The sequence below is a fragment of the Nuphar pumila genome, chromosome 17 (genome assembly GCF_984573655.1).
Source record: "Nuphar pumila chromosome 17, dmNupPumi1.hap1.1, whole genome shotgun sequence".
NCBI classification, from domain to species: Eukaryota; Viridiplantae; Streptophyta; class Magnoliopsida; order Nymphaeales; family Nymphaeaceae; genus Nuphar; species Nuphar pumila.
Window position 1 is genome coordinate 35,065,910 of NC_143265.1, and position 144,179 is coordinate 35,210,088.

Genomic DNA, 144,179 nt, shown 5'->3' on the forward strand with positions numbered 1-144,179 from the left:
AAGTGAAGGCGAACAAAAATCAGGACAGAGACATGTTGAACAATAAAGGAAAAAAAAATGTTCACAGAAAATGGGAAAATAGAGGAAGATGATTACTTACCTGTAATCGCAGGGGCGATCGATCGGCTTCCTTCACACGATGAAGAGGAGGACCAGAGAGGAAAAAGGAGAATATGAAGAAGGAGGGATCCGAGGGAAAATGGGGTGAAGACAGATCGGAAGAGAGAAGCAATGCGTATGGAGGGGTGAAACGCGGTCCCTCAACCCCTTCCATTGTGCCTCTTTTTATAGAGGGGGGGAAGAAGAGTCGAGAAAAGTTGGTTGTTTGAGATGAACGGGAGAGGAAGCAGAGGGCGATGAAGGTTGGCGATTGGCGGATGGAGATAGAGAGAGAGAGAGAGAGCTCCCAAAGAGAATTTTTATTAAAAGGGCTTTTTTCGAAAGTTTTTTTCAAAGGGGGGTTTTAAAACCATTTTTTCATATTTTTCTTTTTCAATTTGATTTTTTGTTTCTTTTTCTTTACATTTCTATTTTTTGTTATTTTCTGCATTTTTGTATTTTTTTTGTTATATTTTTTAAATAAAATTCTAAAACTATGAGAAAATGAAGGATTCTAAACTATTTTTGCAAGATTTTGAAAATATTTACAAAAGGAGGGTTATATGAGAATTCGGGCTATGATCTTGGGAATTTCTTCAGAAAACGATTTTGGATTCAGGTTTTAAGGAAATATTCAAGTTTTTAACCTCGAATCGAGAAATACAAAGTTGTGGATTCAAACGGATACCGGATGGGCTGTCTGAGCCTTTCAGAAATTATTTTTGGTACTTTCTGGAAATTTAATTTGAAAATTGGATAACGAGGAACAAATTGGGATTTTGGCACTGAATCCAGATCCGAAATTGAGTCTGATATGTAAAATGGATTTGATTCCAGTAAATTCGAGAAATAAACTAGAATTTTGAGAAAAAAAATGACCCAATTTACTCAAAAAAGGGGGCCAGGGGCAAAAAGGGAATATTTATAAAATTTTGAAAAATTTGGAGTGTTCACACATCCTGAGCAAGTTTTCTAAGAAAATGATAATGTCAAGACTATGTCACTTTCATCATTTTGTCATTCTGAATGGACAATGCAGTCCCAGTTCTTTTATCAATCTGTTATTTCCTTCTTCAACACATTAATAAAATTTTCAATTTTCCTCATGGCTTGGCGCCATCTTTCATATTCCTCCTTTGCAAAATATCTAATGTCTTCTTATAAGGGGTAACCTCTTTCAGAATACCTCTTGAATTAATTGTCAGTTTTCACCCTGTTACCTTCAGAGAGCTTTCATCAAATATCAATTACTTATTCCTTCATCCAACATCTTACTTCTAAGTCACACGGGGCATTTTTCTTGAAAATTTGTTTTTATTTCAAAATATCCTATATGCAGGCAGGATCACACAAAATCTTTTACCATCTATTTGCATGCATTCACATTCATTTGCATTCATCTGCATCTTGCATTCATCTGCATTTTGCATTTATTTGCATCAATCTATATCAATTTGCATCTTTTCATTACCCATTCAGGACAATTGCATCCATCTACATCAATTTGCATCTTTTCATTACCTATTCAGGATAAAGAATAATCCTGAGACCCCGACAAATCATTCTCGTCATAATTCAGTGATCGTACTGGTAACCTTTCAAAATCTGGTACTCGTACTGGTAGTCTTTTAAAATTCGGTACTCGTATTGGTAGTCTTTTAAAATCCAGTGCTCGTAGTAGTAATCTTTCAAAATCCAGTACTCATGATGGTATTTTTTCAAATCCTGTTTTACTGGTTGACACTCTTAAAATTCGATTCTAATTTTCATCCTAGTCAATGTTTCCAAACCCAATTTATATTGGTCTAATTTTCCTTCATTCAAATGTCTAGAATTGGTCTAGAAAATTGGAGTTTCGACTCAATTTTTTTTTCCAAATCCAATTCAAATGTCTAGAATTGGTCTAGAAAATTAGAGTTCCGACTCAAATTTTCTTCTAGATCCAATTCGAATGTCTATAATTGGTCTAGAAAATTAGAGTTCTGACTCAAATTTTCTTTCAAATCCAATTCAAATGTCTAGAATCAGTCTAAAAAATTAGAGTTTTGACTCAAATTTTCTTCCAAATCCAATTCGCTTAGCTTTCCTTTAGAGGTTTGAGTTTCTACTCAAACTTTTCTGCAATTTAGTAATTGATCTAGAAGATCCAAGTTCCAACTCAAATTTTCTTTCAAAACCCAATTCATTTAGTTTTCCCTTGAAGATTTGAATTCTAATTTGAATCTTCCTTCAAAACCTAGTTTAGCACCTGGTCCATTCAAATCCCACAAGTTGAACCCTTTCTTAAATTGTGATCCCTAGGTTAAATCCCTATGGAATTGATAGTTTGTAGGTCAAATCTCTGCTAAACCAATGTGATTTGTAGGTTGAACGCCTGTCAAACCAATATGGTCCTTAGGTTGAACCCCTTTGTGAACCAAAAGTCCTTGTCAACCCCGGTTCTTAGGTTGAACCTCTTTAGAACTAATCTCACTCTCAAAAATTTGATTTGTAGGTTTATGTCCTCCTGATCTAATATTCTTTACAGTCCTTAGGTCAAACCCCTTTTGGATTGGTATTTTTCAGAAATGTGATCTATAGGTTGAAGTCATCCTGATCCAAGTTCTTAGGCTGAATCCCTATTAAACCCATGTTGTTCCCAGTGAACCAATGTCGTTCTTAATCGAACCAATGTCGTTCTCAATCGAACCAATGTCGTTCTCAATTAAACCAATGTCGTTTTTAGGCTGAATCCCTACCGAACCCATGTTGTTCTCAGTGAACCAATGTCGTTCTCAATTGAACCAATGTCGTTCTTAGGTTGAATCCCTACTGAACCCATGTTGTTCCCAGTGAACCGATGTCGTTCTCAATTAAACCAATGTCATTCTTAGGCCGAATCTCTACCAAACCCATGTCGTTCCCAGTGAACCAATGCCATTCTCAATTGAACCAATGTCATTCTTAGGCTAAACCTCTATTGAACCCATGTTGTTCCCAATGAACCAATGTCGTTCTCAATTGAACCAATGTCATTCTTAAACTGAATCCCTACCAAACCCATGTTGTTCCCAGTGAACCAATGTCATTCTCAATTGAACCAATATCGTTCTTAGATTGAATCCCTACCGAACCCATGTTGTTCTCAGTGAACCAATGTCGTTCTTAATTGAACCAATGTTGTTCTTAGGCCGAATCCCTTCCGAACCCATGTTGTTCCTAGTGAACCAATGATGTTCTCAATTAAACCAATGTCGTTCTTAGGCTGAATCCCTATTGAACCCATGTCGTTCCCAGTGAACCAATGTCGTTCTCAATTGAACCAATGTCGTTCTTAGGCTGAATCCCTACCGAACCCATGTTGTTCCCAGTGAACCAATGACATTCTCAATTAAACCAATGTCATTCTTAGGCTGAATCCCTATTGAACCCATGTCATTCCCAGTGAACCAATGTCGTTCTCAATTGAACCAATGTTGTTCTTAGATTGAATCCCTATCGAACCCATGTTGTTCTTAGTGAACCAATGATATTCTTGGTTGAACCGATTCGAGTTTCGACTCGAATCTTATTTCTTTTAAATTTTAATTGGTGGAGTCTCTCCTTTGGGGAAAGGAGAAGAAAATTTTTGTCATGGATGCGTTGAGTCGCGCTTCAAATGCTCGCTTTCATGAAGGATTTCAAGAATATTTTGCCAATTTGTCATTAAATATTTGTTGATTTCAAAATCTTTATTGCAAAAAAATTATTACCTCAGAATACCTTCAGTATTACTTCTGAAAGGACAAAGATTTCACGAAGAAGGATTCAAAATTCAAAATCTTTCTATTGGCCAACCAAAAGGATGAAGAATAAATCCTCGATATGGCCAGCAAAGAAAATTCAATGTTGTTGCAAAGTCATAAGTGATCGATATTGATCGCAGTCAATGGCATATTTTTTAAAGATCATTCTTGGAAAATAAGGCAGTCAAAATATTCTGGGTGATACAGAAAAATCCATTTAATTTTCATATCTCCTCATTCATTTAAGCTGCAATTAAATATCTGCAAAAGGGATCTCTTAATTGTCGTCAAGATGAAGACGAATTATGCGAGTTAGACCCCCAGGGCCAAAGAAGATTTGGATCATCTCCAAGATGAAAGAGTTTGTGACGGATCCTTCTAGGGAAAGTTCAAAGCACCGTCAAGATGAAGGCGACTGTGATGAGCCTCCCGACAAACCCTAAAAGATATTTAATTTCTGCTATCATCAAGAGATTTCAAACCAATGAGCCAATACTGTCAAGATAATCCCTGAGGCAAAGAAGGATCGGAACATCTCTAAGATGAAGGAGTTTGTGACGTACTCTTTCAAAAAAGAAAGAGAGAAAAGTCAGGACATCTCCAAAATAAAGGATGATGTAATCCCCGAAAACCCAAGAGAGCTCTAATTCTGCCAAAAAAAATAGGTGCAAAAAGATCATCATGAGAAAAGAATCCCAGGATATCAGACTGCCAAATCTGTCAAGAATCCTCTTTAAATTTTGTGAAATTCTATTATCAATATTCTTTCACTAATGGTTTTTACAATATCAAGAATACTTTTTTTCCGTTATAGCTTCCTTTGAAAGAAAGTCAATTGCAAGCAATTTGAATTTGAATCTTGATTCTACGGAGTTGAGCCCGATTGAAGATAATACTTCAGGTAGAAAAGAGGGAACATTTTCAAAACAATGTGCATCATTTTTAATTATTTTGAATCAACAACAATTTTCAAACATTTTGACAGTATTTTCTAGCTATCCTAGCATGAAGCAAGAGCTTGAGGTTCATCTTTGGCGCATTCTGACACCATTTGTTATCCCTTGTTAGGACTTGATAATAGAAGTTTTCAAGATTTCTTCCCTTCTTTGGTATAATCTGAGCGTGTGATCATCGCAAAAATTTTTCTCTCTTGTAATATTCTCTCTTTTCCTTCTCTTTTCCTTTCCAGCTCCTATTTTCTCCTTTTTAAAGGGAGAAAATAAAAGACAGAAAGAAAAGAGAGAAGAGAAAAGAAGAGAAAAGAAGGGAGAGAGGAACTCTTTTGCGGGGTCTCACTTGACCTTAATTTTTGAAAATGAAAAATAACTCGCCTCCATTTTGAAATATTTGCGGGAAAACTGGGAGATGGGATTCGCTTGTCGGTACGAGGTTCGACCGTTCCTGACGCCTTTACCAGGGGTAATCGAACCAAGGGTCGAATTTATGCCTTTTGTTTTGCTAAGAAATTATCTAAGAATTTATTCTAAGTCCAGATGCACAAAGAATCATGCTTGTGCAAATGCAAGGATGTATGCTCCTTTTGAAAATGATTTGAAAAATTCCCAAGTGTTTCTGAGATGAATCAGATAATGGAGTGAAGAAATGATTTCTAACTTTAGAACTCAAGATTTAAACTTCTAAGTTTTTAGAATAATCAGAGCTTAGGAAAATAAATTTGGATTTTGAGAGAAACGATTTTGAAACTGAGATAAAAAGAGAAGAGAAGAAATTTCAAAGTCATAAATGGACTTTGAATTTTGAAGTTTGAACTTGGATGAATATTTGGGATGGAATTGAATTTTAATTTTGAAGCTTTTGAAATCAAAGTAAAATGTGGGAGAAAAAAAATAGAATTGAATCTGAAATTCTGAATGAGATTGGATTTAAGAATTAGAGATCTGAGATGGAATTGGATCTGAAATTTTTGAATGGAATCAGATTCAAGATTTAGAATCCAAGATGAAATTGGGATCTGAAGTCGGAGATCCAAAGTAAAGTTGGATTCTGGATCCTAAATGGAATTCAGATCTGCAATTTGAGATCCAAGATGAAGTTGGATTCTGGATCCCAAAATGGAATTGGATTTGAAGTCTGAGATCCAAAGTAGAATTGGTTTTGGATCCTAGAATGGATTTGGATCTTTGAGACCCAAAGTAGAATTAGGTTCTGGATCCTAGAATGGATTTGGATCTGAAGCCTGAGATCCAAAGTAGAATTGGGTTCTGGATCCTAGAATGGATTTGATCCAAGATTTGGAATCCAAGATGAAATGTGGATCTGAGGTCTAAGATTCAAAGGAGAAGTTGGATTCATACTTGGAAATCTGGATCCAAGTTGAGATTTAACTTTGGATTTGGGCTTTGAAAGGTCCAAATGGGACTTTTGAATATGGATCTGGGTTTTGAAAACCCAGATTGAATTTAAAATTTAGGAAAGGTCAAGCTTTTGAGATTCAGAATCAATCTCAAACTGTGGTTTTCGAATTTGAGGATAAGAAGATGAACTTGATTTTGAGAGTGAATCAAAGATTTTCAAAGTTTAAATGGAACTTTGAAATTGAATTTTTGAATTGAATTGGAATTTTGGATTTTAAAAAAAATGGTTTTGAAATTCCAAAGTCAAATTGGACTTTGAAATTGAGATAGAATTGGAATAGAAATAGAAGCTTAAAGAAAGATGTTAAAAAAATCACTTGGGTTTTTGAAAGGAAATTTTGAAAATATTGATGCAATTCTATCCTAAATGATGAATGAATTTAAAGAATTTTGAAATTGAAATTTGAAAAGCTATTCCATTTTTTAAGTGAATTAAAATAAGATTGAAGATATAATACATTCTTGACTATGGTCATTGAATGTATTATATAATAATCTATTTTTAAATTCAAGGGAAGAATGAAATACATTTTGGTGCTTTATAGAATTTAAAATGAAATGAACCCTCAATATACCCTGACTATGGCCATTGGTATATATTTTGAGTTAATTTTAAGTTAAATTCTGATAAAAGGAGAAAATATTTAAGGAAAATATGATGAATTTTGGAAACGGATTCAGTGTGGATCCAGTGTTATTTTGTAAAAGATAAAAATACTAAGTTTTGTCCACACCCTGACTATGGCCATTGATGTGGATCATCAACTTAGTATCAATTGCCTCTTACAAAATGGTGCATGATTCGTGTTGCCATTTGTGAGAATTTGAGAAATCAATGCAAAAAAATGCATGAAAAACAAGCAATTCATGATGTTTTACAATGCTCATTCATTCTACCTAAAGCAGGAAATGTAAATTTTCATTCAAATCTAGCTATTACAATAAAATTTGAATTTACAATTCCAAGTAATTATATCTTCCACGCATCCCCTGCAAAACACTTGATTAATATGAAAAATAGAAAAGAATTGCCCATATCACATGGAGATCAAGGATGAAAGGCTCATATGTCAAGATATATATATATATATATATATACATATATAAATAAAAAAAATGGATAATGACTTACATACCTATATATATATATATATATATATATATATATATATATATATATATACGTATGTATATGAGCACATACGTGTACATATATCTGTATATACTCATATATGTATGTACATATATATACATATATATCATATATAACATACACTTAGTGTAGATTTGGATGAGAAGGAAAACTAATGAAGGAATTATGCAAATGAAGGGATTAGAGCAACTCATTGAGTTGCTGTAAAAAAAGAATTTGCAGTTGGCCTATGAACTTTTGTGCAACCATCATGATCACAGGTGAGGTATGCCGATCATGTATATGATATAATTAAGGACAGGAGAAAAAATGCAGGGGATTGCAGCAAGGTGCTGCTGGTGGGTATGGCAAATGACAGGGTCACTTGCGGGACTCCTGGTGGTGATAGATGCTGGGCAGTAGACACTAATGGAAAGGTGGGCATATCAGCACTCTTTGAAGTGTAGAGGAAACAGCACACACCGAGTTGTGACCTCTGTAATGAGACTGATCTATTTTGACAGAGTTTCGGACCAATCTAATCCCCTATGACATTCACTTTGAGATCTCTAATAGTGCTGATAATGAATAATCTGTGTTTAGACTCCCTACCAGGCTCAAGCAAACCCAGCAATACACCTTCTAATTTCCAGTTTAATCTATCATGAAATCTGCATAATGATGGAAGATTCCACACCAACTGTGTGCCTGATTTGGCTGGAAACTGGTGACAGGCTATAGTGATGGTAAGAGTTGTGATTGGAGGCAAGAGGTACCAGCAAGTTGGTGGTTAGACTGCTAAGACAGAGATGGTAATGTTTTACCGTGAAGAAGAGGTGTAGGTGTGTGCTACACAGCAGATGTGTAATAATGATGTAATATAGAAATAAGTGGAATAGGATGGTGGAGGTGATATTAGTGGGACAATGAAAACATGAGTGTGCAGGGGAGATGAAGATCCATCTCAACGTCCTCACAAAGAGAGATTATAATTTCACCTTTCAAAACATCTAGAATTTTCGTTTCACACTACAGAAGGGCTTGGTTACCAGCAATGCCAGATTGCAGAGAATACAAACAATTGAAGTACGCCTCAACAGGATGCTCCAGCCATGTTTATTTTGCTAACTGTGAATAAACCACCAAGTTAATTTCTTAATTGGCCTAAGGGTGAACAATGTGTATTGCAGAAAATACATCAACGTGTAGGTATGCTGTGGTGCATGTATATTGTAAGTGATATGCATCGACTATGTACAAGACATGGCTATGAATGCTATGCTACTAACAGATGTCACAGTGTTTGAGCATATGAAGAAATGTTTAAATGGAGCAGCTGTAAACAAATGAGTTAGAATGAATCAATCAATCGATTGAAAGTATACAAAAGCTGTCAAAAACTGTCACCTTCTCTGCAAACTGAGAATAAATCTTCCAGAACATTGATCCAGTGTTACTTTTACTGCCAGCCCAGATCTGGATTTCCAGATCTGTCTTTAATTTAGATGAAAAGAAGACCTTCATTTTAAACATTCGTGGGCTGGGACATGAAAGGTTAGCTGGTACCAACGTTGGAATTCAAAGTGCAGAATCATATCTTTTTGAAGAAGCTCTGGTAAGATCATCTATTGAAATGTATGGACTCTTCAAAACCTTGGAACTCAGAGGATTATTATAAAGGAACATAGCACAGAGGATATGCAGGGAAAAATTTATCAGATAAAACATCTGCAACAAACTCTACTGCAGCAAAAATGGCTCCTGCTAATTGGAAATTATGCTTCCACTTCTGGAGCAAAAAAAAAATTAGTTAAAACAAAAGTGGCAACCACCTTTGTTTTAATCAACAATATCAATGTTCTGTGTTCATTTTATAGTGCATCGGCCCCTTTACATATTTTGCATCTGCATACCAATGAATCGACATATCTTTGGAGATTCCATCTGTCACTTGTCTTCAACCTGGACGAGAAATCATGTTTACCCTTCCTCACTCAAAGGCAACCCCTCCAGATCATTAGTTATGTAATTCAGTATAGAGTTCATCCATTCTCTAGAGTCTAAACAAAATATGCTGGAGAAGTACAAAAACTTAAAATGACATTGTTGTTTATCTTAGATGCAAGGGATCTTGAACTAATAACATCGAACCTATTGGAGAATTGATTCCGAAATCAATGAAATATCAAAAGAGGGCTGCTAGAGGCAGTCCAACTGGCTGAAACGATCATGGTAAGATCTCCGAACTTCTGATAATGAGACAATCATGTAGGTCAAAGGGCCATGAGCAGAAACCCAAAAGTTCTTAGGCATTTTTCCTTCAGAAATTATCAATCCCGAAATCAATGAGCACTGGGATCTTTGTTGCTCCAAAGAATTCTCACTAAGAGAGATCTTTATCAGGCTATGTGTTATCTTTTCATTTTTTTTTTGCCAAAATAGTTATCTTCTTCAAGCCGACTTTGAATTGCATAATGATGAGGGGTGGAGGATGCTATGAAATAATACACACATATCATAAAAAAAATCATCGTGAATGCAGGAGCAAAATAAGGGGAGGATAATAATACAGGGTATAAATTGAAACCATGATCGTTATATAAAAAAAAACCACTAAAATAACACAAACCGAGGGAAGAAAATGGAAAATAGATAAAAAGAAAAAAAATGTTGGAATTCGACTGTTCCTGATAATGTGGCACATGGATGGATCGATCTTGGCATGAGCAAGTCGATACCATCGGAAGTGCCTTGTTGGGTCGATGAAAAATAAAAGAAAAAACTATAGAAACTCGGAGATAGCAGAGAGAGAGGGCTTACTGTATTCTGCAAAAGTCTTGAAGGATGGGGAGATCGACCTTCTAGTTTCACTGGCCGATGTTGCTTGATGAGGGGTTTTATGGATGTTGATCACAGCTCAGAAAAGGAAACTTGATGGAGGTAGAGTGTAATGGATGCCTCCAAGAAGAAAAACGGGTGGATGCTTGCTGAGAAGAGATATCGATTGAAAAACCGGATGCATGAACGTAGATGATCGACACCAGAGGGAAAAGAATGGATCCTCCTGATCATTGGTGAAGGCCTCTTCTTAAAGAAGAGGTGGAAGGTTCGAGTGAAGAATTCGTTGAAAATGGAAGGTGAAGATCAAAGGATTCGTTTGAGATCTGCGATGGAGAAAGGAGAAGAGGGAAGCGCGGAAGGAGTCTGTTGGAGCTTTTCCCTATTTCAAAAAGGTGGTTCCCCTTTTAAGAAATTTTTGAAAAATGGTTAAGAAATAAGGTTTTTGGCAAAAGGGCTTCAAAAAAAGCTTAGAAATCCTTCATTTTTCTTGTAGCTTTTTCCGATTTTTTTGTTTTTTTATGTTATTTTTCAATTTTTTTGCAGTTTTTAGAATAAAACCCTAAAGTTTTTATGAGAAATCAAAGGTTAAAACTAATTTTTTTGTGTTTTTATAAAATATTTATAACAGGGAGTTTTTCTGAGGATTTAAAAGCTATTTTGAGAAAATTTCTTCAGAAACGCATTAGGATTCGGGTTTTGAGAGAATACGGATTTAAAACACTGGATTCGGATCCAGAATTGAATTTTGAATATAGCTTTATGGAATTTAATTCAGGAAATCTGGAGAAATGACTTGATTTTCTCAGAAAACGGAGTTAGGGGCAAAAAGGGTCATTTTACAAAATTTTGAAAAATTTGGGGGTGCTCACAGATGCCCCTCTTTGCTACTAAGCCGGTTGAAAGCCGAGCTTAGTGGCAAAGACAACACTCTAAATTTTGAAAATGCCCCAGTCAGCAGATCTGGACTGGGTGTGGAAGAATTATTTTGAAAATATGGCTTCTCAGGCTTAAAAAAAAACTTATCCTGAATGGTTTTGGGGGGACGAAATCCTCAAAAATGATATGATTGAATAATAGAGGAAATCATGATGGGACTTTTGGGTGAAAATCCCGAAATGGTGAAAATAAAAATTTTGACCAAGTCTCATGGGTGAGACAAGATACTCTTTTTGGGAATGATTCAGGTTTAGCCCTTAACCTGGATGGGATGAGGATATATCAAAAAATGAACTAAATGAGGAAAGGATTATGTGAAGACCTTGATGGGACATTTTTGGAGAATGTCTCGTGGAATGAAGCTCAAATAGGATCCTATCCTGGATGGATATACAAAACATGGGTTCATTGATGGGAAGAACCATGATGGGATTGGAAGAAAACATCTCGTTGGAATGAGTCTCAAGTTTAACCTAAACCTGAAAGGAAGATACCTTGCAAAGCGAGGTTCCGGATTAACTCTTAACCTGAATAGGAAATCTACCATACGGATTTCTCAAATGGAGAAACCATAATGGGACCTTTGGAACTTGAACGAACAAATCCGAAAGGGGTTTTACGAGAGGAGGAAAATATAGGGTTCCCTAAAGCTTCGAAAAGGGGAAGAAATTGGGCGTCTCATTGTTGAGACTGAAATAGCTTTTGAAATCTATGACCTCTCATCGTAGGGGGTTCAGGTTTGACCCTTATCCTGAGTGGGGAACACCACACGGAATCTTTGACTGAAGAAACCGCGATGGGACAGGAAGAGATACCTCAACTGAATGAGGCAACTCTTCTGGAAGATATAAACAACGTTAGGCTGCATCAAAATGGATATTGAATATTTATTTCATTCTCAAAATATCTAGAAAATTTTGCCAATAAGATAAACTTATAGTTGACTTCAATGCTTGAAAATGTGCATATATGTGCAAAGATATTCCCTCTTTTTCCTAGAGTATTTCCCCCAAATGAGGTTAACTCCTCAGTTCTAAGAGTCAGATTCAAATTTTTAGCGCTGATGATTTTCTTCAAGGAAGGTATCCATTTCCCTGATATGAGAATAGAAGAAATATTCTTAATTTCATAAAAGCAGAAAATGAAGAGATATTGATAAAAGAATTTTGCATGAGAAAAAATGACTTCTAGCAACTTTGGTAGTTTGATATCTGAATGTTTTCCCATGATGATCCTTTTGCACTCTTTTTGAGTCACTGAACTTTCTCAGGTTTTTTACGTCATCCTTCATTTGGATGTATTCTGACTTGGGCATGATTTAGGTGCCGCCCAGTTGGTCTAATTAATTCAAAAGGATGTTGTGTCATTGAGCCAACTTGAGGTGCAATGAGAGGTGAGGCTTGATTGAAAATAGCTTCCTCATTGGCCTCAAGGGCGGCTGCCTCTCACGTGGCCAATGAGGACCCTTGCTCTTTTTTTAGCCCCTTAAATCCTAGAAGAAAAATTAGTGAGGGTCATTTATCTTTTTCAGAAAAAAAATCTGGAAATTATTTTAAGAAAAAAAATGCTAGAAAAGAGAAGGAGGTGAAGGTGCTAGGCATGGTGGAGGTTGCAGGTTCAACAACGGAAGTTATTGTGTCGATTTGGAGTGTGGTTGTGTGTGAACAAAGAGCGTGAAGCCTTGGTTGTTGTGGTGAGATTTTTCTGGACTTTGTAACGTCGTGTGCTATTGATCAAGTTGTTCGTGAACCATCCATGTGGTGGCTGAAAACTGTGTTTTTCACTGTCTACAAAATAGATACTATTTTCTATAACTTGTTCATTTTTTGTTTGCAAGCTTTATGCCTTTATCTTGTGTTCTTTGCGTATTTATTATCATCGACTGTTAGATTCCTTGTTCAAGATTATGAGTTTATTTCCAAAGTGTTAATGGGATTGTCCTTGTAATTTTGGTTATTCAGAAACTTATTTTGTTGATGTATGTTTGGATTTTGCTGAAACTCATTTTTTTCTGCTAAGAAAATTGTTTCTGCATTCGAGTCTATCTAATATAGTTCCAGTGTTTTGACTGTATCTCCCTAGATACTGGACCAAATTGAGTCATCTTTGGCTTGTTGGAAATCTGAGATCCTCCCCTTTTACTTTATTGTTTATTATTTTTCCTGAATCATTTGTGTTAAGTTATGAAAATTCTTGGCAAGTTTTGGACGTCTGGACAAGATCAGAGTTCTGTCTTGTGCCTCGCATCACTACTATTGTTCCATGATTTCATCATATCTTCTTGTTTACTAAACAGAAATTTGTAAACATAGCTTATTAGAAAACTAACACATAGAGCTTCAACTTTTATGTTTATAAATTTTCTTGAATCGATTTTGATGTTAGTCTAAAATAGCCACCAATCTCTGTTAATCGAAAGATATTTTGGATTTGGACTGTCTGTTATATTCCTGATAGCATCTCGTATTTATAGTGTATCTTTGTAATTTTTGCTTTGTATATTAAACTAAAGCGTGATCTAAAAAGATAATATTCTGATTAAGAAACCTCATGTTTTGAGTTTTTGTTGATTTTATCGTTTATTGTGTCAAAAAGTTGATTACTTTTCTGCATACTTAAGACCATGTTCATCTTCTTGTTTAGCATGAAAAAGAAAATACTGCATCATAATTTTGTCATAAGTTTCAACATCTTACTCCAAAAATTATAAACTTAGATTCATTGAAAAGATAATAAGATTTGGCATAACTTACCTATTGGAGTTTTCCCATACTTTATCGGCAGAGGGATCAAAATCTCTCTCCAAGTAGTTGGACTGGTCACCTGCATGTTCTGGGTGTCCTATCCATCGCCCCATAGAATCTGTCATAACTCTGCTTACGCAGATCTGAGTCCAGCATTGTCAAATTCGTTGGAAAGGTGTACGCGTTGCACAACTTTCTCGTGTTGGCCACCTCTGTCAAAACAGAGTGCTCAGGCTTTAAATCATAGATTGTTTGAGTCCTATTCAGACTCACCTGCTTAACTTAGCTTTCGCGCGTGGAGATCCATTTGGATCTCGGATCGTGAATCGACTCATACATTGATTTTATATCACACCCACTTTATTTTTTAGAGTATAATTAATTAATACATTTATTTAATTAAATTATATTAGAGGGTTCTATAGAGGGTGGGGTGTCCCTCTCTAGTGAACCCCACATTAGTTAGATTAGATAAAGTTTTATTCAAGTGGGACTTTAGAGAGTCCATGGCCTTTTGGAACGCTTCTAGAAGAAGAGTTTGACTTTTTTTAGAAGACCTTTTAAAGGAGGCTTCTAGGTGGGTCGACCCACCTAGTAGTTACTAGAGATAAGTTTTATCTCTAGTAGGTGAGAGACATACCCATAGGAGGGATGACCCCTATGGAGATATTTTTAAGTCCTTCTTTCTAGTCTCTTATTCTTTATTCTATTTTGGAGATTTTTCAGCAGTCATTGAAGCTCTTCCAAGGTTTGTAGATAGGAGATAAAGATTATTTTATGTTTGAGAACCCGATTAAGGTAGGTACATCAATCGCATAGACATATATCTATTCAAACACGTGAGATATGCACAAAGATGATTTTCAGATCTAAACCAATGAGGATCAGACCTTGAAACACCTCTCTAATATTGATTTTCAATTTAGAGAACACATTTTTTGTGGATCCATGTTGAAATTCCTCTAGAGGGGGGGTGAATAGTGAAATATGAAATAGATCGATAATTTAAAAATTAAATGCAATAAGGCACAACACATAAAACACAGGATTTATACTGATTCGGTCAAGTCATTGACCTACATCCAGTCCCCAAGCAAAACACTTGAGCCTTTCACTATAACATCCGAGTTACCAGATAAATAGTACAACACCCTCTTCCTCAGAGGTCTTATTCTCTCAATAGAGAATCAACACACCCTCTTTCACAGAGGTCTTCTTCTCTCAACAGAGAAGGAACACACCCTCTTTTACAGAGGTCTTCTTTTTTCAACAAAGAAGGAACACACCCTCTTTCACAGAGGTTTTCTTCTTTCAACAAAGAAAGAGTACAGTGAAAAACAAAAAGTTACAATACTTCCTATAGAACCTTCAGAATGATATGAATGCACGAATGAAGGATTCTCAGAATGCTCTGTTCTTTTCGCTCAAATAATACTCTTTGTCAAAGAGCTATTCTTGACTTTTTTTTCTTTCTTTTTTTAGGCTCTCTTTTTCAAATATCGAATAGGAATTTTTCTTGTTGTAAGCTCACGTGTCTCCTGTTTGAAATATTATTTTGTTAGTGTATATATAGCCTTAGAAAAATAGTCGTTGCCTTTTGAAATGATTGTCCTTGTGAGATGTCAAGTCATTTCAAAAACACCTTTGTGTACTATATTGCTTTTCGAAAAGGTCTTCTTTCCATAAGTGTAATACTTTGGAGTAGACTATTCGTTGTAGTATTTTAGGTGTGATATATTTTGTAAAAAGTCTATTCTTATAATAAATGATTTGTAGTACATTGAACGTTGGATTGTAAATCATCATGCAGTTTTGTCTTTATTCAATTTAATGATTTGTAGTACATTAGTATTTTTATTAGAAATCGTCACTTCTTTACTTAAATGTATGTAAGTACAATAAATGCTTTGTTGAGTACATTATTTGTAAATGGTCATTTCTCAAAATGCTTTATGAGGTGTTATTTAATGTCTACAGAAAGAATGATGACTTTAAGTAAGTCGACATTCTTGAGTGGGGATTAAATAATTAATTATTTCTTAAATGCTTTTGAGGTGGTATTTAATGTTTACAGAGAGAATGATGACTTTAAGTAAGTCGACATTCTTGAGTTGTATAAAGTAACTAAAGTCTTTTCCAAACATAATATAATAATATTAGTTTTCTTATATTGTCAATTCAAGGTAGACGATTTTGTATTATGACTTAAATTCATTTTGTCTTTTTCTTTCATACTTGAAATCATTAGTTTTTATTTATTTTCAAGTTGTCTTATTCATAAACGTATGTTAGAAGGTACAATTAATGCTTTTGAAATCATGAGCTATTATATCTTGTCAAAATACCTTTTTCATAAAAGTTTGTAAGAGAGTACAATGATTATTTTCAAAAAGGTGCTTTTTGAAATATCGTATGCTTTTATGAAAGATAGCTTTTGTAAATAGATGGCTTTGTATGATAAAGCATGCAATATGAAATATGCACTATGCATCCTTCTGAAGGTTCTGATACATATGACTCTAAAGAAGAAAAACATCTTCATCTTGAAGTAGCTGATCTCCTTGGATGATCTTTAAGAATGAATGGCCCATCAAGCTTTTTCTTCAAAGAGTATGATTGTACCAAAGGTTGTACTTGAGCAGGAGGTCTTCATCCTTTTTGGGTGAAATAGCCTTGCATCAAATACTCGTTAAATACATGACAAATCATATACAGTCATAATATAACATTATTCATGAAGGCATATTATCATATCATATTAAAGCCTATATGACAGTATATCACATTATGTGTCATCAAAACCTAGTTTCTCAACACATGTCACCATGTAATCAAAATAAAAATTTGTTTCGAAATAAAACTATTTTTGAGCTTCCAATGTGAAAATTGATTTGAAAAAACTTGTTTTCTTGTTATTTGTTAAATCTTATTTATTTTGGCATATTTAAGATGTTAATATTAGATTATATTGATGAAATATAACTTCTATAAGTTTTAAAATTTTGATATATTTTTTAATCCATGTTCTTGTATACGAAAACTCAATTTCAAAGAAGGTTTTGGCAAAAATATTTTAGGGTTTTAATGTTTTATGATAAAGAAAGTTGATCTGAGCATATATGATAATTTAGTTCATATATAGTATGATTAAACAATATGTTATTAGATAAATATACCATGATTTCAAGTTGTTTAAGTTTTCTTGTGATTCTTGTTTAGATGAATTTGTATTTGAGATATTACATGAAGGTTTTGTTATTCTTGGATGATAGATGTTGTAGCAAGATTGACATGAATATAATCAAAGATGTGTTGTATGATATTATAAATATGTTTAGAGCATAAAAAATTATGATTGTATGGATTATACCAGGAATTTTGTTCTTATTTAATGGATCTTGCATGAGTTTGAATCTTGATTATTCTGTGCTCATTTTTTTTCTGACCAGTTTTAGAAAAAAATCAATATATTTATGAAAATCAAGCCAATAAATATAAATAAAATACTGAAGTATTCTAAATATCCATGGCTTGAATTTAAAATCTTGTTTTGTTTTGTTAAATTAGTTTTAAGGCCGAAATATCCATTGCAATAGAGCACTGGTTTTCTGCTCTGTCAACAAGATTATTTCGACCAAAGATTTTGATAGTTCTAAAAACCCAACCAAAACTGATAAAAAAAATTACAAAAAATTTGGGTGAACGTTAATATGTAAAAAAAGATCATGTAAAAATGTTTTTGTCAAAAGATTTTTTTGTAAGTCTTAAAAAAATTTTGAAGCCGAAATGAATTATTTCAGTTGACAGGATCTATCTTATATTTTTCTTGAACAAGTTTTAATCCTAGAATTTTTCTGATTTTATTACGACTGATTTTGCTGTTTTGTTTCTTGATGGTGTTCTTATAATATAGGAGCAACCCAAGTAAAACTATGAGAGTGGAATTCAGTTCCTATGATTTTTGGCGAGTTTTCCAAAATCAATTTAACAAGGATCTGAACTACACTATATACCAGGTGTTTATGCCTAGTTGTATTTTACTTTATGCAACATGGTTATGGATGCTTATATTTTAATTTGAACTCATATGCATGCAAATTGAATTTATTCCATATTATTCTTGATTTATAGCCATTTATATGATAAGCATGTTTAGAAATATTGTGCATCATAAGGCATGACCAATGTAAAGTAAATTATTACACATGTTGTTTGCTTGTTGAAGCATGATCATGATTGCATGTGGGCATATGATATAGTTATTATGATGTGTGATATGTGCATATGTATGGTTCGGGTGTGAGCTTGGGTTCAGTGAAACCTATGGGTGCCTGCAATGCACTAAGAAAAGAAAATATATCCATGCACATAATCAAATAATTGCCTCATGGAGGTCATGCTCATAGTATGAATTGTGAATTATTTGAATCGGTCAAAACAAACTTGTGTTATGAAATCTCCTATGAGGAGATTGGGCTTGTGAGCCCAGGTGTGTGTGCTATGAGCATATGAAATTTAATTAATTAACCTAATAATTAAATAACACCCATGATTCATTCAGACCAAGTCCATTGGATCGAGGACTACTTTAAATAGAGTGGTGCTACACACGATCGATTAACCGTTGTTGGTTTTTTTAGGGCAATGACTTCTCCTTTTAGTCCCTAGTCTTAGGTCGTAAGGAGCTCAGACTACCATGTCTTAGGTGGTATGTTTAGAATATTTGCATAGTAAGAATCGATTTTGTGCTAGACCACTGAGAGTTTTTGTCACTCATAGACCGCTCCAGGGGAACCTTCATGGGAGGTCGCAGATTTTTCAATTAAATGAGGTTAGTAAAATACATAGCATACTAAACCTCTCATTGGATTGGTTGAATGCGAGTTATGAACCCAAGAGTATAGTTTCAGGAGGGAGGAAAAGATGAATAAAAGAATTAAGAATTGAATCATTGCAATATTTCAGTTTCTGCATATATTGTAATTTCATTGGCATGATACATTGTAGTATGTTTATTTTGAAAATATGAATGCAAACACTTAATTTTGATATGTTATGTTGCATGATTTAGATGTTATCTGAAAATGTACAATGCTTATTTATGTGATTGAAATATATTTATGTTCATGTGTTTTGGTGTTACCTACTAGGGTTGTGGTCTAATGCATATACTTATAATATGTCAAGTAATAAGTAGGCTCACGGTGACACCAAGAGTGTTACAATTCTTTAAGGTTGTTGAGAGGACTTGATATTTTTTGTCATTTGATTATTTTATTAAGTCATGTAAACTCTGATAATTCATAGGACTAGTATTTGATTTGTTTAATACTATGATAATTTGATTCAGTTATTCTAGCCTTACATGTTGGTTATATTTGTAACCTCCCTAAGGCTTGAACCATATTTAAAAAAAGTTTATGTATTGTTCATGAAAATCATGTAAAGAGATTTAAAATATATTTTTTAAAAATTTTGATTTAAAAAATTGAAGCGTTACAAAGAGTGAGTGAGTGTAACATCGGTGATTTTTTGAGACTTTTTCAAGAATTTAAAATTTTCATATTTTGTTATAGATCTTAAATTCTAAATTTATAGCTAGAAATGCACTAAATATGGTTGTGAAGTTAGTTGAAAATTTTTAAGAATGGGAAACAATTTATTCAAAATGTGTTTAACCTCACACGCATAGAATTCACTAAAATTTAAGGCATATTTTGGTAAAATTTGGATTCTAACCATAGAGGAATTAATTAAAATAAAGAATTAATATGATCAACATATAGAAAATATATTTAAAAAGTTTAATATGACATAAATTTAATTAAATTATATGTCTTAATATTTAACGTGAATTCCAATTGAATTTAGAAAACATTTTAAATTAATTTAGAATGAATTTGCCTTGAATTTCATGGAATGGATTTCAAAAATTAACTAGAATCCATAAATTAGTCAGAGTCCATAGGTGGGCCATCCCATCCTATGTGGCATCCTTGTTTAAAATTAAAAAAAAATATAAACAAAAATCAACTTGAAATTCAAGTTAAAATCAAAGTTTCTAAAAAACAAGACAAGCGGTGGAAAAGTCAACACTTACCAAAAAATTTAAAAATGAGCCCCATAGGGGGCATCACTTTTTGAAAAACCTAGAAGGGGTCCAACAAGGGCTGGAACCATATGAAAAAGAAGGAAACAAAGAGAGGAAGAAAAAATAAAGGAAAGAAAAATACTAAAAGAAAAAAAAAATAAAACAAACCAAGTCAACTTGCTTTCTTGGCAAGCAAGTTGAATATTATAGAAAGGGGGTCAACTCATGGGGGTCGAACACCCTTTATTGTTCTTTAAGATATTAATATAATATATACTATGTAATATATGTAAGCTATATTATATAGTACTTAGACTATGTTTCAAAAAAATAAATATATCAAGAGAAAAAAAGAGAAATACATTTGAAAAGGGGAGGGGCAAGTAACATCATATAGATTTGAAAATTTATTTTTGATCTAGATGAAGGGCTAGAAATTAATCCAACCATTGACCAAACCCTAGAAAAGAATTCTATAAAGATAAAGGAGGGGCTCATGCCCCCCATTTTTGGACCCGCTTTGATTTTTTTAAGAGCCTTCCCTTATCTCCCAAATCCCCTTCTTTTTACCCTTTTTCCTTCTTTTCTCAACACCAATTCCTTGATGTTTGCCCTTGGTTCAGCAAAGGAAAGTCATCCACGTGATAGAGGATATCTTAAAGAGGGTTCTCACGTGGTCCTAGTGGATTGGCCGAAAAGTGCAAAAAGACCCATCGATGTGCGTAGGAATGGATTTTCGATAAAAAAAGTAGGTGATCTATACTCTATTTGTAAAACATAATTCATGGTACGGATTCCATAGGTTTTTCACATCCATAAACCCTAAACAAACCTTCGCACACGTGGGTTTGGCTTATGGCTATCAAACTATGGAAAAAAAGGGTTTTTCAAAGGAAAACCCTCTTTAAAAATACGATTTACTCAAAAATGGGTTTCTCACGAAAGAAATTTGTAAGTTTTAAAATTTCATAAAATATGCTATGATTTTCATGCAAGTATCAATTTGGATTGGTATTAGATTATGTTTTAGATGTTCTGTAAAAATTTTATGAATTTTCATGATCAAAATCTTGAGATATTGTAATTTTAGTCAAATCGGGTTTTTCAAAAAAGATTTTGGTAAATTAGAGAATATAATGAATTTCGTGTATGAACTCATGTGATTTTGTTTTTGTAGTTTGTAGAATAAATGCATAGGAGTATTATGTGATTTTCACAGATTTTTTTGAATTTTATTTGCATGTAAATTCTATGATTTACTTCATTAATTGAGTATTTTCCAAATTTATTTTTGAATAATTAATGCATATGAGGGACTGATCGATTTTTCTGGCCAAATAGCTAAGGAAAAATCTTATTTGTCTTAATAAGAATAAATCAGACTTTGATGTGTAGTTCTACTACTGTTTTGATCTAAAAATTTGTTAAATATCTTTGGGTGTACGATTTCGGGTGACCCGACTTGGCCCCACCCGAATGCATAAACCCGAAATTCCTGCTTTTCGAACAAACTACCGACCAGTAAAACACTCTTAACTCCCTCATCCAAAAAAGTTTTGATGAGCAGTTTATTGCGTTGGAAAGCTAACAAAATTTTCTAACTCTTGTAAATTTTTTATCTCTTTTCATGGTCTAAATTCGGTTCGGCAATAGTTGGAAAACAATCTGACATATCTTTAGTAAAATGATCGTATTTCTCTCATACAAAGAATTTTTTATGGACGATTTCTTCCTACGGAAAAGTGACAAAAATTTCTATGTTTTGTAACAATTTTAGATTTGTTCATCAATTATAAAAAATTTTATGAACTCTATAACAGTCAAGCAAAGTTGATGATTTCGAGAATTGAGGCTTGTCTTTAGACTAACAAAAAATCTTTACATAGTTTGCGTGTATGTCACCAAAATTCCTTAATTTTTGAAGAGTATACAGTGTATAAATGTGTATGCAGGTCTGTTTTTATGCATACGTGCATGTGTTTAGCATAAGACATGTGTTGCTAAATAAGATGGTTAGGCATGTTGTCTAAGAAAGCCTGCATCAAAAAATAAAGGACCAAAGTGGTCCAATGAATGCATGTTTTGATTTTACTTTGAATATGGTATTGACTGCAGATATGTTCATGATAATGATAAAGATGGTATGTGATGTTATAGATGCTCAAATTTATGTTTTTTATTGCATTGACCATATACATGCCTATGTGCTAACCTAAGCATGAAACGAATGAGATTTTTCATATTTGCATATAATCAAATCAATGTTAAAAGCATGATTTAATAAAAAATTCAAAGCTTTAAAAGAATGCATCTATTGCCCGTAAAGTGGTCAAGAATTTAAATGTTGCATAAAAAATACAAATTAAATAAAGTAAATATGTGACATTTAAATTTCAAGATACTTGATAGGAGAGTGATAGGTGATACAAAACTTAGTGGGACAAGCAAGTTCTGAGCACGGAAGGTTGTTCCTCTTCTCCTACCATTTTATGGAAAAACCTCTAGATTAGACTGCAACATAGATGGTAAGATACTTATGAGGAAAAACTGATGCATCGGGTTGAAAGGTGTTGGGAATTACTCTTGTACTATCGTCCCTCACCCCGTTTTAGTGAAAGGTCTCGGGCAGGCTAAAGTCACTCCTGTATGTAAAACACTGCCCAAGACATGGTCCTAATCTGAGAGTCAAGCTTGTGTTATATCAATAGAGCTAAAAAGTGATAACTTAAATATGTATGTGCATTAGTTAGGCATTGCATGCATCATTTAAGAAAAAAAATATAATTTAAGATAAGAATTTACGCATGCATCAAGTTACTTTTGCATATAGTTAATCATGCATATTAATTGCTCATGCATTTTAATTTCTCTAAATGAATGAATAGATGCATAATTATTTAATTTAGTAAATTGAATATGCATGTCAATTGTGTAAGTTCATTTAATTTTAAATGTTAAATTATAAAAAGCCTAATGAAATTTTGTTTTATATTTTTTATTACAAGTTTAGTATATTTTACTCAACTGAGACATGTTGTGTCTGATCCTATATGGTTTAATATTTTCCAGGGGATGAGTAAATACTTACGTACGAAGATGGAAGGTTGCGACAGTGACCGAGCCTACCTTTCATTTGCCTTCACAAGAATTTTGAACTTTGATTTAATTTTAATTCAATTCAAGGACAAATATGATTAATTTTGGATATTGTGGAACTTTAATTTTATTTTTTGCAAGGTTAGTTAGTTGTTAAATTTCAAATTTCGCAATTGTATGTTTGCAAGTGTTTATGTAAAGTAGCACGCTAAATTTTAGGCCTGTTATATTTTTTCGTTATTATTTGTTAACATATTTAAAAGCATTTAAAAAAATATCACAATTTTTTTGGTTATAAAAACTGGGGTGTTACAGTGAGACCTCCATGATCCACAACCATTTCCTATTCCAATTTTCTAGAGAAAGAGATAGATGGGAGAGAAGGGGACGCGGGGATCTCTTGAGAGAGATGGGAGAGAAGGGGTAGCGAGGTCGAGAAGAACGGTGGGCTCAAGACATAGAGATGGGAGAGAAGGAACGGGAAGGTCGAGAAGGGAGGGCTCAAGGCAATTGTGTGGGAGGAGGATGATATTTAATATATATTATATAATTAATATATATATATATATTATAAAATTTAAATACGAGCCAAGCCTTATTGAGCCTACTTGGCTTTATCTCAGTCTAACCTCAACTTAGTTCAAGCTCCGCTTACAGTTCAGAGACTCGACCATCCTATAATCTACCGGATCGTACGTTCAAGTTGGTGTGCTTGACCCACAATCGTTTATTAATAGTGATCACATCATAGACCGCTCCGGTGAAACCTCCATGAGAGGTCGCAAATTCTTCAATTAAATGAGGTTAATAAAATACATAGTATAATAAACCCTCATTGGATTAGTTGAATCCTAGTTATGAACCCGAGAGTATACCCTCAGAAGGAAGAAAAAGAAGAATAAAAGAATTTATTAAGTCATGTAAACTATGATAATTCATGAGACTAGTATTTAATTTGTTCAATAATATGATAATGTGCCCCTTAAGGCTTGAATTGTATTTAAAAAGTGTTTTCGATTTCAAAAATTGAAGCGTTACAAAGAGTAAGTAAGTCCTCCATGATCCATGGCCATTTCTTCCTCCCATTTTTCAGATTGAGATGGGAGAGAAGGGGACACGGGTATCTCTTGAGAGAGATGGGAGAAAAGGGGTGGGGAGGTCAAGAACGGTGGGCGCAAGACATAGAGACGGGAGAGGTGCGGGGAGGTCGAGAAGGGAGGGTTCAAGGCAGTTGTGTGGGAAGGAGCATGATATTTAATATATATTGTATAATTAATATATTTTTATATATTTTAGATTATATAAAATTTAAATACGAGCCGAGCCTTATTGAGCCTACCTAGCTTTATCTCAGTCTAACCTCAGCTTAGTTGAAGCTCCGCCTAGAGTTTGGAAACTCGACCATCGTATGATCTACCGGGTCGTACGTTCAAGTCGACGTGCTCGACCCGCAATCTCGTTTAGTAATAGTGATCGCGCCCTTCTGTGACGGTGTGAACGTCGAGCTCGGCTTCTTCCTTGTTGCTGCCGCGTGAAACCCCGTGGGGGCTGGGGTTTATTGTGAGAGGGACGACGCCGACCGCAGGTACAAGCTGAAGACCACCTCCACCACCACCAATGTTTTCTAGGATTCGGTTTGTCGCAACCAACTCCATCAGAAACAGAATCCTCTGCTCTTCAAGTTTCACCAGCCAGGGGCTGCCTTTCTCTTCCTCTCAACCGGTGAGTTACTGAGCGAGTGAGCGAGGTGTGGTTCCATATTCTCTTGCACAACCCACCTTCTTCTTCTTGTGACTGGTGCTGACTCCTCCTATCGTAATAAAACTGTTGAACAACTCGTTTTCCGAATTTGGATTTCCCACACTTCTTTTCCGTTGTTTCCCCGCGTGTAATTGATGGGTCACTGTTCGTTTTGCTTCCAGTGTTTTTCCCACGTCGATATGATTGTCTTCACACGCCGTTGTCCGTTTCTATTCGGGCTTATTTTTTTGGCTCCTAAATTAACACAAAGTCTTCATTCTTTTTCCGAGAAGGAATGTATCTTTTGCTTTTAGACCATTTTAGTCTTCGTCTTCTTCTTGTGCCAGAGCGTGCTCTTGAGCAGGTTCTACAATCCGGGGCGTGCTTGGTCCAGGAAGGACGATGGTGGGAACGGTGCATTCAGATCGTTGGCTGTCGTGGCGGCTGTTGGTGGTGGCGCTGTTTTTCTCGATCGCAAAAATGATACAAGTAAGCTATCTGCTTTAACTCTGTTTTTTCCGATCTTGGACAAAACCGGCAATGCTTCTCAACCTTTTCTGGGAGTTTTTTTTATGCGTTTCTTCTTCACGCTGCTAGAATTGGCAAAACTAAAACATGGGTGGTACCTCCCTGTTTACTGAGATATGGGTGCTCTTTTTTGGCCTCAATAACATGTCAGAGACGATCGTTGGGTTGTCACCACAATTGTCCAAGTTGTTACTGCCGCTATCTGAACCGTTTCATGCAGAAGAAATCCGAATATCCCCATGGTCTCGCATCATGGGTTCAGGTATGGTACACATTCCCCTGCTTGGATGATCTCCCTGTTTCTGCTTCCTTGGAAGTTTTTCCTTGCTTCCATTTGATTTCTCAAACGCTTTGCGTTCTTCTTAATGATTGATGGCATTATCTTACTTTTCTTCCATGTTCAGTTTATCTTCCTTTATTTTCTTTGAGAACCTCTGCTTCTGAGCCCATCAACTTGTCAAAGGACGCGGAGGGTGATACTAGGGATAGTGGCTGCAAATGTGGTTCCAGATGTTTAGGTAGAAATTCCATCGCTACAGCTGCCGCTGCAGTCAGCCCTTCTGTTGTCAATATATCAGTTACCCAAGGTGAGCTGGGATGCATTACTGAAATTTAAGATGACAAAATATTTTTCTCTTGCTTTTTCCTTTTTAATGATAAATGTACATATATCTCTTTTCCCTCTTTCTTTTCCTTATAATTAGGTAGGTTAGCATGAGCCACTTCATGAAACTCCTGAAGCAGGCTTCTAACTATCTATAACTTTATCAGTTGTTCTTCTCTGTACAATTGAGTTAATCGGAAAGAATAAGGAGGTTTTTGTCTGTATACAATGTTCATCTGGTCGATTGTTATCATTCTGAACTACTTAAAAAATGAAAAAAAAACTACCATGCTTGGAAACTTGAACAACTCGTGCTAGAGTGTCTCATGCGTGCCCCTTCTTTTGCTTAACATAAACTGAAGCTACATGTCCCTAGTGCCTGGGAACCTTTGGTTAGTTCACTTCAAATTCATCCATCACCTTAATTAAATAATTGCAGGTTTCCATGGCATGCTTCTTGGAAAAAGCATCGGTTCTGGAACTATCATAGATTCAGATGGTATGATCTTAACATGTGCCCATGTTGTGGCGGACTTCCAAAGTACGAGAACAGTTCCCAGAGGAAAGGTTTTGCTCCCTTTTGGATATCGTTTTGCATTTAATGTGGATGTACCTTGATTTGATGAGTTCATTTCAGATCCTACTTCTATTGTTATTCAGCTCTCATTCTCTCTCTCTCTCTCTATATATATATATATTGATGGATAAGGAATTTAAGTCACATTGTCCAATATATTAAAACAGTGTGTTTCTAAAGTTACTTTGAAAGCATATCCAGTTTTCTTCACAGTTCAAGAGACAGAATTTGTAAATGGCATGACAATGCAGCCTTCACAGGAGGCATTTTCTATTCGATGTTGTGAAATGGTTTCTTTTTGGCTGGTATTTTGCATGTCTTTAAAGGGTGATAATATTTAAAGCTTAACACAATTTTTTGAAGTAAATTCAGTGGGAAAAGCTTTTAATTGTTTTTGCTTAGGTAACAATTGATGGACTTGCATTTCTTTCTGCTGGATGGCAAGTGCATGCAACAAATGGTGGATTGTCCTTTGGGAATTTTCATTTGGTTGAGTGGTGTTTCCTTTGCCAATACTTTAATTCTCAGTTTTTGTCCCTATTTTGCTCATACAGAGTGGAGTGCATTGACATGTGCCATGCTTTATAAAAGGAGCTGCAGAATAATCTGTCTTGTTACTTATCTTTTTTCTTTTCTTTTTTTGTGTGTGTTGGGATTTGCAGAAGGATCCTATATCTTATTGTCATTTTTGGATATACCTAGTTAAATATATAAGCCTTACTCCCATAAAAGCCGTACTTTATGGTGTCATCTGTTTATGAGAAAACATAGTGACAGTTGGTGGTGCTATATATAAATGTTTTGCACATTGCATATTTCTATGCCTCTCATTTGTTCTTGAATTGAAAATGGCAGGTTGATGTCACATTGCAAGATGGTCGAACATTTGAAGGTCATGTGGTTAATGCGGACTTCCACTCTGATATTGCCATTGTTAAAATAAAATCTAAAACTCCCCTTCCAGCTGCAAAACTTGGCTCATCTCTCAAGCTTCATCCTGGGGACTGGGTTATAGCTTTGGGATGCCCTCTTTCCTTACAGAATACAATAACTGCTGGTATTGTCAGGTAAAATTGCTGCAAAATGGATTCTAAGAAAGCTGCTTTTATTTTTTATTTTTAAAATTTTATTTTAGACTCAGAAGTTCATGTCATGTATGAAGCTACCAAACTGTCTTTTCCCTTCTGTAAATACAACATGCTATATCAAATCAATCAGTTTAAGCTGAGACTGGGAGTAGAATTTACAGGGAATATACTTGAAGCCAGTTTTGTTGCTTATCTTCTATGTCATGGTGTTGCTTGTGCATCGAAGCAATTTATGCATGAAAAAGAAAATATTTTCTTTCTTGTTATATTCCGCAAAAGCACTTAGCTGTTACTGAGCTGACAGTTTTTTATACTTTGTCTTAGTGACAGTTTCTGCCTTTTTTGTATGTGTTGAAAACTGGTTCTGGAAAGCATGATGAAACTTGCAATCAACTAGTGATGTTTTCTAGCTGTTCATTGTTCAAAGTTTCAAACTCAGTCTTATGATTGTAGTTCAGCTTCACTGATTTGACGGATAAAATGTATGAACTGGTGATCATTAACTACCTATATTGACCTGGTCTAAAAGATAGCATATTCACGATCTTTTACAATCACCTGAAGAGGAATTTTTCACATTTCAGTGAGTGCATTATCTGTGAAATGATGATCGGTTAGAAATTGGGAACTAGCATTCATTTACTGAAAAGCATGTCTAACCGCAATGAAATCTTATAAGGTCACTTCAACATCTACAACCATTAGTTTTTATGCTTGATTTCAATGACATGGTCAATGGAATGCCCGTGAGAGAACTCTAACCACTAGAACAAGGAAAGTTTTCATGTTTCAAGCACTAAAATTTATTGTTTACATATAATTGCCATGATTTGGTTAATTGAATGCTTGTAGAAACAAGAAAATTTACACTTCTTTTTTCATGCTCTGGTTCTTTAAAATTCAATTTGAGCATTTTTGGGTCTGTCTACCTATGTCAACTTCTATATGTTTGAAAAATCCATTCCCTACAATGCTGTTATTCACCATCAACACTATTAACATTTCAACATAGAGGTTCTTAACATTCATAATCTTGAAACAACACTCTTGGGATTAATTGATGAGATTTTTGAAGTAAATACTTAATTAAACATGGGCAAACCATGCTTTTGGATTAATTACTTGGTCAAATGACTTGTACAAATGTACCTCTTTTCTCAAGACAGTAAGAAGGCCAAGGCTTCTTACAGAAGTGATGTGAGTTGTAGGAGATTGGAGTGCCTGATAGAGAAAGCCGATAGTGATAAGATGCTTGTGCATCTTGAGGTGTGTCATAGAGCCCCATTTATGTTCCAGATGTTGAACTTTGAGTGATGTGTTTTCTCGAGGCATGAATATGGAGGAGATGGATGCTCCTTTCAAAATCTACATATAACCAGATCATTTTTGAAAAAATGCTCCCATAATGCTACCATTTGTTAACATGGGTGCATGTGCATAGTTAATATGATAAGGGATGTCATATATAGGTGCCTAGATGGATATCTTTAGGAATATGCGCCTTTCTTGAAACCATAAATTGGAGACCCTAGTGGAGAAGTGAAACAAGCTAAATGATGCAATAAATCAATTTAAGTTAAATTTTTTCACAATGACACTAGGAATGTGAAAAATAGCATGTGTAACCACATACTATCAAGTGAGAATAAGATAGGAGCTTGCTTGTCAAGATTTCTAGAGGAGTTTTTTTTAATTTAACTGGGACTATTGCTTCTTCACCATGTCTGGTCTCCTTGTAAATAAAACAAAGGAGTGAATCAATCATGTTCAATACACTAGATGACCTAAAATTCAAAACCGCAGCTGTTTTTGGACGTAGATCAGCCAATACTGTCTCAATTCATCCTATTTCCTCAGATCTGGGATGTGATTGTTAAATTATGTAATTAGTCATGTAATGTAATATATATATTTTATATATATAAGGTAATACATATACATATATTAATATATATGTATATGTATCTACTTATTATATATATATAAAATATATATTTCTATTTGTTTAGCTGTAGGGGTAGTTTAGTCTTTCCACTGTTTTACGCACATTCACTTTTATGAATGTGATTGTAAATTAATTTTATTTTTTTCTTTCTTTTTTTTATGTACCAAAAGGTACCTTGGGGGCCCCACTCAAATAGACGTTGGGCCCCTCCAATGGTCACATTTGTGACCGTTGGAGGGGCTCCAACGTTTATGAGTGGAGCCCCTCCAAGGCCCCTTTTGGTTGTTATAAATAGGGGCTCTCCCCTTTGTATTTTCTCATGGCTTTGAGTCAAAGCCCAAGTGCTCAATAAAGTGATTCCAATATTTTTTATGCCTTTGTGCATTTGTGAGTTTTTGTGAGTTGTGCTTTTGTCCACAAGTGTTCTTATTGTGCATGTGTGTCGGGTTTATTATCAAGAATATTAAGGTCTTGATCTTAGTATCTTGTTTGGAGATACTTTTACATGGTATCAGAGCCTCGTTGAAGAAGGAGGATCATGCATCTCTTCACTTGTGAAGTGCCTCGAAAAACATGCCTCAAGTTATTGAAGTTTTGAAGTGAATCATCTTCTTCGGGCAATATTTTAGAAGCATCTTTTATCAAGAAATGTTTGAAAATCATTTGAGGTACACATTATTTTCTATCCTATTCCCTCTCTAATGGGTGAAAAAGACTCCCACTTCTCCCTTGGTTTTAAACTTAGTGGTTCGAACTACCATGTTTGGGTCGGCAATATGGAAGCCCATATCAAAGAGAAAGGTCTTTGGGGGTACGTTCAAGGTTCAATATCGGAACCCGAACCCAAACTTACAATCATAGAAAAGGGGATATTAAGATTCTTGAAGGTGAAGATAGACAAAAGGCCCTAGAAGATTATTCCAAAAGGCATGATGAGTGGGAGATGAAGAACTTCAAAATCTTGTCTTGGATTTTTTCATCCGTAGAAACCAAGATCAACGCCAACATCATTAAGTTTAAAAAGGCTTCTGAAGCTTGGTTGTACCTTGAAAAAATGTATACTTCAAGGGACTTATCTCATAAATATTACCTCCAAAAGAAGGCTTTGACCCTTTAACAAAACGATTTGTCTATTCAGGAATATTTTGCCGAACTATCATCTATTTGGGACGAGCTTGCTATGCTCGAACCAAAATGGAGCGGAGAAGCAATCGAGTTAAGACACAAGCAACTAGAGGAAGATCGATTCTTCAATTTTCTAAATGGTCTTAGACCCGAATTTGAGCAAATTCGGTCCTCTCTTCTATCCGCCTTCACATCCCCCTCTATTGAAGATGTTATCACTAAGCTAAGTGGTGAGGAAACCCGTATGGGGATTAGTAAAAATAATCCTAGCATCCTTGTTGCACCTTCTCAAAATGATTATGAAGCGGTTAATGCTCTGTCAAGACCCGGGAATAATATGAAGGCCTACAAACCTCCTCATTTCAAAAATCAAGGACAAGGAAGAAATGATCAATATGGCAAAAGAGACTATAACAAATTAACTTGCCATTTTTGTAAAGAACCTGGGCATATCAAACCCATTTGCCCCAAATGGAAGAAAATTCTTGCCGCGGCTATGGCATCCCAACCAGAGGAACGACCTTCTTCATCAAATGAGCCTCTTTCCCTTCAACAAATTGTGGATGCTCTTCAACCTCTTCTCAAATGAGGCATTTCCGGAGCCGCTATGTCATCCTCCTCTTCTCTCGTTAAGACATCTTGGCTCCTAGATTCCGGTGCTTCATTTCACATGACTCCAAGTACTTGTTTTCTTTCTGATTTTTCTAAAAATTCTCTTCCATCTTTTGTCTCAACGGCGGATGAAACACCTCTTGAAATTAAAGGAATGAGCAATTTTGAAAAACAAGTCTTCTTTATTCCAAAAATTCGTCTTATACCAAAACTAAACTTAAATTTACTCTCCGTTTCTCAACTCTCGGACTATGGTTGCGATATAAAATTCTCTTCTGATAAATGTTGGATACAGGATCGCCAGTCCGGGAAGTTGATTGGGGAAGGCTCTAGGAGAGGAGACCTCTACTATGTTGATTTTCTCAAAATTCCCAAGAATCAATTTTGTAATGTTGCTCAAAACAAAGATATTCATGTATGGCATAAGAGATTGGGTCATCTCAACATTGTTAAAATCTCTTATTTGCCTTTTATTAAGCATCTTTGTAATGAAAATTTTGTATGTAATGAATGTATTCTTGGGAAAATGAAAAGTCTTCCTTTTTCTCAAAGATCCATGTTTACAACAAAATCTTTTGAAATCGTTCACTCCGATGTATGGGGTCCGGCTTCGGTGATATCTAAAGGAGGTTTCTCTTAGTATGTTATCTTTGTGGACGATTACACTAGATTTAGTTGGATATATTTTCTTAAACATAAACATGAAGTTTTTTCGATTTTTAGGACATTTCATATGATGATTTTAAATTAATTCAATGGAAGTTTAAAAATTCTTAGAACCGATTCGGGTGGCGAATATCTTTTCAATGAATTCAAAAGTTATCTTGAAAATCATGGTATTCTCTATCAAAGGTCTTGTCCTAAAACCCCACAAAAAAATGGGTTGGCTGAACGAAAACATAGGCATATTATTGAAACAACACAAACTTTGCTCATTTCACAAAATATTCCGCAAAGACTCTAGGCTAAGGCAACCCTTACATCAGTCTATCTCATAAATAGACTCCCATCAAAAAACTTGAACAAGGTTTCCCCATTTGAAAAATTATACGAAAAAGAACCTGATTATAGCAGGTTAAGGGTTTTTGGTTGTAAATGTTTTGTCCTTACTGATAAAAATGACAAACTCTCCCCCAAGGCCATTCCTTGTGCCTTTCTTGGTTATTCCGAAACTCAAAAAGGTTTTCGTTGTTATGATATTAAAAATGATAAACTATATGTTTCCAGAAATGTAAGCTTCTTGGAAAATATCAGTGGTTTCGAAAAATTTGAATCTAATGACGAGAATATAGACTATTCTTTTCTGTTTGATCTGTTGACTGAAGATGATGATACTAGTGATGATGAGTCAAATCAAAATGACTCAAGTAATAATGAAACCAATTCTGTGCCCCCAACGCTTCATCAACATGTCAATGAAGAACCACATAGATATCCCATAACCTACACTCATAGAGATAGGAATACTTTCAGAAGTGCCTTCGAAAGATATGATGATGCTAGTGGGACTACTCCTCAAAGTGAGGAAAACCTTCGTAGGACCGAAAGACAGAGAAAACCCCCCTCTAGGTTCATCTCATATGAGTCTTTTTCACCTAAATATAGAGCCTTTCTAAGCGCCATTCACTCTTACATAGAACTTAGAAACTTCGAGGAAACACGAAAATGTCCAGAATGGATAGTCGCTATGGATAATGAACTTGAAGCTCTAAGGAGAGCAAAGACATGGGAATTTCAAGACCTCCCTAAAGATAATAAAGCAATAGGGTGTAGATGGGTGTTTAAGGTTAAGACTAAGAGTGATGGGTCCCGAGAGATATAAGGCCCGTTTAGTTGCAAAAGGATATAGTCAAGAATATGTGATTGATTATAAAGAGACCTTTGCCCCAGTAGCTCGAATGGTCATCGTTCGATGTCTTATAACCGTTGCCTCAATCAACAAATGGAACATCTATCAAATGGATGTTAAGAATGCCTTTTTAAACGGAGATCTAAACGAAGAAGTGTATATGGATGCTCCTCCTGGAACGGAGTCTTCTAAAGGAAAAGTGCTTCGCCTTCGAAAGGCAATTTATGGTTTGAAACAAGCCCCCAATGCTTGGTATGATAGGTTTAACTCCGTAATGTTAGAAAATGATTTTTTATCCTGTTTTACTGATACTGCTTTGTTTGTTAGAAAATCTAATACAGGGATTGTTATTCTACTTCTATATGTGGATGACATGCTTATAACCGGAAGCGACTCTAAAGGGATTAAAAGCATAAAATCGATTTTAAAGGATAAGTTTGAAATGTCTGACTTGGGTTTTTTAACTTATTTCTTGGGTATTGAGGTAATATACTCTCATAGAGGGAATTTTTTGTCCCAAACTAAGCTTGCATCTGAGATTATTGACAAGTCAGGTATTACATATGATAAAGTTTGTAAAACTCCTGCTATAGTAGGAGCTAAAATGAAGATTGATGATGGTGTTCTTCTCTCCGATCCTACTGCTTACAGACAACTTGTAGGATCGTTGATGTACTTGAGTATTACCAGACCAGATATCTCACATGCAGTGCATACGGCAAGTCAGTTTCAGCTTGCACCAACCTCTATTCACATGAGTGCCGTCTTACGTGTCATAAGATACCTAAAGCGTACTCTTAATAAGGGAGTTTATCTGTCATCCTTTTCTGAGTTAAAATTAATTGCTTATACTGACTCTGATTGGGGAGGTGACCCAAATAACCGTCACTCCACCACTGCTTTTTGTGTATTCTTAGGAGACTCATTAATCTCATGGAGATGCAAGAAACAACAAAATGTGTCCCTATCATCAACTGAAGCCGAATATCGTGCCATGAACACTACTACAATGGAAATTGTATGGATTCATCAGTTGCTGGAAGACATGGGGTTCACAATTGAAGGACCCACTAAGCTATGCTGTGACAACAAAAATGCGATTTATATTGCTAAGAATCACACTTTTCATGAGCGGACCAAATACATAGAGATGGATTGTCACTATGTTCGGGAGACGTACCTCAAAGGAGTCATTGACCTTCCATATGTCACGTCAGAATATCAGTTGGCGGATTTTTTCACTAAAGCCTTGTGTGCTCCGCGCTTCAACTTCCTTCTTAGCAAACTCTCGGTCATCCTGCCCTAAGTTTGAGGGGGGGTGTTAAATTATGTAATTAGCCATGTAATGTAATATATATATTTTATATATATAAGGTAATACATATACATATATTAATATATATCTATCTACTTATTATATATATAAAATATATATTTCTATTTGTTTAGCCGTAGGAGTAGTTTAGTCTTTTCCACTGTTTTACGCATATTCACTTTTATGAATGTGATTGTAAATTAATTTTTTTATGTACCAAAAGGTACCTTGGGGGGCCCACTCAAATAGACGTTGGGCCCCTCCAATGTGACCGTTGGAGGGGCCCAACGTCTATTTGAGTGGGCCCCCAAGGTACCTTTTGGTTGTTATAAATAGGGGCTCTCCCCTTTGTATTTTCTCATGGCTTTGAGTCAAAGCCCAAGTGCTCAATAAAGTGATTCCAATATTTTTTATGCCTTTGTGCATTTGTGAGTTTTTGTGAGTTGTGCTTTTGTGCACAAGTGTTCTAAAGTGTTCTTATTGTGCATGTGTGCCGGGTTTATTATCAAGAATATTAAGGTCTTGATCTTAGTATCTTGTTTGGAGATACTTTTACAGTGATATGATTATGAAGGATGAACCAGATATGAACGGTTCGATTAAGATCTCATTCTTCAACAAAAAAAACATTTTGTGATTTATTCCATCTATTCCATGACCGGAACTGCCATGACTGCTTAGGGATGCACATGCTCGAGGATATATCCATACACAACCATTGAGAAGGAATCCTAGATAAGGTGAAGGGAAAATTACAATCATGGAAGGGTTGTTACTTAGCTTTTGTAGGAAGAATCACCATGGTCAAGCATGTCCAAAGCTGCATACCATCCTACCTTCTAACACTGTTGAACAACCTATAAAGACATTTTTTTTTTGAGGAAAAAAAGATAGAGAAGACTCATAAAATTGTATGCAGATTTTCTTTGTAGTGGGCTGGGAGAAGAGAAGTTTCATTTCAGAGTGTGTTATGAAGCCACCGGTGGGCCCGAGCCTGTTCTCGGGATCAAGTGCTAGCCATATTGGAGATCCAAAAGAACCGATTGAAGCTTAAAGATTAGTTATGTAGACTAGATCGAGATTATAGTCACAAAGATCACCAGCATTTTGAAAATATTGTGATATTATCGGTATTTGAAGGTCAACTGATATTTTCCTAAGATTTTCTGATATTTTTGAAATATCACCATAACATAAAAAATCCAGATATTATCGTGACATTTTTCTCGAGATATCCCGAGATTTAAAAAAAACATCTTTTTTTTCTATATCTTAAGTATCTTCTCTTGTTTCTTTTATATTTTAAAAACTTTTCTAATTGTTTATTTTATATTTTTGTAAGAAAAGTAGAATAAAACCTATTATTTTTTACCTTTTATGTTCTTTATACTTTTTCAAATTTTAAAACTTTCTATATTTTCTCGAGATTTTTCTGAGAACAAGTTTTTGAAAATATCTTCCAAGAAAAACCTTGTCGAGAACAATATTGGTGACTATGATTGAGATTTGGATCAAGGGGGTCCACTTTTGTAAGATGCATTTTGGGGAGAACAGATTTGGGATATGTACTTTTATAACTGGATGAATAACAAAAGTAGTGTAATTAGTTCAAAATTAAGGTAGTTAATATTAGTCGTAGTAGGACCCAGGTCGAGATTGAATTGCCTCCCATTTATAAGATGTGTGGATCATGTTCAGAATGTCACATGGATTTTTCAACTTGTCTTGTGTTGTATCTCTTTGTATAATATTTTTAATATAAAATTAGACAAAAATGGCTTGTCTCATGTCCTTTTACCCGTGTCCTTGTGACAGGTTCTGTGATATCGCATATTTTCCATGATTTTAAAACTCAAAAAATATAAAATTTAAATTATATATTTAATTAAATTGATAAAATTGTGGAAAAATATATTATTTTATAGGTAACGTCAGCTAGGTCTGGGCATGGCTTAGAGCCCACTAACAAGACCTAGTTGAGCTAATGATGATTTGAGAATTTTTTCGTTTTTAACCTTTAAATTCGAGTAAAAATCAAGCAAAATTCAGGTATGAAGTATGAACAATGTTAGATGCGCCTCGAAATACTGATCGCGTTGGCGACCTGTTTGTTCGAAATCGGATTACGGTTGGTTCGAAAATCTCATTTTTCAAAAAATGACCCGCCTCTATTTTTTATTTTTTTCTGGGTTGGATCAGACTGGATCTGCTTCGCTTGATCCAAGTTAATATGGATCTGAACTCAATCCAGGATCCATATTGACTAGGATTTGATCCAAGTAGGATCCATATAGATTTGGATCTTGAATCCAGATCTGGATTCGAAATCCATCTATGGCCAATTTAAAACTTTAAAATCAATTTGGATCAAGCAGAGTTCTACTTGGGGGCAAAACTCTATGCCATAGAGGTCTTTCAGAGGGGGGCGACACCCTCTGGAATATTCTCTAGAATATTGAATAAAATAAGTAAAAAGATAATTAAATAAAAATATTAATTAATTAAAAGGGATATTATCTAGAAGAGGTAGAGTTTTACATTAAGTAGAACTCTACTCTCTAAGATCACCTAGAGGGGACATCACCTCCTTTCTATATTAAATAAAAAAAGAGGATAAAATAAAATATTAGAAAAACATATATAAAGAGGGTTGGTCTCTCCCTCTCTCTAGAACTCGTGTTATAGAGTGAGATAGAGAAAAAATGGGAAAGCCAGAGAAAAGAGAAGGAAGAAAGAACAGAAGGAGAAGAAGAACCGTTTTTTTTTCATACATCCATCGATTTTTCGGTCTTTTTTTTGAACTTCAATTAAGGTATGGGTTTATCTCTAAGTTCTTACGGGAAGAAATATGTAAAAATATAATTTTGTATACATATTAGAGGAAAAAGGAAATCTGATTTTTATGTATATATATATATACATAAATACATAATGTCGAATATACATATATATGCAGATTTATTCTTTTACGAAGGACGATTTCCATTATGCATCAAAAAATCGAATTATACTTGTTGATTTCTTGAATTCATCATGTATTTGAACATGTATATACTATTTCTTGTTCAGATTTATGAATTTTCATCCAACAATAGGCATGTCTGATCATGCATAACATTCGCATTTTATTAATCATTATTTATGCATGATCTATGTTAAAATTGCTGTAAAAACCTATTTTTATCGTTAGTTTTGAGAAACCACATTGAATTAAATTTTATCAAAAAATTGGGTTTTTCAAAGCTTTCCCTGCATTTTTAGTGTTTTTATTAGATTTAGAATTTTTTAATTGTAGTTTAGTTAGCTTAGGTTTGTATTAGCTAATTCTTAATTAGTTTAGTAAGTTTCGATTTTTAGAAAAACATGTTTTCGTAAGAGACCTTGTTTTGGAAATTATCAAAAATATTCAGACTCTTTTGAAAACTTTGTTTTAACATAATTAGGTTTATAAATAGTAGTTTAGAGGGCTGGGAAAAACGTTTTTTCCAGCATCCCTCTTGCTTTCCTTTCTTCTTGCCTCCCTCTTCTCTCTCTTGCTTCTCCTCTCTCTTTTGCCGATTTCTTTCTCTCCTTGTTCTCCTCTTCTTCTTTTTCTTTAAGTTTCGAACTCTTTCGTCATCGACAACTTCTTCTTCTTCTTCGTCAGGGAGGCGTGTATGCAGCTGGGATCAACCACTTTCTCCTCTCAACCAGTCCGTTGGAGGTGATCCGCAATGGAAGCATTGGAACGTGCGGTAGAGGCCTTTTCGTGCCCTCAAAGTACCCTCTGAGGCTCCCTCAAGCCTCAGAAGTGCTCTCAAGGAGCCCTTTAGCAAACCATAGAAAAGTGTTCAACCTAAGTACCTAAAGGGTACAGAGAGGGAAGCAAATCAATCAAGAAGGGACAAGACTCGAAGCACTTAAGCCTTTTTTTTTTTTTTTTAGATGAGGATTTTATTTCTGTTATTTATTCAATTATTTGGGTTGTAATAGGGCCGTTAATTATTGTTTAAAGTCCTCCGCAGAGGGCTGTACTCTATTCCTTATTAACTCGATTAATTGAATATTTCTTTTTGGCAATAAAGAGTAGTTAGATTGTGTGTCGAATACAAAGTATTTCCCGTTCCTTGAGATCGACCTGGACTCCACCACTCGTGCGAGCCGGTTTTTATTTTTGATGTCTGGCTTTCACGTTGTTTTCAATTAAAAATCTTTTCAAAAATCGCTTTATAAAACTGACATCAATTTTTTGGTGCCGTTGTCGGGGAACGACAAAATACGAGTATTCACTTTATTGCCTTTTCTTTGTTCTCGTATTTTAGGTTGCTAGTTTACTTCGGTTAATTAATTAGGATTGTATAGTTTGTTTTTCTTACTTAGAATTAGAACCACGTGTTTGCACAACGTAGAAACTAGTTTACTTTCCTGCACAACCCACCTATTAGGATACCCTTAGAGGTGACTGCACACGATTGGTACCGTGTTCTTAGTTTGCTTTTCACAAATTTCCTACTAAGTGAAAGTGTGTGGTGCTTGTTTATTTCTCGCTTTCTAGTATTGTTTTCTATTTACTCGCTTTGTGGTTTGCGTGATTTGGTCGCTTAATGTAGTAGTTAGGTAGAAAACCAAAGTTTAGGACGACTGCCGCACCAGTGTACTCCTCGGTGCATACAAGGGCGACGATCGCTCAACCCCGAGCTTGTTGAGCCTATTGAGGACCTAGAGTCTCTCGTTAGGAGAGCCCCTCGTCCCATCACCATGGCCGACGATCAATCTTTGATTCGTCTTTTTAGGGAGTATTTCATGCCAAATCAGTACACTCCTGCCTTCTGCATCACGAGACCTGGTGTAGGAGCAAACCAGTTTGAGATAAAGGCCAACGTTGTTTAATTGTTACCATCGTTTTATAGCCTTAGCAACGAAGTCCCCTACCGTCATCTCGATGAGTTTATCGAGATCTGTTTCACAGTGCAGATCAATAATTTTGGAGGTGACGCGTTGAGGTTGACGTTGTTTTCGTCCTCCCTCGATGATAAAGCCAAGCACTGGCTAAAGGCTCTCGATACGGTTCAGATTATCACTTGGGAAGGAATGCAATGCGAGTTCCTCAAAAAGTACTTTCCGATTGGTAAGACGAGTCAGTTTCGTAAAGCCGTCACCAGTTTCTCTCAGATTGAGGGAGAACAATTTCACGAGACTTGGGAGAGGATGAAAGATCGTCTCCGCAAGTGCCCCTACCACCAGGTGCCCCGTTGACAATTGGTGCAGTATTTTTATGATGGCCTGACCGAGAAGGACAAGCAAATAGTTGATTCATTGTATGGAGACACATTTATGCCCAAGAGTGAGGACGAGACATGAACTTTATTTGAGACTTTGAGTGAAAATGTCATGTACCATGCCTTGTCTTCACGGCTCGATAGGACCACATCTGTGTTTAGTGGTCCTAGGAAAGTTGGGATTTTCGAAGTAGGGTCCGAGTGCGATTTGCATACCAAAGTTGACCAGTTGACTAGGAAGTTAGATCAATTTCTAGCTAATTCCTCTTCGAGAAGTCCAGTAGGAGAAGTGTGCGAGCTATGCGCTAGCCCTGCACACTTTGTTTTTGAGTGTCTGACAGCTCTGCTATATCCTGAATTCATTCAGGAGCAGGTGAAGGCTGCTCAAGGTTTCGCTAGACCCGTGCACGATCCGTTTGCACCCACATATAACCCGATATAGCGAAACCACCCCAATTTTCACCCACCCCGTCAGCCCTCCCAGCCACAGCACAGCCCCCCCCCCCCCCCCCCCCCCTTTTGCCCCTTTTTATAGATTTTCAAAAATGCTATTTTAGAAAGAAAAAAAGTTTCCTAATTGAGTTTGGATAAGCACATGGGGGGGAGGTGATTTTTTTTGCAAAATTATAACCTAAGTGGGACTCTATCTAACCCTAATTGACTTAATTAATAAAAAAAAATTCCAAATGTTGCGCCACCTAGGCGGGCCCACATTTGGTTTTTAAAAACTTGAATTTAAAAGCTTTAAAAACTATTAAAAAGCAAAGATGAAGTTTTAAATTCACTTTTGACTCTTCTAACCTAGCTAGGACATTGACTAATCCTTAACTAACCAAAACTTTCAAATGTGGCGCCACTCAGTGTGGGCCTCACTTGATTTTTCAGAAAACGATTTTGAAAATTTTGAAAATAAAGGGTTAAAATTATTTTTTTTTCCTTAGAAACTTCAAAAGAACATCTAAGCTAATTTAATTTTTTGGATTTTTGAGATATGAATGATATGAAATGATATGAGATTGAAAATTAGGATTTTGCATCCGTGTAGGGTGGGTCTCGCTTGAAGAAGGTTGAAAATTGATTTGGAAATCAGGTTTTTGAAATGAAGGATTTTAAAAAGGGAAGTTTTTGAAGGAAAGTTTGAAAATAAAATCGAGGTTCTAAACCAAATAGAATCCTAAATGGATTGGGGACTCTTCCAGAGGTGGCGCCATCTCTGTGGGTCCCACATCAGGGTTTTGAAAACAGTGGAAATAAAGACAGAAAGGAGTTTTGAAGCAGAGTTGATCACCATATGAGAATCAAAGGTTTTAAAATAGAGTCCTGACCCGATTAGAACTCTGGAACAGAGTCCTAAAAATTTGAAACTCTTTATTTTTGGGGGTTTTGAAAGAAAACAAAGAGGTTTTGAAAGATCTTTTCAGAAATTGGTGAAAATGAACAAAATACGAGACCAGAGTCAGAGTCAGAGTTAGAGTCCTAATCCTACCGAGACTCTAGCATAGAGTCCTAAATCAACTGGGACTCTGCGAAATGGACTAATTTTTGAAAAACAAGTGAAGAAAATGAAAATGGAAGTAGAAACAGAAATCAGAATGGAGTCTTAACTGGATTGAGACTCTGGGACAGTCCTGATCGGACTAAAACTCTAGTTTTTTGACAATTTTGGAAAATAAATAAATGAATTTTAAAAAGGTTTTATCAGAATTTGATAAAATGAGCTGAAAAACGAAGTTAGAGTCAGAGTCCTAGTTCAATTGAAACTCTTGAAATAGAGTCTTAAGTTGACTAAAACTCTACAAAATTGGTTTTTTTTTTTTCGAAAAACAAGCGAAAAGGTTTTAAAAACAGGTAAGAATGGAAGTTAAAACAAAGATCAGAACAAAGACCTGATCCCAAAAGGACTCTAAGACAGAGTCCTAATTCGACTGAAACTCTAAAATTTTGATTTTTCTGAAAACAGACAAGAAGGTTTTGAGAACTTTTTGCAAAAACATGTGAAAACAATATGAAAACTGAAATCAGAATTAGAGTCCTGATCTAACTGAGACAATGGGACAGAGTTTTAATTCGACTAAAACTCTCAGAATTTTGAACAAACAAGGAGGTTTTAGAAGTTTTCTCGCAAAAACAGATAAAAACTGAAATCAGAATTAAAGTCCTGATCCAACTGGGACTCTGAGACAGAGTCCTAATTCGACTAAAACTCTTAAAATTAAGGGTTTTCTAGAAAACAAATGAGATGGTTTTAGAAAACAGTTGAAAATAAGGTAAAAATTGAAGTCAGGTTCAGAGTCCTGATTCGACTAGGACTCTGGGCAAGAGTCCTAATTCGACTAGAACTTTAAGAATTTTTGTCTTTTGAAAGTCAGGTGAAAAAGTTTTTGAAAACAAGTGAAAACATGAATAAAGGATGAAATCGGGATAGAGTCCTGATTTGATTAGGACTATGGGAAAGAGTCCTAGTCTAACTGAAACGTTAAAGTTTTGGCCAAAACGAAAGATTTTCAAAGGTTTTTCTCGATAAGAGATAAAAATGAAAGTGAAAAGTAGAGTTCTGATCCGACCGAAACTCTTAAAAAGAGTCCTAATCCGACTGAGACTTTGAGATTTTGGCCAAAATGACAGAAGTGGACAAGGGATATGACTACATCTGATTTAAAATCAAAATAGAGTTTTGAAAAGGTTTAAAAAGATGAAAAGACAGAGTCCTGATCCAACTAGGACTCTGAAATTTTGAGAAATTTGATAAATGAAGGAATCCAGAAGTGACACCACCTAGTTGGGGCTCATCTGAGGATCGAAATCAGTTAAAAATTGATTTTAAAACAAATCTAGATTGTTTTTCTAAAGAAAATAAGAACCTGGGGGTTAACAAATGAAAAATATCGATTCAAAACCCAGGTTTGTGAAATCAATCTTGAAAAGAAGGTTTTAAAACTCGAATATGGATTGAAAATTTTGGCAAATCAGAGTGCTGGATCTCGAAAATGACATGCAATGCCTTGTAATGCAATGAAATACCATAAAATGATGAGAAATAATAAGAAATGATGAGAAATGACATGCGATGATATGCAAAATGCAAATCCTGAATGAGGGATTTGAAGTTCCGAACCCCTGACAGAGATAAAGATTTGGACTTTTCTGTTCGGAGGTAAGAATTGATGATTGAAATCAAGCCAAAACAGATATTAAATCTTGATTGCAAGATGAAGTATTGAAATTTGATGAAAAATTTGGGCTTTGAATAGCCCTGGCTCAGATGTCGACCAACTGATTCCCCAAAGGTTGCAAAGACTGGGTCCCAGTGGTGAGAGGTAGGTGTTTGTGAATGAGGGTGAAAAATTTGGGGTGTTTACAATTATACAACTCGACTTGTACAGTCCATGTGATGATTTTAGCATGTTCTGAAATTATCGTATGGTTCAGATTTGTTTTGCTCATACATATTGCATATATATACACATATGTCCAGATCTGATAATCTTTTGACATATATATATAGCTAAATAGGGTTTACTGTTTTTAGATCTGCCATGCTTTTGAACACGCAGATCTGCCGAGTTTCATATGTATGCATATCTGATCAGACCTGCCGAGTTTCATATGTATGCATATCTTATCAGATATGTCAAGTTTTATAAGTGCCTAAATATGATCAGGCTTGCCGAGTTTCATAAGTGCACAAATCTGATCAAACCTGTTGAGTTTACCTACATGCAGAGCTGGTCAGATTCACCAAGTTCAGGTGCACTGATTCGGATCAGATCTGTTGAGTGTATGCATTAGGCAGATGTGGTTCAGATCTGCCAAATATATGATTATTTATTTTTGATTTAGATCTGCCCAGTAGAATGCTCATGCATCTGAATGTATTATTTTCTTTTATGTTAATTGAAATACATATTCATGTATTTGTAAATAACTATATGTTTCAACTTTATCTGTTGTTCAACCAACATGTGGTATATGTTATACACATAGTTTTTGGTGGTCTGGCCGACCCATGTACATGAACCGGCCGACCCATGTACATGAATTTGATCATGTACATGGATTAACCAACATGCTAGAAATGTGTATTTACTATTTACAACATTGGTTGACCCATGTACATGAATTTGATCATGGACATGGATCAGCCCTAGTTGTTGGTTCGATAAAAATTTCTACATAGTTGATTTAGTAATGAATCTTGTCATGTACATGTTTAGGATTGATATATATATATATATATATATATATATATATATTCTTTCTGAAATGATACATAAACATGATTTAGACTTGTAGTTGTGCATATCATACGCATGAATCTAAAATTTAATTGATGTTTGCATAACTGTGATCGTATGCATGTTTGGTTGTTTATGCATAAAATTGATCATGATATGTGTTCTGTAAGCATCTATTCGCATGCATATGCGTTTGGCTTCATGTGCATTCATTTTGTGTGTTTGAATGTGCATTGTGAACATGTTTTGAAACAATGTCTGTGTTGCATGTTCACTGAATTTTTGCAAAGATGCATAAATCACTTTTGAGATGAGTTGGTGGTCAGATGTGAACCATTACGGGTTGTGTAGGCCAGGAGCATGTGTTGCTCCACTTACTGTTGATTTTATTTGTGCATTGCAAAATTTATTTCTGAAAATTTAATGATTTTTCAAAATTAATTGCACTATTAAACTGTGCGGACCGGAGCTCAAAATTGGTTTTGTATGTTGATTTGCAAAACGGTTATTGCGTAAAGAACTTGAAATTATTTGAATAAGTAAAAGAGACCAAACAATGTAATTAATCTCTTCCTTTATATCTCTTCCACAGTCTGAGAATCTTGGATGCCGGTTTTGAGGGATCGTGAGGATGCTAAAATTTCGTGTGCGATTGTGTTCCTGACCCGATATGATAGTTCACCTCTTGACCACGATTTTAGGGAGATTCAACCACTTTGTCTGGGGGTGGTGTTGTTGACTCGACTATAGTTATTGGTATACCAAGAAGGTGGCGTTACTGAATGTTGATTTTTTTAATGTCCCAATATTAGATTATGATTTCTAATGTTCCGATGGATGATGTTGATTCTTGATATTGGTCGAAGAACAAGTGTGAAACCTAGTAATAAAATATAAATTGTATGTTAAGCTACAATTGAGAACCTAACTTGAATTTCGAGAATTTGTGCCTATTTTAAATATTCGCAGGTTTAAGGAAAAGTGAAAATTAAACTTGTGTGCATTTAATAGGGACATGCATGCAAAAACAACTCTAATAAATAACTTATTAACTTATTCATGCATGTGCATTGAATCATGCATATTTACTTAGTTCATGTATTTATGTATATTTGACTTTGCATAATATTCGTTACTGCATCATGTTTGGTTAAATGATTCTATGGTAAGTTGATTGTGGTAAATTGTTGTTTTTGATATTCCTCTAAAATTTATGCATGAATATGTTTATATAATTTTTCTTACTGTTTGGATTTTTAGAGAAATTTGTATAAAAGACTTTGGTAAGCTGTGTAACTGGTTTCTAGTTTATGACAGGGTGACTCTATTGATATAGACGATTTCCTTTATGCCTTACGTATTTGCCTTTTTAATAAATAAATAAAGTTTGGTTTATTCTTTAGATGATTCAATGCACGGTATGGTTTGTGGTTTGGTATATTAAATCTGTGATGCCCTGGATTCTTGGGTAAAATTTTGCAATTGTTTATAAAACAATTTTTTTTTACTATTTTTACAAGGGTCAGTTGGAGTCCTTACAAGTTCAGATCGAATGAAACCCACTTCCAACCCACCCATATGGGTCTGTATTGGATCTTATGCTGGCTCTTGTGGATCCAACTTAGTTTGAGAAGACCAAGAGACACTCAAGTAAGGCGTCTCCCTTTCCAGTATCAGATGGGAATAATAATGATCTATTTCCTATGAATAACCATAACATGCATGGCTAGGCATGTCATGCACTTTAATAGCATGCATGCTAAAAGAGGCAGAAATGGGGAGACCTCTACAAGGGTGATTGCATTGGACCAAGTTGCAGTAGTAACTGCTGGAGATAAGTTAGAAAATGGTGATTGTGATCTCCTAATTTTATGTAAAGAGCCACAATATTATATATAGTGGAAACTCACACCGTGAAGAATACGAGTGATGTGAGATCTCGTGGATGTAGGTTATTTTCCACTGAACCACGTTAAAATTGGTGTTTCTTCTTCGTGTTTTTGTGTTTGTTGATGGTACAGAGCTCCAGATCTGATCAATCTTTTCCTTTATATTCTTTGCTGCTGAGTTTTACCATCAACTGTGGGTGAGAAAGGTTTCAGCCGATCCTTTTCTCCTGTGCTTCAGATGATGTGTTATGCACCAGTTTTGCCTGTGTGCACAGCTTGATCGTGATCAGCATCTTACGGGCTGTGTCTGGATCTTTTGGATCTGCTACCGTTGGTGCGAGTCTGCTTCTTGCTGGTGTTGGGTTCATGACAGAGCCTCTGTTGACATGCTGTGCATCTGATCTGTCATCTGAGACATCCTGCTGTTGCTGTGAGTTTACACCTTTGTGCTGGTTCTGAGTTCATGACAGAGTTGCTGCCTCTGTTGATCCTTTGAATCTGCTGCTATGGCGAGAGTCTGCACCTTCTTTCTGCTGGTGCTGAGTTTGTGACAGTATGTTTGTTGACTTGCTGACTTGCTGTGCATCTGATCTGTTATTATCTAAGACATCCATGGCTTCATCGAGTGCAACACAGTCCTCTTCATCTCTGGCCTAGATAAGTAATCCTCTATCACTCCCTTTCCCGCCCGCTCCAATGAATTTACAACAATTTTCTCACCACCACACTGACATCAGATAATTGTCTGCTGTAGGAGTCCCAATTCATTCCCCTTCTCTCTATGACCTTGATAGCATCCTGCCCCAGTTAGCTTAGGTATTTTGGATCTGCTGTTAGTTGAATGGGTCAGATGATCCATATGGGTGTAAGTGGGAATTCGGTTAGGATAAGGGATATCCAGTCATATGCATATAAAAGAACGAAGACAGGCTATTCAAGGTCTATGGAGGGGCAGAAGAGGTAGTCGTCCAGGCAATATTAGATTTCCAAAGGGCATATCTGTCCAATTTCTGTATTGGCAGCATATGAAGGGCAAAATGGAAAGAAGTGAGGAAGAAATCCCCCCTTGCTAAAGACGTCTAGCTTGGTTTCCTCCTTTATTGGTTCATTTGTTTATTTTTTGCTTTATTTCTTATTTTCAAGTTCCTTTTTCTATTTCAACATTCTAGTTGGTTGTTACTTTTTATCTAATCATTAAATTGTTTTGAGACTTGGATGGAGATGATAGGAAAGGATATGAATGCTTTGAACCTCACCGAGGACATGGCATTGGATAGAAATGACTAGAGGAAAAGGATTCATGTGGAAGACCCGAAATGAATTTCTTTTTTGGTTCATATCGCTGACCCCAATTGTTTTGGGATGAAGGCGTAGTTGTTGTTGTTGTTTGTTGTATTAAATTGTTTTGAGAGGTCTCTATACCTTTCTTGGCTTACCATTCCCAGTGGGATTAGGTTTCTTTCATCTGGAAGAAGAGTTGTCTCCATAGGATTCATGCCAAAGGGGATTCCTTCTCCCTCCCACGCTTCCCTCTCTCTCCCCCTCAGACGCTTCTCTTTCTCCTCTCTCACAGATCTCCTTCATTCTCCATGCCTGTGCCGCCCTGCCATCCACAATCCTGGTTCAAGTGTGCAGGCCCCCCAACGGGACTGTATCATATGGGTTTTTATATGGGTCCAAACCACACCCAAACTGATACATAGCTTCAGATGATGGAAAAACTCAAAATAATCAATCATGAGGATGGTTTGGCTTTATGTGTGGATCGTCATGTTCCTCTTCTAGGCCTTGAATGTTTCTAGCCTAATCTAATTTGTTTTCAGCCTACTCATGACTCTGATAGTGTAAAACCCGGTAAAAAAAATATTTCGGTTCCAGGTTGGATTCAAACAGGATCCAACCCGGATTCGGATCCGAACCCGACCCCCTCGTGTTCTATTTAAATACGCAGGGGGGGAGGGTTCTCATTTACGCAAAAGAGAACCCAACTCCCCCCCGCTCTTTCTCTCTCCCCGATACCCCCGCTCTCTCCCTCTCCTCCCGCCTTCCCCTGGGTTCCCCTGCGTTCGTCGGGATCTCCAACCCCCCCCGCCGAAGCCGCACGACCTCAGTGTCAGAAATATTCACCTGCAGGGGTTAGAGATGAGGTAAAGAGAGAAAAGAGAGAAGAGAGGGGTCGGCGGCAATAGGGTTTTCCCTCTTTCACTTAATATTTATAAGTGTTGTACATAGTATGACTTTACACAAGAAGTAAAAACAAATTACAAACATGCCACCGCCCACGCATCCCAAGATGGATCTTGGAATGTGGTGCGGGTCGGATCCAAGATCCAAAACTAACAACCTCCCTCAAGTTGAGTATGGTCTTTGAACATGCTCAACTTGCCTTTGAGTGCCCAAAACTGATGAGTGGATAATCCCTTGGTAAAGATGTCAGCAACTTGCATATCTGACTGAACATATGCAGGTTCAATCTCTTTTTCTTTCACCTTTTTCCTAATAAAATGTTGATTGATCTCGATATGCTTCGTACGACAATGAAGGATGGGATTAAAAGCAATATTAATAGCACTCTGATTATCGCAAAGAAGCATAGAGGACGAGATTGGTTCTTGTAATTCCTGCAGTAGATGTCTCACCCATGTAACATCGGCTGTTCCTGCTGCCATTGCACGATATTCTGCTTCAGTACTTGATCGCGCCACTGCCTTTTGCTTCTTGCTACTCCATGTTACAATATTATTGCCGATAAGAATGCAATACCCCGAAACTGATCTTCGCTCGTCAGGATCACCCGCCCAGTCCGCGTCTGTGTAGGTGAATAGTCGATGCCCTGACATATAAGCTGTGTCCTTGGTGTACATCAAGCTATCTTCAATCATACCCTTTAAATACCGAAGGATCCTTTTTACTCCTTCCATATGTACATCTGTAGGAGCATGCATAAACTGTGAAGCCTGATTGACAGAGTATGCTATGTCAGGCCTATTGAATGTTAAGTATTGTAACATCCCTACAACTCGACGATACAAAGTAGGATCATGATAAGTAGTGCCCTCTTTAGCACTTAGCTTATGATTTAGAAGGCAAGGTGTGCTAATTGGTTTACAATTCTCCATCCCTGTAGCAAGTAAAATATTAATGGTGTACTTATGTTGGCTCAATGTAATAGTCTCATGTCGACTACCAACTTCCACACCCAAAAAAATATCGCAAGGGACCCAAGTCTTTCATCTTGAATTTAGCCATCACCATAGACTTAACCCAAGATATGTGAACCTCATCACTCCCGGTAATAATGATGTCATCAACGTATATAAGCACCCAAACAATAGCTGAATCACTTTTGAATATAAACAATGAATGATCTAGAACACTTTTAGTGAACCCATGATGATGGATCTCCGTGGAAAAACTCTCAAACCAAGATCGAGAAGCTTGTTTCAAGCCATAAAGAGAGCGTCGAAGTTTACATACCCAATTGGATGAATCATGCATACTATAACCAGGTGGCTGCTCCATGTAAACTTCTTCCTTTAGTTCACCATGCAAAAAGGCATTTTTAACATCAAGTTGATTGAGTGACCATCCATGTTGTAATGCCAATGCAATGATAATCCTGACGGTGCCCAATTTTACTACTGGGCTGAACGTTTCATCGTAGTCCTGCCCATACTGCTGTGTGAAGCCTCGTGCGACCAGACGAGCTTTATAGCGCTCAACACTGCCATCCGGTTTGTGCTTGATCTTATACACCCATTTGGATCCTACAACATTCTTGTTATCTGGCCTTGGTACAATTTTCCATGTATTGCATTCATGCAATGCTTCCATTTCCTCATTCATCGCCTCTACCCAGGCACGGGAATGTACAACATCATGAAAGGAGGAAGGTTCTGTTTCTTTGGACACTCTGGTTAGAAATGTTTGAAAATCCAAAGAGAAATTGTCATAACTTACCCAGCGATCTATAGGATGTCTAATCCGAGTGGAACGTCGTAGAGGAGTCTCATCATTGACTGGATGAGCTCTACGAGAATAAACAAGGCCAGAAAAACGTGAGGATGTTGTTGTAGGAGGAATGTCTTCCATATGCGGTTCCATATCGAAAGTATAAGGTTCATTATCTATCAATGAAGATGAATCCTCATAGGGCAACGAGTCATATAAAAGTGAGTCATTGAGCCAAGGATCATAACTGTCCTGTGTATCTGTGGAAGATGAATCCAGAGTGTCAAAATTTTCATCATAAAAAACAACATTTCTAGATACCCGAATTTTGCCTGTATGAGGATCATAACACCTGTATCCCTTATAGTCATCTGCATACCCAAGAAACTTACACTGTACAACTCTGTCTTGAAACTTATTTCTCAATGAATGATCAATGTGAACATAACATACACAACCAAAAGGATGTAGTTCTTCATATGATGGATGACAATTATAAAGAACAAAATATGGAGAATTATCTTCAAGGATGGTCATGGGCAACCTGTTGATAACATAAACAGCTGTATGAAAAGCCTCGGTTCAAAGAGAGAAGGGAATACCCACAGTGTGCATCATGCTCAAGGCTGTCTCAATAATATGCCTGTGTTTTCTCTCAGCTACTCCATTTTGTTGAGGGGTGTGAGGGCAATAAATGTTACGTGTAATGCCATGCTCCTTCAAATATTCACTAAAATCATGAGATATGTATTCTCCCCCCATCACACTGGAAATATACAACATTGGTATTGAATTGGTTTTGAACTAGTGCATGAAACTGTTTGAACAACTTGAAAACTTCATGTTTGTTTTTCATGAAGTAAATCCAACTAAAACGAGTGTAAGAATCAAGAAAGAGTACATAGTATCGAGATCCAGAAAGAGAGGCAGTGGGCGCAGGACCCCAAACATCTGAGCATATAATCTCAAAAGGCTTTGTTGCTCTTTTATTGATACTATGAAAAGGAAGTACATGACTTTTGCATAAATGACAACTTGGACATTTTGACTCTAAACTGACTGCGGGTATTAGACCTTTAGCAGACAACTTGTCAAGAAAAACTTGACTACAATGACCCAAACGAAGATGCCATAAGTTTGGCTTATTAAGTTTCAAGACTCTAGATGAAGAACTATGATCTGTGGATCGACTCAAAAATGTTGGAAAGGAAGGAGCTGAAGAAGCCACGGCTACGAAAGACGACGTCTTCAAAGGCACATGAGATTCTTCAAAGACGTACATGTTCCCGCGCCGTTCACCTTTAGCGAGCGTCTTCTTGGTGTGAAGATCCTTAAGATAAACAGGAGGAGTAAATTCAACAGAAGAATTTGTTTCATCAACTAATTTAGACACAAATAGAATATTCTTTTGAATAGCAGGTGTGAGTAAGACATTTGACAAGGGTAATTAAGATTCAGGCAAAGAAAGGGAGACATTTCCAGTGTGAGAGATGGGGTGGTGAGATCCATCTCCTATGACTATAGTGCCATAGTCATTTGTTTCCTTTTCGCATGGATTAGAATTTCCACTTGAGTTGCAAAGCCCGAGATTCAGAGACCTAAGAAAAAGAATGAGCTAGTCCATTCCACAACTCGGCAACAGATTGATCATCAAAAATGGTTTGTAAAACACGATCAGAAAGTGTGGAAGTTATGTAAGCAACTAATGTCTGATCCCGTTGTACCCATATGTCATAAGCAGGATTGGTGGTTCGAAGTTGACTCACCTTCCCATCTTCACCTGTTATTTCTTGCATGATATGTGTGGGTGGGGCGGGTGATCGCCCATATAGATGACCATAAAGACCATGACTGCGAATAAAAGGCACAATCTGACGTTTCCAAAGTAAGTAGTTATCATGAGATAACTTGTGGGTCATGAGGTGAGTAAGAAAACTGGGGTTAACTTGGAATCCATGGATTATACGAAGAATAAGAAGCCAAAACTGTTCTAACAGTGTATTGAAGAGGAGACAGCAATGCTGTGTGCTGAAAATAATATCAGCACACGTTATTTAGAGAAAGAGGAAAGCAACAATGCTGCTGTGTGCTGAAAATGATACCAGCACACACGTTGCACACAGAAAAAGGAAGCAGCAATGCTGCTGTGTGCTGAAACTGATATCAACACACACGCTACACAGAGAAAATAAAACAGCGATGCTGTTGTGTGCTGAAAAGGATATCAACACACACGTTACGCTGTGTGCTGAAAAGAATATCAGCACACACGTTACACAGAGAATAGTAACGTGCGAACCAGAAAAAAAGGAGAGAATCAGAAATATTTTGGGGAGAAAACAAAACTCGGCAGACTAAAAAACAGAATGTTAAGACGTGCGTACAGAAAAATTTAAAATGAGAAGAACGAAAAAAAAACAAAAACTGGAATGACGTGAAAGAGACGTGAAAGAGGATTAAGGGAGAAGGGACATAAATGAACCCACATTCTTTAGCAACACGTGTTGGTCTTTAGAGGCCTTCTAGATGATTGATTTCCGCACCTGTACTTTGATACCATGTCAGAAATATTCACCTGCAGGGGTTAGAGATGAGGTAAAGAGAGAAGAGAGAGAAGAGAGGGGTCGGTGGCAATAGGGTTTTCCCTCTTTCACTTAATATTTATAAGTGTTGTACATAGTATGACTTTACACAAGAAGTAAAAACAAATTACAAACATGCCACCGCCCACGCATCCCAAGATGAATCTTGGAATGTGGTGCGGGTCGAATCCAAGATCCAAAACTAACACTCAGGTGCACGCCTCTCTCTCTCTCTCTCTCTCTCTCTTTGTCTCTCTCCCTCTCTCTCTCGCAGGTTCAGTCGGCAGGAGGGCGTTGCCCCTCTTGCCGTCACCTGTTGTTTCCGGCCAACAGGCAGGGGGCGATACACCCTGCCTTTTTCTTGTTCGGCTAGAGGGTAGGGGAGCTGCCCCTGCCTTCCCGTATTTTTTGGCCAAGAGAGGAGGGGGGCGATGCCCCCTGCCTTTTTCTTGTTCAGCTAGAGGGCAGGGGCGCCGCCCCTGCCTTCCTGTATTTTACGACCAATAGAGCAGGGGGGCAGTTGGCCCAGATGGTATACCTATCGAGGCTTGGAAATGCTTGGGTGAGAAATGTTTAGTATGATTGTCAAATCTTTTTAACAAGATTTGGCGGACAAATAAGATGCCTAATGAGTGGAGGAAGAGTACTTTGGTGCCTCTCTATAAGAATAAGGGTGATATACAAGATTACACAAACTATCGTGGTATAAAACTTATGAGTCATACTATGAAACTTTGGGAGAGGGTGATTGAGTATAGGTTGAGGAAGGTTGTCATGATATTGGAGAATCAATTTGGTTTTATGCCTGGAAGATCAATTATGGAAGCTATACATCTTCTTAGACAACTTATTGAGTAATATAGAGAGGGGAACAAAGATTTACATATGTTTTTTATTGATTTGAAGAAGGCATACGATAAAGTACCTAGGGTTGTTCTCTGGTGGACAATGATGAAGAAAGATATTTCTCTTAAGTACATTAGTATAATTAAAGATATGTACGAAGGAGTAGTAACCAATGTCCGCACTTGTGGAGGGGTGACAAACAATTTTCCTATAACGGTTGGGTTACATCAAGGATCTGCATTAAGTCCTTTCCTTTTTGCTATAGTGATAGATGAACTTACGAGATCAATTCAAGAAAATGTGCCGTGGTGTATGTTGTTTGTTGATGATATTGTTTTGATTGATGAGTCTAGAGCTGGGGTTAATGCTAAGTTAGAATTATGGAGACAAACTTTGGAAGCTAGAGGTTTTATGTTGAGTATGAGTAAGACAATATATGGAATGTCGGTTTAGTAAGCAACGAAGTAGTGATGAGAGTGTAGTGAAGCTTGGTGAGCAGGAAATAGCGGTGGATGACTGTTTCAAATATTTGGGATCTATCATTCAAAAGAATGGAGAAATTGATGGAGATGTAAATCATAGGATTAAGGTTGGGTGGATGAAATGAAAAAGTGCAACTGGAGTATTGTGCGATCGTAGAATGCCATTGCGGTTGAAGGGGAAGTTTTATAGGATGACAATTAGACCTGCTTTACTATATGGTACAGAATGTTGGGTTGCCAAGAGACATCATTTTCAAAAAATGAGTGTAACTGAGATGCGTATGCTTCGATGGATGTGTGGAAATACACTAAAAGATAAGATTCAGAATGAGGAAATACGTAAGAAGGTAGGCGTTGCATCCATTGAAAATAAGATGAGTGAGAATCGTTTACGATGGTTTGGGCATATTCGGCGAGGGCCTAATGATGCTCCAGTTAGAAGGATGGAAAAATGGGAAAATATATTACCTAAAAGAGGTCAGGGTAGGCCTAAGAAGACTTGGATGGAGATGATAAGAAAGGATATGAATGCTTTGAACCTCATCGAGGACATGACAATGGATAGAAATGATTGGAGGAGAAGGATTCATGTGGAGGACCCAGAATGATTTTCTTTTTGGTTCATATCGCCGACCCCAATTGTTTGGGATGAAGGCGTTGTTGTTGTTATAGAGGAGGGGGGCGATGCTCTGTGCCCTTTTTCTTTTCGGCCAGCAGACAGGGGCGACGCCCCTACCTCCCCCTTTTTCTTTTTTCGGCTGACAGCTGCCTCCTTTTCCCTTTTTTGGCCCGCAGGCAGGGGCGCCGCCCCCTGCCTCCTTCTCTTCCTTTTTTTGGTCAACTGGTAGGGGCGACGCTGTTAAAATGTATCATTCGACAATTGTAATATTATATATATTTTATATATATAAAGGATAATACATATTCATATATGGTATATATGCATATGTATTATCCTAATTATATATATAAAATATATATTTATCTATTTATAGGCATAGGGGTAGTTTAGACATTTCACATTTTTTACGCATATTTCATTTGGAATATGTTTGTAATTTTATTTTTAATTCTCTTTTTTTATTTTTCCTTTTTTTGTGGTTTGCGCCACCTTGGGAGGCTCCCCAAAGAGTCGTTGGGGAGCCCCCAACGGTCACAAATGTGACCGTTGGGGGCTCCCAACGACTCCTTTGGGAGCCCCCTCTCTTGTGTTATAAATAGGGGTCTCCCCCTTTGTATTCTTTACTCCTTGGAGGAGCGTATGCTCCATTGTATGGGGTTTATACCCCTTCTTCCTTCTTCTTCAATAATATTAAACTTATGACTTTATGTCATATTTTTGCCCCTTGTGTGGGTTTATGTGTTAGCACATTATGTGCTTGTGTTGTTCCCTTTAATGGGTTTATTCGCACTTCATGTGCATGTATATGGGTTCTTTATTGAACCTAATGTATTCAAAGCCACTTTCTAACATGGTATCAGAGCAAGGTTGAGATCGAGTTGCTCTTTGGTGCATCGAGAAGCGTGGTATTCAAGAATTTTTTAAAGAAAAATGGTGAAGTATTTATTTCTCTCTCTTTTTCTTTCTTAAAGTTATTAGGTATGCATTCTATTTCTTTAAGTATTGTATGAAGAATTTAATATGTTTTTTTTATGTGTACTCTTTGTCCTTATGTCTTTTTATAAAAATTTGAGTTACTTGATACTCTATTGAATCTTTTTCGTATACATACTTTTTCGTATGTTTTTATTTGAAAAATTTGAAAATGATAACTTGTTTGGCGAAAAATTAGATATATGATTGCTCAAAACTTAATGGGTCGGTAAAGATTTATGACCATTGGAGCCTTGAATTTATATTTTAAATCTAACTTTGTTTATAAGAATACCTTTTATATATGGTAAGTCTTTAAAGAAAGGTATGTTAAGGTTAAAATGTTTGTGAGATGTAGTTTTTTGAAAAATGCTAAATTCCTTAATAAGTTTTGATTCACTTACCCAATGTGTCCTTTTTATATAAGCAACATTTAATTAAGAAAGTTTTTTTTCCGGTTGAATTAAGTTTTAAAATAGTCTTATGGAATATGGTGATTTTCTTTGCATCTCTATACTCTTAAAAGATTTTTCAATTTGATTTAAAGAGCTTGTCTCATTATGAAATTTATGGTCTTCACTAATTTTTGTTGCGTACTTATTACATTAGGAGTTCGTAATAATCTATTAAGTCATGTTTTTTGATAAAACTTAAAAGCTTTTGAATTTTTCCTCAATAAATGTTTAATTTTATAGATTTATGCCATAGTACAATCTTACTTTATCATAAGGTTTTTTTAACAAATCTATTATTCTTCTTTGTTGGAATTTCTCTCACTTTAGTGGAGTTTCCCCCTTCTTTGGGAATTTTGTGTGTTTTGTGCTCTCTTTAAGGAGCCTTTCAGTCCTTATAATCTTCTTGTGAGTATATACTCTTTTATGAAGATTTCATGGTTGTTGTGAGAAGATTGTTTGTGAGTATCTTTTTCCTTGCATAATATCCTTCAACGATTCATTAATACTTGTAACCCTTTGTGGATCTTTTTGAGATTGGTTGTGAGCATCATTTTTTAAGTTACAATAGTGGATTTCATAAGATTTTTTCAAACTTCACCATCTTTATGAATGCCTATATTGGCCTAAGTTTGTTATTTGCTCATTCAAGATTATTGTCATTTAAAAAATCTTGCATTGCATAAAAGTGCATCTATTATCATTTGGTGTGCATTTAATTGCACTTTATATCTATCATAGTTGAGGCTTGTTTTTGACTTTTTGATTATTCCAAATCGGTTCTTACGCATGATGTTGCTTAATATTTCATAATTGTGTTAGTTGCATAATAAGTCTTTTTTGTATAAATGACTTCTTTTGAAGATTAAGCATAATTCATGTTTATGCAAAATTGTTGTTATAAAACATATTATTGTGATTGATTATATTGGACCTTTGATTCAATTTTTAATCGGTCCTCTTTTCTTTGAAAAATGATTCTGAAAGTGTTTATTGCCTTTTTGTGGCATTTATATTTGTCCATCACATGTTTCTTTAATGCATCATTGTTTTGGCCTTATTATTGTTTTATTAGAGATGTTTGTTGAGGTGAGTTATGGGCACCTCGTGTTATATCATTTTAGATTGTCCAAATTGCCATATTATAGATGGTGGTTGAGGTGAGTTATGGGCACCTTGGGACTCTAGAACGATTTGGTATATGATCTCTAATTATGAGTGTGACACTCGTTGTTATGTCTTTTTAGATTGTCCACTTACCATATTATAAATGGGGGTTGAGGTGAGTTATGGGCACCTTGGGACTCTAGAATGATTTGGTATATGAGTGTGTCACTAGTTTTATGTTGGCCATTGATCTTATGAATGCTCTTATTTATAAATGTGATGGATATATGATGTTTGAAACCTTAAAATGTTTTAAGGTATATTGAAATCAAGGTTTTAGGGATTATTGCCCAACCTTCCATTGTTTATGAAAATTATGAGTGCATTTGCAAATTTGTGATTTTGTGCTTTTGTGCACAAGTGTTCCATATGTTCTTGGTGTGCGTATGTTCACACATTTATTTTCAAGAATATTGTTCTATCAGTTGTTGTATCTTGTTGAAGATACTTTTACATAGTTTATTCCAAAATGTTATTTTTATGGGTATTCTTTTTGAAGAATATTGTTCTATTGATTCAAGGTTTGATTTATATATATGTTTGTCATTACAAAGTTTGATTACCTCAAAAGTCTTCTCCTTTTATGCCCCTTATCTAAGTGTCATCATATGTAGACAAGAATTTTATTACACCTTCGTGTGTTGGTAGCCCTTTGTTGGCTTTTGCTCTCTTGGTCTAGTAGCTGAACACACTTGTCTTGAGTGTTATTTTATGTAGACAAGGCACGTTGATTCACACCATGGTATGTGGTTTTAGTCCATGTTGGCGTTTGTGTCCTTGCTTTAGTCGCTGAGATGTATGCCCGTGGTTGGCTTATTTCACTCATTTCAAGTGCCATTTTATGTAGACCAGAGATGTATTGTGTTTTAGCCTATGGTTGGCTTGTTACTCTTGCTCTAGTAGCTGAACACACTTGGTTTTGAGTGTATTTTTACGTAGACAAGAGATGCTTTTGGTCCATGTTGGCGTGTATTCTCTTGTTCTTGTCGTAGATGCACTCATTTCAAGTATTATTATATGTAGACAAGATGTTTTTTTGCACACCTTTGTGTGTGTCTTTGGCCTTTAATGACATTATATTTATATTCTTGATCTAGTAAGCTTATACACTTGACTTATGGGTTTTGGAGGACTAATGAGGTAGTTGTTTGTAATGGATGAACTATTGTTGAAATTTGCAAAATTTCATTCATGACTTGTGTTTTAAGATATGTGAATCATATTTTTGATATGCATATTTTAAAATCAAGTTGATTTTTTGGCATTTAATCTATATATTAAAGTGCTTATAGTATTTTGGCCACTTTTGTATGCAAAATGTGTCCTTTTTGTCAATTGAGTGAGATTTTCCTAAATGGGTAAGATTCTCTACTCAAATAACACTATTCGTTTTGCCTCGTAAATGGATTTAAAACCTTGTGAACTCTTGTGTTTATTTTTGTCTAAAGTATGCTTGGAGACTTCGTTTCTCTTGTTTGGCACTTCATTACATGTTTGAAGCATGTTCATTAATGATTCCTTTACGTATTAATTCATTTCATGATAATATATGCATATGCTCTTTATGGCCTTCTAGGATCTCATTCAATAAAGTATATGTTGCTTATGCCTCTTCGTAGGATTATTGTGGTGTCCCTTAGTGGACTATTTTGTTATTCCCCCATTATGGGGTTGTGTTTGTCCAATATTGGACCTTATGAATGCATTATGCATTCTTGCAATATGTTTCCGCTCACTCTTTAAACATGATATATGATTTTGAAAACTTTGGTTTTCTAAATTTTCTTTTCATGCTAAAGTAATTATCCTATTATGCATAAATTTTGCACATTGATAGGAATGTTCCTTTTTGAGTAAAGTGCAAAGATATTTTTTACTTGTTCTTTGTTGTTGTTTCTCAGGATCTTGAAGATAAGAGGAAAAGAAGTACCTTGGATAGATCATGGAAGGTGCTCATCGTTAAAGACATTGGAGGGAGACATTTATAATGGCATTCGTACTGAAGGCTCTTGAAGCCTTGAGATTCTTCCTCTTGCTTTCTTCAATCTTTTCGTTCTCCCACGCAAAGTTTGAGGGAGGGTGTTAAAATGTATCATTCGACAATTGTAATATTATATATATTTTATATATATAAAGGATAATACATATTCATATATGGTATATATGCATATGTATTATCCTAATTATATATATAAAATATATATTTATCTATTTATAGGCATAGGGTAGTTTAGACATTTCACATTTTTTACGCATATTCCATTTGAAATATGTTTATAATTTTATTTTTAATTCTCTTTTTTTATTTTTCCTTTTTTGTGGTTTGCGCCACCTTGGGAGGCTCCCCAAAGAGTCGTTGGGGAGCCCCCAACGGTCACAAATGTGACCGTTGGGGGCTCCCAACGACTCCTTTGGGAGCCCCCTTGGTGGCCCCTCTCTTGTGTTATAAATAGGGGTCTCCCCCTTTGTATTCTTTACTCCTTGGAGGAGCGTATGCTCCATTGTATGGGGTTTATACCCCTTCTTCCTTCTTCTTCAATAATATTAAACTTATGACTTTATGTCATATTTTTGCCCCTTGTGTGGGTTTATGTGTTAGCACATTATGTGCTTGTGTTGTTCCCTTTAATGGGTTTATTCGCACTTCATGTGCATGTGTATGGGTTCTTTATTGAACCTAATGTATTCAAAGCCACTTTCTAACAGACGCCCCTGCCCTCTTGCAGCTGGGCTCGGTTTGAACTGAGCCCAACCCGTGCCAATTGGAGCAGGACTGAGCCTAGGCTTGATCCCATTCATTGACTGGGTCGAGCCCGGTAGCCAGACCGAACCCAGCCCGGTCCATGGTCTTTAGGGGACCGAGCCCAAGCTCGACCCCGTCCAAGGATGGGGCCAAGCTCGGCCTCGCAGCCCACCCCACCTCCCTTGTTTATTTTGTTTGATTATTGGAACGGAGACCGACTCGGTTGGGGCCTAACCGGCTCGCTCAACCGAGTGAGCTCTATCCTCGCCGAGCCCAACTTGGCTCAACCAAACGACCTGAACCAGGGTCAGGTTCGGCACCTTGCGACCCAAACACAACACCAACACATGATTTTAAAAAAAGAACCCCCTTCTATTTCTGCAGTACGACGAATCTTTTAGCGCACTCCGTTAGCACAACGGACTCTATGCGTGCACCGAGGCACAAGCCACTTATTACTTACACCCAGAATCGTCAGCAAAGCCGACATTCCTCGAGGTAGGGAAAAGTTGCACGCAAGACAATGAAAGGACAATCCTAAAACATGTATAAGCATATATATATATATATATATATATATGCACACACACTTTTAACTCAAGGTCACAATTTTGCGATTCTTGTCTTTTTTCTTTATGTCATTTACTTTGTCGTCACGATGTAAAGTGCACAGACTACTGCTTACACATTTATTTAGCTGATGTACAGTTTTGTACCTTGTGCACTGCTTACGTAATTTATTTAACTCGATGTGTGGTTTCACCATCGAGTCTTGCTTTGTATCGTTTACTTTGCCGATGCACTATCACGTGCACAAGATACTACTCTTACACATTTATTTAGCTGATGTACGGTTTCGTACCTTAAGTACTGCTTACGCATTTATTTAGCCGATGTCGGATTTCGTAGCTTGTGCATTGCTTACGCATTTATTTAGCCGAGGTACAGTTTCGTACCCCATGCATTTATTTAGCTCGATGTGCGGTTTCACACATCGAGTTTTGCTTTATACATCACCGTCGCGCTGTAATGTGCACATGCCTATGTTATGTAATATATGTATTATATGTATTATATGTACATATATACAACCTCGTAAGGTACACAGTTTGCGTACTCTTCTCTATCCTGTATCATGAATGCTCTTTTTAAAAAACACGGATTCATGCATGCCTGCCAAAACTTTAAAGAAAAGAGAATTTCTTGCGAGAATTTCAAATATGCGTGGTTTTGAAAAGCAAATTCGAACACTTGAAGGTTGCTTAAATTGCAACTATGTTTTTCCCAAACCGATGCAATAAGAAGTGTTTACAAACTTTTGCATGATATCCGATATGACCCGGATATCCCCGGTTGAGAGCATGGAAATGTGAAAATTGCTAAGGTCGGGGTTTCTTCTGAGAAACCCATATCCCTTTTATCGTAAGCAGTAGTATGAGACATGCGCAACATGTTGATACTACAATAATTAGATAAGAGATTTGTGGTGTTCTCGTACCGTGCAAATTACACAATGATATAAAAGTGGTAATCATACAAATGGTAATAATCGCCTTCACAGGCAAAATGCTCGAATTGGTTCAATAAACCAGAACATGTAGAATGTTTTGTCAGTTAAAATATTACTTGGCGCACCCATTTGCCTTCTTGGTTCTGTCAAGGGAGATGATGAGATGGTACAAAAACTCCGATGGACAGGTTGTTAACAACTACCCTTCTCGACTAGCAATTGACTCGGTGTCCCCAATTATCGGAGTTAGAGGACGGGGCTATCAAATATTATCCTAGGTAATTGACCCCATGGACTTCTGCAGAAGTTGGATGTATCATTTGCCACAAATGCCTTTGGTGAATCCTCTCGGTCATCGACCATCTCCTTAGGAGCGAACTCAACTAGTTACCCAGGGTATCAAAATACAAAGAATAATAAACCCCTGAACAAATCTCGGTTGTTTTTACGTTTCTCCTATGCGTACCCTTGGGATAACTAATATCGAAGCAAAATTATCTTGTTCACTTTACTTATATTAATTTGCATATCATGTATGAAATAAAGCGTGTGTTAGTTTTGTTCTAAATTGTTATACTTGTGTATCTACCAGTTTTTCACAAATCTAACCCATCTTATGGGTACAAATGATGATTAGGTCTGAGCGATAGGCAATGACGCGATTGCAAGATGGCATCCAGATTTCACTGTTTCTTCTGGCATTTCGCATCTTGGATACACCCCTTTGCTTTAAATTTTGTATAAGGGTTTCTTTGAGAAATTTCATTTTGTATAAATTTGAAATTATTTTTTAATGCATATGGTTTTAAATGTTGTTACGAAGATGTAAATTCGTTGTGAAACGAAAGGTTCGCAATAATGCACCCAAGGTTTGCCGACTTGTTATTGCAAAAATCATTTTCCGTTGATTTGCTAAATCAAAAACTCTGAAAAATAAGGATTTCCAATATCTTTCAAGTTCTTCTAAAACTTTATAAGTTTGAAATTTTGGGGCGTTACATATAGTCCGTGGTGGAGAGGTTCTGAATGTGCAACGAGAATCAATCAAAAGGAAATTTGGGATGCCATTCGAAAGGACACTCATCTTATGATTGGTTTGGGTATGTGTGGCCTAAAAAAGTCCTCACCAACACTTTATGGGTTGCATATTTGGCTGGTCATGGAAGACTTCTTATTCAAGAAAGGTTGAAGTGTTTTGGGGTTGCTTTGCCTAATATATGCCCCATATGTTTCAAGTATAAAGAAACTCAATCTCACTATTGTTTTCGTGTCCCATTGCTCAACTTATTTGGAAATTTGTATGCAAAATCTTTGTAAAATGGTAGATGATGTCTTGCTATCACCCTCCGTGGCTCAAGCCTTGCTGGGACATCAATTTCCACATAGTCTGATGGAATATTTGAAAATTGAGGAATGTGTCATACCATGAGGGAGTGATGCCAGGCAGATCTGCAATTGCTGAACTTGTTTGGGCATCATGTACATAACATTTTGTTGTAATAGATTGGTCATTTTCTTAGAAGAAATTCATAGTTGATATTTTTTGGTTAGCTGATTTTGATTTGCTTGCGATCAAATTTGCATCGTGTTCCTACAAATGTAACATTCATATTTTTCAAAAAAAGAAAAGAAAATGGTTTTGGATCCCGGTTGGATCCGATCGGATTCGGGTCCAACCCCCCTAATTTTGATTTAAACCCCCAGGGGGGAGGGGGTTTCTTTTTATCGCAGTCCTGCACTGCCCTTCACTCTCCCGACTTCCCTGCACCCTAGCCACGCCGGACCACGGCGTGCTCACTTGAGCCCCCTGACTCCCAATCTCTTACCTCCCTCTCACTTTCGAGCTCTCCCTTTTCCTCTCGTCGGAAAACCCCCCGACCACCTAATGGAATCCCCCTCCCGTCTCTCGTCTTCTTCCCCCTCTCTCTCGGATCCCTGTTGTTCACGCCGGAGCCCCCCCCTCTGTATGTTTCCCCCACCCTTCTCTCTGATTGGCGTCGACCCTCCTGCCTCCCCCTCTCTCTCTTCTCTCTGAGTGATGCTGGCAGGAGGGCACCGACCCTCCTGCCCCCTTCTCCCTGTTTCCTCTGCTACGGCAGTGGAGGGGGCCGCCCCCTCCCTGCTTCTCCTGTTACGGTAGTGGAGGGGTGCTGCCCCTCCCTGCTCCCTCTTCTCTCTAAGTGATGCCGTCTAGAGGGTGTCGACCCTCCTGCCCTTTCTCTCTGTCGACAGGCGCAGGGGGCAAAGCCCTTCTGCTCCCTTCTCCCTGTTTCCTCTACTACGGCAGTGGATGGGCGGTGCCCCCTCCCTGTTTCTCCTGTTACGGCAGTGGAGGGGTGCCACCCCTCCCTGCTCTCTCTTCTCTCTAAGTGATGCTGGCAGGAGGGCGCTGACCCTCCTGCCCTTTCTCTCTGCCCTATCCCCTTCTCCCTGATTCCTCTGCCACAATAGTGGAGGGGTGACACCCCCTCCCTGTTTCTCCTGTTACGGCAGTGGAGGGGGGCCGCCCCTCCCTGCTCTCTCTTCTCTCTGTTTTGTGGCTCAGCAGGCTGCGACGACATCAACAGTAGAGTTGCTGCCTCATCGGCCTGGGTTTGGGTTGCCCAAGGCAACCGAACCCTATCTAATTAATCATGGGAGGGCTCGACCAGTTGAGCCCTCCAACTCCCGAAGAGCCTGGTCCCCTTGTGGGCTAGTTTGGGCTCGACTGTGTCGAGCCCACCTACTCTGTTTGGCCGCCAACTCAGTCAGGTTGGGTCGGGCTCGACTCAGTTGAGCTTGCTAGAGCCGGGCCGTAGGACACGGTTTAGGCCTGACCTGGTTGGGTCACTAACCAGACTTGGGTGCCCTCAGCCGGGGCACACCCAGGGTCTCAAGTTGGGACCGGGCTCGGCCTGTTTTTCGAGACATCGAACCTAGCTCAGTTTGATATTCAAACCGGCTCGACCCTCTAGCTCAGTTAGACTCTTAGCTCTTATCGAGCCTGGCTGGTTTTCGTCAAGCTCGACTTGGTCAGAGACCCTGGGTTCGTCCCTTGTGTTTTTTGAGACCGGGTTGGCTCGATCAAAGTTACCGGAAGCTTCTTAGATAGGTGGGAAGCTCGCTTCCCAGAAACTCGCTTCGGAAGCATGATACTCCTCGCTTCCGAAACTTGATGAGAACCTCGATTCCCCCTAGCTTCTCCTAGGCTTTCCACACACTTCATTTATTCTTCTTATATCTTCTCTTACTCAACTTTTCATGTTTTTTATGTGTTTTCTCTCAATCTTCTCACTCACTTCCATGTGCTTTCTCTAAATTGGTAATCATGATTTTTAGATTTTGTTAAAAATTTAATTCTTACACTAAAAAATCATGAAATTTAATATTAGTCACTTTTATTTTAGTTTTTATTTGTGTTTCATTATTATTCACATTCAATTATTATATTTCTTTTTTTCATTCCTCGCTTCCCGCTTCCTATACATTTTAAAATGCATCGCTTTTCGCTTTCGCTTCCCGTATCGTTTCTCGCTTCCGCTTCCTAGTCTAGCAACCTTGGGCTCGATCATCTGAATCCCCTCACATTTGTCGTATCGCTCGCCGAGCTCAACTCGGATAGAACCGAGCTCAGCTCGGTCTCCGCTTTCAGACTGAGTCGGCTCAGTTAGCCCTGGCTCAATCGAGCCCTACTAACCGCCTCTTGTACCGAGCCCGACTCGGTCCGGTCGGCTCGAACTGGGTTCGGGTTCGACCCCTGCGACACAAACATGACACCAACGCGTGATTTTAAAAAGGAATTCCCTTGTTCATTTTTCCACAGTGCGATGAATACTTTAGCGTACCCCATCGGCGCAACGAACGCAACACACGCATCAAGGCATAAGCCTTTAAAGACCTATGTTCAGAATTGTCAGCAAGTTCGACCCTCTCCGAGGTCGGGGAAAGTTGTATACGAGAACAATGGCAGAACACTTCTAACATATATATATATATATATATATATATATGTGTGTGTGTGTGTGTGTGTGTGTGTGTGTGTGTGTGTGTGTTTAACTCAAGGACTCAGTTTTGCATATCCTTGTCCATTTAAATTTATGTCATTTACTTTATCGCTGCGCTATTATGTGCATAGGCTACTGCTTACGCGTTTATTTAGCCGATGTACGGTTTCGTACCTCGTGCACTGCTTACATAATTTATTTAACTCGATGTGTGGTTTCGCATATCGAGTGTTGCTTTATGTCATTTATTTTTCCACCGCGCTATCACGTGCACCGACTACTGCTTACGTATTTATTTGGCCGAGGTACAGTTTCGTACCTCGTGCACTAACGTATTTATTTAGTCGATGTACGATTTCATACCTCGTGCACTGTTTATGCATTTATTTTGCTGAGGTACAATTTCGTACCTCATGCACTGCTTATACATTTATTTAGTAGAGGTACGGTTTCGTACCTTGTGCACTACTTACATATTTATTTAGCTGAGGTACAGTTTCGTACCTCATATACTGCTTACGTATTTATTTAGCTTGATGTGTGGTTTCACACATCGAGTCTTGCTTTATACATTGCCGTCACGCTGTAACGTGCACAGGCTTGCGTTATGTAATATATGTATTATACATATATATATACAACCTTGTAAGGTACGCAATTTTGCATACTCTTCCCTATATTGTATTACGCTTGTTCTTTTTAAAGACGAGCTTTAAATAAAGAGAAATTTCTTGCGAGATTCCACTATTGTTTTGAAAAGCAAAAATGAATACCTGACGGTTGCTCATTTGCATCCAAATCTTTTCCTCAAACCTGCGTAGCCCTAAGAGATACATACGGTCTTTTGTTTGATATCCGAAAATGACTCGGATCTCCTCGGCCAAGAGCACGAGAAGTTGAGGTTTCTTTATGAGAAACCGATACCCCTTTCATCGTAGCGGTACTATCAGACATGCGCAACATGTACTACGATGATCAAATGAGAGGTTTATGGTGACCTCGTAGCGTGTAATCACACAATGATAAAATGAAATCACATAAATGATGATAGTCGATATTTGAAAATTCTAAATAATATCGGGGTTTCTTTCTGAGAAACCAATACCCCTCTCATCGTAACGGTACTATCAGATATGCACAACATGCTAGTACTACGATGATTGGATGATGGTAACCTTGTAGCGTGAAAATGAGCAATGATAACATGGAAATCACATAAATGGTGATCATCGCTTTCATAGGTAAGATGTTTGATTTGATTTGAAAGACTAGAGCATGCAGAATAAGTCCTTAGTTAAAATAGAACCTGACGTACCTATTTGTTTCTTGGTTTCGTCAAGAGAGAGGATGAGAAGATACAAAAACTCTGATGGATAGGTTGTTAACAACTACCCTCGAGCAAATGACTCGGTGTCCCCAATCATCAGAGTTAGGAGACGGGACTGCCAAAAATTATCCTAGGTGGTAGTTCCCATAGACTTCTGCAGAAGTTGGATGCATCCCTTACCACGAATGCCTCTGGGGAATTCTCTCTCGGTCACTGGTCGTCCCCTTATGAACAGACTCAACTAGTTGTTCGGGGTATCAAAATACATAGCATAATAAACCCTTGGGCAGTCTTCAATTGTTTTTACGCTATCTCCTGTGCATACCCTTAGGAAAATTTAATATCGAAACAAAGTTATCATTATTCATTTTTACTTATTCTGAACTTTATATTACGAATAGAACTACGCATGTGTTAGTTTTGTTCTGAATTTTGTTATCTATGCACCTACCAGATTTTTATCGATCTAACCCCATTTTATGGGTATAAGTGATGATTAGGTCGGTACGACAAGCAATGACACGATGACGTGATGATATCAAGATGAAACTCTTTCCCTGACGTTTTGCTCTCGAGGACATCTTTTGTAATTTGTTAAAATGGTTTCTTTGAAATTCTACCTTTCGCATAAACTTTAAATCCTGATTTTGAATATATTTGGTTTCAATGAATGTACGGAGTTACGAATCCATTGTGTAAATAAAAGTTTTCAAGTAATGCGCCGAAGGTCTGTTGACTTGTTATTTCAAAACACTATTTTTCGATGAATTACTATTTTAAAACTCTGATAAAGAAATGATTACAAGGCTTTGAAAATTTTCTAAAAAAGTTACAAGTCTTGGATTTTTTTGGGGGCGTTATAAGTGGCATCAGAGCTACAGGGAAAACAATGATTTTTGATCATCCAACATCTGCATCGCAATGTAAGTATTGACTAAATTATTTTTAGATATCCTGATGAAGCAACTATGTTTCAGTTTAGATGTCATACAATGAGATGCACGAGGCAATAAATGCTTTGATCGGAGTAGTTGAACAACTCCAATCAATGGTCCAGAACTTGAATCATAGGGTGGCTTGCGAAAGCACCCACCTAGGTCAACGTGATAACCTGATGGAATGCCATCCAGCTTTCCCATGTCAAATGTGCCCTCGAGATCCTGTAAAGTGTCTTTTGTGAAAAGGTGAGCCATTTTCTGGAAGAATGCCACCTTAAACGAAGTCAGAAATGGGAGCAAGTTAAGGGTATACAAGACAAAAAGTCTATTGAAAATAGTGAGGGAAACAAACGATGACCTGAAATGCAGAGACCTTCATTCAAAAAACAAAAACAAGGTAAAGGAATCGAGCCACGACAACAACCAAATCAGATATGTCAAAAGTGCAACTATGTTCATCGTGGACAACCATGCCCTCGAGACACTGGAGACTGTCTATATTGCGAAAATATGGGGCATTACGCCCGAAATTGTAGAAAAAAAGTCTACAAATTGGCAGAAACGAACTGTGGGTGAAGGTCAGCAACATCAACAACAACCTCAGCCGTAACCACAAAGAAAAGTGTCTGGCAGCGTCTATGCTACTCTGATCGAACAAAGAAGAATATAGCGAATAAATACTTTAATAGTCGTAGGTTAAGACTTTTTGTGATTCAGTATGAATTTTGCCAGACAAAGGTTAATCAATGAAATCACGTATATATTTTGTTCAACCGAATTATTAACCATTAAGCGTTTAGATGAACCTCAAGTAGGTTTAGATGATTCCATTAAGCGTCAATTTTGGGAAGATTTAGATGGAGTAGTACAAGGGATATCTTATGGAGAAAGGCTTTTCATCGGCGGTGACCTTAATGGGCATGTAGGCATTAGTAGAGATGGATTTGAGAGTATCCAAGGAGGCTATGCTATAGGAGAAAGAATCGAAAGTGGAGAAAGGATTTTAGATTTTGGTTTGTCCTATGATATGATCTTAGCAAACACTTGGTTTAGGAAGAGGGAGTCTCACCTAATAACATTTAAAAGTGGGGTTAATACGAGTCAGATAGATTTTTTCTTACTTAGAAAGAGAGATAAGGGTTGTTGCATCGATTGTAAGGTTATACCGGGAGAAAGTGTAGCTACACAACATAGTCTTAATTTTAGATCTTAGAATTAGACAATGCCGCAAAAGGGATAGACATAGGATAAATCATAGAATTAAGTGGTGGGCACTGAAAGGAGCTAAACAAGGAATGTTTGTAGAGCAGGTAGTTAAGGAAGCTGATTGGTGTCTCGAGGAGGATTCAGAATCAATGTGGAATAAGATAGCGGGTGGCATGAGAAAGGTGGCTAAGGAGGTATTGGGTGAGTCTAAAGGCGGTGCACTGCTAGGTAAGAATACATCGTGGTGGAACGAGGATGTCAAATTAGCTATTAAGGTTAAAAGAGAGTGTTATAAAAATCTAAGTAAGAGTCGTGATAATGAGAATTTGGAGAAGTATATAATAGCAAAGAAGGAAGCTAAAAAAGTAGTTCGGAACGCGGGGGATAAGGTATATAAGGAGGTTTATGACAAGTTGGATACCAAAAAGGGCGAGAAGGATATTTATAGGCTTGCAAAGATGAGAGATAGAAAATCGAGGGATCTGGGTATGGTTAGATGTATCAAAGATGAAACGCAAAGGGTTTTAGTCAAAGATGAGGCGATTAAGGAGAGATGAAAAGATTATTTTGATAAGCTATTTAATGAAAGTCATGCTCAGGATCTTGGGGACTTCTCCATTCCTTTTCATGAGATGAATCGTGACTTCATGCGCAAGATTCAAAAGAAAGAAATTGCAGAGGCTTTGAAGAAAATGAAATCTAGAAGGGCAGTTGGCCCAGATGGTATACCTATCGAGGCTTGGAAGTGCTTGGGAGAGAAAGGTTTAGAATGGTTGACAAATCTTTTTAACAAGATTTGACAGACAAATAAGATGCCTAATGAGTGGAGGAAGAGTACTTTGGTGCCTCTATATAAGAATAAGGGTGATATACAAGATTGCACAAACTATCGTGGTATAAAACTCATGAGTCATACTATGAAACTTTGGGAGAGGGTGATTGAGTCTAGGTTGAGGAAGGTTGTCATGATATCGGAGAATCAATTTGGTTTTATGCCTGGAAGATCAACTATGGAAGCTATACATCTTCTTAGACAACTTATTGAGAGAAATAGAGAGAGGAACAAAGATTTGCATATTATGCCAGTCTTTTATGCTATTTTAGCTAAGGTGCCCAACATTGTCGACTTGCCCTCTTTTCTTTTAAAGAAATACTTTCGCTGATTTTATAAATAAACTCTGAAAAGAAAAAAGGATTTTCTAGCCTTTAAACCATTTTCAAAAGGTTTACAAGTTCAAAATTTTGGGGCGTTACAACTTTTGGTATCAGAGCCGAAGGTTTACAGTGATTCTTGGACATCTGGCATCTGCATTGCGCTGTAAGTAATCTCTTTTATTATTCATGTTTTTACTATTAAACTTAAGCGTACCTTACATGGGTACTTGGGGTCTCTTGTTTAAAGAATATGAATCCTTCGGACGGTGCGGAGTACGTACCAGACAGAGGCGCACGACGGATGCATTGCCGTTCAAGAAGGGGAAGGAACCTTACGACTTCTCGTCACAACCGTGAAGGGTCCCGAGCTAAGTTTTGGGCAAGAAGGCCAAATCCTCCTACTTTTGCGGATTCTTGGGGCTTTACGCTACCAAATGCTTACCAAGCACCACTTGCCGTTACTTGGGCATCAGTGCATTGTCAGGATAGGGGCCACGTCCCATGGCACGTTTATGCTAACCATCCTGATGACCCAGTGCCTCTCGAAATGCGGGTTTCCTTAAACGGTCACGTGCCAAGACACATTTTGCTTAACCATCATACCACTTTGGAATCATCAAAAGCGGAATCTCCCTGGCGGGCCCTGATGGAATGCGTTTTCTGTGGCGAAGACGGGCACACAATGACTAATTGCCAACTTAGAGAAGCATGCGATAAGAGGGTGTCTACAACCCAAGATTTGGAAGACAGCTTCCTTAATCTAGGGTGCTCAGGGCAATCGTTTGTTCGCTTATAGACCCTCGCCCAACTCGCAAATATACACACCTGCTTTCTACTCATCCCAATACTCAGTAGATTCTTTGAAATACACTCCGGCCTCGCCACCTTATGCGCCAAATGCTTCGCCACATTACACCCCCATGACCTCCTTACGGTAAAGGAGTCCCGAATGAAGATTTGCATCATTTTTCCCCTCCGCGAGGGATCAGGCATACGAGTATCGCAAGAGAGTACTTAAAGAAGTACTCTCGTTGACCCTAAAGGATATAGGACTCGCTGTTTTATTATCGGCTTGTCCTTTTGTTTAACAAGTAACTTTTTGTACCAGAGTTCGTGTGCTCTGTTGCTTTTTGTAAAGTGTCTTTTTGTACCAGCACTGTTGGGTTTTGTAGCTTACACTTAAAAATACTACGATATTTTGGATTCTTCACTATGTCTTTTTGAATCTTGACTTACGTATCTTTTTATATTAAGGATGGTGCAAGGTACGAACGAAGGTTCGTCTGATGATTGGTCAGATCAATGGGGATTTGTCATGGATTCCCTCGGTGCTTTTGCAGATGCAATTCGAGGCCAAATGCGCGCTCATGTAGCCTCCTCCGAGCCAAGCCAACATACGACGGTCTCATATGAGAAATTTCTGAAACTTGATCCGCCAATTTTCGTTGGCAAAACTGATCCAGACTTAGCAGAAAACTGGATTAAAGAGGTGGAACGAGTTTTCCGAGTGCTGGATGTCCCAGACGACAAGAAAACCTTGTTTGGAACCTTTCGATTGAAGGATGACACCCGCAATTGGTGGGACACGACCCAAGATGTTCAGTTCCCAGATTCATCCGTGATTCCTTGGGAAGCCTTCAAAAAGGCATTTTTGGAGAATTATTTTCCTCCGCATGCACGAGAAAAGAAGAAGGTCGAATTTTTGGAACTCTGCCAGGGAACCTCCAAATTGACAGACTATATCGCCAATTTTCAAAGGCTATAGCGTTACTGCCCCGACCTGTTCGACGGTGAATGCGAACAAACTGGCAAGTTCGTTCGAGGGTTGAGGGAAGGACTCCGACCTAGAGTCCTCACCAGCATGCCCCCAACTTTCCCCGTGCCAGTTGCGGCTGCCACCCTCCTGAACAAAGACTGGGAGCGCTCTAAGAGCACCCAGGCCAAGAAGCCACCTGTTGCAGGTGGAGAACAAAAAAAGACCCCTTCCGGCGGCCAAGCCAAGCGGCCGCCCTTTTTTGTAAAAGGGAAGGAGGAATGCTCCTCCTCACAAGCGTCAACGCCCTCAGGGCAACCCTCCAGTTAGGCAGCAAGCTAGTGATGCTTGCCCCCAGTGCTTGCGACCCCATCCTGGACAGTCATGCCCTCGTGAGACTGGTAGATGCTTATATTGTGGCAATATAGGCCACTACATCCGTGAATGCCTCAAAAAGGCGATCGATGATCTCAGGCGAAACAACGGAGCACCTCTGTTTCCTCGACCACCGCAGCAACCGCAATCAAGCGGTCAGAAGAAGACGCCAGGACGTGTCTACACCGCCACGGTTGAGCAGTTGACCAAGGGCGAGCTCGTGCAAGGTACCATTCTGGTTGCTAACCAAGCAACTTTCGTACTCTTTGACTGTGGTGCCACTCATTCCTTTATTTCCGTAAAGTTTGCTGAACACTTGCACTTACCTGTTAGTCATTTGAACAATGTTTTCGACGTATATAATCCAATTGGGAAGAACACAACTTGTGTGACCTACGTACCAGCTCTGGACGTAGTCTTAGCCGATCGACACTTGTCAGCTCGTGCTATCCTGCTTGAGATGACAGAATTCGATGTCATCCTAGGCATGGATTGGTTGCACAAGTTGTAACGACCCCAACTCATACCTTTGAAAAATGCAGATTTTTTTTTTGTTTTTTTTTCTAAGAGTTGCGGGAAACTTCCCAGAGACCTGGGGTCCCTACAATTCCAATTTCAGTTGGATAACCACACACTACAAACAAACTTACATTTATCATTCATAACCAACCAACTAAACTCTTTTATTAATGAATCAATAAGAGTCTCATACTCAATGTCAAAAGTGAAATAACAACTTGCAGGAAATAAGAACTAAACGAAAACAAAAGTAGAGACACTTTGTCTGTAAGTGAAGCCGTCTGAAACAAATGTGACTCTCGTATCCCCTCAGAAGCGAGTCGATTTCACTGATCGCCTGTGTCTGATAAAAACCAATAAAAGAAGAGGGTCAGAAATCCGAAGAATTCTGCGTACATGTTTCCCTAATGAATCAAATAAGAAAAAGAGCATAAATAAGATCCATGTACTATTTTGAGGAATACAGTTATAATCAATTCATAAGACAATTAACCATTCATGCAGAATTAAACATTGAACATGAGGGAACACGAAGTAAGTAACAGTGATCATAGTTTAATCAATAAGGCAATTAAATGCAAAAGAAATCAACATCATGCAATGATCAACATATAACAACCAAGTGAACAAGTAAACATGCATGAACTAATGCATAGCAAGAATATGCATGATTTATGTGCAATGCATGAACCCTTATTATCTTTCATTTAAGCTCCCCTCTTTCCATATGCATGTCCTATTAAATGCACACAATCTTTAAGTTCTTCTTTTAAATTTCCATTGCTCGCGGATACACCAAACGGGTACAATTCTCGAGGTCAAGTAGGGTTCCCGGGGTAGCTTAACACACAATTTGTATCTTATTATCGGGTTTCAAACTTAGCCCTCGACCGATATCAGAAAACAACACCATCCATCGAAACCTTGGAAAACAACATCCAAAGTTGGGGACACCATGAAAAACAACATCCACTTGCGCCATTTTATTGGTATACCAAAACAACAACAGCTGTGTCAAAACACACCACCCCCAGGAAAAGTGGCGGCCTCTTCCTAAAACCGTGGTCAGGAGAAGAACCTCAATATCGGGTTCAGGGGCAACAACAACGCTCACGGAGTTTTTGTATCCTCACGGTTTCCCCAAACCGCAACGTCCAGGATTCCCACACCAAAGCAGGGACATCAAGAAGGCATGAGTTACACTGTTCTTTACTTTCTTTTATTTTGTTATTAATTCATCTCTTTTACATTTGCAAATCAACATGTAAAAATTTTAATAACATAAGCTTGCAAAACAACATGCCAAGCTCTTCACGGGACCACAACCCGTGGCAACAGAGAACAATGCGGTAAAAAAAAAATATCACATTTGATTTGTTGCAATGCATTAAAACAATTAAAACATAGAACAACTTGTTCTCGAGGCTCATCCAGCCTCCTGATGATCCATTTGGCCATCGATGCACTCATAAGAAAAAAAATCATCAATCACATGCTTCTATGTATTATTTTCTACATGCCTCATGTATGCAAACTTTGAGATGTGCATGAAACAATAAGTTCATAAAACATATGCAATTTTTTTTTCCTGTCATATGCATGTGCTTATGTGTAGTTATTCACAATTAGGTTTTCATTCATGATCTTTAAATTTTTAAAAATGCGAACATGCATATATCTGCAAAACATACATCATCTCCATTTGAAACATATGAATATTCATGCAATAACGCCCCTCTAAGATGCATACAAACTCTTGGTGAGCACGTGCCATATATTTTAGGATAACACCCTGAATAAGCATAACACAACCCATAGGCATATGGAACATACATAACACAAGTAGAGGTATACATAGCCAAAACATGAGACTTTTCATTCGTAACATGTATTGAAAGACAACCTACCTACCCACAACTAGGGTCTGGGAATTTAGAACACACACTATAAGTCAAATTCCAGATTTAAACTAACATCAAGTGTTATATAAGATTTTCCTTGAAATTGGCTATTCAAGCTTAGCCGACTTAATTGACTAGGGTTCAACCTCGATCCAACCGAAACCAAATAGGCACCCACCTGTCAAACAAGTCTTTTTTTTTTTTAAACTGTAACTCTTGTTTCAAAAATTTATATTTCATACTTCAAAAAAAAAATCCTTTTCCTTTGCAGAACTTACATCCCGTTACAGGCAACTGGCCCAGCCGAGCCGAGCCGGGCTGCCAGCCAACCCAGCAACGTAGCACATAAATAACTCGAACAGATTCAAATGTGCAGGGACGAACCATGGTTTATTCTATACCTGGTATACCTAAATACAAATGTATATGGTTGGTTTCTTACAAGGTCAGATGTCATGTTCATGTATACACACATGAACACTTAGTTACAGGCATGTATATACTGATTCTGGGCATCCCAAATTTGCTGAGTCTTTCAAGAATAAATTGACATGAAGCATTCAACGGTATGTGCTATTCTCGTATAAACAATAAGAAAAACATTAGGATAAAATTCTGGTTTAACATGTTAACGAATATGCCTAGAAAATGCCTTGTGTAAAATGTCTGCCATAGGCTGCCAAGCTTACCAGCCGATTGGCTGGCCTGGCAGACCTGCAATAGGTCTGCCCATGGTTGGCCTGGCAGGGCCGACAGCTGCCCCAACCGAGCCCAGCTCGGTTGGGCTGCCAGGCACCCCGCTGCGGCCAACAACCCACATTATAAATATGATTTTTTTTTCTTTTAATGCTGACAGCATACCAAAATCCCTAAAAAAAAATTCAGAACAGCATGTATGCTTGCATAACTCAAACATACTCAGGTTTATAAAGTTGATAACCGGGTCATGAAACAAATATTAGTCATAACATACGTTCAACCATGTTTTTGTCTTTATTTCCAGATTTACAAGTACTAATAATCCCTAATATGGGTTTTTCATAAGGATCGGAAATACTAGCCTGCACATAAGAAAATCAATTTTTTTATTATTTTTTTTTATGGATCAAACCTTCTGTTTTAATGTAAAAACACCACTGCACGAGTATTATTCCGCAATAGCATAAAAAAATGAATACACATGGATTTCATCCATGGATCCTAGAGTAAATGCTTGGCTTTACTCACCCACATGCTTTTACACTAAAATACTTCATGGAAATCGAATCCATGTTCGTTTTCCTCACTTAACTCAAAAGAAAAACCCGTACCTCAAAAATCCAACGCTTGGGGGCTGCGGATGTTGCGAGGAGAGTGCTTTCACCGGAGATGAGACTGGCGGCACCTCCTTGCCGACGAGAGAGAGAGAGAGAGAGAGAGAGAGAGAGAGAGAGAGAGAGAGAGAGAGAGAGACCCCCTCTTCCACTTCCCTTTTATCGCCGAAACCCCCCTCTTGCCGAGAGGCGCGGGGTTCGGTTACGCCTGCTGTAACCGACCCCCTTCTTCTCCCTTTTGGTAATAGCATGAATCGTGCCCTAGGCACGATTCTTGCTTTTCCCCTTCTTTAAAAAGCTGCAGCCCGATATCGGGTTTTAAAAACCCTATCGGGTTACGGATCCGGGTCGGGTCCGACCCGGGTCCAAGAGCTTCTCTTGTTTTTTTTTTAAACCACTTAACAGTAACGGGGCGTGGCCCGGGTCAGGGTCCGGGTCCCAGTTGTAGTGTGAATCCGTGGTTTTCCCGTAGTTTGGATCCGGACGTCTCGCAGTGTGGATCCGCCTGTTGGATCCAAATGGATCCACCTGCAGAACCGCGTATTAACTAGTTATGTACATGTATATCTTATGTTTAATATTATTTATATTATCCTTAGTCATTTTTCTAAATACATATATATATATATATATATATTATTATACACATATATATGGATCCTTTATGGATCTTGGATCCGAAATACGGATCTCACGCCCATCTTTAGAAAAATACCTATTATTTTCAGATAAATGTAAACAATTGATAAAAAAAAATCGAGGTTATTACACAAGTACCATGCCAAAAATCTTTTGTCGGGATAGTAGAATTGTCTTGTCTCCACCAGAGATGCCTAAGGCAGAATTCAAGATCGTGAGACCGGTTCGAGCTAGCAAGATAATTTCTTCGCTAAAAGCGCAAAACTACCTGAGAAGGGGATGCACTGCCTTTTTAGTCAGTGTCGTCCAGTCTGAGTCATCGCAAGTTTCGATCAGAGATTTGGACGTTGTTCGTGATTTTCCAGACGTCTTCCTAGAAGAACTGCCAGGACTTCCCCCGTCTCGTGAAGTGGAATTCAACATCGAGTTGCTACCGAGTACCACACCGATTTCTAAAGCTCTGTACCGAATGGCCCTAGCTGAGCTCGAGGAGCTCAAGAAGCAATTGCAGGAGTTGATGGATTTGGGTTTCATTCGCCCCAGTGTCTCACCATGGGGAGCTCCTGTCCTATTCCTTAAAAAGAAGGATGGATCGTTGCGATTATGCATTGATTATCGAATGCTCAATCAGGCCACAATAAAGAATAAGTATCCGTTGCCTCGCATCGAGGATCTTTTCGATCAGCTAAGGAAGGCTAGGGTATTCTCTAAAACCGACCTTAGATCTGGGTACCATCAACTCACAATTAAGGGAGATGATATCTCCAAAACAACTTTTCGAACCAGGTATGGGCATTACGAGTTTATTGTCATGCCTTTCAGACTCACCAACGCTCCTGCAGCCTTCATGGACCTCATGAACCGTGTGTTCAAACCCTTTTTGGACATCTTTGTGATCGTGTTCATCGATGACATCCTGATGTACTCAGAGACCTGGGATCAACATCGCGAACACCTGATTATAATCTTAGAGACCCTGCAGAAGGAGTGTTTGTTCGCTAAGTTCTCCAAGAGCGAGTTTTGGCTCAAGGAAGTTATGTTTCTAGGGCATGTTATATCCGAAAAAGGAGTATCCGTAGATCCTGCCAAGGTGGAGGCCGTACTAAGTTCGCAACAACCGAGGAATGTTCGTGACATCAAGAGTTTTCTTGGATTAGCTGGATATCATCGAAGATTTATCCAGGACTTTTCCAAAATCTCTCTACCTATGACAAAACTGCTAACGACAGAGGCTAAGTTCGTGTGGGACGATACGTGCGAAAACAATTTTCGGATGCTGAAGGAGCGACTTACTACCGCTCTTATCTTGGCCTTGCCTTTAGGACAAGGCGGCTTCGTGATCTATACGGACGCTTCAGGAACAGGCTTAGGATGTGTCCTGATGCAAAATGAGAAAGTAATCGCCTATGCCTCGCGCCAACTCAAAATCCATGAGAAGAATTACCCGACCCACGATTTGGAGTTAGCGGCCGTGGTCTTCGCTTTTAAGATATGGCGACACTATTTATATGGGGAACAGTTCGAGGCCTTCACGGATCACAAGAGCCTTAAGTACTTATTCTCGCAGAAAGAGCTGAACATGAGACAACGACGTTGGATAGAATTCTTAAAGGATTACGATTTCACCCATTCCTACCATCCAGGAAAGGCAAACGTCGTGGCTGACGCTCTCAGTCGCAAGACTTTCAGTGTTTCTTTCAATCTATTATACGCTGATTGGAAGTTTTTTGAGGATCTGGTTTCTTGGAAACCATTTGCGGTCACAAAACATTCTATCAGACTTTCCAGCCTAGTGGCCCAACCTGAGCTATTAACAAAGATTATTGCTGCGCAAAGGATTGATACACAATACGTAAAGCTGAAGGCTCAAGTACAACAGGCCGATACCCCCTTCTGTCTGAAGGAGAAAGGAGGTTTATGGCGTAAGAATCGCCTCTGGGTCCCAAATGATCCTGTTTTGAGAGATGAGGTTCTCGCAGAGGCTCACAAGTCCAGATACACGATTCACACAGGAGGCACGAAAATGTTCAAAGACTTGCAACGTAGATATTGGTGGAGCGGAATGAAGTGAGACATGGCCGAGTATATCGCCAAGTGTTTGACTTGTCAACAGATTAATATTGAGCATCAACGACCTGGCGGAGTAATGCAGCAGATTGAAATCCCACAATGGAAATGGGAAAACATCACTATGGACTTTATCGTCGGTTTGCCGAAGACTCGGAGAACACATGATGCGATTTGGGTGATCGTCAATCGACTTACCAAATCGGCACATTTCCTCCCAATCCGCCTCAGTCAGTCACTCGGCAGTCTGACAGACCTCTATGTTCGAGAGATTGTAAGATTGCATGGTGTTCCAGTGTCCATCATCTCCGATCGCAACCCTAGGTTCACCTCAAGGTTTTGGGGACAATTGTAGTCAGTCTTGGGTACAAAATTAAAGTTTAGCACCGCTTTCCACCGTCAGACCGACGGGCAGTCTGAACGCACGATTCAAACTTTAGAAGACATGATACATGCATGCATGTTGGATTGGAAAGGAGAATGAGATTCTCATACCAGTTTGGCAGAATTCGCGTACAACAACAGTTATCACGCTAACATTGGGATGGCCCCTTACGAGGGCTTGTACGGGAAGCCCTGTCGATCACCTCTCTACTGGGACGAGGTCGGCGAACGAAGATTGAATTCTCCGGTAGTGCTACAACACTACACTCAGCAAGTGCAGTTGATTTGGGAGCGACTCTGTACTGCCCAGAGCCGATAGAAATGTTATGCGGATCGTCGTCGTCGAGAGCTCACCTTCTCAACGGGAGATATGGTTTTTGTTAAGGTATCTCTCATAAAAAGCGTTTTCCGGTTCAGGAAAAAGGGGAAGCTAAGCCCCAGATTCGTAGGACCATTCGAGATCCTAGATCGAATTGGTGAAGCAGTTTACCGTGTGGCTTTACCTTCTCAATACGCTCAGATCCATCATGTCTTTCACGTATCCATGTTGAGGAAATATGTGCACGACCCGTCCCACATCATCCATTATGATGATGTAGACATTCAGAAGGATTTATCTTTCGAGGAAAGATCAATCGAGATCGTGGATCGTCGAGTTCAAGTGCTTAGGTCAAAGACGATATCCCTTGTCAAGGTGCGTTGGCAGCACCATGGGATAGAAGAATGTACTTGGGAGCTAGACTCTGATATTAGGGAGAAATACCCTGACTTGTACTTGGAGCGATAATTTCAATCTAATTTCGAGGACAAAATTATTTTAAGGAGGGTAGGATGTAAAATCCAGTGTTTAAAAAAAAAAAAAATCGGACCCGGGTCGACCCGACCCGGATCCATACCCGAGCCAACCCCAGCCCGTCGAACGGGCTTTCAGGGGTTGGCAAGAGGCGGCATACAGGGGGCCGCCCACCCCCTTCGGCCTCTACAAAAGGAGCGAGAGAGGGGGAGGAGAGGCGTTCGAGCCCCTCTCTCGACTCTCTCGTCTCTCGCCTCTCCTCCTCTACATCTCTTCTCTCCCTGACTCCATCTCTCTCTTGTTGCCGACGCCGACGCCGACGAGCTCCTCTCTGTCGAGGCAGCTCGACGACCTCCCTCCTCTCCGGCAGACCCCAGGTAAGCCTTCCTCTTCTCCTGTCTTCTTTCCCCTTTTCCTCTACGTTCGCCGGAAGGCCGACAGGTGGCCGACGACCCCTGCCGTGCCTTCCCCTCCTTTTTTTTCTTCTTCTTCTACCTTCTCCTCTCCCTCTCTCGACAGCCGCAGGCAGGGGCCAAAGGCCCCTGCGTCTCTCTCTCTCTGCTTACCTTCTGGCAGGGGCCGATGGCCCCTGCCCCTCTTCTTTTAAAATCCAGCAGGGGCCGATGGCCCCTACCATTTTTCTCCATGAACGACAGGGGCCATTGGGCCCTGCGCTCCCTCTCTCTGCTCATTTTTTCGGCAGGGGCTATCGGCCCCTGCCCTTCTTTTAAAGCCATCAGGAGCCTTCGACTCCTGCCTCCCTTTTTTGGAAATCCAGCAGTGGACGATGGCCCCTGCCCCTCTCTTAGTCGTCTGGCAAGGGCCGAAGGCTCCTGCCCTTTTTTTTATATAAACCTGGCAGGGGTCGATGGCCCCTGCACCTGTTTTCCTTAGCGGCATGGGTAATTGGACCCTACCCCGTTCTGTTTCAAGTCAGCAGGGACCGTTGATCCCTGCCTTGTTTTGCAGAGAAGCTGAGACCCCAGTCCTTTGTTGCCGTTTTCCCTATTCATTTAAATGCATACTAATAACGTACCTTTGCAGCTTACGCAACGGAGCCCATTCACGCCCCGCAAACCGAACAGACAATTACTTACGTTCGCAGGCAACCTCTTTCTCGCAATACCCCGAGGTAGGGGAAATTGCACAAGGACTTAAATAACTGAAGCTAGCTTAAATAATTAAAGACCGAAAGAACAAAAATATATATTTATATACGTATAAGTATATAAGTATGCTTTTAGCTCAAGGACGCGGTTTCGCGATCCTTGTCCTTTACTTACGCATTTTCCTGCTTTCTGTCTTTAATTTGCCGCCGCGCTTTGCGCCCAGGCTTTTGCTTTCGTATTTCCTGTTTTCTGTCTTTAATTTGCCGCCGCACTTTGCGCCCAGGCTTTTGCTTTCACATTTTCTGCTTTCTGTCTTTAGCTCAAGGACGCGGTTTCGCGATCTTTGTTCTTTGCTTTCGCATTACTTGTTATATGTTTGCCGTCGCGCTTTGCGCCCAGGCTTTTGCTTTCGCATTTCTTGCTTTCTATCTTTAGCTCAAGGATGCACTTCTGCGATCCTTGTCCTTTGCTTTCGCATTACTTGTTCTATGTTTGCCGTCGCGCTTTGCGCTCAGGCTTTTGCTTTCGCATTTTCTGCTTTCTGTCTTTAAAATTTGCAACCTCGATGGATGAAAGGAGTCCTTTTATATCAAACATACGGTTCTGCAAATAATGTTGGTTTTGAAGCATCGCAGTGGGCCATCTTGAATCAAGCATTCAGAAGGAGTAGTTTTTCTACTCTGTTTAGTATTTTTGGCGCAGCTCGAGTTTTCCCAAAATCCGAGACTCAAGCAAGCTTGTGAGCGTAATTTTTTCATGCGAAATCCTCATTCACCGTTTATCGTTATCAGTGTCAAAATTTGTGTTGCATGTTGACACTACGATAACGAATGTGAGATTCAAGAAAATCACATGCCATAAGTTGGCACATGATATTGGTCATTTCAAAAGTTTAGAATGATGACATTATATCTTTAGAAATTATGTTGTTGAGGCTCCTATTGAAGACCTAGAACCCTTCCTCGTAACGTGCTCATAGACATGCATGGCATGCGAGTAATACGACGGATGTTGAGACGATCATTCGACCTCGACCAGTGCTATGAGCACATTGGTAAACCATATTACAGATTGATTGATTATCGCCTTCACAGGTAAGATGCTCGATTGGGTCAAAAGACCAGAGCATGTAGAATGGGTCGTTGGTTAAGTAACCCCTGACACACCCATTCGTTTTCTTGTTGTCTATTAAGGGACATGACAGATTGGTACACACACTTTGATTGAGAGGTTGTTAACAACCATTCTACGAGCAAAGACTCAGTGTCCCCAGTCATCGGAGTTAAGGGATGAGACTACCAGATATTATCCTAGGCGGTAGATCTTTTGGACTTCTGCAGAAGTAGAATGCATCCGTAGCCACGAATGCCTTTGGGGAATCCTCTCTCGGCTAACGGCCGTCCTCTTAGGAACAAACTCAACTAGCTATTCGGGTTATTCAAAATACATAGAATAATAGACGCCTGAACTAGTCTCAGTTGTTTTTACGAGTCGCGTCTGCGCGTACTCGCAGGGCAATTAATGATAGAACATAAAGTTACTTGTGCATTCCTCTTGATGAATCATAGAATTGTGTTTTATGTTTAGTGATTTCAATTCATTATTAAATGTTTTGTTATATCGTGCAGCATGTGCTAGTTAGACTTTCACTTATGCTAATAAACTGCTCATGTTAGTTCAGTAACTGTTTAATTACTTATCATGCATAGTTAATTATTTATGGTTCTTTGAGACATTTCTGTCTACTTGTGCACCTATTAGTTTTTCACGAAACTAACCCATTTTATGGGTACATGTGATGATTATGTACTCAGCAGACGATGCCGCGATTGCGAGATGTCCTCAGGATCCACTGTTTCCACTCTCAACTTTTGTCCTGGTCGTTTTGGGTTTTGTTACGGGTTTCTTAGAGAAATCCAAATTTTGTACAAACTTGAAATTGTTTATGATATAAATGATTTCATCTGGATATTTGCAAGTTATGCCTTTGTCTTTTATGCTCTTTTAGCTAACGTGACCAAGATTGTCGACTTGCCCTCTTTTCTTTTAAAGAAATGCTTTCGCTGATTTTATAAATAAACTCTGAAAAGAAAAAAAGATTTTCTAGCCTTTAAACCATTTTCAAAAGGTTTACAAGTTCAAAATTTTAGGGGCGTTACACGAGCAATTAAGTTTGAGAGATACTTTGTGTCTGGTGTCTTAAGGTCGTTTGGCCTGATAGTCATTGACCCAAAGCTACGTACACGAGTCGCGAAAACCTGAAAATTGATATAGTGTTCAACTATAAAAAAGGTGAAAAAGTTTAAAAAACTGAAAAAGAAAAAGAAAAAAAATAAAAAAGTATCACAAGAACTTAGTGAAAAATTCATTGCTTAGAAATAGTTATGAAAAACTGTGTGAAAAACATAAAAGTGATGATAAATGAACAATAACATGATTGTACGTGATTTTCTGAGGAAAATCATAGATAATTGCAATTTTTAGAAAAGTGAAAGAAAAAGTTTTTCTTATGCGGAGGCTTGTAAAAACTCTAAATATATTATGAAAATGTAATTACATGAAATATTTGTTTAGATGAAATTTTTAACTGCCTAATGCTTTTCGAAAGGAATTCTTATGTATACATGACAAAAATGCTTGTGGATAGCATCACTGCAAACCCTCACGAGACCTTACTCGTCCACTGGGGTAACCCAAGGGTTTAAAGGGTTTGTTGCATATGCTAAATGCAACCGTGATACCTATAAAAGTGAGTTAGGTTATTGTTTTGCTTTGCTTTTGTTAAGGGTAAGTTTGCTCGAGGACTAACAAACGATAAGCATAAGAGAATTTAATCATGCATAATTTGTTCATCATTTTATACATCTTGTATGCATGATATACTGCGAAATTAGCATTAAATCCCATGTTTAATTGATATTTGTGCATTGTTTTGTAGGGTAGCTTTTGTTCTCAATTACAAAAAAAAATATACAAGTCTGGACCCATTTGAGTTTTTTAGAAAAGTTTAGTTTTTATTAACAAGTTTTTAAAAAATAATTTTTGAAAAAGAGGTTTTGTGAATTTATTGAAAATAAGGAAACTGTTTTAGAAAAGTTTCTAAAACACCATTTAAAACCTAATTTAACTTTATAAATAGGGTTAAGAGGGACTAGAGGGGTGTCTTTTCTCTCATAGAGATTCATGCCCCCTCTAATCTCTCTCAGCCAACCCCTCTCTCCTCTCTTTCTTCTTTCTCCTCCCCTTTTCTTATTCCTTTCCCTTCCCGACTGGGAGCTTTTTTCTTTTCCATTGGAGGTGTTGCGTGACATGTGCAATCATCGTGAGAAGACCGCTCTGTTCTCCCCAATCGATCGGAGGCGAACCTGAGGTGCGCTTCTTCTCCCCCTTTTCTTTTACTTTTTTTTTATTTAGCGTAGTTGTTGCATAGATCAGTTCCTTTTAATTCGATTATTTTCTGCATACTAGTTAGTTTTATTATTATTATTATTATTGTTGAAAAGGAAAAAACGCAAAATAAACGCAGATCTGCTAGGTCTGATATTTTTTTTTTCGGCAGACCTGATCGGTTATCATTGATCAAGCCCACTAGATCGGCCAGCCACTCTGACTTTTTTTTTTATCATTCTTAATTAAATCTGGTGGCCGATCAACCTGGACCATTCTTAGTCCATTCAGACTTGGTTGGTCTGAAACTAGCCAATCCAAATCTGCATCCAAGCGTTTTCAGACCAGATCAGGTCTGACTGGACTAGCCGAACAACAGTCAGGAGGGTCTGCTGAAAGCAGTAAGTCTGATTTTTTTATCAAATCTGCTGCAAGCAGCAATGCAGACCAGGCCTATCGGCTGTCATCTTGATTCAGCAAACACGCTGATCAGGTCTGCCAGTGCAGTGCCAGCTTAAACCGACCAGACTAAATCAATTAGCAGGCCTGTCAGTTCAGCCCGGCCAATTGATTGACAGCAGGCCTGTTAGCAAACCTGCTGATTCAATCTGACCGACCAGCAGGCCTGCCAGTTCTGCCAGTTTGACATTCGATTTGTTAGCGGATTTGCTATTCTATTGGCCAGCGTCTGCAGCCCCAATCTGGGATCAAACTTGTGTCTGAGCATCCCTGTTCTAGCATGCTGCCATACCAGCTTAATTGCCAGATCAGTTTGGTCAACATATTTGCCATGCCAATCCGATCATTGAATTGCGTTTAGTCTTTAAAGGGGCACGGCTGAGCTGGGCCGTGTGTGTCAGTTGGTTAGGATTCCTTTTCAGTAATCTAGTTATAGATATAACTTAGTTAAATTTATTTATTTTTTAGTCTAGATTTTCCTTTTCTTTAGAATTAGATATATCTAGATTTGTGATTTAATCGTTATTTCATGTTACTAATATTGACTAGAGTAAGTAGTCTACTTGTGTTGTTTGTTTTGTGGTTTTGCAGGGTACAAACGTGTGAACTAGAACACAATAGCGAGGGTCATGCACGTGCGTACAAAGGAAGCTAAATCGCGAGAGAAAGAGTCCTGCAAACTTTTACTTTTTTTATTTTTTTAATTTTTTTAAGGCCTCAGGCCATTTAATTTATTGGGTTAAATCATTTTATTTCTGCTCGAACCTCTATAATAGGGCAGTCCATCTTATTTACATTTTACTAAAGGCAATAAAGATTGTTCTGTGTGGAGTACAAAGTTATAAACCCGTTCCCTGAGTCGACTAGTGTGAACCGGTTAATTTAAAATTTGATACCCGGTTTGCAATGACAATTTTTATCGAAAAATCTCTTTTTAAAAATACTTTCAAGAAAAGTTGCATCAATAACCTTTGAAGCTAAGTCACACGGACTCGGTTAAAAGGTCGACGCACCCGCGTCGATCATACCCGACACGGGTGCGGCTTCGAATACGGTGCAGATACGGTCAACTAAGTGTCGGACTCGGTCAACGCACCGGGGCTGAGTCCATCCACATTTTGAACTCGGTCAACTTTGACCGAGTCTATTTTCATCCATTTTTTAGGGCAAAAGACGTAAAAAAAAAAAAAAATCGATCTTCGATTGTCTTCCTCTATGTGTTATATTTTGGTAAGTTTGTGTTGTAACACTCACATTTTGAAGCCACACCCAGACACAACTGATGTCACTTATATTTGAAGATATTTTCTCATGATTTTATCATTTTCATTAAATACTTAATTTTAAAAAATCAAAATTTTTTAATTTAAAAATCAAGAAAAAATACATGAATGCATCTTCCTTTTGCTGTCAGAAAATCCATGCAGAAAATGCATAAATGGCAATCTTTATATGCGTTATTGGTAGTTATGTACATCGTACAGTCTATTTAAAATTTTATGCTTTGTGGTGATATACATGTTTATTCAAGCAAGTAAAGCCATAATGACTTCTTGTATTCATTCCTTTTCATTATCTTTACATTTGGTGCAGTTGTGTTGATCGGAAAAGCAGTGATTTGGGTCTTGGAGGATTCAGGAGGGAGTACCTGCAGACAGATTGTGCAATTAATGAGGCAAGAATTTTGTTGATTCAGTGGCACAAAAAAATTGCATATGTTGTTTCTCTAATCCTCCATTAAATTCTAAGGTCATTCTAAGAAGCACACCTGTTCCAGATATTACAAATACAGATGTAGTTCTTTTAATTAATATGTCATGTTTATACATTCTGACTCCATGATGCTTAGCTGCTTCTGTAGATTTATGATAGGTTTTAGTTGTAATTCAAGTGATGATCAGTGCAAACTAATTCCTTTCACTTACTGTTCAGGGTAACTCTGGGGGACCTCTTGTCAATCTTGATGGTGAGGTAATAGGAGTCAACATCATGAAGATTTCTGCTGCTGATGGCTTGAGCTTTGCTGTGCCAGTTGATTCAGTTTCTAAAATCATAGAGCAGTTTAAGAAGAATGGGTATGCTTTTTATATAGCTTTCTTTTTATCCTTAGAAAACTCTACCATCAGTCTTAACTGCATAGGACATATGGTCACCAAATGTTTTATGGATTTCTTAATCTTATTTTTGCAACTGTGAGGTTTTTGTATTTTTTTGTGGCACAAGTTGTCTGCACAAGTCAATTTTGCAAATTGTATTTGTGCTTCACATGAAAGAAGGAATGTTATGTGATAATTTTTTTTGGAAAGAATCCAAACTTTCATTAATAAGCAAAAAGTTTGACCAGAAGTCATCTATGAACAAGATTGTTTTCTATTATATGATATTGAAAAATCACAAAGCCTCATATAATCTGAGAATGCATTTGTTTTCTATTATATGATACCTATGTCACATGGGTGCGGGTGCGGGTGCGGGGATTCGGCACTTCCAAAAAACCCGGGTGCGGGGGTGCGGGGGTGCGGCAGGGGCAAAAATATAAAATATATATATGCGACGCGGGTTTTTTCAAATTTCATTTTATATACAGCTGCACGCACCCATTTCGTCAGGAGAACAGGAGAACAGTGAAAATCCTTTACTAAAAAAACCATCATTATCATTTATTATGGAGAGAGAAAATCCTTTACGAAAAAGGATTGAAAAGGCAGCTGCTGTCAGCTGTCATTTATTGTGGAGAGAGAAAATCCTTTACGAAATTGAAAAGGCAGGAGCAGCAGCTGCTGTCATTTATTGTGGAGAGAGAAAATCCTTTACGAAATTGAAAAGGCAGGAGCAGCAACTGCTGTCATTTATTGTGGAGAGAGAAAATCTTTTACGAAATTGAAAAGGCAGCTGCTGTCAGCAGCAACTGTTAGCAGAATTTTTTTTAAAAAAAAAAATTCGCAGCCCATTTCGTAGGGCAATTTTTTTTTTTAAAAAAAAAATCCAAACAAAAATTGACCGAAATGATCCTGGGTGCGGTCAACACACCCAGGATTGGGTTGACCGCACCCGGGCACCCGCACCCGCACCCGCATCCGCGTCGAGTCGCGTCGACGCGGGTGCGGCACCCTGCTAGCCGAATCCCTGTGACATAGTATGATACTGAAAAATCAGTCATATAATATGATATAGTGAGGTTTACTACACAAGGAATTATGGCTTGTAGATGTGGAGGTTCTGGACCATTCTCACGAGGTAGATCATGTTAAAATGTATTGTGTATATGCCATTTGTATTCATTTGTATTTTGTATATATATATACATATATATGTATATATGGTTGTAAACACCCCAAATTTTCACTCACACTTCCACCAATCATTGCAGCCTATCCTCTAAGATCTTCAGAGAGCAAAATGGTCAATTTCTGAGCCTGGACCCTGCAAAAGTCCAAATTTCATCTACAATTCTTAAAATTTACATAGTCTGGCTCAAAACTCCAATTTCAGCCGCGAATTTTCAAAATCCTATTCATACCAGGAGATTGAAATCTCCAATTCTCCGTGCAACATTGAATTCCCTGAGACATGTCACTGTGTATCATCACATGAGCATCTCATATCACTTCACGGCACAACATGTCATTTTGAGGTCCAGAACTCCTGATTTTCAAAATTTTCAATCCAGATTCGAGTTTTTAACTTTTTCAAAATTGATTTCAAACCCCTGGGTATTCAAATTGCCAATTCTTATCATTTTAACCCCCAGGGTTCTGAATTTCAAAATATTTTCTCAGGAAAACGATCTGGATAATTTTCAATAGTGATTTTGTCAGCTGGATCGGCTCCGCTTGAAGAAGGGGACGAAGCTTTGAACTTAGAATTTTATTCCAAAAGGACTTTGAATTTTGTAAAATCTCTTTATTTTTCCCCTTTTTATCAGCAATTTCAAAATCGTTTTATAAATGTACCCTCAACGGCCACCTTTCTTTCAAAATCTTCACCATTAGGCCAAAGTCTTGTTTCGTATTTGCTAGTTGGTTTAGGTTTTTATATATAAAAAAAAGCCCTCTTTACTTTATCAGCAATTTCAATATCATTTTAGAAAATTGCCTGGAAGGGCAACCCTCTTTGAAAAAAATTCATAATAGAGTCAATTTGCTAGTTAGTCTAAAGTTTTATGAAAATTCCAAAAAGAAGTTTTGAATTTCATTTTTTTTCTTTTTAGTCTTTATTTTGAAAATTCCAAAAAAGAAGTTTTACTCTCTACTTTTAAGACTTCAATTTTGCTTTTTATTTCTATAAAGTGATGTGGGGTCCACCACGAGGTGGCGCCACACAAAACTAAGCTTTTATTTCATTAGTTATTTTATTTAAGTTTATGAAAAACCAAAAAAAAAAAAAAAAAAAAAAAAAATCAGATGTGGGCCCACCTTGAGTGGCGCCACATCCGAAAGCTCTAGTTTTACCTTTTTTGAGAACTAACGTATAGTCCAGTCCAAAGTGGCATGATTTAAAAAAAAAATTAGGTTTTATCTCTTAGGCTTTTCAAAAGTTCAAAAAAAAAGAAGATCGTCCCTCTCCCTAGACTTTAGGAAAAGTAGCTTAACTTGTTTTTATTTTCCCTCAATTACTTTAGCAAAACCTAGGTTTATTTAAAGCTTTGGTCATCATGATTGAAGGGGGCGACTTTGGTTTTCCTAATTTTCCTCCTTTCTCCTGAACTTCTCTCCTCTTCATTCTCTATCGCACGACTCCAAGCTCTTATCTTCCTTGCTGGACGTGTGATAAGAGGCCTTCTTCCTGTTTCCTTTAGCAGGCAGAAGAGAACCAACCCCTTGATTGTTGATTACAGTTTCAATTAGTGCAAGAGATCCCAAGCCAAAACTCAGAAACCAGCTCCTTCATCATCGCTACAGTTTTCCCAAACGTTACAGTTATCTACCCACTTCTCCTTCTTCCTGTTTCCTTCAGCCAGGCAAAAAAGAACCAACCCCTTTGATTGTTGGTTACGGATTCAGTTGGTGCAGAAGACCCCAAGGTAATGTGATTTTACGTTATTTTACCCCTTTGTTCATGTTTTATTAAATCAGATCTTGTTGCCATCTGCTGGAAGGAACGACTGTGTCGTGAATGTTCATTTGAAGTCCAGATTTTAGCATAACAAATGGGTTCAAAGGAGATAGTTGGAGGGCTTTCATATTCAGACTAAGTGGATGAGACGATTCATCCTTTTCATGGACCGAACCTCTCATTCCAATAGCCCACATTAATAGAATATCATATTTCTTAGTTACTTTTGTATTTGCTATAAGATTTTATATAGTTTAATGTTCTGCATCTAGGTTCATTTCTAAATTCCATAGTTCTCTTCTTTTTCATTCGTGTGCTTTAGTTTTTTTCTTTTTTATTAGTTTAGTGTTGTCAGATTGAAAAATCAAGATTTCCCTTATGGGAAATCCGATTTAAGATCTGTAAAAGGCAGTATTTCCACAGGTAAGTCTAGTTTTGAAGGTGATTTTATCAGACATTTCTGACATGAGTTAGTATTCGTCCCTGCTCCTGTTTGCATAAACCCTATTGGAGAGCCTATTACAGATTTATGAGGCCATTGACTGACTTAGGTTAACTTTAGCCTCGGATCTGTAGGTCTGTTACTGGGTTTGTAAAAAGGGCATCTAGTTGTTCGGATGTCTACTCTATGGTGCTAAAATTTCATAATTTTTTGACAAGATTTAATATTTTTCCAATAATTTTAGGAAAAACCTATACTTCTATTGCCTATTCCTGTCTAGTTGAATTAGGCCTTTATTACTAGATTTATATTTTTGTAATAGTTGGTTGAATCTTGAATCTGTCAAAGCGAAATATGCTTCTCTGTTCATTAACGATGCTCTCTTAATTTTTCATGAATTTTGGTGATGGATTAGCATTTTATCCTTTTTTTAGAAACCTTTATGATTTTAGGGTTTCATCATGCATGACATCATTCCATCAAATCTCATGTTCGATTTTATCATTATTTACCTCTATTTGAATTTCAAAATTTTGAATTTTAATAATAAAAAAAAGAACAAAAGAAAAAAGATTTGTTTCTAAAAGCCCTACTTTCAAAGTCATCACTTTATCGGGGGTATTTTAGTGGATTTCACCATGATTTCGAAATTTCAAAATCTTTATTTTCATATTTTCTTGCATCCACATTATTTTGATTATATTTATATCAAGGAGGTATGAAATTAGGTTTATATCTAGATAAATCCGATAATTTCTGGATATTATCGAAAGATTCTGGAAAACCTACATGTCTATACTAATCCCATTTCTAGTTTTGCAGGGATATTCAGAAGGAGGAGTTAAAATGCTTATGTTCTTTTTTTTATTTTCTTTTATTTTAACAATGTAAATGTAAAACAAATACTGGAATAAGAGTTATTTTTATGCTTAGAATAGGATGCATATCATATAGTTTATTTCCTGCAATTATCCTGATCTATGACTATGAATCATGCATTTTCCTTTGAAAACCACTATGGATGAACACGAATGGCACGTGCACTCGCTATTAAGGAGTTAGTAAACTCGGAGGATTCCGTATTTATGGCCATAGTCAGAATACAGACGAATCCCAGATTTACTATCTTCTCATTAGCCACATTGAGCCTACACTATTAGGTTACTTTCAAAATCATATCACATTTTCATTTTGCAAAATATCGTGGAATTAAATAAATTAAATTCTAAACATGTTCACGGCCACAGTTGAAATATGTAAAGAATTTACTTTGATTTTGTTGCGACTAGAATGAGGAGCACTCGAGCCGAGCCGAGCCGAGAGAGAGAGAGAGAGAGAGAGAGAGAGAGAGAGAGAGAGAGAGAGAGAGAGAGAGAGAGAAAACTAGTTAATATGATTAGGGCTAATCTCTATGTTAAAGAGAGAGAGACCAATGTAAAAAATTGCACTCAAGTCCCTCATTAAACACTAAATATCAAATAATCTCTAGTTTAAGAAAACTTAAACTTAAAACCTCTTAATCTCAACACTCCCCCTCAAGCTGGAGCATAGATATCAATCATGCTCAGCTTGTCACAACATTTTGAGAAATTTGGTCTAGCAAGAGGCTTTGTAAACATGTCTGCAACTTGGTCCTCCGACTTTAGATATTTGGTAGTGATATGACCAGCTTGAACCATATCTCTTACATAGTGGCAATCAACCTCAATGTGCTTTGTTCTCTCATGAAAGACAGGATTATTCACTATATATGTGGCAGCCTTGTTATCACATATCATGGTCATAGGAGAGGAAACCTTCACCTGAAGATCATGAAGAACAGTACGAACCCACATTAATTCAGCAGCTGTTTGGGCCGTAGCCCTATATTTTGATTCTGCACTCGACCTAGAAACCACATTTTGCTTCTTACTTCTCCATGAAATTAAGTTGTCTCCCAAAAACACAGAATCCTGTGGTAGATTTTCTATCCACTACAGATCCTGCATAGTCAGCATCAGAGTAGGCCACTATCTCCAGAGTTCCACTTTTCCTGAATAATAACCCTTTTCCAGGAGAAGATTTTAAATACCTGAGAATCGTTAGAGCTGCATTCCAGTGTACCTCAGTTGGTTTATCCATAAATTGGCTAACTTTGGTTACTGCTAAAGCAATATCCGGCCTAGTCACAGTTATATAAAATAACTTCCCTACTAGTGAGCGATAGCTTTTGCTATCAACCGGTTTTGACCCTTCTTCAAACAACTGAACTTTATGATCCATGGGAATATTTGCTGGTTTAGCTCCAAACATTCCAGTTTCCTTTAATAAGTCAAGAACATACTTTCGTTGAGACAAAACCATCCCTTCACGGCTCCTGGCAACTTCTATACCCAGAAAATATCTAAGTGAACCAAGGTCTTTTGTAACAAAGTGTTTTTGAAGATGAGCCTTTGTGGCTTCAATAGCTTTCACATCATCTCCTGTAAGAATGATGCCATCCACATATACCACCATAACAACTATGCCAGAGTTAGTTTTCTTGATAAATAGTGTATGACCTGCCGCTGACCTATTAAAGCCAAACCGTGACATCACTTCAAACAACTTTTGAAACCATGCACGCGGACTTTGTTTCAAGCTATAAATCACCTTTCTTAACCTACACACCTTCTGACACTCCCCCTCAACCTCGAATCCTGGAGGTTGTTGCATGTAAACTGTCTCAGATAGATCCCCATATAGAAATGCATTTTTCACATCTAATTGACACAAGCTCCAACCATGATGAACAACTACTGAGAGAACAAGACGAATGGTGCCCATCCGTGCAACAGGAGAAAAGGTTTCAAAGAAATCAATACCATAAGTCTGAGTATATCATTTTGCTACTAATCTGGCCTTGTACCTTTCAGTACAACCATCCAATTTGTACTTTATGGTATATACCCATTTTCATCCAACAATGTCAGCATCCACTGGGGAATCAACTAGATCCCATGTATGTTGAGACAATAAAACATCCATTTCTTCCTGCATAGCCAACTTCCACCGGTTATCTAGCTCTGCCTGTTGATAGTTCAGAGGAATAGTTTTAGCAGATAAGGCTGAAACAAAAGTCTTCATCTGATTTCCAATTCTAACATCAGAGACAAAATGAGATATGGGATATAAGGTACATTGTTGTGTCCCCTTTCGTAGAGCGATAGGTCTGTTATCATCATCATGAAGAACACACTTGTCAGTAGTACTATACCCTTTGGCAACTAGATGAGCTTTATACCTTTCAAGGGATTCATCACTCTTGGTCTTGACCTTAAAAATCCATCTACATCCTATAGTTTTCTTACCACTAGAAAGATTTTGAAATTCCCATGTCTGAGCTTTCCTAAGAGCTCTAAGTTCATTATCCGTAGCTTCTCTCCATTCAACACTCTTGTTGGCTTCTTCAAAGTTTTTAGGTTTCACATATGAGTGAATGGTGCTAAGACAAACTCTATATTTAGGTGATAATGAGTCATAGGATATAAACCTAGAAGGAACTCTTCTAGTCATTTCGGTTCTTCGAGGATTTTCATCATGTGAATAGGTAGATTCACTAGGTTCACTATATTTTTCAATTGCACTTCTAAAAATGCTTTTATCTCTGTGTATAAGTGATAGGATCACTTGATGCCCTTTCCTCAATATGATGATCGGTAGATTGAGAAGAGTTGTTATTTTCTTCTACTTCATTATCACTAAGATCATTATGAGTGAATTCATCATCACTAGAAATATCATCATTTCTAGATAAAAAGTCAAACAAGAAAGAATAGTCCATATTCTCTTCGTGAGGTTCATATTTTTCAAAACCACTAACGTTTTATAAAAAAGGCACATTCCTAGAAACATATAGTTTGCCATTTTTAATATTATAACATCAAAACCCTTTTTGAGTTTCAGAATATCCAAAAAATGCACAATGAATGGCTTTTGGTAAGTGTCATTTTTATCCGTAAGAACAAAACATTTGCATCAAAAAATTCTCAACCTATTGTAGTCTTTTTTTTTTATATAATATTTCAAAAGTTGAAATTTTATTTAAATTTTTGGATGGAAGACGATTTATAAGATAAACGGATGCAAGGGCGGCCTCAACCCAAAATCTTTTTGGAATGTTTTGAAAGATAAGTAAGGTTCTAGTGGTTTTAATAATATGCCTATGTTTTCTTTTGGCTAAACTATTTTGTTGAGGTGTTTTAGGACAAGACTTTTGATGGACAATTCCATAATTTTCAAAATAACTTTTGAACTCATTCGAAAGATACTCACCTCCGGAGTCGGTCCTAAGAATTTTTAGGTTTTCATTAAATTGATTCTTAATCATCATGTGATATGCCTTAAATGATGCAAAAACCTCATGTTTATGTTTAAGAAAGTATATCCAACAATATCTAGAGTAGTCATCAACAAAAATAACATAATATGCAAACCCTCCTTTTGATATAATGGGTGCTGGTCCCTAAACATCCGAATGAACAAGTTCAAATGATTTGGTTGTAAACATAGTTTTTTGTTCAAAAGGAAAGCTTCTCATTTTTCTAAGAATACAATCATTACAAGTGAAATCACTTTTACAAAGATTTTTAACAAAATGTAAATAAGAAAGCTTGATGACATTGGGATGCCCAAGTCTTTTTGTGCCAAACATTTATATCTTTATGTTGGGCAACATTACAAAAAGGGTTTTTTGGTATTTAAAGAAAGTTCACATAGTATAGATCTCCCTTCATAGAGCCTTCTTCAATCAACTTCCCGGACCGGCGATCCTGTATCCAACATTTATTAGATGAGAATTTTATATCACATCCATTTTTCTGAGAGTTAAGAGACCAAAAGCTTAATTTTGGTATAAATCTAATTTTGAGAATAAAAAATCCTTGATTTTCAAAGTTTCCAATTCCTTTGATTTCAAGAGAAGTGCCATCTGCTGTTGAAACAAAAGATGAAGATACATTTTTTGAATATTTGGAAAGAGAAAAAATATTTGGAGACATAAGAAAGGAGACACCCAAATCTAAAAGCCAAGAAGCCTTACCGAGAGGAGAGAATGTAAATATGGCGGTTTCGGAAATTGATCCCTTGAGAAGAGGTTGAAGAGCTTCTACGATTTGACTTAGAGAAAGAGCTCCATTAGTGGAAGTAGATGGACCATCTTCCTTATGTGGTTGAAATGTGGTAGACATAGCCACCATCTTCTTCTATTTTGAACACACCGGTTTGATGTGTCCCAGCTCTTTACAAAAATGACATAATTTTCCTATAATCTCTTCCTTGGTACCTTCCGTTTTGACCACCAATTTTTTTTGCTCCTTGATTTTGATTTTTAAAATGAGGGGGTTTGTATGTTTTCAAGTTATTCCCCGGTCTAGAAACGGCATATGCTCCTTCATTTTCTTCTTGGTTTGAAGGTATCACAAGAACACTCAGATTGGTCTTGCTCTTTCCCATACGAGTTTCTTCTCCACTTAACTTAGTAAGAACATCTTCAAGTGGTAGAGAAGTGAAAGAAGATAGAAGAGAGGATCTTATTTGTTCGAACTCGGGTCTAAGCTCATTCAAACAATTAAAAAATCGATCTTCTTCCAATTGCTTGTGTCAAAGCTCAATGGCTTATCCACTCCATTTTGGTTCAAGCATAGCAAACTCATCCCAAATAGAGGATAATTTGGCAAAATATTCTCTAATAATCAATTCGCCTTGTTGAAGGGTCAAAACCCTTTTTTGAATATAATATTTGTGGGACAAATCTCTTGAGGTATACATCATTTCAAAATATTCTCATACTTGAGGTGCCTTCTTAAATTTTAAAATATTTGCATTGATTCAGGTCTCAACCGAAAAAAAAAATCCATGAAAGGATTTTGTGATTCTTCATTTCCCACTCTTCATGCTTCTTATTATATTCTTCAAAAGCCTTATGTCTTTCTTCCTCATCAAGAACCTTAATTTCACCTTTTTCAATAGTGGTGATTTTTGGTTCGGGTTCGAGAATAGTGCCTTTGACACAACTCCAAAGGCGTTTTCCCTTAATATGGGCTTCCATATTGCCGGCCCAAACATGATAGTTTGACCCATTGAGTTTAAATCCGAGGGAAAAATGAGAATCCTTCTCCCATGAAAATGCCTTTATGAAAAAGAAAGTCTTAAAGAAATAAAATCTTACCGCAATGGGTCTTCTTTGAGCTTACTTGATGTATTGCGGTTTTCTTGAAATGATTTGCAAGAGGTTTTTGTGCCAAAAGATTGAGAAAGAGAGAGGGACACGTTCTTCGCGATGACCACCAAGATAACACAATACTTGAGCTCTTCTTCTAGAGATCATGCTTTGATACCATGTGAGAAAGTATATAGAGAGACTATGTGCACAAGGGCACTATATTCTTGATATGAGACGTGTGCACAAAGGCACAAGATGAACACCCACACAGATACAAATGCACAAAGGCATACAAATAAAAAAAATCCTTTTATTGAACACAAGTGTGCGCTTTACTAAAAAGCTTAAGTTACAATGAAGGGGAAGTCCCCTATTTATAAGACATGAGAGGGCCTTTGGAGGGGCTCCCTCATGTGATCGTTGGAGCCTTTCCAACGGTCATATTATTGACCGTTGGAGGGGCCCAACGTTTACATGAGGTGGGCCCCTCCATGGCTAAAAGCCAAAAGAACAAAAAAAAAATAACAAAAAAGAAAGAAAATAAATTACAAAAAAGAAAGGTGCGTGAATAAGGAAAAGACAGATTTACCTCTAGTGGGTATTACAAAAGTAAAAATATATATATTTGTATATATATAAATAGATAGACACATATACATATATATGAAAAATATGTATGTATATGTATCTCTCTCTCTGTATATATAAATATATATATGGGATACAATTTAACAATTACATGTGCTCAGAGGAAGCTTTTTAATATCTTTGGAAAATGAGATGGGGGACCTCATGTAGATTTGTGCGAAATCTCTCCCAATGTGTCAACCGAATGCATGCTGAATTTCTAACATGACAACTTCCCTGAGGCACCTACTTGGCCCAGATGACTATTTAATCTCCACCATGCATACCAGTAATAACCTATGTCATAGGGATTCGTCTAAACATGTGCCGCACCCGCGCCAACGCGACACAGGTGCACGTGCGGGTGCAACACCGGGTGTGATCAACCCGACCACACCCAGGGTCATATATATCCAAATTTTGGACTTAAACAAAAGCGCTTGATGAAATGGGCTTTGGAGGATTAGGGAAAAACATTTTTGCCCTCTGTCCTCTGTCTCCCGTCCGTGATGCTGAAAGCTTGAGTCTGCGACACCTCGACGCTGGTGATGCCTACGAGCTGCCACCGTCCAGCGAGCGCGACACTTCCTCTCCATCTCTAAGGTACGCATTCTCTCCTTCAATATCTCTCTCTCAATCTCTCTCCACTCATCTCTCAATCTCTTGGCTACCTCTCTCTCTCTCAATCTCGGCTAAATGCTGTTGTTGCCCATTTTTGAAAAAAATATTTACCCATTTTAGAGAAAACTCAGTTCGACTGGCTCATTTTCTTAAAAATCTATCTTTTAAGAGTTTTTACACGTAAAAACTAGGTAATATAAACATTATACATAATATACATAGATATATTATACATAATATATATGTTGGGATATTGCAAGTTCGAATCCTAATCGTATAGCCCGTATGGGGGTCTGTCAAAAAATATTTTGTTGCCTTAAGCAGCCATTTTGCAAAACATGCTGGCTGTTTCAGCTCACCGAACCCAATTAATGAGCCGAACTGAGTTTTCACAAGCCCATCCCAACCATTTTGCAAAACATGATTATTTCTATAATATATTTAGGTTGATTTAATTGTGGTGTTAGTTTTTATGATATAAAATAGAATTGTAGATTGTTAATTTGATTTATTGCATGCATGACGATGAATTGATTTGATGATATTATGATAATTATTTTTTATTTCATTAGTGTTATTTTTGTTAACTGCTAAAACTTAAAAATTATATATATATATATATACATATACATATATATATACATATATAATTTTTTATATTTTTGCCACCTCGTGCCCAAGTTTTTTTAAAGTGCCGCATCGCCGCACCTGCACCCATGTGACATAGGTAATAACGTGTCAAAGAAAGATAGTGTATCTCAAAAAGGAGCTCCAATTTTAATTTCTGAAGTGTGGGCGGTCCCAGGATGCATTGGAGATGTGGATTTGGTTACCCAGACCCAACCGGCTGAAGGCCAGGTTATCGACAATGATGCCCAAATTCATATGCCGGATCCTGATCCTAAGGAGGAACCCAATCCATTTGATGCGAGGAAAACACTAAGATAGATTTTGAAGGCAATCAAACTGAAGCTGGCTGCATCATCCAAGGCTAAGCTGGCTGCATTCACTGCTGCGCAAGGAGATAGCCAAGGCACATTGATTTTAAGGGATTGCTGGGGTTGGACTTATATAGCAAGTGAATTATGAAGTTTGCAATGTAGAATTTTCGCGGCTTGGGTAGCCGTGACAAGCAGATATTTTGGCTAGTGTGTTGGAGGCGACTTCAACTTTCTCGGATTGAAGGAAAGTCATGAGACTATACTAAGAAACAGATCAGAGGCAATGGTTACGTCTTATTGTCGTTTCAGGATTCCTTTCTTTGTATGAGGGCATGATTCAGGGTAGTCTTTTGTCTCTGCTACAGGGTGACTCCTCGTCACCTGAAACTCTTCTGTACTCTCGCCTAACATATGCTCTTGAATGAATTATTTTTCTTTCAAAAAACTATTACTAGTGACCATGCACATGCAGAGCGATGTAATGCATAGAATTACCAAAGTTTTATATCATGTAAAACTGGATGTAGTGATACTAGCTTTATGTATCATTTGCAGTCATTCAGTTCATACTTTACGCTAATAAATTCATGAAAAGGTGTGCAGTCATGTTAGTATTTCTAAATGGTGCTTCATGAATGTCCTATACCCACTTTTCTTCTCTTCTTACATTTCCACATTATTGTTTATTTCCCATTTTCAAAGTGAACTGCAAGTTCATACATAGAAAGGCTTTATGCATTTCTGTCTTGTTACTTTGCTTTTGGTATAACATGTCAACAAGATCATATTTCTTCCACAGCTTCATAGTTCTATGTGATCTGCAGGAAAGTAATTCGGCCATGGCTTGGACTGAAAATGCTTGATCTTAATGAAATGATTGTCATGCAACTTAAGGAAAGAGATGTGACATTTCCAGATGTTACTAAAGGCGTGCTTGTACCTATGGTATGTTTTGCATTATCAACGCATTGTTGGAGGTTTCTGCTAGGACAGTGGCCAAGTGTCACAACTAGGTTGTCTACCAAGGACATGCTAGAGCAAGTCTTTGCACAAGTGCAGAACGCCAGAACTTGTTCTTGTATATACCGTCTTTGCTGGCATTTCTATGTAGCTGTGTCATAGGGGCATGCAATATAGGGCTCTGTGACCAGGGACACGATACATTGACACATCGTATGACACACTATGACATGTCCAATATTATTTTATGATTTTTGAAAGATTTTTTAATAATATTTTCAATAATAAATTATATTTATATGTTCAAATATTAGTAGTACTTTTGTCAAGTAAAAAACAAAAGAATCTAGCCCATATGTCCTTGTTTTCACAAGGATTGTGTATTCATGTCTTCTGTCCATGTTACTGCCAACCACAAACCCTTGCAAATGCATGTGGCTGCACGTATTATGATATGTATTAATTGCTGATGGAGCTAATTTATAACTGGAGTTGCACACATTGCATGCATATTGATGTGCCTAGACACGTGCCCGTTGGAATATCCCACACATTCAGGTGTAAAATTTGTGTGCGGAAGTATGTGACCTTGGAAACTGCATGTAAATATATGTTTTTATGTGCATAACATGCATCATTCATGGAACTTCACACACATGATGCATGGGGCCACTCTTATGTTCACAAAGTTGCTGAAAAAGATGTCCAAATTCACATGTTTGTACCCGCAAACAAATTTATGCCTGTGCATTCGCCTTCATAATGCATGCAATGCAAAGATTTCTATATGACAATTTAAAATGTTGATGCAGGTAACTCCAGGATCCCCTGCTGACCGTGCTGGATTTTGCCCAGGTGATATCGTCATTGAATTTGCAGGAAGACCTGTGGGAACCATTCAGGAGGTATTACCAATCTTTCATTTTTTTTCCTTTTCTTTTTGGTGGGTTGTGATGCCCCACGATTCTAAACTTGTAGAGTCAATCAAGTTGATGCCCGATTGCTCAAGTCACTGTGGTTAGGACCTTATTCCTGGCTACGTTGGTTCCATGATGTGAAATTTCATTCTTAACCAAAAAAGTCATGTACCACCGTGGGGGTTGCCCGTGTGGCCAGCAGGGTGGTTGTGAGGGTGCTGAGATGAAGGCACCAGATCAAATCCTGCTGGTGCATGGGTGTGCATTGTGGGCCCCCCCACCTGGGGTTTTCTTAGCTTCGTCAAAGGTTCCTCATCATAAAAAAAAAAGAACCAAAAAGTCATGTGTATGTGTACACCTGGTTGGTTGGAACACAATTTCAGATAATCACTTTTTCTTGTTGGTTTTGTAGATCATTGAAGCGATGGGAGACAAGGTTGGGGTGCCGATGAAGGTGCTTGTGAAGAGAGCAAGAAACGTTACTGTGGTACTCACTGTTGTGGCAGAGGAGGCTACTCCTTTTCCTGGTAGATCGACTAGCCAGTAGCTGCCGCTCTCAGCTACACAGGTCCCAGGTCCGTTAAGTACTTGCAAGTTGCCACAATTTTGTCTCAAGTGCGCTATCAATGCAGTGTTGGAAAAATTGCGATCCATGCCATGTTTGTTTTCATCATTTCAAATTACCGAAAGGGGTCTCATGTTGTGTAGAGGGAGTAGCATCCAAAGTACAACAAAAGCTGTTTTGGACATTCACTTTCATGCCAATGACAATAAGACTGTTTGGGAGCCTTCCACTGGGATGAAAACACGAAATATTGTTTTGTCAATGTAACGGCCCCAACTAATCGTAAAAAGTATATATATTTTTTTAAAACAATTGCGGAAACAAACTCAAGGATCCGGGTATACCAAACCACAATAGATAGTGCATTGAATCAACGAAGAATAATCAGCTTTATTAATTAATAAAATAATATCAAATAATTGAAATATTAAAATCGTTTATCATAAGGAGTCATTCTGTTGAGAACTCAGAACACGTCATGTAACACTCGCAATCTTCAGCAGGCAAGTCACATCACTGAGTACCCGGACATGTAAAACAAAATTTGAAAACGGATAAAGAATCAAAGTCATTTGTACGAATTCTTTTAAAAATTTAAACAAGAAAATAATATAAATCAAATTCATGCAAGAAATATCACATCAAAAATTTATATAATAACTTACCATTCAAGCATTTAAACAAGTATTATATAATAACAAATATTATGTGAAACAAAATAAGCATGAATGCATGAACTAATACAGAACAATAAAGATATTTTTAAGTTATTTATTAGAGTTGCTTTTGCATGCATGTTTCTATTAAATGCACAAAATTTTAGTTGTTACTAACGGATAAAAATTTTTAAAATCTAAGTTAAGTTCTCAATTGCGATTTAACACATATTTTGTATCTTATTACTAGGATCCACACTTGTTCTTCGATCGATATCAAGAATCCTCATATTTCATCAGAATATTAAGAATTTTCACTTAATATCTGAATATTAATGAAAATCTTTAACTATTGAAGCCACTTTCTTAGTATACCAAAACTACAATTAAATTAACACAACTTTTCAAACAAAGCGACTGAAATCTCTCTAAAATCGTGGTCGGGAGGTGAACTACTATATCGGGTTTAACGACACAATCACTTACCGAGTTTTAGTATTCCTACGGTCCTTCATGACTCCTATCCAAGATTCTCACACTGTGAAAGAGATATAAAAGAAGAGATTAATTATACAATTTGGTCTCTTTTACTTTTTTTAAACAATTTCAAGTTCTTTATACAATAACTATTTTGCAAATTCACATACAAAACCAACTTCGGGTCTTGCCTTGCACAATTTTAACAGTGTAATTAATTTAGGAAAATCAGTAAATTTTAAAAATATATTTTTAATGCATAAATAAAATAAACACAACTAGAGCAACACATGCTTCTGGCCTACACGACCCGCAGTGGTTCACATTTGATGACAAAAGCATCTCAAAATGATTTATGCATCTTTTTACAAGATTTTAGTGAACATGCAACACACACCTTACTTCAAAACATGTGCACAATGCATATTAAAACACACCACACGAATGCAAATAAAGTAAATTATATACGTATGCGAATAGATGCTTGCAATACAAGTTATCATGATCTATTTCATGCATAAACACCCAAACATGTACATGATCATATTTATGCAAACATCAAAATAACTTTAAAATTTTCATGCATATGATATGCACATTTGCAACATAATATTTGAACGCATAAACATACACAATCAAATCACATCAGATATATCATCCTACACTCTACGTGAATGTATGTATGAACATAGCCAAACTGTTTAGAAATAACATACTTGACACAATAGAAAATTTGATCAGATTGCATATCATACTCATTGGCAAAACTAATTAGATTACTCATGCACATAACCATTGACAACCTGACTAGATTACACATACACCAAAGCTCAAAATTGGTCACATTCTACCAACAACAAACCTTAGCCAATTTGATTGGGATGCACAAACACACACTCTATCAAATCTGATCAGATTGCACATAATGTACCACTCGACAATCTGATCAGATTACATGTGCAATTAGTGTCAAATCCAATCAAATTGCATGTGAACAAACAATGCACAAATCTAATCAGATTGTACACCGCACCCAACTCGACAAAAACCTTGATCTTCCAATATGTAATCCCGCTCAACGACATATTAACATGTCGTTGCTACATGAAAGTGAGCAACAACATATCAGCGACAAGTTGTTGCTGCAACATTTGCACAACAGTATGTTGTTGACAGCATGCGGTCACTGCTCGAATATGAATAACATGCTGTCAGCAACATGTTCTTGCTGTAAACAGTGCACAACAACGTGTTTTTTATAGTGTGGTGTTGCTGCACAAATGTGCATAAACGTGCTGCCCAGAACAACACATAAACCATGCATATATGCAGTCAATAATTAGCCCATAATATTAACCAAATAATCAGACTTGCTTACACTCATCTAAACATGCAAATGCAAGTCCGATAACAGTTAAGAACAACATTTAAACAATGCATAATCAAGGCTAATAACAAGTAACGAAAACACGAATTCCAATTTAATGATAGCAAGAAAACATGTAAAATATGATTTAATCCCAACCGACATAACCACTGGAAGACATATATGATAACAATCCAAAGATGACATTTAATCAAATATGATATTAGTCCATAAAATGACTTGAAATCAAATCTGATCATAAACAATATAATAGTCCAAAAATGATGTTGAATCTAATAGATCATCCATGACAAAACTAAGCTCCTTATGTAGCTGATCGGCGTAGCCCTTCTACCTGCTTTACGTCGCAATCAAACGTTGCGAATTAACCCCACCAGGTCTGAGTAGTGTTAGATGGCCTCTAGAGACTCCACTGCTCTCACTTCAACCTCATCCTAACACATCGGGGATCTACATGGTCTGCCACATAGATCATCGTACATGACCATACCAATACTGACATAGTAGCTGTTGTTATACAAAAACTCTTTTAGCTTCACATGCCTATCCCACTCTCCTCCCCAATCCAACGCGTATGCTAGTATATCCTCAAGTGTTTGTATCGTGCGTTTTGTCTGCCCATCAATCTATGGGTGAAATGTCATCCTAAACTTCAATGTGGTACCAAAGGCCTTCTACAATTGGTGCCAGAAATGAGATGTGAAGCAAGGGTCTCGGTCTGACATGATCGAGTGTGGCACCCCTTAAAGTCGGACAATCTCATTCACATAAAGATCTGCTAAGCTCTCGAGACTCTAACTGACCCTGATAGGTAGAAAATGAGCACTCTTCGTCAACTTATCCATAATCATCCATATGACATCGTGCTGATAACGAGTTCTCGACAAACCTGCAATGAAATCCATCAAGATGTCGTCCCACTTTCACTCTGAAATATCCAACAGCTAAAGAAGTCCACCAGGTCTGTGATGCTCGATCTTCACTTGTTGACAGGTGAGACACCGACACAAACTCTGTAATATTCTGCTTTATTCCGTTTCACCAATAAATTCGTTGAAGATCCTTGAACATCTTGGTAGAACTAGGGTGAACAAAATACTTAGACCTGTGGGCCTCACCCACCAGCTCCTCCCGCAGTGCCTTCAGAACCCACCATCAGTCTCCAAACATAATGGTCTCATTCTCCTCGCGGCGGAACTGCACATCTGGCTACTAGGTACTCATGCATAACCTGTCAAAATCTGGATCGGTTGACTGAAGCTCCTTAATACGGTCTATGATCTCGGGTTGTGCCTTTATCCCTGCACAAAGGATGCGTTCAAATCGTTCGCAAATGGCTTCCACCAGACAAATTTCTCAATGAAGTCCCAACTGCGATCGATCAAGCTGGCTACCGTGACTGATGTCTTCTTGCTCAGTGTGTCTGCCACTACATTTGCCTTACCAGGGTGGTAGGCGATGGTAAACTCATAATCCTTGACGAATTTCAACCACTTACGCTGCCTCAAATTCAAATAATGCTGCGTGAAAATGTACTTGAGGCTCTTATAATCAGAAAGGACCTCGAACTATTCTCCATACAAGTAGTGATGTCAGATCTTCAACGCGAAGACAATAGCCGCTAACTCTAAGTCATGTGTGAGTTAGTTCTTTTCGTGCACCTTTAGCTACTGAGAAGTGTACGTGATGACCTTCTTGTACTGCATCAAGACACAACCTAGTTCGGTACCTGAAGCACCACTGTACACTATAAACCCTCCCGTCCAAGAAGGCAAAGACAACACCGAGACAGAGGTCAACCTCCTCTTCAGCTCTTGGAAGCTCTCTTCATACTGAGATGATCAAACAAACTTCACCCCCTTCTGTAAAAGTTGAGTTATAGGAGCAGCTATACGAGAGAAATCATGTATGAATCAGTGGTAGTAGCTCGCCAATCTTAAGAAACTCCTAGTCTCTAAAACCATTTTTGACTGCTCCCAAGACAACATTGCCTTGACTGGATCAACCTCAATGCCCTTTTCTAAGATCATGTGGCTGAGGAACATCACCCTGTCAAGATAAAATTCACACTTTAAGAACTTAGCATACAACTTATATTTTCTCAGTGTTTGCAACATGATCCGCAGATGCTCCTCCACACTCTCTGAATAGATCAAAATGCCATTGATAAACACAATGACGAACAAATCCAGCTACAAACTAAAGACCTGATTCATTAGGTTCATAAACACAACAGGGACATTGGTGAATCCAAAAGGCATCACCAAGAACTTGTAGTGCCCGTATCTAGACCTGAACACAGTCTTCAGAACATCCTTTGTCCTGATTCACAACTAATGGTACCCAAAATAAAGATCGATCTTAAAGAACACCTTTGTCGTATGCAACTGGTCAAACGAATCATTAATCTTGACCAAAGGGTACTTGTCCTTCACGATTACCTGGTTCAGCATGTTGTAGTATATACAGAGTTGCATGGACCCATCCTTATTCTTGACAAAAGGAACAGATGCACCCCAAAGGTGACATGCTCGGCTTGATGAAACCCTTGTCAAGAAGTTCATGCAACTGCTTTTTTAGCTCAACTAACTCTGCATGTGCCATACGATACGGTATGCATGATACTGGTGTCATGCCAGATACTAGCTCGATCGAAAACTCGATCTACCTGTGAGGCGACAAACATGACAAGTCCTCGGAGAAGTGTTGTCATTGCAAAATTTTACTTTTGCAAGACAAACTGACCTTTAAAAAAGTTTTGAAAATAACTTGCCTCCGTTTTAAAAAATTTGCAGGAAAGAGACTCGCCTGTCGGTACGAGGTTCAACCGTTCCTGACACCATAACCACGGGTAATTGAACCAAGAATCAATCATGTACTTTGCTTATTAAAACATGATGTATGCTTTGAAGATTGAAAAACAATTGAAAAAAGGATACTTTGAAAATCGTTAATCACATTTGGAAAGTATTTTTAAGAAAAATAAAATCGATTTCTAAAGAAATCCTGATGTTTTTGGGAAAATTGATTTCTAAAGGAAACTTGGGTAATTTTTGAGAAAAACAATTTCTCTGAATTTGAACTCTGAAATTGGGAAGTATTGAAGCTTAGAAAACATTTCTAAAGAAAAGAAAACTTGGAAAATCGTGAACTGAACTTAGAAAAGCTTTGGAAAATTTCTTTAAAAAAACAAGGGTTTTGAGAAAATCGATTTTGAAGAAAATTCAAGTGATTTTAAGAAAATCGATTTTTCTAAGTTTTGAACTCTTAGATTAATCAAAAGGATGGGCGTGTGGTCCTATGAAATCTTTTCATGATGCAATCTAAACCTAGATGAATGAATGAATACACTTTGGAGAAAATATTTTTTGAAGAATTTATGGAAAATCATTGATAAAAGAACTTTTGTGCTTTATAGAATTTAGATAAAATATATTTGTCACATATCCCTGATTAGGGCCACGAATATGTTTTGAATATAGTTCATTTAATTTTAAAAGGAGAAATACTTAGAAAAGTTTTAAAAATGTGCCATGATTTCTGAAAATGCCTAAGAGTGTAGGTCATTTGTGACTTAAAAGAAGATAAATCTGGGTATTGTTCGTATTCTGACTATGACCACAAATACGAACTCAATCGAGTTTATTAACTTCTTAGAAGCGAGTGCATGTGCCATCCATGTTTACCATTGTGAATTTGAATATGCATAAATGATCATCCATCACACAAATCATATTATTAAAAATAAACTATATGCAATGCATCCCTAATCTAAGCAGAAAAGAAAATTCTTATTTCAATATTATAATTTACATCAATAATAAATTGAATAAAAGAAAATAGAAATAAAGGAAAACACAATCTTGAGTGTCCCTGCAAAATTAGCAAACTCATTAGTGGACAAATGTCAACTTTTTGGAATTTATCCATCAATATCTGGAATTGAGGGATTTATTTGGATATAAGCCTTTTTTTCATGCTTCCCTGAAATAAAACTCATTAAATAACATAATGGATGATGTATAACTAAACAAATAACAAAAATAAAAAAACTTTGAAATTCGGAATTTAGAGAAAAATGACTAAAATACCCTTAGAAATTGACCTTTATTGCAAAACAGGGTTTAAAGCAAGTTTTTTCATAAATTTTTTTTGTAATTTGTTTAATCCGGGAATCAAATAAATTCAAAACAAAGCCAAATCAGGTGGAGAACACCCTAATATGATTATGAACATGATCAAATCCTAAAAATATAAAACTTTTCATGAAAATTCAAAATATTGAAAAAAATTAATTTTTACCTGTGTTTCGGTTAAATTAGGACTTCGCAGGCATCTTGTTTTTATGATTTAACTAAATAATACATCAAATGAATTTTAAACAAAGCCAAATCGGGCGGAGAACACCCTAATATGATTATGAACATGAACAAATCCTAAAAATATAAAACTTTTCATGAAAATTCAAAATATTGAAAAAAATTAATTTTTACCTGTGTTTCGGTTAAATCAGGACTCCGCATGCATCTTGTTTTTATGATTTAACTAAATAATACATCAAATAAATTTTAAACTTCATAAAAATCGACATGGACACTTCTAATAACCCTAAAATTAAAATGCAATCAAAAAATATAATTTTTGGGATTATTTTGAGATAAAAATGAAATGAAAGATGAAAATATACAATTTTGCTTGCGGTTACGTACCTATCTCAGTGTCAAACTCGAATCAGATATCAAACAACAATGAAAGTTTATGAATTTTTACAGGGAGAAACTAGAGAGATGAATAACAACGAGGTGAAATGACACCTACACTATGATAGACTTAGGGTTAGACTCCTATACTAGGAGGGGGGAATGACTGGAATATGAAGAGAAAATAGTAATACAATGGAAAAAGGAAAGAAAGAAAGGAAAGAAAAATAAATAAATAAATAAAGACTAGTTAAACTTGCTTGCCAAGCAAGCAAGTTTGAAAAATTCAAACAAGGCCTCGACCATGGAGGTCGACCAACCCATGTAGCTATTCTACTTACATAATATAATATAGATACTATAACCTATGTATGAAATATATATTACTGTAAACACCCCAAAATTTTCTCATTCATTCTCGGACACCCCTCCTCTCGCAGATGCCAACCCCTGTAGATCAGTGTAAGAGTCTAGCCTTAGGTCTAGTCTAGTCTAGTCTTGGTGTCATTACTCCCATTTTGGTAGAAAAAATACCATTTTACCCCTAGGTAACCTTAGATTTCAGTTAGTCAGATCCAACCAAGCTCATTTTTAAGTTCAGAACAACTAGAATGTCAGTCATTTCTAGTTCACCTGAGCACACAATGAGTGAATCCCATTCATTTCTTACCATTTCAGCTAAAATTGATTCATTTCCTGAGAAATGAGTTCATTTTTAGCTCGAATCCAAGCCAATTGTCTCTGAGACAGTCAATTCCAGTCGACCTTATTTTTCTGAGTCTAACCTGAGCTCACCAGGAGTTCAAGTAGTCCAGTTCCAGTTCAACTCTATTTTCCATAGTCGTGGAGTCCATTTTAGCCCACTTCAGCTCATTTCAACTGAAATTGAGTTAAATCCAGTTAGCCCAGCTAGTGTTTGAGCTCCAGATTTAGTTCATCTCAGTATAATTGATCTTCATTCCAGCTCAAACATAGTACAGTCTCGTTACCTACTTCACTCTAGTACTCATTTCTCATCATTTCACTGAGAATTGTGCCATTTCTCGATCACCCGATCTAGGATTTTAGTTAAGTCAATGTCCTTTTAGTTTCTTTGAGTTCAGAAACCCTAGAAACTAGTTTAACCAGCTCAAACCAGTTAAAACTCATTTTCAGTCACTCCATGCTCTGCAGGGGCAAAATCATTTCTCATATCATTTTTTGTTCGAAACATCATTTTACCATTTTCCAAGCTGGTACAAGTATCATTTTGGGTTCAGATCAATTTCTCTCCTGAAAATCTTAGTTATATCCGAGACCCAATTCACATTCGGATCAAATCCAATATTGAATTTGATGTTCAATTATCAATTTTTATCCGCAAACAAGAATTGTCAATTCTTTGTCTCTGCCAGGGGCCTGGGACTTCAAATCTCTCATCTAGGGTTTACATATTGGAATCATTTCTTGTCATTTCATATCATTTCATCGCATTTCATGTCATTGCATGTCATTTTCGAGATTCAACGCTCTTGTTTTCAAAATATCAGATCCAGATTCAATTTTAAAACCTTTATTTCGAAATCAATTTCAAAAACCTGAGTTTTAAATCGATACATTTGCCATTTGGCCAACCCCCATGGCTTTACATTCTTTATTTAAAAAAAACATTTTCCTTAGAAAAATGATCTGGATTCATTTTAAACCTGATTTTCAATTCAAATATTTTTAATTTTTACAACTTTCTTCAAGTGGGGCCCACTTTGCAGGGGTGCAAACCCTAATTTTCATTTTTATTCAATTTCATTTTCACATTTTATCTATTTCAAAATACAATTTTTTTTTTTATAAATGTAGGTGTCTTTTTAAAGATTTTGAAAATCTTGTTTTTAACCCCTTTATTTTCCTTCTTTTTAAAATCGTTTTTGAAAATTAAATGGGGCCTACATTAGGTGGTGCCACATTTGAAGGTGTTTAGGTTAGTTTAGGTTTAGTTAGTGTTTTACTTAAGTTAGAAGTTTGAAAAGCCAAAAGCCAAGTGATTTTAAAACTCCATTTTATTTTAGAATTTTAACCTTGTTTTTAACTTTTATTTAAGGTTTTAAAAACTAAATGGGAGCCCACATAGGTGAAATCACATTTGAGAATCTTTAAATCAATTTAGGATTTCATTAGGCCTTAAGTTGAAAAAGTCAAAAAAATCAGATTTAATTAAGAGTCCTCCAAGGAAAATAGCCCCCCTCTTTTAAAAACCTATCTCTTAATTAATTAAGAGAGTTCCAACCAAGGTGGAACTCTCTAATTGACAAGGGTTTGAAAAATTATAAATAGGGCTCCATAGGAGGGTCGACCTCCCTATCTCTCTCTCATATGATTCCTCTCATCTCTCTTAGCCCTTCTTCCTCCTCTAGCAGCCTCCATTGAAGCAGCCCAAGGTGAGCTCCTCTTTTTCTTTAGTTTTATCGATTTTTTTTATGCTTTACACCATTGCCGCCCCATGTAATCCATCTTTTTCATATTCTTTTCATTCAGGAATCTGTCTTCATGTGCCAAGAAGATGATATACTGATGATCCAAGGTTCTTTGCACTTTTTTTATCCGTTAAAAATGATTAGATCATATTTATTTTGCTAAATGCTCGAAAAAGATCGATATTCGACCATTCTATGGATTGAATCCCTCTTTTAATGACTAAATCAAATTCGTGACCATGCTTTCTTGATTCTTTATGTTTATTTTATCATATTCATGTTTATTTTAAGTTGTTCATGCATTAAATCATGATCCAAATCATTGATTATATGTTTTTAATGATTTTTAGCATGCTTAATCAATTTTATTTTGTTTTAGGGTTTTAGATTCTATATTTACAATTCTGGACGTCTGTTAATGTAATTAATTTACTAGTTGATATTCATTAATTAAATCAAAATTTTTTATGGTGAAATCATGCATATGCACAAAGTTTTCAATAAAAAAAATTGGATTTTTTTGAGGTTATTAACCCCATTTAAAAAAATCAAAGTTAGAACCTATTTTCTAAACCAGAAAAATGTTGTAAAAATACAAGAGCATTTTTTTGAGGTCATATCTCCCTCATCAAAGATTGTATTGACAATCTGTAAAAAGAAGCGTACTCGTTAGAATGTCTAATTCAATCTGTGTAATTTTTATAAATTTTTACGGTGGATTTCTATGTTTCTTTGACCCAACAACAACACCTGTCCTTCTTGAACTAACAGGTATGGTTCAGGGCCAGAGTCAACTTGCCGAGATGATTTCTCCCCAACCAGAGATCATATCGACGATCCGTAAGAAGTCACTGATCTGTCTGCATGTCTAATTTCCTTGGTGTATTTTTTATAAATTTTCATCGTTGATTTCTATTTTTTTTTAATCCAAAATCAGAATCTATGTTTCTTGATTGTCAGTCTTGATTCAAACCCTGATTCATATTGTCGGAACGATTTCTCTCTAACCAGAGATTGTATTTCCGATCTGTGAAAAGGGTTATCTTTATTGATTTGTCTAGTTTCTCTCTGTCAAATTTCATAAATTTTCACTTATGTTTGATATCCAATTCTGGTCTGACACTGTGACAAGTACGAAACTGCAGGTAAAGTTGCATATTTTTCATCTTTTTATTTAATATTCATATTCAAAATAATCTAAAAAATTTATTTTTTGATTGCATATTAATTTTAGGGTTATTAAAAGTGTTCATGTTGATTTTTGTGATTTTTGTAATGCATTTTATGTGTTATTTAGTTATTTCATAAAAACAGGATGCCCATAGAGTCCTAATTCAATTGAAACATGGGCAAAAATCAACATTTTTCTAATATTTTATTTTTTTCATAAAAAGTTTTATATTGTTAGGATTTGATCATGTTCATAATCATATCAGGGTGCTCTCCACCCGATTTGGCATTGTTTTGAATCCGTTTGATCCCCAGATTAAGCATTTTACAAAAATCTTTTTTGAAAAACCTTGTTTTTAGCCCTGTTTTGCAATAAATGTCAATTTTAAGAGTGTTTTAGCCATTTTCCCCAAAATTATAAATTTTTAAGTTATTTATTTTTATTATTCATTTAGTTTTGCATCATCTATTATGTTATTTAATGATTTTTATTTCAGGGAAGCATGAAAAAAGACTTATATCCGGATAAATCCTCAATTTCCTGATATTGTTGGATAACTCCTGAAAAGCCAACATTTTGCTACTAACATGTTTGCTAATTTTGCAGAAAATCTCAAGATTATAATTTTATTTATTTTATTTCAATTATTGATGTAAAGTGTAATTGTAAACATTGGAATAAGATTTTTCTTTTCTGCTTAGAATCGACTGCATTTGAATATAGTTTATTTTCAATAATATTGATTATGATGGATGATGATTCATGCATATTTCAAATCCACCACGATCAACATGAATGACACGTGCACTCGTTTCTAATGAGTTAATAAAATCGGTGGAATTCGTATTTGTGGCTATAGTCAAAATACGAATAAAACTCAGATTTATTATCTTCTTTTAAGTTACAAACAGCTTACACTCTGTGATCGTTGCGAAAATTTTTCTTTCTTCTTAGGGAAAGAGAAACTCTCGCAAGGTCCACTTGTTTGAAAAGATTTTGAAAAATAACCCGCATTCATTTTTGAAAATATGGAAAAATGGGGAGACAGGGCTCGCTCATTCGTACGAAGTTCAATCGTTCCTGACGCTTTTACCAGTGGTAATTGAACCAACGATCGAATTTATGCCTTTGCTTTGCTCAAATTTGTTTAGAAAATTATTCTAAGTCTTAAATTCACATAGAATCATGCTTGTGCTATGAACTTTGAGAAATGATGTATGCTTTGAAGAGTTGTTTTGATTGCATGCATTCATTCTATTTTCTATTTTACATGTATTTTGATTCTGCCCTCATTTTAACATCTTAATTTCAGATGTTTTTCCTTGTATTTTCGATCTGATTTTTTTATACGTAATTTACGACTGTGTCCACATGAATCTGTAATTTTTTTATGATTTTTGGAGATCTATGCACCTACTTTAAAAATCAGGATTCAGACCCTGTCATTCTGTACTGTCATGATTTTAGCAGAATCAGGACCGATTTGCCGGAGTGATTTCTTCCTAACTGGAGATGATCTCTCTGATCCGTAAAATGTGGTGTCTCCAGCATTAAATCTAGTTTGTTCATGCCAGTTTTTAACAATTTTTATGGTCATTTTATACTAATTTGGATTAAAAACCACAACCCTGTCACCCTATGTCATTTTAATTGCTCAGGTTTTAGTCTATTTTGTTAGTCATGTCTCCTTAATGGGAGATCTTTTTCTACATCTGTAAAAAGGGTTCGTCTCATTTACATGTCTAGTTTATCCCTGCAAATTGTTAGCAATTTCTATGATTAATTTCTATTTCATTTGCATTTAAAACCAAAACCCTATGTATTTTCAATCCCAGGCGTTGCTCAGACCCATGATCAACTTGTTGCAGTCATATCTCTTTAATGAGAGATCATTTTTTAGATATGTAAAAATAAATTTAATTCTTAGAATGTATAGTTTATGCATGCTAATTTTCATAAATTTCCATTGCCTTTTCATATTTCATTCTGATCGAAAATCAGAACCTTATCATTTTTCTTTGTCAGGCTTTGATCAGACTTTAAGCCATATTGTTTGAATCAGATGTCCTTAATGAGAGATCATTTTTAAGATCTGTAAAGTGGATTTTTTTCTCCTTCATGTCTAGTTTATCTCTAAAAATGTTTAGTAATTTCTGTGGGGATTTCATATTTGATTCTGATAAAAAATAAAACCCTGTTATTTTATATCATTGAACATTGCTTAGATCTTATCTCATCTTGTTTATATTAGCTCTCCCTAATGAAAGATCATTTTTGAGATCTATAAAAAGGATTTTCTTTCATTATGTGTCTAATTTATCTTAGTCAATTTTTATAAATTTTCAAGCTCATTTGCTATTTCAATTCTACTAAAACCTACTACTGGTTACAGAACCTTAAGTTCTGTAATAGGTTCATTCCCTCAGATGGAACAATGACTTCTTGAAGTCACCATTTCCAAACCAGGATTGATTTTCTACTTTTATAAATTGAAGTAGTTTTCATATTGTGTTAAACAATTTTTTCCATAAATTTGGAAGAAATTGAGTCGGTTTAGCCTCTGAAACATCCAAATTAAAAAAGCTTGTCTGTTAAAATTCAATCTCTTGTTTCTAAAATTAATTCTTCATTGTTTTAGTCACATCTCAAGATTTAGAAATGATTTTGATGATCTGTAAAAAGGAGATGTTTCTCTGATGTGTTTTGAATCCATGAATTCATTGTGAGCTTGATTTGAGTTATTTTGGACTTTCATTCACCAGAAATGCTTTGACAGATTTTCTTGTAAATCCTGATTCTATAAATTCCTATTTTAATTTGATAAAAAACCCTAATTCAAGTTTTTCTTCATTTGTTTATTGATTTTTTCAATTCTAGAGTGTTCCTAAGGTTGTTTGGGGTCTCCATATCAATTTTAGTAAATTTTTATGGTCATTTGACCCTTTCTTAATTGCATTTTTCAAAACTGGTTTTTATAAAAAGCATATTTCGGCTAAAATAAAGATAAATTAGGCATTTCAGCATTTTAAAACTAAAATTTCAAATATAATTCATATAATTTTATAATTTGAAAATGGTTTTTATCATTTTAGAATGCTTTATCTTCATTGTAACAAATTTTGGAGTTCATTTGATCTTTATTTCAAAAATTTCAATATTTTTCCATAAAATTTTGAATTTCAAGGTTAAATTCACTTTAAATTCAAAATTTTAAAGTGAATTTATATACTTCAAATCTCAATTTTGAAAATTTAAACTCCAAAATACATTTTCAAATGCTTTTGTAAAGTCATGGATAATTTGCATTTATTTTGTTTAATTTTTCTTTATTTTGAGGCATAAAAGGCTATTTTTGGTTATTTTTCTTTAATTTTTCAATAATTGAAGAAAAATCCATAAAAGCCTACATTTATTTCTAACAAGTTTGCTAATTTTGCAAGAATTTTTTATTTTGCTATTTGATCAATTATTGTATTAATTTAAAGGGTTGTAATTGATTAATTAATGAGAATTTTACTTTATGCTTAGTTTAGGAATGCATGAGCATATAGTTTAATTTTAATTTTCATGATTAATTTGTTTCATTTTTATTTTTTATTTCAATTAAACCATGGTAAAACATGAATGACACATGCATCACTTTAATAGAGCATAATAAAACTAAGTAAAATTCGTATTTGTGGCCATAGTCAGAATACAAATAATACTTAGAATTATTATTCTTTATTAAAGAAAATTTGACCCACACTTTTAGGTCATTTTTCAAAAATCATCATATTTCAAAATTTATTCCTTTTCTTCTTTTATTAGAATTCAAATAAAGATTAATTCAAAGTATATTTGTGACCATAGTCTTGAATATATAAAAAAATTAATTTTGTTCAAATTATATAAAGGCACAAAACTCTCTTTTAAAATTAAATTTTGAATAATTTTCAATAGAATTTCTTCCAAACTTTTAAAAAATAATGCATTCATCATTTAGGATAGAATTACATCAATTTATTTTTCAAAAATCTGAATTTTCAAAATATTTTCTATTTCCAGATGAATATTAAAGTGACTTTCAAAATAATTTTCCTTTTCAAGTTTATTTCAATTTATTTTCAAAACATTTTCAAGTTTATTCCACTTTATTTTCAAGTTTATTTCAAATCATTTTCAATTTTATTTCAAGTCATTTTTTGAAATATTTTCAAAGATATTTTGAAATACTTTCAAAATATTTTCAAAACTTATTTTCTAAATATTTTAAAAGATTTTTCCAAATATTTTGAAGTTATTTTAGAATATTTTTGAAACATTTTCAAAAGATTATTTTGAATTATTTTCAAAGCATTTTTAAAGCTATTTTCTAAATATTTTCAAAGCAATTTTCAAGTTATTTTCGAAATTACTTCAAAGCATTTTCCAAGTTATTTTTGAAATAATTTCAAATCATTTTTCTAAATATTTTTAAAATAATTTCAAAGTCATTTTCAAGATTATTCTAAATAAAATTTCAAACATTTTTAAAGTAATTTCAAAGCATATTTTTAATATTTTCTAATAAATTTTGAAATCATTTTCTTTATATTCATTTTTAATATTTTCCATTAAATTTTGAAATCATTTTCTTGATATTCTTTTTCAACATTTTCTGAGGAATTTTGAAATCATTTTCATCCAATTTCAAAACATTTTCCAAGAAATTTCAAAAATCAATTTTCATTCAATTTCAAAGTATTTTTGCCAACATTTTGAATCATTTTTCATCTCAAGGCACAATTTACAAAATATTTTCAATTATGATCAAGTTTTAAATCATTTCAAGAAATTTTCAAGCTATTTTCCCAATTTTCAAAAAACACTTGAAATTCAATCTTGAAATATTTTCAAAGGGATTTCTTTTGCAAATCAAACCAATTTTAAAGGCATACATCATGATTTTTATCAAAAAATTTCCAAGTCATTTCACATAAATGATCATCTGTTCGCATTTTACGACTTAGGATAATTTCTTAGGCAAATTTGAGCAAAGTAAAGGCATAAATTCGATCCTTGGTTCAATTACCTCCGGTAAAGGCACCAGGAACGGTTGAACCTCGTACCGACGAGCGAGCCCCATCTCTCAAATTTTTTGCACATTTTTAAAATGGAGGCGAGTTATCTTCAAAATATTTTTCCAAAAGGTCAAGTGGACCTTGCGAAAGTTTTCTTTCTAAAAGATTTTTTTTTACAACAATCATAGGTTTGGCGACCGTGATGGGACTTGTCTTTGTCTGGTCGAATTTATGCCCTTGCCTTGTTCGAATTGTCTAAGTCATTATTCTAAAATGCCAGCTTCATTTTCATGCAAAACTTAGGAGCCTAGAATCAAACCCAGCTGACATTAATACATCTAGACTTAGGCATGGTTTGGTAGGACCAAATTAAGGAGATTTATTCATGTTCACTTAGATTTAGGTCAAGTACAACCCTCATCAATCTAGGGATTAAATGCAAACATTATATGCAAGTGTATGCTTCTTATGATTTTCAAAATTTTATCTCTTTAGGACTTTGCATTAGAGCCATTTGATTTCTTGCATGATTGATCACTTTTTCAAAACATCTTCACTTATATTGTCTCGGTCTTCACATTACTGGGATTTCTCACTGAACTATAGTTCGGGACAAAGCCTCACAACTGGGCTACTTATTTAGGCTAATAACCCCCGTACCACGTACTAAGGGTCATAGTTCAAAGTATATCGGCAGGCACTCAAGGATGTTGGAAAACCATTACCTTAGTCAACTTGATTCTCAAATATCTCCATTATCTTTCTTCTTTCATTTTTTTTTCAGTATAAACCATCCCCTTTGTTCTGCAGAGAGTATTTGGCATTGTCACGTAATTCAGAACAGATCTGAGAAAAAGATAGTGCCATCTCAATAAAACATCATCAGCAACAAAGAGAAAATGAATTCCCCAAGGTCGGCCAGGGAACATGATCAACAGGGTGGAGATGACATCGATCCCGCCATGTATAATTTGTTTCAAAGGATGATGATCAAGATGCAATCAGCGCAAGCCGGGGCAGGTTCAAAGAAAGTGCCCTCCAAGAAGAAAGTCAAAGGCAAGCCTATAAATAAGCACATCAAAATTGCCAAGAAAAGGCTCAGTATGAAGATACTTCAGAAGGGGGCATATTCCATAGAAGAAATCTCTGATGAAGAGCAAGAAGCATTCTTGCCAGCTCGCCAAGCATCCAAAAAGCAGATCCCAGAGCCAAAGTCTGTCAATAAGCTCAAATAGCAGTTAGCTGAAGATCCCATTCAATTGCAATTTAAAGAGATGACTAGCATGGTCAAGGACCTGCTCTAAACACCCCAAAAATTTTCAGGTCCATTCCGGACATCTCTTTTCACAAATGCCAATCCCTTGCAGGGCGATGTAGAATCTCACCCCTAGGTTTATCCCAGTCTAGAGGTCAGTTTAGCCCCATTTTGTCAATAAAATTATCATTTTACCCATGAGTCACCCTTAACCCTTCATCAGTCAGACTTAGTCAAACTCATCTTAAGTTCAAAAGAGTTAGAATGTCAGTCATTTCTAGCTCCCTTGAGCTAACAATGAGCAGTGTCAGTTCATTCAGGTTAAATTTAGTTCATTTCAAGTGAAATGAGCTCATTTCTAGCTCGAACTTTATCCAAATTGTCTCTGAATCAGTCAAACTCAGTAGATCTTATCCCCATGAGTCTAATTTAAGCTCATCAGGAGTTTGAATGGTTTAGTTCCAGTTCTAAATCACTTTCTGCATTCTCGGACCTTCATTTTAGCTCATTTGAGCTCAATTCAGTTCAAATTGAGCTAACCCCAGTCAGTTGAGCTAGTGTTTTAGCTTCGAATTTAGTTCACCTTAGTATAACTGACTTCCAATTTAGTTAATTCCAATTCTATCCAGTTCAAGTCAGTTCAAACAAGTCTAGTACTGTGTTTTGCTACCCCTGCAGAGCAAAAACAAAAAAATAATAATTTCTTCAGAGCATCATTTCTATCAATTTTCAAACCGGGACAAGTCCCAATTTAGACTCAGATCAATTTCTTTATTTGATATTTTATAAATATCCGAGATCCATTTCATATTTCAATTCGAATATTGGATCTGATGTCCATTTACCACTCTTAACCTGGATTCTTCATCCAAATTCATTCTATTATCCAGATCCAGAGTCCAATTTTCACTTCCTGAACCTGGAATATCTCATTGAATATTCGAGATCCAATTAACTATTCTGGATCCATTTCCATTTAGATCCACCTTCTGATCCATTTGGAAGGATAATTGAATCGATTCCTGAATTCAAACTCAGATTCATCTGATATCTGAGATCTAATTTCATTTCTTGGATTTTGATCCAGATCCAAGATCCAATTCCATTTCCATTTCTAGGCTTGATCCAAAATCCAAACCCAATATCCAAATCCAAATGTCATCATGAGCATGGATATTTCATTTCAATTCATTCCATAAATCTATATCCAGGGTTCAAACATCGTTTTGAACCAATTTCTTTCATTTTTACCTTCAATCGAGATCTAGATTCACTATTTCAAAATTTCAGATCCAGATCCAAATTCAAAATCCAATCTTTATTCAATTTTCAAAATCAATCCTTGAATTTCAAATCCAAATTCAACATTTTACAAAATCTTTTGAAAATTAGTCTGGATCCAATTTATAACTCGATTTCGATTTTGAAGAAAAAACCCAAAAAAATCAAAGTAGATCTTAGATCCAATAAAGATCCATTAAATTCAAAAATAAAAAATTCTCTTCTTTATTTCTTTCATTTTCACCTTCCCTTTTAAATCCTTTCCTTTATTTAGTTTTAAAATCAAAAGAAGGAAAATAAATATATTTTCTAAAGGGGGCGCCACTTGGTATTTGCAATTTTAAAGTCCATTTTATTTCAAAATCCCTTTTTCTTTGTTAAAAACCTTGGTTTTTAACCCACTTTTAAAATTTTCTTTGTTTTTAAAAACACACATGGGAATCACTTGCAAAGTGATGCCATGTGTCACCATGTTTTCAAAATACCAACTATACCCATTTAAAAAAATAAAAAATACTCAAATGGGGAGCCCCCCCCTTGTGAGCTCTCAAGATGACGTGTTAAGAGCCTTCTAGAGGCCTTGCCACATCAACCCTAAGTCTAACAAACCTCTATTTTCTATACCCAAAATGCCTTCAAGTTTAACTATAAATAAACCACTTAGGGGGGTTGATTTTCTCAAGTTGGAAAATCTCAAAATCTCTCTCATTCTCCTTGAAGTTGGCGCCAACCGCTTGGAGCTCTCTCCTCTCCCTCTTCCTCATTTGAAGCAAGGTATTCCTCTTCTTCTAATTTCATTTCTTCTTTGCTTTATTTGAATTACATTTTGTAATTTTCATTTTTATCAAAAGCCATTAGAATTATGGAATTTGATCTTTTATAGATCAAATTCCTCTTAAATTGGCAATATCAAAGTAATCCATGCCTTATTTTTTTTAATTTTTACTTTGTTAATTCTGTATTTGATGATATTTTACTGTTTTTTTTTTCTAAAATTTGAAAATATATCATCCATATTTTATTTTTCATTTTATGCTTTAATAGATTACATGCATTCATTCTCTTTTCTATTTTACATGCATTTTGATTCTAACCTCATTTTAGCATCTTAATTTTGGATGTTTTTTCTTGTATTTTTTATCTGAATTTTTTATGGGTGATTTATGACTGTATCCACATGAATCTGTGAATTTTTTACGATTTTTGAGATCTGTGAGCCCACTTTAAAAATCAAGATTCGGATCTTGTCATTCTGCACCATTGAGATTTTAGCAGAATTAGGACTGATTTGCTGGAGTGATTTCTCCCTAACCGGTGATGATCTCTCCGATCCGTAGAATGTGGTGTCTTCAGCATTAAATCTAGTTTGTTCATGCCAATTTTTAATAATTTCTATGGTCATTTCACACCTGATTTGGATAAAAAACCACAACCCTGTCAATCTGTATCATTTTAATTGCTCCGATTTTAGTCTATTTTGTCAGTCATATCTCCTTAATGAAAGATCATTTTCTAGATATGTAAAAAGAGTTCTTCTCATCTACATGTCTAGTTTATCCTTGCAAATGTTCAATAATTTCTATGGTGGATTTTGATTTTATTTGCATTTAAAACCGAAACCACGTCTGTCTATAATTTCAGGCATTGCTCAGACCCATGATCGACTTGTTGCAATCATATCTCTCCAATGGGGGATCATTTTCTAGATATGTAAAAAAAATTCTTTCTTAGAATGTCTAGTTTGTACATGTCAATTTTCATAAAATTTTATTGCCTTTTCATATTTCATTTTTATAAAAAATCAGAACCCTATCATTTTTTTTTGTCAGGTTTTGCTCAGACTTTGGGCCATATTGTTTGAATCAGATCCACCTAATGAGAGATCATTTTTAAGATATGTAAAATAAATTTTCTTTCCCTATATGTCTAGTTTACCTCTGCAATTTTTTAGCAATATCTATAAGCATTTCATATTTGATTTTGATAAAAAAATAGAACTCTGTTATTTTGCATCATTGAGCATTGCTTAGATCTTATCTCATATTGTTTAGATTAGATCTCCCTAATGAGAGACAATTTTCAAAATCTGCAAAACGGATTTTTTTTCATTATGTGTCTAGTTTATTTCAGTCACTATTTATAAATTTTTATGCTCATTTGCTATTTCAATTCTGCTAAAAATCGGGACTGGTTACATAACTTCAAGTTTTGTATTAGGTTTATTCCTTGAGATGGAACAGTGACTTCTCGAAGTCACCATTTCCAAACCAAATTTGATTTTTCATTTTGTAAATTGAAATTGTTTTCTGATTGTGTTGAAAAACTTCTCCCATAAATGTGGGATAAATTTAGTCGGTTTAGTCTCTGAAACACCCAAATTACAGAAACCTGTATGCTAAAATTCAATCTCCTGTTTCTAAAATTAATTCTCCAATGTTTTAGTCATATCTTAAAATTTAAAAATGATTTTGATAATCTGTAAAAAGAAGATATTTTTTTGATGTGTTCTGAATCCATGGGTTCATTTTGAGCTTGATTTAAGTTGTTTTGGACCTTTATTCACTTGAAATGCTCTGACAGGTTTTCTTATAAATCCTAATTATGCAAATTCCTGTTTTAATTAGATAAAAAGCCCTAATTCGCGTTTTTCTTCAATCTTTTCTTGAACTTTTAAATTCTAGAGTGTTCCTAAGGTTGTTAGGGGTCTCCATATCAATTTTTATAAATTTATATGGTCATTTGACCTTTCATTTATTATATTTTTTAAAACTAATTTATAAAAAAATATATTTATGTTAAAAATTTCTATGGTCATTTGATCTTTCATTCATTACATTTTTCAAAATCAATTTATAAAAAAATATATTTATGTTAAAATAAAGATAAATTAAGCATTTTAGCATTTTAAAAAATCAAAATTCAAATATAATTCATATCATTTTATAATTTGAAAATGGTTTTTATCATCTTAGAATGCCTTATGTTCATTTGAACAAATTTTGGAGTTCATTTGATCTTTATTTCAAAAAAATTTAATATTCTTTTTATAAAATTTTGAATTTCAAGGTTAAATTCACTTTAAATTCAAAATTTTAAAGTGAATTTATATACTTCAAATCTCAATTTCAAAAATTTGAACTCCAAAATACATTTTCAAATGATTTTGTAAAGTCATGCATCATTTGAATTTATTTTGTTTAATTTTTCTTTATTTTTGGAGCACAAAAGGCTAATTTTGGCTAATTTTTCAATAATTGAAGGAAAATCCATAAAAGCGTACATTTATTTCTAACAAGTTTACTAATTTTGCAAGAATTTTTTATTTTGCTAATTTATCAATTATTGTATTAATTCAAGGGTTATAACTGAACAATTAATGAAGATTTGACCTTATGCTTAGTTTAGGAATGAACGAGCATATAGTTTAATTTCAATTTTCATGATTAATTTGTTTTATTTTTATTTTTTATTTCAATTACACCCCGATGAAACACGAATGGCACGTGCACTACTTCAATAGAGGATAATAAAACTAAGTAAAATTCGTATTTATGGCCATAGTCAGAATATGAATAATACTCATAATTATTATTCTTTATTAAAGAAAATTTAACCTACAATCTTAAGTCATTTTAAAAAATCATCATATTTCAAATTGTATTCATTTTCTTCCTTTATTAGAATTCTAATAAAAATTAATTTAAAGTATATATGTGGTCATAGTCATGAATATATGAAAATTAATCTTGTTTAAATTCTATAAAGGCACAAAACTCTTCTTTAAAATAAAATTTTGAATAATTTTCAAAAGAATTTCTTCAAAACTTTTACAAAATAATGCATTCATCATTTAGGATAGAATTGCATCATTTCAAATTTTTTCAAAAATTTGAATTTTCAAAATATTTTCTATTTCAAGATGAATTCCAAAGTGATTTTTGAATTTTTTTTCTTTTCAAGTTTATTTCAAAATATTTTCAAAACATTTTCAAGTTTATTCCAATTTATTTTCAATTTTATTTCAAATCATTGTCAATTTTATTTCAAGTCATTCTTCAAAATATTTTCAAAATTATTTTGAAATACTTTTAAAATATTTTCAAAAATTATTTTCTAAATATTTCCAAATATTTTTGAAGTTATTTTGGAATATTTTTGAAACATTTTCAAAAGACTATTTCAAATCATTTTCAAAGCATTGTTAAAGTTATTTTCTAAATATTTTCAAAGCAATTTCCCAGTTATTTTCGAACTTATTTTAAAGCATTTTCCAAGTTATTTCTGAAATAAGTTCAAATCATTTTTCTAAATATTTTCAAAGTCATTTTCAAACATTTTTCAAAGTAATTTCAAAGCATATTTTCAACATTTTCCAATAAATTTTGAAATCATTTCCTTTATGTTTTTTTTTCAACATTTTTGAGGAATTTTGAAATAATTTTCATCCAATTTCAAAACATTTTTTTCAACATTTTCCAAGGAATTTTGAAATCATTTTCATCCAATTTCAAAGTATTTTTGCCAACTTTTTCAAATTATTTTTCTTCTCAAGGCAAAATTTCTAAAATATTTTCAATTATGATCAAGTTCTAAATCATTTCATGGAATTTTCAAGATATTTTCAAGCTATTTTCTCAAATTTCAAAAAAACATTTGAAATTCAAACTTGAAATATTTTTGAAGGGATTTCTTTTGCAAATCAAACCAATTTTAAAGTCATACATCATGATTTTTCTCAAAAAATTTCCAAGTTATTTCACATAAATTATCATCTATTTGCATTTTAGGACTTAGGATAATTTCTTAGGCAAATTTGAGCAAAATAAAGGCATAAATTCGATCCTTGGTTTAATTATCTCTAGTAAAGGCGCCAAGAACGGTTAAACCTCGTACCGACGAGCGATCCCCGACTCCTATTTTTCTCATATATTTTAAAAAATGGAGGCAAGTTTTATTTCAAAATCAATTTTTTTTCAAAAGTTCAAGTGGACCTTGTAAGAGTTTTCTTCCTAAAAAGTTTTTTTTTTGCAACGATCACAAAAGTGGCGACCGTGATGGGACTCATCTTCGGCTAATCGAATCTATGCCTTTGCCTTGTTTAAATTTGTCTAATTTGTTATTCCATAAATGTCAGTTTTATTTCTTGCAAACTTAGGAGTCTAGAATCAAACCCAGCTGACATGATGTATATAGACCTAGGCATGGTTTGATAGGACAAAATTGAGGAGATTTATTCATGTTCACATAGACTTAAGTCTAATACAACTCTTCTAAATCTAGGGATTGAATGCAAACATGGTATGAAAGTGTGTGCTTCTCAATAATTTTCAAAATTCTATTTCTTTAGGCCTTTGCATTAGAGCCATCTGATTTTCTTGCTTGCTTGAATCATATTTTTGAAACATCCTTACCTATATTGTTTCGGTCTTCACGTTGCTAGGCTTTCTCACTGAATCATAGTTCAAGACTCTTATCATTGCAAAATTTTACTTTTGCAAGTCAAACTGACCTTTGAAAAATGTTTTGAAAATAACTCACCTCCGTTTTAACATGCAGGATAATTTCGAAGAATGAGACTTGCCTGTCGGTATGAGGTTCAACCGTTCATGGCACCATAACCATGGATAATCGAACCAAGGATCAATCATGTGCTTTGTTTTGCTCAACTTGTCTAAATCGATGTTCTATTCCTAAATGCACAAAGAATCAGGCATGTGCTATGAATTTTAGAAAATGCAGATTTGAAAACATGATGTTTGCTTGGAATAATTGGAAATATTTGGAAAAAGGGACACCTTGAAAATCATGAATCACATTGGAAAACATTTTTGAAGAAAAGGAAAATTGATTTCTGAGAAAATTCAAATAATTTTGAGAAAATTGATTTCTTTGAGATGGAATTGGAAAAAAATATCAAAAGGTATGGGCATGTGACCCTATGAAATTCTTTTCATGATGCAGTCTAAACCTATATGATGCATAAATGCAATTTGCAAAATATTTTCTGAATAATTTTGATGAAAATAATTGATAGAAGATATTTTTGTGCCTTATAAAATTTAGATGAAATAAATTCTTTACATATCCCTGACTATGGCTATGAATACGTATTGAATATAGTTCATTTGATTCTAAAAGGAAGAAATATTTAGAAAAGTTTGAAAAATATGCAATAATTTATGAAGATGCCTAAGAGTGTAGGTTGTTTGTGGGTTAGAAAAAGATGATAAATCTGAGTTTTGTTCGTATTCTGACTATGGCCACAAATACGAACCCACCATGTAAGGCCCACAATATTTTTGAGATAATATTATATGTGATGTGTTTCAGTGTTGGTAATTTCTTGAATTACTGCAAGAATTTTTCGTAATTATGCATATATAATTATACGAGGTCCTAAATCGTGTAATTTTGATGTACGAAGCAATTAAGGGCAAACCATGATAAATTAAATTCCGATATTCCTAAATTAGATTTATAATACATCTAATTAGTCACACCCCAAATTTGAAACCTAAACAAGGAAAAACCTCGTTATTGCATGTGAATTAGCGAAAAAGGAATATCAACAAAATATGAGTCGTAATGAGAATGAATTTCATCGAAATTGAATATCTAAGTAAATAATTTTAAAACTTAGGTTGCATCTCATGAAATGTAAGTTTAAAATAAAGCATTTAAATCATTTAAAACCTAGCTTTTAAATAAAAATCAAATAGGGTTTTTAAAATAAGTAAATTACAATTTTATAAAACCTAAGTGAGGTTTTTCCAAAAATTTCAAAAGGAAGTTTGTTTTGGAATATTTAGAAAGTGGTTAGCATGGGACCCACGTCAACCCATGCTACCTTGAGATAAATTAAAAACAAAATTTAAAAAAATGTATTTGATAAAGGATTTTTATAAAGTATGAAAAAAACAAACATGAGGGTGGTTTTTGGAAATATAGGCAGTGGTTGGAATGAGCCAACGGTTTTTAAGGGTAGCTTGGGCGCCCCTTAGGGGGTAGCCCATGTTACTTTTAATACAATTAAAAAAAAACGGATTTGAAAAAAGAAAGGCTTTTAAAATGTTGCCTTTGAAAAGTCAAGAGACAGCCCTACCCCCCAAAATCAAAGAGTGATTTAGAGGAGGGTTGGTGGGAGTAGTTGGCCCCTCAAGGCCTAGCCTTTGACCCAAGAAGAGAGAGAGGGTGGGGCGTGGAGAACCCTCCATCTCTACCTCCATGCTCCCAGCCCTTCATCACAATCCCCTTATTCTCTCTCTATAAGACTAGAAGAAGGAGATGAGAGAGAAAGAATCAGTTCCTTCTCCTCCCCTTTCTCCTTCTTCTCTCTTTCCTCCATCTTCTATCTTCTTTTTTTTTCATTGTGCTGTGTGTGACTGTGCGTGGCATCTACCCCAGCTGGAAGAAGAAGAACTCCACTCCTCCCCAAGGTGAGTTATCATCCCACATTTTGATTTCTCTTGGATTAGCATATGGCATGTTTTTTCTCAAAAAAAAAATCGGATTGCATACATGATGAGAAAAGGACTTGTGTGGTGGATTTAGACCCACTAATATGTTTATTTTTCCTCTAGAAATGGTTTCCCTACACTTTCATTTTTTGCTCTTTTGTGGTTGATGGTTTGGTTTTTCTTTGTTTCAGATGTTTCATATTCTTGAAATGGTTTTCGGTGGAATGTTGGCGGCCAGGTGTTATCGTCGCGAAATTTTTCCCCCGTCTTCCCTTCCTTGCGGAAGAGAAAAAGGAAGGAAACACTTTCGCGCTTCAAACTTGACCGGATTTTGGAAAATGTTTTTGAAATACTCGCCTCCGTTTTTGAAAATTGCGGGAAAATCCATGGGATGGGGCTCGACCTGTCGGTACGAGGTTCGACCGTTCCTGCCGCCTTTAACAGGGGTAATCGAACCAAGGACCAAAACTATGCTTGACTTAGCGAAATTATCAAAGTTATGTTCTATCCTAAATGCACAGAGAATTTAGGCATGTGCTATGAGATTTGGAAAATGCAACTTGGGAAAACATGATGTATGCTTGGAAAATATTTGAAGTTGAAAAGATTTCTCAGGAAAAGAGTAAATTTCTGAAGAAACTCAGATGAAAAGATTTGAAATCTTGAGAAAGTTTATAAAGACTTGGGAAAATCATGAATGATTGGAAATCTTGAGAAAATGTGAGTAATTCTTAGGAAAAGTGTGAACATTTGAAGGGAAATGCTTGTCAGGAAAACTCCAACTCTGAAAATTTTATTTGGAAAGAGGATTGAAAATTCATAGGAAAACTTTTGGAGTTGAAAAACATTTCTTGGGAAAATGGAAGTGATTCTTGAGAAAAGATGAACCTTTTGAAAAGGGAAACACTTCTTAGGAAAACTTGGACTTTGAGAGTTTTTTTTTTAGGAAAATGATGGAAATTCATAGGAAAGCTCATTGGAGAAGGAAATTCAAAACCTGGGAAGTTGAAATCCTGGGAATTTTACCCTTTTGAAATACTTGGAAATCGATTTTGGATCTTGGAGAAAGATTGGAAAACTCTTTTGAATCTCTTAAGAAAATATCATTTTCCAGGGAAAACTGTGGAGAAACTTGTCTTTGGAAAACCGATTTTGAAAAATCCTTAGAATTTCTTGAGAAATCGATTTCTTGAGAATGAAGTTTTCTTGAGAAAATCTTGAGAAAATCAATGATTTCATGATGCAAATGACATGAGTGAATGAATGCACTTTGAGAAGATTTTCTGAGGAATTGGTTGGAAAATGTGCATTAAGTCAAGATAAATCCTTCACCTATCCTGACTGTGGCCATGAATATGTTCAGAATTTAGTTGATTTGATGCACATGATTTTGAAAACTTTGGAAATATGATGTGCATTTTAAGATAGCCTAAGAGTGTAGGCTCAATGTGACTAGTAGAAAGATGATGGATCTGGGTCTCGTCCATATTCCGACTAGGGCCGTAAATATGTATCCCACCGAGTCCATCAACTCCCTAAGAGTTGGTGCACGTGCCATTCGTGAACATCCATAGTGCTTTTGAAATAAGATGTATGCATCACATAAGCAGGATATTTGCATAAATTCAAACTATATGATATGCATCCTAGTCTAAGCAGGAAATTAACTCTCTTATTCCAAAATTTACATTATTACATCACTAAATAAGGAAAGTAAAAGAAATTTGCAGACTTCAGCTCCTTCTTTTGAATGTTCCTGCCAAACTTGAAATAAGGTTAGCTCAAATATGTGGGTTTTTCCAAAATTTTCCAATAATATTATGAAATTATTGGATTTAATTGGATATAAACCCTATTCTCATGCTTCCTTGATATTTTGAAATGATGAAAATGCTAGAAATTCAGTGAAAAACAATTTGAAATTCGGAATTGAGGTTAAAATGACCAAAATACCCCTAAAATTAAAGTTACATCTTTAAAATCAGGGTTTTTTGAAGGAAAACTTGGTAAAATTGAGATTTTGAAATTCAAATTGAATCAAATGATGATGAAATGCAGTAAGAGATATGATGACATGCTGCTAGACACATTAAGACTGTAAAATCAGAATTTGGTATTTTGCACTTTATCAAAAATACCGATTTTCACTTGTTTTTCGCTTGGATCTGGGTCCTGCGGGACCCTGTTTTGGTATTATGGATGATCCGAACCTCAAATGGATTCCAAATTACACCAAATTCGGTATGAAGCATCTAAACACTTTGATAAACAACCTAGAATGCTAAAAATCACGAAATGATATGATTTAAATGCTAAAATTCAAGGAAAGTCCTAAAATAATGGATTTTGCCTATGGATCCGAACCAAATGCAAGGTTTAATATGATAACGCAAGATTTACACCATGGAAATTTCTGACATTTTGCAGACTGCTAAAAGACCCGAAATGGAACATTTTTGGTTTTTATAGCCTCGGGATTTGAGCCATGGTGAGTTCAATAACAGAGATTTAGTTCGGACAGAGATAAAAATCACACTAATCTGATAAAAAATGCTAAAGAAATACAAAACGGCCATGGAAATTTATGAAATTAATCAGAGTTATGCACAACATCTACATGAACAACTTTCATGTTTATGACTTTGGTATTTGAATAACGGAAACACAGATAAAAATATAACTATGCCTGCCTAAACTAACAGAACAGACAAATGTAGCAAAACAAGGGGCTGACAAGAAAAATCCGAAGCAGGGGTCAACACTGTTCTAAAACTTACAGGCTTTTAGATTCAAACAGAGGACATCTCGGACACCACTTTCACTTTTTACAGTTTCGGATTTGGAGCAACACACAAAGCGAAACCATAGCCCTAAGTCGATCCAAGATCTCAGAGGCCCAAATTAGGCTCTGACACGTGTACCGACATCTCGGATTTTTGTCAGACATTAAAAAAATCAGAAAAATCTGAGAAAATCATATTAAAAACTAGACATTCTTCCAAGTTCAGAACAACTTTCGGATCTAAAATCGGATCTCCCATAAGTGATATCTCGATTTTACAAGTCGGCAAATGATTTTCAAAACGTATCCCGGGTAACAAAACCCGACTTGCCATTTTGAATGTTTACCGCAGTAAACAAATTCAAATGGCTCCGAATTTTTGGCAAAATTTTAGGGACACCTAAGGGCGCATTCCGTGATTTTTTTGGGATTTTTAATAAAAAACAAATGCATGAAATGACGTGTGGACTGACTGACAAAAACAGAGACCTACTGAAAATAAGCAGAATTGAAATAAAGGCTAAATTAATCCTAATTAATTCATGAAATATGCTAAATGAATGAAATAAAATGCAAATTAAACCTAGCTAACTATATGAATGTTAAAAATCATCAAGAAAGCATAACAAAACATTTTTATATATGTCGTTTTATGAGAATAGCTCAATCCATCCCTCGGATGAGCTCTTTCTTCAAACGACTCCCGAATCAAATCATGGCATCCAATCAATGGGAAAAGAAGTGCACCTTGTTTTGTTATGCAGCGTAGGAGCTCTTGAAAGGGGCGGCTATCACGAGCTTCCTTCGTCCTTTGCTCCGGGCTTCGGATGGTTCACAAAAATCGACCTCTGTTGGAATCGAATTCGCCACAGCACGAGCTTTACTCGACCTTCTTCAATGCGCCAAAGAGGGCACAATTTCCAAGGTTCAAAATCAGATGTTAGGAAGGCTAGGTCGGATTTTCCAAGTTCACAAGAGTTAAAAAAAATGATCTCCCTTAGGCTGGGCGTGAACCCTTGTTTTTATAACTTTTCTGAAAAATTTTGAAATTCAAACAGGCTGGATCTGAGCCCTCCATGTGGCGCCATCTCAGGGGGTGTCATCTGAGGGGTTTGAAATTCGAATTTGTCTTCTGCAGGGAGCCCTCAGGTGGCGCCACCTCAAAAGGCTATTTTGATTTTTTGAGAAAAATAAAAAATGGAAATTTTGTGGGTGAGACACCTCAGCAGGGGGAATTTGGAATTTTTCAAAAGTTTGCTTGATTCTCTCTGCAGGGAACTCCCAGAAGGCGCCACTTCAGAGGGTGCTCTCTTGGAATTTGAAATTCAAACTCACCTTTTGTAGGGAGTCCTCAGGTGGCGCCACCTCATGGTGGGCTACCTTTATTAAAAATAAAATAAAAAATAAAAATGGAGCCAAGTGGAGTCCTGGAATGGTGCCACCTCAAAAGGTGTTTGACACATGTCAGAAGGACAGAGCAGTGGGCTCAGAAGGCGCCACCTCAGAGGAATTTGAATTTTGCTTTTTCTGGTGAAAGGAGATCTGGACATGTGGCAGTCCAGGATGGTTGCAAGTGTCAGCCTGCTGGAGGAGGTTCTTCAAATGGCGCCACCTCAGAGGAGAATTCGAATTTCAAATGGAGGTTGGCCCTGGAGGAATGGAGGATGGACATGTGGCGCCACCTCAGGGTGGCTCCTACAATGCCATGTGGCAAGAGGGAGGAAAAAGAGGGCAGTGACATGTGTCTCCTACTTTTCTGAAAAAAGTAGGGAGAGACATGTGTCCTCTACTTTTTCTGAAGGAGTGAGAAGGAGACATGTGTCACCTACTTTTTCTGAAAGAAGCAGAAGATGACACGTGGCAGAGGGGTGAGAAGGAGGGAAGGGACATGTGGCGCCCTCATAGGCCATCTGGAAAAATCAGAGCTCCGGATTTTCGCCACCTAATGCCTTGTTTGAATTTTAAATGGTTTGCTTTTTCTGAAGAAGGCCAGAAGTGACATGTGTCTCCTACTTTTCTGAAAGAGGTAGGGAAAAGACATGTGTCCTCTACTTTTTCTGAAAGAAGCAGAGGGTGACACGTGGCAGAGGGGTGAGAAGGTGGGCCAAGCCATGTGGCGCCATCTCAGACAGGATGAAAAAGGTAGGAGTTCTTGATTTTCGCCACCTATGGGGATTTTTGAATATTTGAATTCTAGCTTTTCTGAAGAAAGCAGAAAATGACACATGGCACTTGCCTTTTTCTGAGGAAATGAGGGCTTGCCATGTGTTCTCTGCAGGAGACACTCCAGATGGCGCCACCTCAGAGGAGACAAGCCTACCTTTTCTGTAGGAATTTAGGAGTGACACATGTCTCCTACTTTTTTGAGAAAAGTAGGGAGAGACATGTGTCTCCTACTTTTCTAGAAGGAGGGAGAGGTTGACACGTGTCCTCTGCAGGAGACACAATTCAAGTGGCGCCACCTCAGAGGAGACAAGCTCCACTTTTCTAGACAGGACAACCTATGACACTTGGCATCTCCTGGTAGTCTCTGCAATGACACATGGCGCAGGATGGGTAGGGTGACACATGGCAGATAAATGGGTTGACATGTGGCGGCTTCTTAGGGTAGCCCCACACTGACACGTGGCAGAAGAGGGAACGCGACATGTGGCACCAACTCTAGGTGAACCCTATGCTGACACATGGCATGTAAATGGGAGGAGAGAGAAATGACAAGTGGCACCAATCCAGGGGACAAGGCTCCTATATTTTTGGGTTTTTTCAAAATTCAAAATTTCAAAAGAAAAGCTTGTGTGACACCACCCCAGTGTGGGTCCCACATTGCTTATTTACTGAAATAAGGATAAAATAACAAAACCTCTTTTTTTTGGAATTTTCATAAAATCTGGAATAATTGGTAAAATAAATTTTTTTTGGAAAGAGTTGGCCCTTTGTGGGGCGATTTTGTAAAAAGGAGATATTTGAAATTGTTGACAAACTGGCAAAATCTGAGATGAATTGGCTGAAATCCATATTGAAAACTATCCAGATCATTTTCCTGAGGAAATATTTTAAAATTCAGAGCCCTGGGGGTAAAATGGGAAGAACTGATAATTTTGAAGACCCAGGGTTTTGAAATCAATTTTGAAAAGAGTTGAAATTCTAATCTGGATTGAAAATTTTGAAATCGAGAGTTCTGGACCTCGAAATGACATGCTGTGCAGTGCAGTGATTTGAAATGTTCATGCAATGATATGCAATGTCATGTCTTATGAAATGCAATCTTGAGTCAAGACTTGGAGATGTCTGTCTCCTGTCAGGAATAAAATTTTGAACATCTGAGTTAAAATTAGAGAAATTTTGAGAGTTGCAGATGAAATTTGGACTTTTGCAAGGTCTGGCTCAGAAAATGACCATTTTGCCCTCCAGCGATTTCAGAGACTGGATGATGATGCTTGGTGAAGATGTCGGGGAGGTGAGTGAAAATTTGGGGTGTTTACAGATGCCCCTCTTTGCTACTAAGCCGGCTCATGGCCGAGCTTAGTGGCAAAGAAAAACACACCAAATTTGGGCTATATAAAAAAAATGCCCCAGTTAGAAGGATCTGACTGGGTGTGAAGGAATTAGCCAGAGGAAGATGGTAGATATGAAGCGAAGAATGAAGAGGAAAGATTTGCTCTATGAGAGCGAAGTTCAGGTTTATGCCCTTGACCTGGATGGGACAAAAATACCTCGTATGGAACGAGGCTCAGGTTTGACCCTTAACCTGATTGGGGAATGGAATATCTCATCGAAATGAGGCTCAGGTTTGTACCCTTATCCTGATCGGGCGGAAAAATGAAGTACCTCTTTGAATGAGGCTCACGTTTATACCCTTATCCTGATCGGGCAGAAGATGAAATACCTCTTTGGATGAGGCTCAGGTTTGTACCCTTATCCTGATCGGGCGGAAAATGGAATACCTCTTTGGATGAGGCTCAGGTTTGTACCCTTATCCTGATCGGGTGAAAAATGAAATACCTCTTTGATCGAGGCTCAGGTTTGTACCCTTATCCTGATCGGGTGGAAAATGAAATACCTCTTTGATTGAGGCTCAGGTTTGTACCCTTATCCTGATCGGGTGGAAAATGAAATACCTCTTCAAAGGAGGCTCAGGTTTATACCCTTATCCTGATCAGGCAGAAAATGAAATACCTCTTTGATTGAGGCTCAGGTTTGTACCCTTATCCTGATCGGGTGGAAAATGAAATACCTCTTCAAAGGAGGCTCAGGTTTATACCCTTATCCTGATCGGGCAGAAAATGAAATACCTCTTTGATTGAGGCTCAGGTTTGTACCCTTATCCTGATCGGGTGGAAAATGAAATACCTCTTTGATTGAGGCTCAGGTTTGTACCCTTATCCTGATCGGGTGGAAAATGGAATACCTCTTTGATTGAGGCTCAGGTTTGTACCCTTATCCTGATCGGGCGGAAAATGAAATACCTCTTTGATTGAGGCTCAGGTTGTACCCTTATCCTGATCGGGTGGAAAATGGAATACTTCTTTGATTGAGGCTCAGGTTTGTACCCTTATCCTGATCAGGCGGAAAATGGAATACCTCTTTGATTGAGGCTCAGGTTTGTACCCTTATCCTGATCAGGCGGAAAATGAAATACCTCTTTGATTGAGGCTCAGGTTTGTACCCTTATCCTGATCGGGTGGAAAATGGAATGGAATCCTCGAAGGAAGAGACCATGATGGAACCTTCGGATTTTGCACAGTAAATCCGACAGGGGTTTTCTAAAAGGAAGGAAAATGGGGTCCCTAAAGCTTGAAAAGGGATTGATCTTGGGCGTCTCCTTGTTGAGACTAAAATCAGCTTTTGAAATTGCCTCTTGCGAGAAAATGATTGGTGGTTCGACCTTGAACCGAAATGGGACTGTCTATGGTGGGACAGTGGGGACACAGGGAAGTGTGCAATCTGAGAGTTCATGCTCTCAATAAAGGGAAGGAATCAAGTCCTTAGGAGGGATTTAAAATTGGTGTCAGGATGCATTGAAAACGGACCTCAAGCTCTCACTTCATGTCAGGATAGCTAGAAAATATTGTCAAAATGTTGGAAATTTTGCTGTTGATTCAAAATATTTGAAAATGTTGCACATTGTTGCAAAGATATTCTTTCTTTTCTACCCAAAGCATTACCTCCAAACAAGGTTCACTTCGTAGAATCGAAATTGGAAACCCTAATTACTTGCAACTGACCTTCTTCAAGGAAGCTATCAATTTCCTTGATATGAGCAGGAAAGAGAATTTGATATTATGAAAGCAATTGATGAAAGAATATTGATAATAGAATTTCACAAGATTAAAGAGGATTCTTGATAGATTTGGCAGTTTGATATCCTGAGAGCTTCTCTCATGATAGTCTTTCTGCACTCTTTTGGCTCTCTGTGAGTTTTTTTTTTGGCTATATTCTCCTTCATTTTGGAGATGCTCTTACTTTTTCTCTCTTTCTTTTTCCTCTCTTTCTCTCTTTTGGAAGGGTACGTCACAAACTCCTTCAACTTGGAGATGTTTTGATCCTTCTTGGATGATGGGTTTGGAGATCTTTGGGCGATAGCTGAAATTAAATATCTTTTAGGGATTGTCGAGAGGTTCATCGCATCTGTCTTCATCTCGACAGTGCTTTGGACTTTCCCTGGAAGGATCCGTCACAAACTCCGTCATCTTGGAGATATTTCGAATCTTCTTTGGCCCCGGGGGTCTACTTGCCTAATTCGCCTTCATCTTGACGACAGGTGAGAGATCCCTTTTGCGGATATTTAATTGCAGCTTAGGTGATTTTGAGGAAACGGGGCTTGGGTAAATGCTCTCTTTTCTAGCGCTTAGGATATTTCCACTGCCTTGTCTTTACAAGAATAATCCTTAAAGATGTGCCATAATTGCGATCAATATCAATCATCTATGACTTTTCAATAACATTGAATCTTCTTTTCTGGCCATATCGAGGACTTATCCTTTCTCCTTTTGGTTGGCCAATAGAAAGAATTTGAAGTTTGAATCCCTTTTCGCAAAAGCTTCACTCTTTTGGAAGTGATGCTGAAGGTAAATTGAGATAGATATTAGTGCAATAAAGATTCTGAAATCAACAATTGATTGACAAATTGACAGAATTTTCTTGAAATCCTTGGTGAAAGTGAGTATTTGAAATCCGGCTCAATACATCCGTGACGAAAATTCTCCTCCCTTTTTCCCCAAAAAGAGAGACTCAGGCTTAGCCCTTACCTGAATGGGAAATGAGAAATACTCCTCTCTTCCCTGAAGAGGAGGTGTTTGCAAAACAAACTTTCGAAGAGAAATTAAGCTTTCGTCAAAGCTCCCTAATATTAGGCTTCTCTTATGGAAAGGGGGCCGATAATAGTGAGGTCTGAAAATTGGGTCATGAAAGGAACAAGTCCATCACTCTCTCCCTGCAAAGAGGGTCTTTCATGACGAAAAATGGCCTAGTATGAAATTGGGGGGTCACAAGAAAAGCGAGTCTCCGTCGAGCCTCTCCCTTTAAAAGGGTTTCTTGTGTGAAATTGGAAATTGTTTTGCAAACGGTTCACAAAGACGCGAGTCCCTTCAAACTCTCCCTGAAAAGGGGCTAAGTGAACGAATTGGAGAGCATGCGAAAAGAACGAGCTCCCTCAAACTCTCCCTAAAAAGGGTCTCTCGCAAGAGAAAATGATTGAAATTGGATATTGAGATTGATTGACCCGAAGGTCGAAATTGAAAATTGGAAAATTGGTTGCTGAAAATTGAATGACCCGAAGGTCGAAATTGGATGACCTGATGGTCGAAATTGAGAATTGATTTGACCAAAAAGGTCGAAATTGTGTGACCCGAAGGTCGAAATTGAGAATTGATTGATTTGAAGATTTAAATTGAAATTTGGAGGGCAAAATGTCAAACTTGAGCAATTGACATACCCCGATGATTGAAATGACTTGGATCAATCAAAGGAGAATGATGAGTTTGAGTCAGAGCTCGAATAAAATAGAGATCACGAGTCGGAACCCGGATCAGCAAAAGAAAATCAAGAGCTCGCATTTGAGCTCGAATGATGTAGAGAGATCACGAGTCGGAACTCGGGTCAATAGAGAAAATGTGAAGAGCTCGAATATGAGCTCGAACGAGGTAATGAGATCACGAGTCGGAACCCGGATCAACAGAAGAAAATGAGAGGTTCGAATCAGAGCTCAATTAAGATAATGAGAACACGAGTCAGAACTCGGATCAACAAAAGAAAATGAAGAGCTCAAATCAGAGCTCGAATACATAGAGAGATCTCGAGTCGGAACTCGGATCAACAGATGAAAATGATTTGAATAAAAACCCGAGTCGGAACTCGGTTTTCTGAAAAATTGGGATTTTGAAAATGTGCCAGTTTGAGTACTGGATTTTGGAATAATACCAGTACGAGCGCTGGGTTTTGGTTCAGTATTGGTGATGACCTTTTGATTTTGAATCATTAGGAATTGTGATGGGACTGTTTGTTGAAATCCCAATACTGACCAGATTGTTGTTAATGCAATTGAATGCAAATGAATGTGAATTGATGCTTATGAATGCATACGTGCATGAAATGAGGAATTTGTTTATCCTGCTTGCATATAGAATAAAATTTTAAAATGCCCCAGTGTAACTGGGAAAGAAAGTTGGATCATTATTTGAAGGAAACATGAAGGATTACAAGAGAAGGATAAATGTTTCAAGTATAAAACTTTTTCAAGTGTCGAGCATTAATAGGATCTGGCAATTCTACCCCATCAGCATTGATGAGCCAATATGAGTTGCGGGGTAATGCTTCTTTGACAACATAGGGACCTTCCCAATTTGGCGACCATTTGCCGCCGGGACGATGCTTGAGATAAGCTGTGGATCGAAGTACTAAATCATTGACTTTGAATCTTCTTTCGATGATAGATTTCGCATATTGCCTGGCTACTCTCTGGCGATAGGATTGAGCATGCTCTGCTGCTTTTAGCCTTCTCTCGTCGAGTAAGTCTAGCTGCACTAGTCGCTGCTGCTGGTATTGGTCAAGAGGTAATTGCAGAAGTGAAGCAAATTTCAAAGCGGGCTTCTGAACATGTAGCGGTAATACTACTTCTGTTCCATAGACCAGTTCTGATGGAGTAGCATTCGTTGGTGTACGAATGGTGGTCCGATAGGCCCATAGTGCATCGTGGATCTTCTCATGCCAGTCACGGCCGGTTTGCACAGTTCGCTCTAAGATACGAATTAAAATCTTGTTGGTGGCCTCTGCCTGACCATTCCCTTGAGGATAATATGGAGCGGAAAAATGGTGATAGATCTTGAATTTTGAGCAGAATGTCTTCATCTTTTCATTCTTGAAATGACTGCCATTGTCTGACACAATGTCATGCGGGATGCCGAAACGGCAAAGGATGTTCTTGTGAATGAAAGAGACCACGTGTCGGCCTTCTACTGTGCGGAGACTGATGGCTTCTACCCACTTGGTGAAATATTCTGTTGCGGCAAAGAAGTATTTGTGGCCATTTGAAGCTGAAGGAGTGATGGGACCTACAACATCGAAGGCCCACATAGAAAATGGCCATGGAGAGACAACAGACTGTAAATAAGTTGCTGGAGCATGGATGGAAGGTGCATGTATCTGACATTGTACACACTTCTTCACATAATGATAACAGTCTTGTTGCATAGTCTTCCAGTAGTAACCTGCTCTGATGATTTGCTTGACAAGGGTTTGGTAGCTGACGTGGCCGCCACAAATGCCTTCATGTGCTTCTCGCACGACTTCTTTGGCTTCGTCTTCATCTAAACATCTGGAATACTCTGAACTGAATCCACGACGATAGAGGACATTGGCCAAAATGAAGTATCGAGTAGACATACGCTGGATTGCTTGTTGCTCTTTCTTTGAGAGTTCTGAAGGAAACTCGCCAGTTTCTATGAAAGTTTTGATATTGTAATACCAAGGCTTCTTCCTTTGTTCAGCCTGGTTTACCTGTTCTGCTGGAATGAAGGCAGGTTGGTCAAGTCTGCCAATTTCAAAAGAGCGACAAGATTCTCTATTCTTGAATGCCATAATGGAGCCTAAACTGGCTAGGCTATCGGCCACTTGATTAAAATCTCTCTTGATATGGAAGAGCTGGAATTCTTCAAACTTGCTGATAAGAGCTAAAACAATTTTCTGATAGGGAAATAGCTTCTGATCTTTGACCTGCCATTCGGCTCGAACTTGATTAACCACGAGTAATGAGTCGCCATAGGCATGCACTCTCTTAACATTGAAGTCTAGTAGAATCTTTAGACCTTGAATCAGGGCTTCGTATTCAGCCATATTGTGAGTGCATTGAAAGTCGAGCTTGAGAGAAAATGGAATCATTTCTTTCTCAGGAGTGATTAATAAAATTCCGATGCCTATTCCGGCCATGTTCTTAGAACCATCGAAAAACAAATTCCAGACTGGAAATTGCTGGATATTGCAAATTTGCTCATCAGGGAAGTCATCTTCGGCTCTCTCCTCTTTAGCCAAAGGAAAATCCGCCAATTGATCTGCAATTGCTTGGCCTTTGATTGATTGCTGCGAGACATATTCTAGGTCGTACTGCATCAGTAAGACTTGCCATTTTGCGACTCGTCCGCTGAGAAAAGGTTGCTCTAAGATATACTTGAGAGGATTGAGTTTAGACAGGATTTTGACCTCTGATGCCAACAGGTAGTGTCTTAGCTTCTGACACATCCATACCAGAGCTAGGCAGGTCTTCTCTATTTGAGAGTATCTCTTTTCATAATCTATGAAAGTCTTGCTCACGTAATAAATGACATGCTCTATCAAGCTGCCTTCTTTGTATTGCGCCAAGAATCCGCCGCATGCGACTTGATTGACTGAGATGTATAACAGAAGAGGTTTTCCCAATTCTGGCGGCTTCAGGATTGGAGGATTGAGAAGATACTTCTTGATTCGATCGAACGATTGCTGGCACTCTGGTCCCCATTCGAACTTAACTCCTTTTCTGAGTAAGTGGTTGAAGGGCTCACATCTCATCGCCAAATTGGAAATGAATCGCCGGATTGACTGCATACGTTCTTGAAGGCTACGCAGTTCTTTGAGATTCTTCGGGGGAGGCATATCAATGATAGCCTTTGCTTTGGCTGGGTCAACTTCAATTCCCCTTTTGCTGACCAGAAAACCCAACAATTTGCCTGATTCGACTCCAAAGACACATTTTTGCGGGTTAAGCCTTAACTTGTAAAGAATGAGTCTCTTAAAGACTTGATCAAGGGCTTCGAGGTGATCTTCTCCCTCTTTAGATTTCACGAGAATATCATCAACATACGCATCCATGATTTTGCGCATTTGATCGTGAAAGATAACAGCCATTGCCCGTTGATATGTTGCTCCAGCATTCTTGAGCCCAAAAGGCATGACTGTATAGCAAAAAGTGCCCCAAGGCATGGTGAAAGAAGTTTTGGATTGGTCGCGGGCGGCCAACTTGATCTGATTGTAACCGGAATATCCGTCCATGAAAGAGAACATGACATGTCCTGCCGTGCTATCGACTAGAAGATCGATGCTTGGAAGTGGATAGTCATCCTTCGGAGTTGCCTTATTGAGGTCTCTGAAGTCTATGCAGATCCTTACTTTGCCACTTTTCTTTGGGACGACGACGATATTGGCTAACCAATCTGGGTAGTCAATAGCTCGAATAAATCCTGCTTTGAGCAAATCTTCAAGTCCTTCTTTGACTTGTTGTTCTATTCTGGGATCCATTTTTCTCAGCTTCTGCTTGACTGGCTTAGCATCCGGCTTTAAGACAAGACGGTGTTCGACTAATTTGGGGTCTAAGCCCGGCATGTCTTCATATGTCCATGCGAACACTTCTTCATGCCGCTTGAGAAAATCTGTAAGCCTTTTCTTTTCTTCTGAACTCAGACTGGTTCCGATCTGGAGAATTTTTGGATCTTCCTCTAAACCGATATTGACACCTTCAGTTGGATCTTGTACTAGAGGAGATGGTTCGTCCTGCTTCTGAACTGCGGCGAACTCCGGTAATTCCTGAAGAGACTGATCATATTCTGCACGATCATCTGACTGCTTTGCAATCTTATCATTTCCGGTGCTTGCTTTGATTCTGTGAATTGCTGTCGGCTTCTGAAAGGCCTTGGGATTGAGAACGAGCTTCTTGATTGTCCGAGAAGTCATTCTGAAATTTTGGAGAAGAAATCTGGTTCAGACAAATTGGCCTATAGTAAGACAAGCAACCATTTGAAGAGAACCATGCATAAAATGGCATTGAATTATGAAATGATGAGGTAGACAAAAAGGGAGTAGATGGCATCCGGATAGACAAAGAAACTTGGAATTTTATTTGAATTGATCAATGACATTGGTAAAATGAGACATTTATTTGGAAAAGAATAGAAAGGAAATAACAAATGGTCTTCATTGTGCCCCTTTGACAAAAACAGTCTTCCTTGATGAGCTTCCTCCGGAGAACCCCAATCCTGCCCTGTGGGGACGATGTTTCTGGATCATTGGCTCGATGCGGCCATCTTCATTCTTGCCGAGTCCCTTGAAGGGTTGATAGCCATGCTTCAGGAGTAAATCAAATCCCTTTCTTGACTTCATGAATTGAGAAAACAAGGGATGATCCTTAATGGTGCTGTAGTCGATTCGACTTCCAACCTTGAAGAATTGAGGACCTTTCCATCGTGTCGTGGCTACTGTATGCAGAGATGGCTCTGATGGTGCCTGAAGTATTTCTCGATTCTCCCCGAGATTGATCTCTTCACTTTCCCTGATGCTGAGAATATCTGCATTGAATGATGGCCGAGGAATCATGGGCTGCGGGAGCCTTTCTTCTGGGTCTTCTCCCAGTATTGTGGTAATCATTCCACCTTTTGACCACTTTACACATTGATGGAGGGTAGAAGGCACTGCATTAGCATTATGAATCCACGTCCTTCCGAGCAGCAAGTTGTAGGTTGGTGGTACATTAACCACATGGAAAAGGACGGAGTGCACCGAATAGTTGATAAACACTTCCAGAAATATCTTGCCCTTGGCCGTTTGACCATGATTGTCAAACCCATAGATAGTGATGGGATCTGGGATGTATTCCTCGTCCTTGATCCCTAATGCCTTTGCGGTCATTTCGGGACATATGTTGAGGCTACTGCCTCCATCGACCAGCACATGGGGAACCGTCATTCCTCTGACTCGAACAACAATGTACAAGGCATTATTATGAAAGGAATGAGGCTTTGGAAGGTCCTCATCCGAAAAAGTGATTGGTGCATTGGTCATGGCGGAGTTCACAATCTGTGCCATGTCTTCAGGAGTAGTGTTGGGCTTAACTTTGATTTTTTTGAGTAAATCCTCCAGTACTTGTCGGTGCTTGCTGGAATTCTTGGCCAAGTCAAGGATGGAGACATTGGATAAAGCAGTCAGAGGCTTCTGACTTGAATTCTCCATCTTGGGTCTAACGATTTGCTTGAAGAAGTCAGGAGTTCCTTTTGATTTGGGAATTGACTTCACAGGTGCTTCCGCAACTTTCATTTTATCGAATGCTGAAATTAAGTCCATCTTCTTAGAATCTGGAGCTGCTTGTCGTAGCACCGTCACTTGATGTTGAACTTGGAGATCTTGCGCAGAACATGGCTTGATATGTTCATGCGGCAGAAAGGGTTGTGCAGACACTACTGCTGTGGTGTGCGAAGGGAAGGGGTGGTTGAGAATGTCCATTTTCTCTTCTTCTTCTCCTTCTACTAATAGATTCTTTTCAATGAGATCTTGCACGATGTTTTTGAGAACAAAGCAGTTTTCGGTATTGTGTCCCACTGTCCTGTGGAACTTGCAGAACTGATCTTTCCATTTCCCCATGGGCACAGGGGGATCGGCCAATCTGGGCAATTTGACCATCTCTTTCGATAGCATGTACTCGAGCACATCCTCGAGTGATTGGTCAAGAGGAGTAAACTTTCTGTCGTAACTCCATCCTTCATGTTTGGTCTTCTCACGCAGTTTCGGCCCTTGATCCTGCTGAGGAGGCTTGCTGTACTGAGGAGCAGGCTTTGCTTTCTGGTCCTTGTTGTTCGGATTGCCGGTGCCGTAGCAGTAATCTTTCTTCTGCCCTTTGTGCTGATTTCGGCCTTTGCTGTTGTTGTTGGCAGAATAAGTGAAGTGAGCTTTCTTTTTCTGCTCACCATGGGAGTTGTTCTTGGAAAAGGTGAAGCCTTCATAGACTCCATTTTCCACACTCAGCTCGAGCCATTCGGCTCGTTCAGTCAGCTCAATGAAGGTCCTGGATGGCGCTGTGGAGATCAATCCTCTTAACGGCTGCGAGAAATTGTTGAGGATTAGGGACAATGCATGCCTTTCCGAGATAGGATCTCTCATCTTATTACAGGCTGATCTCCATCTATGAATGAAGTCCCGTGCTTTTTCATTCTCATTCTGCCTTAAATTGCAGAGATGACTTAATGTAGGCAGCGCTTCTGTGTTGAACAAGAAGCGTTCAATAAAGAGATTTACAACTTTATCAAACTCCTTGAGCTCGATGGGGTTGATATGCTCAGCATACCACTTGGCGGCAACTCCTTCCAAGCTACGGGGGAAGCATAGAAACAATGCTCGGTTATCCCTTTTGAACCGAGAGCATTCAGCAAAGAACGTGGCGAGGTGCGCTTTTGGGTCGCCAGAACCATCAAATTTGATGAATTTACGGGGGAGATTCTCCAGATCATCATCCCCTTCTAAGCCGTCATAAAAGTCCTCACTGGTGAAGACTTTCTTGCCCTTGTCGCGGGCTTGCAGATCCTTGACAACTCGGGCCATTTCTTTAAACTGCGCTTGCAAAGGCTCTTCTTTATCTCTGCTTTGTGACCTGCGGCTTTTACTTTGGCCACGCTTCTGAAATGCCGGAGGCACCTCATATTCTTCATCTGTGTTTTCAGTGGAATCTGATTCATCAGAAATCTCTTCTGGCTGGATCTGCTTCTTGGGAGCCTTCTTACTCCTGCGACCATGGAACCTTTCTCTGAATGGGTTCCTTTCTGAGCTGGTCCCGGGCTGCTCATTCATCATTTTGTTCATCATTTTTCTGAACATGGCATACATCTGAGGGTCTATGCCATCGTCTTCTTGCTGCTGCTCTCGACTCTTCTCAGACCGGGGGGAACCCATTTCTTCTTCCGAGGCTGATGAGTACTGGGATGCCGTGGTTATTTTGCCTGACCTTGTCTCAACCATCAAATGGTATGGATGCTCTCTGCAGGGCAAAAGACCTGATTAGATTATGAAGGAATTAGCTTTTGGAAGAAATATTTGCTGAAAATATGGTAGACAATTTGGAAAAGATGTCCCATTACTAGGGTCTGAGTCGTCGTGGGAATCACGACAATTGCGTTGTCATTCCTTCTGCAAAAGAAATAAACAACGAAAATATGCCTTGTTACCTAGGCGAGGTCGTCAAACCACAATGGAAGGAAAGAGAATTTTATTAAAATGAGAAGAATAAGATTTTATTGATCTTGACAAAGAGGTGGGGGACAAACAATTTGCCACCATTCACGATAGTCGGCAGACACTCTAGGACCTGGAAAGATTTTAAGAGAGACAAAGGAATCCCACCCGTAGCGGGCAGAATGATATGCCCCGGACCATTGCGCGGAGGTGAGATCGAACTCTGCCATAGCTCCTGATAACAGTCGGGCTTCAACGTACTGCTGCCTTTGAGAGA

At 37.0% G+C, this 144,179-nt stretch overlaps 1 protein-coding gene across 1 annotated transcript; it reads left to right on the forward strand.

The window, feature by feature from the left end:
* The first annotated feature begins 24,560 nt into the window (after positions 1-24,560).
* On the forward strand, positions 24,561-101,117 carry DEG14 (Trypsin family protein with PDZ domain-containing protein). The gene is made up of 11 exons (XM_089992836.1): positions 24,561-24,800; positions 25,166-25,307; positions 25,498-25,608; positions 25,751-25,933; positions 26,390-26,517; positions 27,383-27,594; positions 86,072-86,153; positions 86,411-86,553; positions 99,170-99,290; positions 100,118-100,210; positions 100,635-101,117. Exons 1-11 carry the CDS (start codon positions 24,696-24,698, stop codon positions 100,767-100,769), a joined length of 1,455 nt encoding a protein of 484 aa, XP_089848962.1. The 5' UTR covers positions 24,561-24,695; the 3' UTR covers positions 100,770-101,117.
* Positions 101,118-144,179: the final 43,062 nt, after the last annotated feature.

What these genes read in the sequence shown, in the direction of transcription:
- DEG14 (XM_089992836.1), top strand. Translation starts at nt 24,696, where the DNA reads ATGTTTTCTAGGATTCGGTTTGTCGCAACCAACTCCATCAGAAACAGA. An exon ending in GAACAGTTCCCAGAGGAAAG is followed by an intron (nt 26,518 to 27,382) that starts GTTTTGCTCCCT and finishes TGAAAATGGCAG; the next exon opens with GTTGATGTCACATTGCAAGA. An exon ending in GAGCAGTTTAAGAAGAATGG is followed by an intron (nt 86,554 to 99,169) that starts GTATGCTTTTTA and finishes TGTGATCTGCAG; the next exon opens with GAAAGTAATTCGGCCATGGC.